At 36.8% G+C, this 144179-nt stretch overlaps 2 protein-coding genes across 2 annotated transcripts in view; one reads left to right on the plus strand and one right to left on the minus strand.

Moving 5' to 3' along the window:
* Positions 1–34668: 34668 nt before the first annotated feature.
* LOC130246073 (transmembrane protein 255B-like) lies at positions 34669–109128 on the plus strand. Its single transcript, XM_056478933.1, has 7 exons — positions 34669–34725; positions 69728–69817; positions 70635–70715; positions 72451–72536; positions 73143–73302; positions 102662–102799; positions 108016–109128. Exons 3-7 carry the CDS (start codon positions 70638–70640, stop codon positions 108160–108162), a joined length of 609 nt encoding a protein of 202 aa, XP_056334908.1. The 5' UTR covers positions 34669–34725; positions 69728–69817; positions 70635–70637; the 3' UTR covers positions 108163–109128.
* Positions 109129–140698: 31570 nt separating this feature from the next.
* The window catches only part of rasa2 (RAS p21 protein activator 2), a 105940-nt gene continuing 102459 nt past the window's right edge, over positions 140699–144179 (minus strand). The window contains exon 22 of the mRNA XM_056477988.1: positions 140699–142821. Coding sequence (XP_056333963.1) covers positions 142791–142821 — 31 coding nt within the window. The 3' untranslated portion in view covers positions 140699–142790. The remainder of the gene's footprint in view (positions 142822–144179) is intronic.

Below are 144179 nucleotides of genomic sequence, written 5' to 3' on the forward strand. Positions count from 1 at the left end.
TAATCAGCTGATTCTTAACTCATTATAAATTACCAGAGTTGTCTTCGCCTTGAAGAATCCACATTTGCTTTATGGGGCGGTATGGTGGTCCAGTGGTTAGCACTGTTGCCTCACAGCAAGAACATCACTGGTTCAAATCCTTAACATTCCAGTTGTCGTTTCTGTGCGGAATTTACATGTTCTTCCAACACAATCTCACGGCAATTCGTAACTTTTTGATTTAGTGGCTAATTCGTATGAATTCGTACGATCTAATTTGTACATTTTTGTATGATTTGCTCATCCCCCAATGACGGTTGGGTTTAGGGGTGGGGTTAGGTGCCACGGCCATGCCATTCCTACAGTGCAAAAACATGCGTCATAAGTGAATTGATCAAATCTAAATTAGCACTATAGTAGAGGTTCTAACCACCAGTATATCTCTATATAGCAATTTAAATCTGTCATCAGCTCTAAATAAATGGGGGTGTTCTCGAGACCTACCTGAGCTCAAACTCCCCTTGTGTATTGCAAACAGGAGGGAGCCCCGGGCTCGAGGAGCTTATGATCTCCCTGGGACAGCATGCCAAACGCTATATAATCAATCCTCAGCTAAGCATGAACTCTTAAAAAACATGTTTAACAATAAAAAAATAAAGCCCAGCATTTATTAAAACAAAGCAAAAAAAAATAAATAAATTTTTCTGACCGATACAACACTAAACATTTAAATAACGTGTTCTGAAATATAACAGAAATGTGTCACTGTGCCCGTGTAACCGGTTCTGCGTTGTGTTTTCTTTTTAATGTGAATAACCAGACAGAAATCAGCAGCTGTGACGGCTCTTTAATCACTTCTGATGTAAACTAAAGCACAGATTTTACAGTGTGTCTTCGCCATTATAACTCCTCTCTCCCATGTGCAGTCAGTGCAGAAAGGGAAGAGATGGGGAGAGAATATCACGATATCACGTGCTCCTCTTGAAATTAGTTTATGAAACTTCACTTAAAAGCATAATGGGGGAAATAAAACAATAAAAACACGAATCACTAAAATCACTCAATACAGAAAACTGCTAATTTACCGATATTTTTTACAGTGCACTTTTATTTTAAATGCAGTCATCTAAAAAATTTGGAAACGCTATTGAATTTCATGGTTCCATATCAAAACATAATGAATAATGTTGTGGTCCTTGGCAAATATTAAAATGTGGAAAGGAAACCTTAGATGAACAACAACACTTGACAAATTGCATTGTGTCATTATTTATTTAACAAAAATAAAGCCAATATGTAAAAGCGGTGAGTGCAAAACTATGAACAACCTTACAGTTAGCATAAAAATTATGGGTCAATATTAGCCAAACTCAACAAACTGATCATCAACAAGTGTAAGAACCCTGAAAAGCAGAAGTTTTGTCAGTTTGAGTTTCTAGAGCTTTCAGGTGCGTGTGGACACAATGCCAAAGAATGCATTAGCAATGATCTTGAAGGAGCAATTGTTGCTGCCATCAATCTGGGAGGGAAAATATTGCCATTTTCAAACAATCTGAAATCCTTTATTCCACAGTGAGGAAGTTTATTCACAGGTCAAAGACATTCAAGACACACACCAATATTCCAGGATTCCAGCAAATTCACCAAATGACCAAACTGTGTAACACTGAGAGAAATGGACTTAAGAACTTAAGACTCTACAGGCTTCAGTTCACATAATAAATTTCATGAACATACGATTAAAAAAGATAACAAGAAAAAACCATGAAGAACAATTTAGGTTAACAAAGTTGCATCTGAGGGCGGCGCGGTGGCACAGTTGTTAGTACTGTCACCTCACAGCAAGAAGATCGCTGGTTTGAGTTCTGGCTGTGCCAGTTGGCATTTCTGTGTGGAGTTTGCATGTTCTGCCCGTGTTCGTGTGTTTCCTCCGGGTGCTCTGGTTTCCCCCACAGTCCAAAGACATGCGGTTCAGTTGAATTGGATGAACTAAATTGTCCATAGTGTATGAGTGTGTGTGAGAATGAGTGTGTATGGGTGTTTTCCCAATACTGGGTTGCATATGGAAGAGCATCTGCTGCGTAAAACATATGCCAAAATAGTTGGTGGTTCATTCCGCTGTGGTGACCCCTGATAAATAAGATACCAAGCTGAAGGTAAATGAATGAATAAAAATTGCTTTTGAACTAACCATAACCATGCATTCACACCCCAGCCATCAAAAGTTGACCATCAAAGTTGGCAGAAGTTTTCAGTGGGATCTGGTGGCAAGCTCCAGTGAAAGTGGCACATCGCGTCTTGGGAGGTGTTGGTGTTCGAGGAGAGTTGAAATCAGGTCAACATTACAGTTATAAGCTCCAGTATGGCGCAGTTTGGCAGCAGCTAATAAGAATGCAGAAGTTCACCACTTGAGAGGATTCCAGAAAACAAAATTTGATTCTGACCACATTGGTTTACAAGCAAAATGAATTAGAGTTTATCATTGCTATGCCGCAGCCCTGCAGAGTTTTGTTCAAACCCCGCTTCAACGCATTGCCTGAAGGACTCCATTAGTTTGATTAAGTGTGTTTAATTAGAGTTAAGCTATACTGTGCAGAGCTGTGGACCTCCAGGAATGGAGCTGGACACCTGCTATTGACCTTATTCTTCATGTATGAGCGCACACAGCCATTGGAATCTTTTTGGCTTGAGAGTTCTGGTCTCATTCACTTTCATTAATGTCTACTGTAGATGTTAAACCCCCCTCGTTATGTTACAAACTGATATTTTCTTATTCATTCATTCATTTTCCTTCGACTTAGTCCCTTTATTTATCGGGGGTTGCCACAGAGGAATAAACCGCCAACTATTCTGGCATGTGTTTTACGCAGCGGGTGCCTTTCCAGCCGCAACCCAGTACTGAGAATCACCCATACACTCTCACATTCACAAACAATTTAGTTTATTCAATTCACCTACTGTATACCACATGTCTTTGGGCTGTGGGGGAAACCAGAGCACCTGGAGGAAACCCACGTGATCACAGGGAGAACATGCAAATTCCACACAGAAACACCAATTGACCCAGCTGGGACCTTTTTGTTGTGAGGCAACACCACTGAGCCACCGTGCTGCCATATTTTCCTATTGTGTTATTAAATTTTTGATGTAAACTCATGAAAACACTTGTTTGTAGAGCAAGACCGTTTTCTGATGTTTAATATTCCTAGTTATTTCTCCTATAAGCAACTGAATATTAAGTTCTAAAACAAATACAAAAACAAGTGCACTTCTGCATTGCAGAATAAGGTCAATATTGCTTGAATTGTTCAGTGTATTTTCTTTTGCAATGGATTAATTAATATGCATCAAACCAGCCTGATCTCGTAGCGAAACGTAACTATTTTTCGTTTGGACAGTTTAGTGGCTAATTCATATGAATTCGTATGAGTTCAGTTGTACAAAAATGTACGATTTTAAAAAGGAGCCAAATCCCACCCCTAAACCCAACCGTTATTGGGGGATGAGCAAATCATACTAAATTGTATAAATGAGATCGTACGAATTCATATGAATTAGCCACTAAATGAAAAAGTTACGAATTGCCATGAGATAGCGTCGATCAGACTCATTCGGAGACCAACACAAAAACAATGCATTCAAAAATTTCGGACAAAGTCTTGACCTACAACCAATTCGAAGATATTTGGCTACAATGAACATCATCAAAAGCCAAAATAGCAGATCAGCCCAAACACCTCATACCCAAACTACAGCGTGATGTTGAAGGGGTGATGATTTTGTTGGGCTTATATACCAAAGTCTCTTACAGCCAACTGTGAGGCCATCCAGCTGATAGCTACAGCTTGGCCAAAATTGTGTCATTCAGAAAATGATTCAATCTTAAGCAGTATGGCTAAAAAACAAAAGAATCAAAGTTCATTAGTCCAGTCAAAGTCTAGAGCTGACTGAAATACTGAGGTGGACAAACAAAGTGCAGCATTATATATGATATTTAGTTTTTCTGCAGTATATTACAATATTAATACAATTTCAGTCCCACTTTATATTAAGTGGCCTTAACTAATATTCAGTATATACTTAAACTAAAATTAATAAATTGTTACAATGTATTATTGTATCTAATTGTCTAAAGTTTTTACATTGTACTTATGATTGATTAAATTCATGCATGTAACTACATCTTTAATTAGTTTATGTAATTACATTTGTAATTACAGTGTTGATCAGGACTTACACCTTAACCCACCCTTAAACCTACCCATACCACCAAACCTTTCTCTAACCTTACTCGTATCCCACCTCAAGAGCCCGGAAGGGTTCTCAGATACATTATGAACACCTTAAGTACATTGTATTTACATTATATATTTACATTTAATATACATTGTATATATTTTGATGCAAGTGCATTGTAGTTAAGGACACTTAAAATAAAGTGGGACCACAATTTCATGTCGTGAATGTCTTGAATAGCTTGAATAGAAAATGTTCACTATTTTCAATTGATTAGAATGATTTTTTAGAAGAGTGAGTCAAGCATTACATATAATAAACTACTTAGAAACATAGATGAATACAACAGAGCACTGATAAAAGTGAAATTAAAAGTGCTTTATAGTTTTCTGGGAAGTCTAACAGTATTCAGGTACAGAAATAGAATGCTCAAATGTAAAATAACACTGTAAAGTCTTAATTGTTTAAATAATTTAATAAAAATGTATTCAATTTTATTAAAGTTACAAACAATGAAATTTCTTGTGCTGAATGCTTTAAACTCGTTTGTGACACTCACAAAGTAACATGCCTTAAAAGCACATGGAAATGATCAAATTTCACTCTATTATGGTTAATCTCTTCAGTGACTCCACAATTCTCTTGTGTTCTGAACTGTGGCTCCTGGTCAACTCTAATCCTGAATCAACATTGCTCATCCTGGATGCGTGCATTGAACACATCGATGCTGAAACAATATTTTGTGCAGCCCTAAAATAAAAGCGTAGAACCTTGATAAACATAAGCAACACTGTAATGAAGAGTGGGCCAAAAATCCTCCAGAATGATCTGGAACACTGATAAAGTCAAACAGAAAATGGGTAACCCTACAGTAACATTACATAAATAATGATGTACTGCACTAATATGTACACTAGGGTATCATGGTGGCGCAGTGGGTAGCATGATCGCCTCACAGCAAGAAGGTTGCTGGTTCGAGCCTCGGCTGTATAAATTGGTGGTTCATTCCACTGTGGCAAACTCAGATTAACAAAGGGACTAAGCCGAAAAGAAAATGAATGAATAATATGTACACTAAACATGAAACACATTATAATGAACTAATGATGAGTTGAGACATATGCTAGTCAAGAACCTAAACATGCGTTACATGTGTACCTTGGCTACCTTAATTTTTGTTAGTACACTAATAATTATTAAGTATTAATTAACATCTTGGGTTTTAGTAAGTTAAATGCAACTTTTTAATCCAGTGTCAGACTGTTGAACAGTAATCAGTAATGCGGATTTATGTGTTTTTAGTAGGGATGCTCAAAATGATCGATTAACCGTTAACTGAAGCCTTTTTAACCAATTATTGGTATCGGTTTAAACGATTAAATATATTATTTTATATATTTTTCAAGTTTGGCTGCATAAGTGGCTGATCACACCGAATTGGCTTTTTGCGTTGAGAGGGGCATCTTTTAAATGGTTTACTAACGGCCGTGAGTTTTTTGTGCACTGCTTTGGAAAAGTGTGTTACGTCAGTCGTGTCTTCTTCATTCTCCAATCAAATTAAAGCAGAGGCGGGGTTTCCATTGAGGTGACAGCAGTGTTTGTGTGTTGTCAAGACAACTACGGAGAACTTTTAAAGATGGAGAAGAGACTAGCAGTCGCTGTTTCAAGTTATCCAGAGCTGTATGACTTTACAAATCTTATATTTCACAATATTATTAAATATTACAATTATAACAACATCGACAGCAACACTTGTGCACAATACGGGTCAGCTGATTCAGTGGCTTCGCGTCAGTCGCATCAGTCGATTTTCTTCTTGTCAATAAAAAGGCATTGCAGTGCGCCTGTGTTTTTGAGACGGAAAAGCGCGTTCGCTGTGATCGGCTTCTTAATGTGCAACTGCAACACATATTTGTTAACTCACGGGATGGTAACGTGCAACCACATGTGCCTACAGACAGATTTTCCAAAGAAGCAAAGTGGAAGAAGAATATTGCAGTTTGACACAGATGAGTTCATGCCAAACCAGCGCTGATGCTGATTGCCTCCTGGATCTGCATCATAAACACAACAAATAGGCTATAGTTGTGACGATTTAGTGTACGACCAGCAAACCAACCTTTTTTTTTTATTTGGAAAATTACAGTTATTGATAGTTCTTATAAAATACCAATTTTTTAAATAATCTACATAATCTACGAATCAAACAAATCCAAAGATTTTCTTGATTTTTGCATAATGATAACTCCGCAGTCAGCATTGGTGGTTCAGAGGTAGAATTCTTGCCTGCCAGGTGGGAGACCAGCGTCTGATTCCCGGGCAATGCAATTGCTGGGGGCGACGCAGTGGCGCAGTAGGTAGTGCTGTCGCCTCACAGCAAGAAGGTCGCTGGTTCGAGCTTCGGCTGGGTCAGTTGCCGTTTCTATGTGGAGTTTGCATGTTCTCCCTGCGTTCGCGTGGGTTTCCTCTGGGTGCTCTGGTTTCCCCCACAGTCCAAAGCAACCCAGGCTCATTCTGAGAACGTAGTCCCGAGGACGTTTCTGGAGACCGCGAAATACGTCCTGGGAGGTACGTATTTTTGCAGTTTTTGTTTTTGCGAATCCGCGAGAGGCCGCTGTGCACGTTTTCTCCCGCGCCGTCCTCGCGTAAACCCGCTGGAGGCCGCTGTCGAACGACCTTCCGCCTGTCTGCCTGGATGACAGAATGATTGACCGGCCAATCGGCTGACCCACCCTCCTCCGTCCCTAAACCCAACCAACGATGATTCACAAAAGCCGTCCAGAAAAAGAAAAGCCCTCGTCTGATTTTTACCACGTTTTCGGATTTTGACCACATTCTCACCCTGTGATGAACTGGTTCGCTTTATTTTTTGGATTTTGTTTTCTTACCTGATTTCTGGAACCACTCTTCCCCGGACTTGAACCCGGTCATCGTCGTGGTCAGCCCGTTTCTGCACCTCGAGTCCGCCAAAGAACACGAAGAGCTAACCGGACAAACTGGTTGCAGCGGGAAAGCCCTCCACACGCAGGCCGGCAAGCGCCGAAAGGAACGGCGTCACACCGCCCCGCAGCGTTCGCTTAAAAAAATGAAATGCAGCCGGACGTACCCCCGGCTACGTATTTCGCGGTCTCCAGAAACGTCCACAAGACTACGTTTTCAGAATGAGCCTGGGTTGGTCCAAAGACATGTGGTACAGGTGAATTGGGTAGGCTAAATTGTCTGTAGTCCCAGAGATGGGTTGCAGCTGGAAGGGTATCCGCTGGATAAGTTGGTGGTTCATTCCGCTGTGGCGACCCCGGATTAATAAAGGTACTAAGGCGAAAAGAAAATGAATGATTGAATGAATGAATGATAACTCCTCACAAAACTGAGGCTTTTTCATTTGACATCTTACAAACATTTATGCAAATTAATGCAATATCATATTTAAACAACAAAACTGTTTACAAAAAGTCAAGATATGCAGGTCTTGCATTAATTAAATGCATATTTTGCGTGGAGCGATCGATTTGAGGTAGCTTGCTATTTTTATTTGATGGAAGAAAAAAATTATTGGAAAAAAATAGCCTATGCTGGTTCTTAAAAAGGATTCAGTCAGTGTTTTCGTTTTGCAATCTAAGTTTGTCATTTAAGTGAAAAATATCTAGGGCAGGCCTAATCTTTTTATTCTTTTTATTTAGTTTATTCTTTTTTTCTATGCCATTGGATGTTCTGTTATTAACATGTTTGCATGTTAAAATAAATCAGTATTTTAAAATGCAATATTTAATGTGTCTGACACAAAATAAACACTTACATTTTTTATTAATTAAATAATAATTTATTATTAATCTGACCAGTTAACGGTTAATATTCAATTAATGAGCGTCAGTTGTCCGTTGGCAAAATTAACTGAAATGAGCATCCCTAGTTTGTATTATGTGTTTTTTTAGTTCTTTAATGAGGCTATGCTGAAATACTTAAGAGCCCACAAAAATCCCCCTTGGGGGACAATAAAGTATAAAGACAAACTAACAAACAACAAACAAAACATGAACGCATAAGCTGTTATTTTTTATCATTATGTCATGACTTTACTTTAAGGGGCACATTACTATTAACTCATTCCTAACAACTTACGAACTGCTGTGTAATATTCAGTGCCAAGTCCTGATTGGCAGAGAGGTTGGTGATTACTTCCTGACCGGCTTCATTTGTTTCAGCAGGATGAATTTAATTACGCATACAAAGCCTTGCTTCGTAGACTGAAAAACATCAATAAAGTTTACAATGAAAAACTGGCAGCAGTGGAAATTTAAATAAAAAATATAGTAGAATCCATAAAAGAAGCTACCATATTTCATTAATTTATAGTGTGTAACCAATGATTCGAAATACTAACATTTACACATCGTACCTTTATTACACAGACGAAAACATAAGAATAAGCAGTTGGTGATGAGAAAGTTATAATGTTCACAAACAGAATCACAAAACAGATTATCTACAAGTAGATAAACATGAAATAAACACTTAGAAGGTGCTCTGTGTCATTCACATAATTACTAAACGTCATAAAAACACATAACATTAAGTAATGCTATAAATATTATTTATCAAAATTAGACGTATAAACCTCTAATGTACAATACATACACTTAATACACAAATACACCATTAAACATGTACACATAGTCATCACTACTATAAAAAAGCAGGTCAACTGTATGTACAGTTGAAGTCAGAATTATTAGCCCCCCTGAATTATTAGCCCCCCTGTTTATTTTTTCCCCCAATTTGTGTTTAACAGAGAAGATTTGTTTCAACACATTTCTAAACATAATAGGTTTAATAACTCATTTGTAATAACTGATTTATTTTATCTTTGTCATGATGACAGTAAATAATATTTGGCTAGATATTTTTCAAGACACTTCTATATAGCTTAAAGAGACATTTAAAGGCTGAACTAGGTTAATTAGGTTAACTAGGCAGGTTAGGGTAATTAGGCAAGTTATTATATAACGATGGTTTGTTCTGTAGACTATCGGGAAAAAGGGGCTAATAATTTTGACCTTAAAATGGTTCATAAAAATTTTAAAACTGCTTTTATTGTAGCCGGAATAAAACAAATAATACTTTTTCCAGAAGAACAAATATTATCAGACATACTGTGAAAATTTCCTTGCTCTGTTAAACAAAATCTGCAAAATATTTAAAAAAGAAAAAAAAATTAAAAAGGGGGGGGGGGGGTCTAATAATTCTAACTTCAACTGTATTTTATAACATGTATTTGATTGTAACTTAATTTGATTGCAATGCAATGATATGCACCTTTTGTAAAGCTGCATTGAAGCACAAATTATTGTAAAAGTGCTATACAAAAAACTACAATTGAATTGAATAACTGATGAGGGAAAAACAAAAAATGTCAACAAAACAGCATAAAAAGTTCTGTGTCATAAAAGGAATTCGATGAAAGTCAGTTTGTGGTTATTCACTGTATATATTAAGGAGAGTTTCTGGTTGAACAAATATTAGTGTTCATTTTTTAACTTTGTTTTTACAGTTTACCATCATTGTCATTCAGTGTACACTATAATTATACTATGAAATACTATATTACTACAATACTATATAGATACTATAAATCTATACATTATACATGTTTTTGCTTGTTTTTTTACGAAATGATGAACGATATTATCAGCAACATTATCAGTGTTTTCAATAGAGCATAGCAAACATAATGGGTTCCTTTATTGATGTACACAACTGGTCAAAAGTTTGGGGTCAGTTTTTTTCATGTTTCTTTTTTTCATTCTGTTCATCAAGGCGGCATTTATTAAGTGTAAAAAAAAAAAGTTAAATTGTTAAATATTTATTTATGAAATATTTGTTTATTACTTACTGTATGTAGTTTCAAATGAAATTATTACTCCAGTCATTATTGCTTTTATTACCAATACCGTTAAAAAAAATTAATAATAATAACAACAATATTTCATATTAGAGTGATTTCTGAAGGATCGTGTGACTCTGAAGCCTGAAGAAATAAAGCTGAAAATTCATCTTTAAAATCACTGGAATAAATTATTAAATTAAATTATAAACTACTTTTGAACAGTTATTTTATAGTGCAATAACATTTCACAATGTTACAAAATTTGTACTGTATTTTTGATTAAATAAATGCGGATTTGGTGAGCAGGAGAAGCTTATTTTAAAACATTTAAAAATCCTACTGACCCCAAACATTTGACCGGTAGTGTATATGTTGTGTGTACATTTATTAAAGTGTACTTTTTAAAAGTGACTTTAAGTATAATATAGTCATGAAAGTGTACTAGGGTTGGGTCGATAGACGATGCCATCACAATGCTGAGCCGGCATCATGATCCTCCACCCTGCCCTCGTCGCAGCAGCAACCTGCTCACAAAAAAACACACACTTAAGCCCCGTTTTCACTAATACGTCTTAGTTTGAAAATGGCATTTTAGAATGAAAACGATCCACGTCTACACTAGCATTTCATCTAGCATTGCTGAAAAGCCATCCGTCCACTCTATACTGCTGAAAACGCACATCACATGACCACACACACACACAGTCACGCGCTCTAGCATATGCGCACGTCTGAGCTCCAGGCAGTTAGCGGGTGCTTTGAGTACAAAACCTCAAAGAGCAGTACATGTCGGACAGTTTATCAAGGATGTACCACTGGATCGCATCTCACTATAGTTGTTAAACGTGATATTTAATTCATCTACTCTCTATCTAACGACTTTTCTGACTTTTCAGGTAACATGTCACAGTGGCAGTACACTGCTTCAAACTTTTGCTTTCACGCTTGTACTTAGCGAAAACCTCAGATACTGTTTGTTGGTTCCTGTTGGTTGTGCACCTTTTTACTAACCAAGTTTGTCTGTGTCATTATAACAACACAGATCACTCTGCCTATTCATGACAGAGTCCTGTGGTAATAGCGATTGACAGGTGGTAAATTGTGTGTAAGTTATCTTTATTTATTTATGATATAGTTATGGGTAAAACAAAGATCATGCGGGTCAGGTAGTTGAAACGGTAGGCTACAAATAATTAATTCACCACCGCCTATAACAACGATGCCATCGTCCATCGCAATGTTTCACATTAGACATCGTACGATGCCGAATTGGTCGACATCGCCCAACCCTTAATCACCCTTAACCCATAATACAGTTTTTTTTATAAATAAATACATTCAGTTGAAAGCAAAATTATTAGCCCTTCTGTAAAATGTCCTATAGTACTGTTTAATTGAGAGAATTATATTTTTTAATGCATTTTTCACCATAATAGTTTTAATAACTAATTTCTTTTGTATTTGCCTTGATGACAGTACATAAGTCTCTAGTTTTACTAGAAATTTTGCAATATACTGAAGTATTCAGCTTAAAGGGTAATTTAAAGACTTATCTAGGTTTATTAGTTTACTAGGCTAGTTAGGGTAATAAGAAACTAATAATGTTGACTTTAAAAATTGTAAAAAATATTTACAAAAAAATTAAAAACTGATTTTATTCCAGCCAATCTAAAAGAAATAAGACTTTTTTCAACAGAAACAAATATAGGGAACACAGAGAAAATGTCCTTACTCTGTTAAACATCACTTGTGAAATATCTGACAAACAGTTAAAATATCAGGACTTTCCTTTTTAAATGGAAAAGTTGCCAGTTTACAAAGTTAAGTGCACTTTGTATTCGCAAGGGCAGTGCAATGCACTTATAATGGAATTCATTTTTGCGGAAATATGCAGCTTGTGTTGTTGTTAAAGCACTATTTTTCATACAAATTGTCAGTTGCTTCAGCAGGATGAATATAGTTATGCATTACGCACACAAAGCCTTTCCCTATAGACTCCCATTGCAAGTCCATCCATTATGTGTGTTTTTGTTTGTTTTTACGAAATGATGGACACAATTATTGTGTGTGGACATCGGCAGCATCCAGAGGTGTTGTTGATAGATCCTAGCCAACATAATGGGTTCCTTTAACTATTCACAGATGTGCGATTTGTGTTGCTCCATGTAACACAATCCGTTTTATACTTGACCAAAATGCTTTTTCGCGTGTTTTAACTGAAAACAACAAGAAAAGTAAATAATGCTCAGAAAAATAAAAAGTACAACTTAAGCAGACCACCCACGTTTTAATGCACTGATACGTCCTGACACTTTGTGTTTGTTACAGTAGGTTAAAGATTTGGCTAATTTAACTTTAAAGGAACTTTTGTTTTCCAATTAGGGTGAGTAAAAAGGTTGTAATGCGACAGACGTATCTCCAAGCCACAGGATTTGCTCCAGACTGCTGTTCCAGATCAATTCGGCATAGTTTGTTTCTCCATGAGCCTCCAGAAGTTGAACTTTTGGAAATGGCAGGAGCGCTTATCGTGTTTTTAGGGGTCAGTAATCGCAGCCGATATCCTGTCCAGTTCTTTTGGGCTTGGTGTGAAAACACTGCAGATGTGTACTACAGAGTGAAGAATCTAACTAAGGATCTGAGAGTCCTTGTAGCAAATGTGTGTGTTGTTTTAAGAAAACAACTATTCATTTGTGTTGTGTTTTATTTTCATTTGTTTTTATTCATTCTTCATTTAATTATTTTATCTTATCATATGTTCATTAGTCATTTATATAATTATCATTATATCATTTTATTGATTATTACTTAATGATTTGATTACTATTATTGATTATTATTTGTCATTTTAATATGTTTTTATATTTTTATTACTATTTTATATGTTTATTCTTTCTTATTATTTCATTTTTTCATATTGTTATAATCTTATGACTGTGGATTCAAGCAATACTTGCTTTCATGAGTAAGAGATAAGAGAATGTCTTCATTTCAAGGCCTGTGTTGTCTCTGGACAATATTGTGAAGCAGTAATTTTCCATTGCTGTTGCTTGTGGTATAATAACACTTGTTGGATTTATCTTGGTGAGGCGAAGTCTGAGTATTGAATCATACACAACTAAGGCCCAATCCCAATTCTATTATTGTACCCCTACCCCTTCCCCTTGGCCCTTAGAACCAAGCCAAAATTTACCCCTAAGAATTGAGACAGCACTACAGCACCTGCACATGTCATCATATGTCATCGCAATCTCTTGCTTCATATGAGATCAGACAATCGTGACTGCTGTAGTTATTCTAATTTGTGGATCTCAATACTTCCGGGTGCAGCTGTGGCTGGTGTATTCTGGGAAATTTTCTTACCCCTTGGTTTCGAGTGTGGTCCTGAAAAATCTTCATTTGAAGGGGTGTATACCCATTGCCCTTAGCCCTACGCCTTCAAGCCAAAGAGAATTGGGACACCACTACCCCTTCACGTGAACGCGCAAAACAAGGGGTAGGGGTAAGGGAAAGGGCTAAGGGGTAGAACTGGGATTGGGCCTAAGTGTGGATGGGGGAAAATTCATTAGGGGCTCTATTTTAACAATCTAGGCACAAAGTCTGAATTGCAGGGTGCAAAAGCATAAAGGGCGCATCCTAATCCACTTTTGCTATTTTAAGGACGGAAGAATACGCTCTGCGCCACGGCACATGGTCTAACAGGGTTGAGCTTATTCTCTTAATGAGTTAATTAGCGAGAAAACAGTTAAACAGAGCATCTGCAGCGCAAGGATAAAGAATGAGCCTCCTCCAGCAGGCCTTTACTTTCACTTTCATACTTTCATGGATAAAGAAATGGTGTTGTACGCAGACACCAATTAGCCTACGTAATTAGTTTCGTTTGTTAACAAAACTATTCGTTTGTTTTTAAAACTATTTCTAAATTCAGTTCTAATTTCCAGCAAACAAAATAAATGAACAGTAATAAGGAAGTGTGGTCGAAAAACCAAATACACATGCTGTGCCCCATATGGTTCAAATCCTGACAAGTGGACAAATCTAAGCTTGTTTTTAATAAAACAAATATAAATGTGCATATAATAAATAATACTGCTAATAATAATAACATTATACCAAAGCAAATTGTCATGAATAAACTAAAAAAATAACAGAGATGAAAAAATCATGCAGGCACTGGTTTTTATATCTATGTAGAAAGTAATATTTTTAAAAATATTTTAATCCTTTAATTCTTTTTCATTTGTAAAGATATTTGCGTATTGCTGTACATCCTGCAGGATTTAAGCGATGTGTAAGCGAGACGCACAACGAACGCGCTCTGTGCTACACTTTAGACCTGCTTTCAGTTGGTCTATTGAACAGTCTATTTTAGTTCCTTAAAATAGCAAATGTGCCAACAATGTGTCTTAACACACCTCTTCTCTAGACCGAAACACCTATGAATCCACAAAGTGGCGCAAATGGATTTGCTATTTAAACAACGTGGCGGAAAACGGGAAAATTTGGGTTTCATTGGTCTGAAAATAGCAACACGTTGTGGAAACACGTCCTGTGCCCTGTGTATGATAGGGCCCTGGGGCTTTTACTCAATATTTAGTAGCCTACACACAGTTCAGTCTTGCATCCTTTCCTTGTAAGTTCAGACTTTGCAAGTCTGATATGGAAAACAAACTCTCGAGGACATGTCGGGTAATCTTCAAAGGAAACTGTGTACTTTATAACGTCATTCACATCACACTGAATACGTTGTTTTACTTTCTTAACATTAAAATGAAAACATGATACGAGGAACTGCCTATTTTCATTTTCACAACTTAACAGACAGTAGAAATGTTGAGGTGTCGTGTAGCTCCAAATTTATATGACCGTCATCTTCACTGTATGCATATTTATTACAAAACGGAGCCTAACATAACTGCCTCCTTTCATTTTCATTGAAAAATATGAAACATACCCTCTCTTTTGCTGAGTATCAGTTTTAATAATCAATAATGGCCATTATAAAAGTATAACGTAAGTTTTTACAGTATAGGAAATAAAGGCAAGCAATCAGTCAAACGTGCAGAAACAGTGTACGTGGTTACATAAATTAATATATTATCTTATCTTTGTGCTCAGCCAAAACACGTTACCTGAGAACAAGTAAGAGATTCTAAAGACCAAAGTCGGGAAATATGTCGTTAGCTAGAGACAAGATGAATTAAATTTAAAGTTTAACATATATAGTGAGATTAAATCCAGCGGTAGATCCTTGATATACAGTCCAACATGCACAACTCTCATCACTGCAGTGCATGCCAGAGTGTGTGTGGTCATGTGATGTGCGTTTTCAATGGTATAGTGTAGATGGAGAGCTGTTCAGAAATGCCAGTGGGGACGAGGATCGTTTTCATTCTAAAGCACCGTTTTAAAACTAAAACGTATTAGTGTAAATGGAGGCCTAAGATTATTCAGCTCTTTCTTATCATCATTACTTTATCTCTTGCTTCTGCTCGTCTCTAGCTTTCTCAGTCAGCTCCTATATTGATAGGAGACTGTTAATTCAGTTGAATACTGGTTAACAGGTTTGGTATTGGGTGGCTCCGCTGGCTTGTTGTCTGGATAACCAGACATTTTCTGATCTTTTTTAGATCTTATTTATTTGCTGTGGAGAGTGTAATCTAACAAGAGTAACTCGATTTTTAAATTGCTATGGTGCTTGATCATGTAAAAAGTCACTATGATTGAACATAAATTGTTCTTTGGTTGCTAGTTACTGCTAGATGGTAAAGTGTAGATAGAATACAGCTATAGCATCAATGTAGCATAATTTTTGTGACACTGTATAACAATAATAAATTTTTTTACAGTACTGTGGCAGTTGGGTTTAGGGTTGGGGTGGGGGTAGACATTAAAAAAAATAAATTTATTGGGTAATTTAATAAATAACATAAATAATACTTGGTACAACAACTGTTTTTACATTACTGTGATGCTTGGACTTAGGGTTGGGGTGGGGGTAGACATTAATAAAATACAATTAATGGGAAATTTAATAAATAATACAAATAATTCTGGTTAACTATGGTCTCAACCGTTTCTGAACTAGCAACAACCCTGCTAGATGGTTTGATTTCAATTCAATTCAATTCAATTCATGTTTGTTTCTATTGCGCTTTTACAATGTAGATTGTGTCAAAGCAGCTTAACATAGAAGTTCTAGTAGATTTGATGACAGGGTTCACTCAAAAAAGACATTTGCTGTGTGTTAGACCAGTGGTTCTCAAACTGGGGGTCGCAGAGTAATTTCAAGGGGTCGTGAGAGTGATTTAAATATTGTGTAATTTTCAGTGATTATAATATATATTTTTCAGTATTATAAGTGAAAGCTAATATTTTCAGATTTTCTAAAGATATCACTGATAAATTCATAAAGTATTTAGGACACATTAAGGCAGAATGCATCTTTGCACTTAAAACGCAGTGCTCAGGAACAGTTTAAAACTGTTGTCATGTCAATTTGCTGCAGTAAACAAAGCCGGCAACGCTTGTCCCGCCTTCGCTCTCTTCCTATTGGCCCACTGCGCTAGACAGAATCATTCAGTCAACGCCTTCTGCCTTCAGATGACAGGAGATACAACCGCAAAAATGTAACGCGCTGAAGATGAGAGAATGAAAACAACACTGACAGATTTAGTTTTAGAAGCCAGCTAAAGCTACAAATAATGGCACATCTGATTACTGATCACGTGGTGAATGTTAATCCACCATCTACACTTTTCCAAGAGTGGATAAAAGACTTCCATTGGCTTCAAGTCTGCTATGAAAATAACTAGCATTCACTGTAAAGTCTGTGTGACGAAACTTTCAGGTAACTGCCATATCTACACATTTTAAGCACGAGAGGTTCTGTTTAATTCTTTATTTAATGGCCAGACGCTGTCAGCTATATGTAAAATTTAACACCACATACACCATCGCAAAAGGGCTTGCACTCGCCAAGATTAAACTAATATTGCAGCTCATGAAAAGACCGGTATTGCTATTAAAATGACGTATAGCATCTGTGCAATATCAGACACCATCTGTGAGAACACAGCACAGTTACCGTTAACAGATTCATTAATGAATTCATGTCAAGCAGTGCGTGCAGAGCCGGTGAGCGGTTCGTCCGTGTATCTTTTGGTCACTCAGTTATGCTATAAAAATGTGTTTTCTTGTTAAAACAGTGCATATTTGTAATAAATGCAGGAAAATTGCTTCGTAATTCATCAACTCCGCCGCAAAGGAGACACTTTGATTCCGGTTTGTGGACTTTAATCAGGTTTATTTTGTACATTAACGGATGTTCATGTAGCAGTGTGCATTAATATGTATCCTGTCATGTTTAACTTGCAAAAACAATGCAAAGTTAAACGTGTGTGTGTGTGTGTGTGTGTGTGTGTGCATGCGCGCAAACTTTATAAGGACATTGTTTGTGACTTATCATTGCAGAAAGGCTTGAATTAACTCCACAACAAATATGTCAAAAAAGAGTTGGGAAAGTTCTTACTGTAGTAAGGGAGATCTGCTGCATGCTTGTCTGTCACTGTGCTGATTATCTACTTTGACATGCACATGGGAATGGTTGTCGGGGAGAACCAGCTCATTTGCATTAATCCCACAGACAATAAAAACAGCTACAATATCTTGACAGCTCAAATTTCCCAGATTTAAAAAGGTATAATAAATAATCTTTACAGACACATTCTGGAGACACAAAAGACTTGTCTTAAAGTTTGAAAAAGGAGGAAAACAGGTGCACTTTAATTCCTCCATGTTGTCCAAACACAAATAAATTTTGTGGAACCCACATTTTTATACAGTGTTGTATACTAATGGCTGCTTCTAGTAAAAATATCATCAAAATAGAAAAAAGCCCCCACAATTTCAAGACAAAGGATTGAGAGAAGCCCCTGCGGTAAAGTCTAGAAGGGATACAGCTGCAGATTCTTGAGATACTTTTGTTACAACCTACAACAATACTAAAACTATTCATAGTACAAAATATGTTACAACTCTCACATGGTCACAAGCTAAGCAGGGCTGCGCCCCGTCAGTACCTGCGAAAGCTAGGTTGCTGCTGCTGGACTAGTGTTAATGAGATCAGCAGATCAGCAGGGGGCGCTCAACCTGATGTCTGTGTTCATCGTTAACTGGGCTAGGGTAATTAGGAACTCTCTGTGGTCATTAAAAATCCCATTAAAATGTCCTTTGAAAAAGTGTAGGGGTTTAACTCCGGCATCCTGGCCAAATTTGCTCACTAGCTTCTTTCCGTCCTAACCATCCTCATATCATAATTGGCTTCATCACTCTGTCTCCTCTCCACCAATCAGCTGGTGTGTGGTGTGTCCAGAAAAGCACTATATAAAATGTAAGGAATTATTATTATTAAATTTGTTTCATCATATATTAATTATTATATACTATATACAACTTCAAACTACTAAGAATGTCGAGGGGCGACGCAGTGGCGTAGTGGGTAGCACAATCGCCTTACAGCAAGAAGGTCGCTGGTTCGAGCCTCGGCTGGGTCAGTTGGCATTTGCATGTTCTACCTGTGTTTGCGTGGGTTTCCTCCGGGCGCTCCAGTTTCGACCACAAATCCAAAGACATGTGCTATTGGTGAATTGGGTAAGCTAAATTGTCCGTAGTGTATGTGTGGGAATGAGTGTGTATGGAATGTAATGGAAGGGCATCCGCTGCGTAAAACATTTGCTGAATAAGTTGGCGGTTCATTCAGCTGTGGTGATCCCAGAGTAATAAAGGGACTAAGCTGAAAAGAAAATGAATGAATGATTAAAAATGTCCAAAAAAGTCACAGTTTAAATGCAGTTACATGTCAGAGATCAAGGTCCCATAATGCAATGTAAAACACCCAAACTTACGAGCAACAAGCGACTGTTAATTAACAGCAGTGTTAGGTCATGGACCATCTGTGTAGCTGGAATATGATTTGTCATTTTTTTGTTCAAACACAAAAAATCTGTGTATCAAGGTCAATAGTTATTAGTGGTGTAATGGATCACAAATCTCACAGTTTGGATCACTTTTCGAATCAGCCAAAAAGAGGAGACAAATGTAATTTGCTTTTCATTTATTATAAAAGAATGCAACAAGAAACTTTTGGTCTCAAAAATAAAATGAAGAAATAATCAGCTGAATAAAAATGAATGCTAAAATATTCAATACGGTGGAAAATTTGCTGCTACTACTACTATTGCTGATCTGGTACGTTGCTAAAGGTAGAAATCTAATACTAGAATTTGTACAACCCATATTTATTTTCATTAAACGATTCAGTTATTCACTCATAAAACCTCATTGTTTTATTGCTAGATGATCATTTTTGAAGAATTGTTCAGTGGCATATTTTTGAAGGCTGGTTGTTGAAACCCACCACATCCCGAATAACCCACCACAACTTCTTCCATCATCATTATATATTTTACAGGAAAGCCTAAATGCTTTCATACATGTGATTTGAATGACACCAAAGGGGATTTCTCTGCGATCGTTACAAATTTAGGATTAATCTACAAAAAAAAATTATTAATCTGCGGGTCACGTGTGTTCTGAACTGTGGGTTGTGATCCATATGTATCACGGATCAACTGTGATCCGTTACACCCCTAATATTATTATTATAATATTATCAAGTGCGTTTTTGTATTTTATTTTTTATTTTGTATTTTATTTTTTGTGTAAGTTCTTGTATTTTAACAGTATTTTTATATGCAACAACAAACATCAGTCCGAGGCACTTGAAAAATGTCGAAAATATAAAAAGCCTTTATTCACATGGCTAATCTTTAAAAAAATCTACGCGTTTGGGCAAGGAACTGCCTTCATTAGGGGAACAGTGATCATGTGCATCTAGAGTTTCTTTTGAGTACTACGGTCCCATGATTCATTTAAAAATCTGAACAACACTCAAATAATATAACAAACAAGATCAACTGTCATCATTAATTCAGCATTGATAGAGGGGGACATATATACGCATATATACATACACAGACATACTGTACACATGCATATATAAAGAAAGAAAAAATTGAACAAATAAGCAAATATGTAGAAAGAAATACGCTTAAACATGGCATGTACATACATATATACATCCATTCGAACATATACATGTGCACATACATATACATACACATATACATGCACACATAAGAATGCATATACAAACACATACATATTCAACAATATATAATGAAAATCTGTAAAACATCTATAGAAAAACTGTTTTACAAAAAAAGAAGAAAAATCTAATTCGTCATTTAAAACTAGAAATCTAGTTGCTTTTAATGTATAGGTCCAAAAAATCTCTGTTTTAATTTTTTTTATCCTGTCTCCTCCTCTTGTAAAATTGTAAATATGTCCAATACCAACCATCTTTAATGAACTGGGATTGCCGTGACCTTGATTTTTATAATGTAAGGCCATTGGATATTGGGGATTACAGGTATCGCGTTTTTATGCTCCGCTAATCTCAATTTAAATTTTCTCTTAGTCATTACTATATAAAAACATCCGCACGGACATTCCAGTCGGTATACAACAAATGTAGTATTGCAATTAATAAATTAATTGATCTTAAATTCACGGCCTGATGATGGATCTCTAATATGTTCATCTTAAAGGGCACCTAGGTTACCCCTTTTTCTCAGATTTAATATAAGTCTTTTGTGTCCCCAGAATGTGTCTGTAAAGTTTCAGCTCAAAACACCCATCAGAGTATTTGTTATAGCTGTCTGAAGTTTCTGTATTATAGGCGGGTAAAACTTGGTTGCTGACTTTTTGTACTGGGCCTTTAAGGCTAGGTAATACAGGTAATGATACAGGTTAATCCTCACTGCTGTATGAATATCTGTTATGTTAATGTACAAAATAAACCTGATTTAACATCCACAAACCGGGATTTAAGAGTCTTCCTTTATAATTGTTCTGATACGCGGCTGTGCTGATGAAGTGAATCGCTGTAATCATTACACACGTGCTCTGTTTTAAAACATTTTAAACTTGTGAAACTCACTCTTGATCACATTTAATGATGATTGATGATCCTAGCAAACTGAACAGACCTTTTATTCCCGTTTGCTTTGTGCACGTCTGATCTTGTGATATGATTATACACGTGACTACCGGGACATGTTAATACGCACAGCTGTCAATCAATTCGGTGGGCCGGTGGGACTGCACTCCTACATAAAGTTGCGGTCGATCTGAAAACCGCTGTAATGGTCCACCTTTTTATTGTTGTTAAATTTAAAAAAAAAAACTACTGGGTGTGTTTATATCACCCCAATATGACTGTCTGTATACTACATCTACACATGTCCTGTCCAAACAGCTTTAAAAGTAGATTTGTCACCATAGGTGCCCTTTAAGTATGTTATCACAATGATTGCAATATACCACCATCTGTAGTTTCCTGTTGTTTGAACTTAACCAAGTATAGTCTTCTTTTAAAACTACTTCCTGAGTGCTTTTTGTTTGTTTTTGGATTATTGTTTATATATGCAGTTTGACACAACGACAAACAGACACTAATAATTAACTACTTAAAAAAAGGGTACTGGAAATGAATTCCAGAAGCCCAGTAGGCTAATGCCTCGTAATGGAAAAGTTCATTTGCTATTCTGAGGTGGAGGAGACATGAGAATTAGCTTAGAAATGACCAGAAGAGCCAAAGGCCCCGTTAAAGCCTGTCTGTTTTCATCACGGTCCAGCTTCAGTGCCATGCTAAACCCTGAAAGATGCTACAAACCTAAAATTCTGAACCAGATACGACTTGTTACGTGTCGGTAAAAAGCAAATGCTGTGTGAGGTGGAGGGAAAAGGAACATTCTGTACAGCAGGAGGTGTCCAGAATGTTTCACAGCAGAAAATCATTTTATAGGCCTGTAATTCCAATGCATTAGTGAGAAAGAGATCAGAGCATGCAGAAAACAGTTATCCCGGAGAGAGTGTATTTAGATAGATTCTGGGTTTCTGTGGACAGACACAAGCTGTGTTTTTTGGACAGCCTGTTGAAAACTGCAGTTTACCAAGAAACATTAGAACAGGAGTGTCCAGTTGAGTTCCTAAAGGGCCAGTGTCATGCAGCGTTCAGCTCCAGACTTCATTAAATACACCTAAACAAGATGATCATGCCTACTAGATTACTAGAAAACTTCCAACCAGGTTTTTATTGCTGCTTGGAGCTCACTCTGCAGGACAGTGGCCCTCCCATGGAGTTTAATACATCCATCCTATATCTCATTGATTTTACATTCAGGGCTGTTTTAATTAGTGTATTAAAGTGTTTTGGTAGTTTTAATTGTTGAAAAAAGGTTGTGTTTTGAATGATAGTGAGTTCAAAAAGACTTACATCCGCAAAACGTACAAAAAACGTTGTATTATGTACTGTATGTATTCCAGACCAGTATTTGGTGCTTTCGCTTAGAGATCTGCGCAAGGGGATTTTTTTTTGAAAAAATAGATATTATTTTCTCCCGCTCCCGATCACAGTAATCTGTTTTGTCCCACCCGCAAGACCCACAGGTAAACATATAAGTACTTTTATTTTCACAGCTTCTTCCCACTACTCTCTTATTTGTTTCACTTGCTTCCCTTTTGAATATAAATAAAAAAGAAACGGAAAATAAACAAATATGTGTCGTTTTATTTGAGATGTTTGAATATGAAATCATCCTTATTACTCAATGATAAAAACAGGCCAATTTTCAATATTTCGCTAATCAAATAAAAGAAATGAAAACTGAATTAACAAAAATGTAGACCTATTGAATGTGTCTGTGATTGAGTAGCATGTCATTCACTGATGATTGTCTCTGCTCGAGCATGCAACCGCAAATACTAAAAGCTATATCAGCGCGTAGCTATTTGTTTTCAGTAAATTCATTTTTTTATAAATTGAAAAAATCTTTTTTAAATTGAAAATATGTACAAATTTAGTACAAGCCTACACATCTCACAACAATTATGAACAAATAAAACGAAATAAAAGGAAAATTATAGTAATAGTATACAATCAAAGTATGGTAACAGTTGCCAGGGTAAATATAATAAATTCATAAGATAATATAAAAAATAAAAAAACATTTAATTAACCAATAAAATTTACATAATGCTGCATATGTTTTTTTGTTTGTTTTTTTTTGCTTTTTTGTGATTTATAAGCATCAACTTATATATTTAGAGGCTAAATTATATATGCGTTTGTTTAACTGACAAAACATGTATTTTTGACTCAAGAAGGTCCATACTGACTCCAAAGGCAGATACTGATAAGATCAGGCCCGGTATGTGGACTTTGGGGGTTTTACGATTTCACATGTTGATTGGTCAGTTGAATGTCTCAACATTTGGGCTTTAGTCACATGGTCAAGAAATATACAAAATAGGTGGTAAACGCTGCTCTGCCTCTTTTCTTTCCTGACCTGTCTTTTCCTGTCTGCTTTCTCCTCCTCCTTCTCTGGAGTCTATCTTCTCTGACTCACTGCAATCAGGCTAACTTCTGGGCCTGCTCCCTTTGTCTCTCTCTCTTCCCTCCTCCTGTGTCTCCCTTCTACCTCTGGTAACTTTAATTTTACATTTAAGCTGGGTACAGTTTACACGCACGGAAAGTGCAGCACAGGAACATTTCAGGCATATTGTAAGTGTCATAATTACATATTCAAGAATAGTGAGTATACACTGTTAAAAGTTGATGCATTTACATCTAATTTGTGGATGTGTGTAAACGTAACATTCTGTAGTGCATTTAGTTATTGCCCAGCAGGCACACATGTCATAACACGTTAAAATTAGGTTAGATTTAGTTGTGATGTCAGGTGACCAAAATTCAATGTCTAGCCAGCATCTAAGGACAATCATATTTTGATGTCCAATAACGACGTCAAATGATGTTGATATTTGGTTGATTTTTAGGTTGTGTTAGAAAGTGACCAAAATCCAATGTCGAGCCAACATCTAAAACCAACATCATATTGACATTTATTCGTCAGGTATGGCAACCAAATCCAACGTCTGATAGACGTCATAGAGGTAACGTCCACACAACATCAAGCTGTAACATCATTAGATGTTGATATTAGATGTTGATTTTAGGTTGTACGTTAAACATTAACGTCAACCTGAGGTCGAGTTCTGACGTCAAACCGATTTTCATTTCCAAACAAAGCGCAATGTCCCCACGATGCTGGGATGCAATGTCAATCTGATGTCATATTGATGTCTTGGGCCTGCTGGGTGTTTAAGGTCATTTTGGTCATCAGACAGTAAACATCCACCATCTTCTTATCAGTGACATGCATTTAAACACTCTCTGGGTCAATGTGTGTAAAGATTTTGGACATCTTCTTGGACACTTTTAATGCTTCCAAACAGTTTGCTGCAATTATAAATTGCCCGTGTCTTGAGTCATAGGACTGATTTTTCTAATCCCCATAGACAAGAAAAAATAAAGTAGTGACTGCAAGTAGGGCTGTGCAATTAATTGTAAATTCGGTTTCGATTTAGATTTTGGCTTCTAACGATTATGAAAAATTAATCGAGATAAACGATTATTGCATCATATACCGCCCTCTTTTCAGTTATACACATTTGTTGCTCTGCAAAGCTGAGTTTCACATGAAAATGACTGAAAGCATGTACTGTAATGTAATGTTTGCAGTACGGGATGCGCATCATTCATTGATGTACATTTGCATCATTCATGTTTTTAAAAGCGTGAATAAGCATTTGGTCTCATTCGCCTCTGAGGTGTCTCATTCGCACACCTCAAAGACAAGCAGAGCACACACATCTAAAGTTATCTTAATGTGAGCGCTTTAATGGTTAAATTGTGTCAAAACGTGGTGTTTTGTTATTGTTCATATTAACCCTCATTTGTGTAATAAACAAACGAGTTGAGAATCAAAAGACATGTGAAAGTGAAACCATTAAACAGAACCGCACTGCTCTTAAAGTGACAGTGCACAATATTCCTGCTGCCGACTGTTTTTATCATTAATCAAACAACAAAAGGAGAAAATCCCTCACTGCTCTTGACTGAAGGACTGCTGTAGCTAAAGTTTTTTTTTTACCTTACAGTTATGCTTAAAGCACAGCTTGTTTCATGTTTTTATTCTATTATATATTCCCTTTCCTTATTTACAGGGAGGAAAATAACTGTATGTTGAAGTCAGAATTATTAGCCCTGCTGAATTATTTGCGACTCTTTTCCCCCCAATTTCTGTATATATATATATATATATATATATATATATATATTATATATATACTCGTCCGCCACTTTATTAGGCACACCTGTCCAACTGCGTGTTAACCAAGTTTTTAATTAGCCAGTAGACATCTTGGCTAGGTCAAGATGTTCAAACCGAGCCTCAGAATGAGAATAAAAGATGATTTAAGTGACTTTGAATGTGGCATGGTTGTTGGTGCCAGACGGGCTGGTCTGAGGATTTTAGAAACTGCTGATCTACTGGGATTATCACACACAACCATCTCTAGGGTTTACAGAGAATGATCTAAAAAAGAGAAAATATCCAGTGAGCGGCAGTTCTGAGGGCACAAATGCCTTGTTGATGCCATATGTCAGAGGAGAATGGTCAGACTGGTTCCAGCTGATAGAAATGCAACAGAAACTCGAATAACCACTCGTTACAACTGAGGTATGAAGAAGAGCATCTCTGAACACACAACACGTCCAACCTTGAGCTGGAAGGGCCACAGCAGCAGAAGTCCACATCGGGTGTCACTCCTGTCAGCTAAGAACAGGAAATCGAGGCTACAATTCGCACAGGCTCACCAAAATTGGTGAAAAACCACATCCTTTAGGTGCTCTATTGGCTTGAGATCTGGTGACTGTGGAGGCCATTTCAGTACAGTGAACTCATTGTCGTCTTCAAGAAACCAGTCTGAGCTGATTTGCTCAGACTGGCAATAGAAGATTGGAAAAACGTTGCCTGGTCTGATGAGTCTTGATTTCTGCTGTGACATTCGGATGGTATAGTCAGAATTTGGCGTCAACAACATGAAAGCCTGGATCCATCCTGCCTTGTATCAACGGTTTAGGCTGGTGGTGGTGGTGTATTATTATGGGAGATATATTATTGGTCCACTTTGGGCATTTTAGTACCAACTGAGCATCGTGTCAACTCCACAGCCTACCTGAGTATTGTAGCTGTCCATGTCCATCCCTTTTATCACCACAGTGTACCCATCTTCTGATGGCTTCTTCCAGCAGGAGAATGCGCCATGTTATAAAGCATGAATCATCTCAGACTGCTTTCTTGAACACGACAATGAGTTCACTGTACTCAAATGGCCTCTACAGTCACCATATCTCAATCCAATAGAGCCCCTAAGGGATGTGGTGGAATGGGAGATTCGCTTCATAGATGTGCAACAGAAATGACATTTACAGGCGTAACCAAAATAATTAGATTAACTAAGCAGATTAGGGTAATTAGGCAAGTTATTGTATAATAATTGTTTGTTCTGTAGACTATCGAAAACAAATATAGCTTAAAGGGGCTAATAATTTTGACCTTAAAATGGCTCTTAAAAATTTTTTAACTGCTTTTATTCTAGCTGAAATAAAACAAATAAGACTTTCTCCTGAAGAAAAAAACATTATCACACATACTGTGAATTTTTTTTTGCTCTGTTAAACATAATTTGGGAAATATTCAAAAAAATTCAAAGGAGGGCTAATAATTCTGACTTCAACTGTGTATGTTGGTATTCTGATCCAGTCCATTCCAGCCAGCCATTGAGCATGTACTTAAATCTCTCATTCAGTCGAATCATAATCTATGAATAAAGCAGCCATTAGAATTGTGTCTTCTGTCAAGAAGGGGAAAAAATCCAATTTTGGCTGGAGTAGTTATTCCCTCAAAAGCCAAGGCAAATCCACTTTAGTCTATGTAAGTCTATGTAACACCTAGAAGCTGCCAAAACAGACAGAGCCACACCAAGCGTTCCAAGGCAAATCTTCATGAGAAAACTGCACACTGTTAAATAGAGTATCACATTTCATCTGAAATACAATATATAAAGCAGTTTTGGAATAAATGCAGTTTTAGCCTATTAAAATCTTTACATACATGCACAAATCAATTTTATAATAAATATTTTTATTGTTTTCAGAAATTATGTAGTTTATGGCCATCATAGAGGAATTCATGTTTTGCAGTTAATGCTATAAATCAAACAAAAATATATATAACTAAAATACATTTGCATGTAATGTGAATTTATGTAATGTTCTCCAAAGTTCACGTACAGGACCACGCACTGACTTCTTTCATGTAAAGTTGAAGACAACATTATGAGCCCTATACTGTGAAATCTGTATTCTTTTTCCAATATTTCCCCAGTGCTATTTAATGGCGAGAAGATTTTTTTCAACACATTTTTAAACATAAATGTTTTAATAACTAATTTTTAGCCAACTTTACTATAGGTGGACTTAACTAATATGCACTTACACTGAAATGAATCATTTGTAAAAATGTACTTATTGTCTGAAAACATGTTTTTACATTGTACTTATGGTTGATTAAAACGTGCATGTAGTTACATCTGTAATTCATTTCTATATTTACACAATTGTTTTTATTCTAGCCAAACTAAAAGAAATAAGACTTTCTCCATTAGAAAAAATATAGTTTGAAATACTCCAAAAAAAATCCTTGTTCTGTTATATATCACTTGGGAAATGTTTTTGCAGTTTTTGTTTTCGCTAATCCACCAGAGGCCGCCGTGCATGCTTTTTCAGATCTCAAATTTCTCTCTCAAGTGCCATTCGTGCCTGCTGTTCTCGCGTAAACAATGCTGTACATTACCCCTAAAAATATACAAACACAGGCTCATTGGGAAAATGTTCCTTGGTGTACATTTTTGATAACTAAGAAATATGTACTTGCTGGTTTGTATGTGTAAATGAAGGTACAGGGCAGTACCGCTGACTGCTTATCTCCATGTCAATGGCTTTTCTGGCATGCGTGGTTTGCATGGTAGTTCACTGTAAATAGCTCAAGACTTGGGAGCAGAGTTTGAGATTTTGGATTCCATAAACCAGGTAAAACAAATCCAAAAAAATGTAGCGTCAGGTCGCTGTAGAATTGTGCAGTCGCGATGGTGTTTCTCTTTTAGTTTGCTTTTGACAACACTGGGCCTTATCATACACCCAGCGCAATAAGGCGCATTATGTGTTTGGTGGGATTTGTTGCTATTTTCAGACAAGCGCAACCCTAATTTTCACGTTTTGCACCACATTTTTAAATAGATTTAAATAAATGTTTAAATAAATTTATTTGCGCTACATTGTAGACTCATGGGTGTGCCAATCTAAAGGTGGTTTGAAAAGGCGCATTGTTGGCGCGTTGCTATTTTGAGGAACTGCTCTAAAGTCTAGCTAAGAGCGTGTTAGTTATGCAGGTCCAAAACGATTACACATTGTTTAAGACACACAGGATGTACAGCAATACACAAATATCTTTACATATGAAAAATAATTTTTCAAAAATTATTACATTTTAAATTATTAAAATTATTAAACAAAAATTATTATTTTCTACATAAATATAAAAACCACTGCCTCCATGCCTCATCTCGGGGGGCTTTTGTTAATATTGATGTTAATTTTGTTAATGTTAATATTATTAGCAGGATCAATTATTATATGCATATTTATATTTGTTTCAATAAAAACAAGATTAGATTTGTCCACATGTCAGGTTTTGGAGATGTATGCATCACCATATGGGGCATAAGAATAGGACGTGTGTTTGGACATAACTCAGTTTTTTGACCACACTTTGTTATTGTTGTTCATTTATTTATTTGTTGGAAATTAGAACTGAATTTAAAAAATAGTTTTGAAACAAATCTTTGTGCTTAACAAATGAAATTAAATATGTAGGCTAATAAATGTCTTCAGTGGAGTGTGTACACCCTTTCCTTACTCCACGAAAGTAAAGGAGTAAAGTAAAGAGAAAGTAAAGAGGCTGAATGGAGGAGGCTCATTCTTTACATTCGTGTTGCAGAATGTTTGCTTAACTGTTTTCTCGTCAGTGAATCGTTCCATTTTTCCACTTACAAAGTCCGGCATGTAAATAGCAAATGTGCCATGGTGTGACGCAACTGACTCTTAAAAAGAATGTGAGATGAAACTCTGATTGGTTTAATGCACGTTATGCTCAAAACACACCCATAACTCATTAAGAGAATAAGCACAACCCTATTGGACCATGCCTGCCGCGGCGCAAAGCATATTTTTCCATCCGTAAAATAGCAAACATGGATTCGGACACCCTTAATGTTTTTGCGCCATGCGCTTTAGACTTTGCACCTGGATCATTAAAATAGAGCCCATTATCAGTTGGATAGGAAAGGGGGGAGTGTGGGGTCAGTCCATATCAAACTAATATAATATGCACAACGACTGGCTGGCCGGCTTCTCTCACGGACACACACGAGAAGGGTGTAAATACAAGAAATGGGTTGCATGAGAACACATGCCCTAATAATGTATTTGAGATGGCCACAAATATACACGGCACCCTCTAGTAGATTTGTAAAAAAAAAACTGCAAGACAACGTAATATTTGTGGGTTCTCAAAAATGTTGTTCTCGGCACATATTTCCAATGTAATGGCTTAAAGAACAAAAATTAACAATATAATGTTGTAATATTTTGATTCTCTTCATGTTTCATCAGTCCAAACATTTCTATCTGCTTTGTATTAATCTACACAGATAGTTGTGTGTATTTGTGCATATGCGATAAAAGATTCATAAAGGTTAATATTATTATTCGTTCATATTTCCTTCTTTTACATTGGAATTATAGTCAAAACAGGTTCAGGTACTTTTAAATCAAGCTGCGTTCTGTTGGATAACATAGTGATTGGCACATCTACATGAATATTTTGAGTTGCAAAACCTGTATGGGGAAATCTTTCACCTTGATGTAATATTCCTGATAGTGCAAAAGGACTGAAGTAAAAATCCACCAAAGAATGGTAAATGTGACAATACTTTTATCAAACTTCTGCAACTCACCCAGCATGCTACAAAATGGCTGTTCGAGACTTTATTCTCCCACTCCAAATCACATCTTTCTATGACGATTTCTGCCGGAATCAGATTCATGGGACCTGTACAGTATGTGTCTGTTATCTGTTCGTTTCCTGAAGCTTGATGAACTTCATTAGGGCCTGTATTCACAATACATTTTATCTTAACCACTAATAGTTCTCCTAAAATTTTTAGCCAAAAGTTTTCTCTTAAAACATATTTACAAAGCAGCTGAGACCAATTTCACAAAGGAATAGAGACAAGTATTAAAGGGACAGCTCACAAAAAACTTATAATTCTGTCTACATTTACTCACCATTCACAGTCCTGTTTGAGTTCTTTCTTTTGTTGAACACAAAAGAAGATGTTTGGGAAAATGCTGGAAGGCTGTAATCATTGATTTTCATTTGTTTTTCCTACTATGTCACTGGGTACAGGTTTCTAACATATTTCAAAGCATCTTGTTTTGTGTTTAACATGCAAAGGTTTGGAGCCACGTGGGGGTGAGTAAATGGTGAATTTATTTTCAATTTTCAGAGAACTATTCCATTATGCTGAGAGAAAGGGCGGGGTTGACCTTGTTGCTTTGGATGATGTCAGCATGATTAATAATTATGTGATTGGCTGATGGGGAGGGAAGGAGTCTTCATCAGAGATTTATTCATGGAAACTCTGTAGTAGAGTTTGATATTATGTTGCAACATTCAAATAAAGATTTTAAAAATGCAAGCTAAGTGAAACATTGCATTCTACTGGTCTATGCTCCTTTTTAATGTTTGAGATATTAAATAAAGATTTTCTTCCAATGTTACAAATTAAATTATATTCTTAGAAAACAGTTTTTAAATGCTTTTAAATAAAAATATATATAATAAAATGGTTAAATTTGTATTCATAAAGAATATATTTGCATAAATATATTTTTGAAAAAATATTTTTGTCCTCTTTTGTTATTTGAAAATAAATGTAAAAATATATATCTCTAAACCAGCCTGATTTCACAAGAAACTTAAGTTTTTCACGTTTTGTCAGTTTAGTGGCTAATTCATACGAATTATTCATACGAAAATGTACGATTTTAAAAAGGAGGCGTGGCACCCAACCCCACCCCTAAACCCAACCGTCATTGGGTGATGAGCAAATCATACTAAATTGAATGAATTTGATTGTACGAATAGATAATTAGCCACTAAATCAAAAAAGTTACGAATTGCCGTGAGATTGTGTTGCTCAAAACATATTTTCATTCCGTCATTCATTTTCTTCTCGGCTTAGTCCCTTTATTAATCAGGGGTCTCCACAGCGGAATGAATTGCCCACTTATCCAGCATATGTACAGAGCTGTGGGTCCCCTGGAGCTGGATTATAGTCAATAGTCAAGCACAATCCGACATATAGTTCTATTATGACTTACAATATAGTAAGGATTGCCCATTGAATGCAATTAAGGAACAACTTAAATATACAGTAAACACAGTGTTTCTTCTTTGCTGAATCACTATGGGTCAGTTTGTATATCAATACAAATTTGTATGATTTTTGTATAGTATTTTGAGTTATGGGGTGTTTCCCAGTGATGGGTTGCAGCTGGAAGCGCATTAGCTGCATAAAATATATGGCGTTGGCGGTTCATTCCGCTGTGGCAACCCCAGATTAATAAAGGGATTAAGCCGAAAATGAATAAATGAATGAACGAATTTTGAGGTATGTGCTTCTCACTTCATTAACAATGCTTGCTTTAGACGTTCTGTTGACTCTCATTAAATATTAGTGGAATAACAGACTGCTGTTGGGGTTACAAGAAAAACAACATGCACTTGCAAAGTTATTTACAGATGTGAAAGCCCTGTTGGGAGAGTGTTAACAGAAATTAAGCTGGCTACAGAAATACTCAAATGACTGGGTGTAGTTGACATGTACAGTGGTGATCAAAATTAGGAAACAACCTACAATTTGCTAAATTTCAAGGTCACAGCTTAGTCCTTTTTGAAGTTACAGAAGTAAAGAGCTGTTTTTAAGCATATTTAATGAGCTACATATGCTTTGAAACACAGTAAAGCAAAAACCTAAATGAGATTTATGACAAAGAACACTGATGAAAATAAGATGAAATTAGATCCTCTTATTAGTGTTAATATGTACCTGATGGTAATAGTTTTTCAGGAATAGGCTAATTTTACAACTTCCCCAGAGTTGAACAGTTGAGTTTAACCACCTTTGAATCCACTCAGCAAATCTCTTGGTCTGGCGGAGAACTTTTAGCTTAGCTTAGCATAAATCATTGAATCAGATTAGACCATTAGCATCTTACTCAAAATTTAAAAAAGAGTTTTGATTATTTTCCTGTTTAAAGCTTGACTTTTCTGTATTTACATCGTGTACTAAGAACAACAAAAAATGAAAATGAAAAGTTGCGATTTTCTAGGCTGATATGGCTAGGAACCATACTTTCATTCTGGTAGAATAATCAAAGAACTTTGCTGTCATACCATGACTGCAGCAGGGGCAATGATATTATGTTTGTTTACCTAATTGCCTACAGTCATGATACAACAGCAATGTTCATTGATTATTGCACCATAATAAACATGTCATATCATGATTGTAGTGACAATCATGATATGAAATGACAATTATGATATAAAAATATAGTTATCAATGTGATCACAGTTTTGTTAAAACTATCTGAAAATGTTCTAAAATAATTGTTGCACACACATCCCACCAAGTTTCGTATCCGAAAATGAAAAAACAGCAACTAAAATTGGCAGCTTTATGCAATTTTATGACAAAAAACATAAACATGCATCCTGCATTTTGGATTTGTTTATGTTTGTTATTTCATGTACACAATTGTTTGTGTTTTTATAGGTAATTCAATGTATTATTTGCTAAACCTGCACTTTGGAAAAGAAACAGGATCCATGTTTACGTTGTTTATCGTTATACTGCATAAAGCTGCTTTATAAAAGCCAAAAAGGGTTGTGCGATTTGATGAAAATATCTAATTGTGATTTTAATGCCTAAATTAAGGACTAATTTCAAATATGACAGGCATTGTACAAATATATAGGTGAGGAGAAAAGGTTTGTATCAGCTTCCTTCAGGAATCCTACAAAGGGACTCCAAATTTTGAAAAAATTTTCAGGTTTTCTCTTGAATATTTTTCTTAAAGCCAAACAATAAGACAATTTCCGCAACCTTTGTCGAAAATGTGGGCTGTATTTTTCCAAAACGAGCTATTACAAGTTTTGCATGTAATATATTTATTTTTTTATATGAAAAATATTTATAAAACATGGACATTTAGGTACATTCTGTTTTAATACTATGGATAAAAACTTTAGAATTTTCTCCCAAAAATGTGCAACCAAAGGACATTTCCAAAAACATTCTATTACGGTTTTAATGGTAAACAAAAGGCGACGCGGTGGTGAAGTGGGTAACACGTTTGCCTCACAGCAAGAAGGTCGCTGGTTAGAGCCTCGGCTGGGTCAGTTGGCATTTCTGTGTGGAGTTTGCATGTTCTCCCCGTGTTCGTGTGGGTTTCTCCGGGTGCTCCGGTTTCCCCCACAGTCCAAAGAATTGGTGGTACAGTTGAATTGGGTATACTGAAATTGACTGTAGTGTATGTGTGTGATTGAGTGCAAAACATATGCTGGATAAGTTGGCGGTTCATTCCACTGTGGTGACCCCAGATTAATAAAGGGACAAAGCCAAAAATAATATGAATAAATGAATGCATGAATGAATGAATGAATGAATGAATGAATGAATGAATGAATGAATGAATGAAAAACAAAAATTTGACCATCAGAAAATTTACCTTGAAACTGGTAATCGTGACAAAACTAGTTCTGTCTTGATTAACCCTCAAACTGGCATATTCTCCAATAATGAATCACATTAGTGACTTCATCTCTGAGCTCAAATCGGTTCAGACATTATAAACACGGAGCTTCTTGTTGATAAAGTGTCAAACATTATCAATAGCTCACAGCAGGAAAAAGAAGATGATAAAACCAGTCGGACAGTGAGAAGTAAACCACATACTGCGTTACCAAAACATCTCTTTTGCCATCTGTGAACTTGGACGCTTTATAAAACTCCTTCAAATACCCTGCTGGAGACCTGGACTAGGAGAACAACTGCAGTATATCTCTAATAAACCGACAGCTTTGAAGATCCTTTACATGCAGAGGATTTGGATCTGTCACTTATCCCATGATTGCTGAAATATTTGCGAGTTTCCGACTTCCCCCTCATATTTTCTTGTCACTTAAGCTTGATAGAACCATTGAGGCCGTGTCATAAATCTTTTCGGATGAAATTAATCGAAACGATGATAATGATTTCCAGTGCTCATATGGCGCTGCTTATGTTCTTAAGAGAAGTCTGCTTCATTTGTTTCTCTTCTTGCATTTACGTCTGTCTACTGATTGCAGTTGGCGTTTGGATCGTTCTTGGGAGTTCTTGGACTGAGCTTGGAGGAAAACCGCAAACAGCTGGTAGATATCACCACATAACTTTTTCAGCCTTCCATCATCATCTTGGGCTTTGTCTTCCTGTTTTATGATCCTGCTCAGCATGATACCTAGTCTTTCTGCTATGGTCCTTTCTAGTTATGCTTCACAAAATATGTACCCTTTTTATGATCCCTTATCTTCACGGTGGTGGTTATGGAAACATGCGAATCTCATGCTTCAAATGTGCAAATATGTGAAATGCAGACTTAAAAAAAAACATTTTATGGAGCCTGTGTTTAAAGTACATCATATGAGTATTCTTAAAGGGATAGTTCACCCAAAATGAAATTCTGTCATTATTTACTCGCCTTTATAAGTTTCTTACTTCTGTTGAACACAAAAAGAAGAAAGCTGTCCATATTTTACCAAAAAATGTAGTGTAAGTAGACAAAAAAAACTGTTGTAACTCAAAGTATTCTAAAACCTGTTTCACACTGCAAGCATGAGCAGCATGTGAGCAGAGCATGAGCAGCGCGTCCATGTTAACAGATTAGAACTTTTATTCCGCACACAGAAGCAGCGCGTCAGGACGAGGCATGAGCGTCGCTGAAGCAGTGCATTGATAATGACCAAAAACACATTGAATTACAGTAAAAATGACCAATTTTACCCAATAAATGCATAGATAATATCCACTGATTTACAGTTGAAGTCAGAATTATTAGCCCCCTTAAATTGTCTTTTTTTAACAAATATTTTTAAAATAATGTTTAACAGAGCAAGAAAATTTTCACAGTATGTCTGATAATATTTTTTCTCCTGAGAAAGTCTTATTTGTTTTATTTCGGCTACAAAAAGCAGTTTTTAATTTCTAAAAAAACATTTTATGGTCAAAATTATTAGCCCCTTTAAGCTAAATTTTTTCGATTATCTACAGAACAAACCATCTTTATACAAAACTTGCCTAATTACCCTAACCTGCCCAGTTAACCTAATTAACCTAGTTAAGCCTTTAAATGTCACTTAAAGCTGTGAAGAAATGTCTTGAAACATATCTAGTTAAATATTATTTACTGTCATCATAGCAAATATAAAATAAATCAGTTATTAGAGATTAAAACTATTATGTTTAGAAATGTGTTGAAAAATCTTCTCTGTTAAACAGAAATAAGGAGAAAAAAATTAACAGGGGGGCTAATAATTCAGGGGGGCTAATAATTCAGGGGGGCTAATAATTCTGACTTCAACTTTATATAAATTCAATCAAATGATCTTGAACGATTAAAAATATTTATTTAGGCCTGAAATACAAAACCAAATGTAAAACAATTTTAGTATCAGTTTTGCTTAGTAAGTTGCTCACTAGTTTGATCATGTATAAATATCATAACTATATTGCATAAATATTATTATAACTATAGGCCTACATCATCCTGACAATCAAAAACAAAATGACATGATACCACAGGTAATTGTCTTCTGAGTGCACCAGACATGAATGACACTCCTCATAGAGCTTGAGAAGCATACAGTATTGTAGGATCTATATAACTTGTAAAATAAAGACTAGGAAGTTAAGGAAACAGCATATAGAAGGAAGTTGCCGCGGGCCTTGGTACAGATGAAAAGTAAAAAAGTGTATTTAATATTGAGAGAGATAGGTAACTAGAGAGAATAGACAGCGATTGATTGATCTGTGCAGCAGCTGCCAATGAGCTGCGCGCTGCAGACGCAGTCGGTGTGAAAGGCAAACACCTGTGTGCTGCTTCTGCTCTCCATACGCGCTGCGCACACACTGCTCATGCTATGCCCTCGACAATAAATAGCGACAATATACAACAAACTCAAAACCTTAATATAATAAATAAATGAAAGTAATCTGAATTATCATTCAGAATCAATTTGGTGAAACTCAGCACCAAAAAACTGCTATTATAGACAATTTATGCATTTTAAACAAAAAGCAAAAAGCATTTTAAACAAAACAGACTACTCAAAAATTTAATCTATGAGCAATTTTTAATCTAACAACAAATTAAACGTGGTATGTCAACAACTTATGGAAAGAGCTGTGTATATTTTTTTTTAAGATTTATTTTTGGCCTTTTTGCATTTATTAAGTTAATAGGACAGTATTTCAGACAGGAAGTGAAGTGGGAGAGAGAGGGGGATAGGGCAAGAAATGTCCTCAAGCCAGGATTCAAACTTGGGATGCCCTGAAGTGCAACTGCACATATATTAGCGCACTAACCACTAGTCTAATTGCGTGACGACTGTGTATATTCAAAGTGCAAAATCTGCTGTTGTATAGCAGCTATAAGTGATGTTTTTTAAAAAATAAACTATTTCGAGAGGAGCGCATGATATGTTTGATCATGGCTGGGTCCCGCATTAACTAATGCATGAATAACTAATCAGCTGATTCTTAACTCATTATAAATTACCAGAGTTGTCTTCGCCTTGAAGAATCCACATTTGCTTTATGGGGCGGTATGGTGGTCCAGTGGTTAGCACTGTTGCCTCACAGCAAGAACATCACTGGTTCAAATCCTTAACATTCCAGTTGTCGTTTCTGTGCGGAATTTACATGTTCTTCCAACACAATCTCACGGCAATTCGTAACTTTTTGATTTAGTGGCTAATTCGTATGAATTCGTACGATCTAATTTGTACATTTTTGTATGATTTGCTCATCCCCCAATGACGGTTGGGTTTAGGGGTGGGGTTAGGTGCCACGGCCATGCCATTCCTACAGTGCAAAAACATGCGTCATAAGTGAATTGATCAAATCTAAATTAGCACTATAGTAGAGGTTCTAACCACCAGTATATCTCTATATAGCAATTTAAATCTGTCATCAGCTCTAAATAAATGGGGGTGTTCTCGAGACCTACCTGAGCTCAAACTCCCCTTGTGTATTGCAAACAGGAGGGAGCCCCGGGCTCGAGGAGCTTATGATCTCCCTGGGACAGCATGCCAAACGCTATATAATCAATCCTCAGCTAAGCATGAACTCTTAAAAAACATGTTTAACAATAAAAAATAAAGCCCAGCATTTATTAAAACAAAGCAAAAAAAATAAATAAATTTTTCTGACCGATACAACACTAAACATTTAAATAACGTGTTCTGAAATATAACAGAAATGTGTCACTGTGCCCGTGTAACCGGTTCTGCGTTGTGTTTTCTTTTTAATGTGAATAACCAGACAGAAATCAGCAGCTGTGACGGCTCTTTAATCACTTCTGATGTAAACTAAAGCACAGATTTTACAGTGTGTCTTCGCCATTATAACTCCTCTCTCCCATGTGCAGTCAGTGCAGAAAGGGAAGAGATGGGGAGAGAATATCACGATATCACGTGCTCCTCTTGAAATTAGTTTATGAAACTTCACTTAAAAGCATAATGGGGAAATAAAACAATAAAAACAACGAATCACTAAAATCACTCAATACAGAAAAACTGCTAATTTACCGATATTTTTTACAGTGCACTTTTATTTTAAATGCAGTCATCTAAAAAATTTGGAAACGCTATTGAATTTCATGGTTCCATATCAAAACATAATGAATAATGTTTGGGTCCTTGGCAAATATTAAAATGTGGAAAGGAAACCTTAGATGAACAACAACACTTGACAAATTGCATTGTGTCATTATTTATTTAACAAAATAAGCCAATATGTAAAGCGGTGAGTGCAAAACTATGAACAACCTTACAGTTAGCATAAAAAATTATGGGTCAATATTAGCCAAACTCAACAAACTGATCATCAACAAGTGTAAGAACCCTGAAAAGCAGAAGTTTTGTCAGTTTGAGTTTCTAGAGCTTTCAGGTGCGTGTGGAACACAATGCCAAAGAATGCATTAGCAATGATCTTGAAGGAGCAATTGTTGCTGCCATCAATCTGGGAGGGAAAATATTGCCATTTTCAAACAATCTGAAATCCTTATCCACAGTGAGGAAGTTTATTCACAGGTCAAAGACATTCAAGACACACACCAATATTCCAGGATTCCAGCAAATTCACCAAATGACCAAACTGTGTAACACTGAGAGAAATGGACTTAAGAACTTAAGACTCTACAGGCTTCAGTTCACATAATAAATTTCATGAACATACGATTAAAAAAGATAACAAGAAAAAACCATGAAGAACAATTTAGGTTAACAAGTTGCATCTGAGGGCGGCGCGGTGGCACAGTTGTTAGTACTGTCACCTCACAGCAAGAAGATCGCTGGTTTGAGTTCTGGCTGTGCCAGTTGGCATTTCTGTGTGGAGTTTGCATGTTCTGCCCGTGTTCGTGTGTTTCCTCCGGGTGCTCTGGTTTCCCCCCACAGTCCAAAGACATGCGGTTCAGTTGAATTGGATGAACTAAATTGTCCATAGTGTATGAGTGTGTGTGAGAATGAGTGTGTATGGGTGTTTTCCCAATACTGGGTGGCATATGGAAGAGCATCTGCTGCGTAAAACATATGCCAAATAGTGGTGGTTCATTCCGCTGTGGTGACCCTGATAAATAAGATACCAAGCTGAAGGTAAATGAATGAATAAAAATTGCTTTTGAACTAACCATAACCATGCATTCACACCCCAGCCATCAAAAGTTGACCATCAAAGTTGGCAGAAGTTTTCAGTGGGATCTGGTGGCAAGCTCCAGTGAAAGTGGCACATCGCGTCTTGGGAGGTGTTGGTGTTCGAGGAGAGTTGAAATCAGGTCAACATTACAGTTATAAGCTCCAGTATGGCGCAGTTTGGCAGCAGCTAATAAGAATGCAGAAGTTCACCACTTGAGAGGATTCCAGAAAACAAAATTTTGATTCTGACCACATTGGTTTACAAGCAAAATGAATTAGAGTTTATCATTGCTATGCCGCAGCCCTGCAGAGTTTTGTTCAAACCCCGCTTCAACGCATTGCCTGAAGGACTCCATTAGTTTGATTAAGTGTGTTTAATTAGAGTTAAGCTATACTGTGCAGAGCTGTGGACCTCCAGGAATGGAGCTGGACACCTGCTATTGACCTTATTCTTCATGTATGAGCGCACACAGCCATTGGAATCTTTTTGGCTTGAGAGTTCTGGTCTCATTCACTTTCATTAATGTCTACTGTAGATGTTAAACCCCCTCGTTATGTTACAAACTGATATTTTCTTATTCATTCATTCATTTTCCTTCGACTTAGTCCCTTTATTTATCGGGGGTTGCCACAGAGGAATAAACCGCCAACTATTCTGGCATGTGTTTTACGCAGCGGGTGCCTTTCCAGCCGCAACCCAGTACTGAGAATCACCCATACACTCTCACATTCACAAACAATTTAGTTTATTCAATTCACCTACTGTATACCACAGGTCTTTGGGCTGTGGGGGAAACCAGAGCACCTGGAGGAAACCCACGTGATCACAGGGAGAACATGCAAATTCCACACAGAAACACCAATTGACCCAGCTGGGACCTTTTTGTTGTGAGGCAACACCACTGAGCCACCGTGCTGCCATATTTTCCTATTGTGTTATTAAATTTTTGATGTAAACTCATGAAAACACTTGTTTGTAGAGCAAGACCGTTTTCTGATGTTTATATTCCTAGTTATTTCTCCTATAAGCAACTGAATATTAAGTTCTAAAACAAATACAAAAACAAGTGCACTTCTGCATTGCAGAATAAGGTCAATATTGCTTGAATTGTTCAGTGTATTTTCTTTTGCAATGGATTAATTAATATGCATCAAACCAGCCTGATCTCGTAGCGAAACGTAACTATTTTTTCGTTTGGACAGTTTAGTGGCTAATTCATATGAATTCGTATGAGTTCAGTTGTACAAAAATGTACGATTTTAAAAAGGAGCCAAATCCCACCCCTAAACCCAACCGTTATTGGGGGATGAGGCAAATCATACTAAATTGTATAAATGAGATCGTACGAATTCATATGAATTAGCCACTAAATGAAAAAGTTACGAATTGCCATGAGATAGCGTCGATCAGACTCATTCGGAGACCAACACAAAAAACAATGCATTCAAAAATTTCGGACAAAGTCTTGACCTACAACCAATTCGAAGATATTTGGCTACAATGAACATCATCAAAAGCCAAAATAGCAGATCAGCCCAAACACCTCATACCCAAACTACAGCGTGATGTTGAAGGGGTGATGATTTTGTTGGGCTTATATACCAAAGTCTCTTACAGCCAACTGTGAGGCCATCCAGCTGATAGCTACAGCTTGGCCAAAATTGTGTCATTCAGAAAATGATTCAATCTTAAGCAGTATGGCTAAAAAACAAAAGAATCAAAGTTCATTAGTCCAGTCAAAGTCTAGAGCTGACTGAAATACTGAGGTGGACAAACAAAGTGCAGCATTATATATGATATTTAGTTTTTCTGCAGTATATTACAATATTAATACAATTTCAGTCCCACTTTATATTAAGTGGCCTTAACTAATATTCAGTATATACTTAAACTAAAATTAATAAATTGTTACAATGTATTATTGTATCTAATTGTCTAAAGTTTTTACATTGTACTTATGATTGATTAAATTCATGCATGTAACTACATCTTTAATTAGTTTATGTAATTACATTTGTAATTACAGTGTTGATCAGGACTTACACCTTAACCCACCCTTAAACCTACCCATACCACCAAACCTTTCTCTAACCTTACTCGTATCCCACCTCAAGAGCCCGGAAGGGTTCTCAGATACATTATGAACACCTTAAGTACATTGTATTTACATTATATATTTACATTTAATATACATTGTATATATTTTGATGCAAGTGCATTGTAGTTAAGGACACTTAAAATAAAGTGGGACCACAATTTCATGTCGTGAATGTCTTGAATAGCTTGAATAGAAAATGTTCACTATTTTCAATTGATTAGAATGATTTTTTAGAAGAGTGAGTCAAGCATTACATATAATAAACTACTTAGAAACATAGATGAATACAACAGAGCACTGATAAAAGTGAAATTAAAAGTGCTTTATAGTTTTCTGGGAAGTCTAACAGTATTCAGGTACAGAAATAGAATGCTCAAATGTAAAATAACACTGTAAAGTCTTAATTGTTTAAATAATTTAATAAAAATGTATTCAATTTTATTAAAGTTACAAACAATGAAATTTCTTGTGCTGAATGCTTTAAACTCGTTTGTGACACTCACAAAGTAACATGCCTTAAAAGCACATGGAAATGATCAAATTTCACTCTATTATGGTTAATCTCTTCAGTGACTCCACAATTCTCTTGTGTTCTGAACTGTGGCTCCTGGTCAACTCTAATCCTGAATCAACATTGCTCATCCTGGATGCGTGCATTGAACACATCGATGCTGAAACAATATTTTGTGCAGCCCTAAAATAAAAGCGTAGAACCTTGATAAACATAAGCAACACTGTAATGAAGAGTGGGCCAAAAATCCTCCAGAATGATCTGGAACACTGATAAAGTCAAACAGAAAATGGGTAACCCTACAGTAACATTACATAAATAATGATGTACTGCACTAATATGTACACTAGGGTATCATGGTGGCGCAGTGGGTAGCATGATCGCCTCACAGCAAGAAGGTTGCTGGTTCGAGCCTCGGCTGTATAAATTGGTGGTTCATTCCACTGTGGCAAACTCAGATTAACAAAGGGACTAAGCCGAAAAGAAAATGAATGAATAATATGTACACTAAACATGAAACACATTATAATGAACTAATGATGAGTTGAGACATATGCTAGTCAAGAACCTAAACATGCGTTACATGTGTACCTTGGCTACCTTAATTTTTGTTAGTACACTAATAATTATTAAGTATTAATTAACATCTTGGGTTTTAGTAAGTTAAATGCAACTTTTTAATCCAGTGTCAGACTGTTGAACAGTAATCAGTAATGCGGATTTATGTGTTTTTAGTAGGGATGCTCAAAATGATCGATTAACCGTTAACTGAAGCCTTTTTAACCAATTATTGGTATCGGTTTAAACGATTAAATATATTATTTTATATATTTTTCAAGTTTGGCTGCATAAGTGGCTGATCACACCGAATTGGCTTTTTGCGTTGAGAGGGGCATCTTTTAAATGGTTTACTAACGGCCGTGAGTTTTTTGTGCACTGCTTTGGAAAAGTGTGTTACGTCAGTCGTGTCTTCTTCATTCTCCAATCAAATTAAAGCAGAGGCGGGGTTTCCATTGAGGTGACAGCAGTGTTTGTGTGTTGTCAAGACAACTACGGAGAACTTTTAAAGATGGAGAAGAGACTAGCAGTCGCTGTTTCAAGTTATCCAGAGCTGTATGACTTTACAAATCTTATATTTCACAATATTATTAAATATTACAATTATAACAACATCGACAGCAACACTTGTGCACAATACGGGTCAGCTGATTCAGTGGCTTCGCGTCAGTCGCATCAGTCGATTTTCTTCTTGTCAATAAAAAGGCATTGCAGTGCGCCTGTGTTTTTGAGACGGAAAAGCGCGTTCGCTGTGATCGGCTTCTTAATGTGCAACTGCAACACATATTTGTTAACTCACGGGATGGTAACGTGCAACCACATGTGCCTACAGACAGATTTTCCAAAGAAGCAAAGTGGAAGAAGAATATTGCAGTTTGACACAGATGAGTTCATGCCAAACCAGCGCTGATGCTGATTGCCTCCTGGATCTGCATCATAAACACAACAAATAGGCTATAGTTGTGACGATTTAGTGTACGACCAGCAAACCAACCTTTTTTTTTTATTTGGAAAATTACAGTTATTGATAGTTCTTATAAATACCAATTTTTTAAATAATCTACATAATCTACGAATCAAACAAATCCAAAGATTTTCTTGATTTTTGCATAATGATAACTCCGCAGTCAGCATTGGTGGTTCAGAGGTAGAATTCTTGCCTGCCAGGTGGGAGACCAGCGTCTGATTCCCGGGCAATGCAATTGCTGGGGGCGACGCAGTGGCGCAGTAGGTAGTGCTGTCGCCTCACAGCAAGAAGGTCGCTGGTTCGAGCTTCGGCTGGGTCAGTTGCCGTTTCTATGTGGAGTTTGCATGTTTCTCCCTGCGTTCGCGTGGGTTTCCTCTGGGTGCTCTGGTTTCCCCCACAGTCCAAAGCAACCCAGGCTCATTCTGAGAACGTAGTCCGAGGACGTTTCTGGAGACCGCGAAATACGTCCTGGGAGGTACGTATTTTTGCAGTTTTTGTTTTTGCGAATCCGCGAGAGGCCGCTGTGCACGTTTTTCTCCCGCGCCGTCCTCGCGTAAACCCGCTGGAGGCCGCTGTCGAACGACCTTCCGCCTGTCTGCCTGGATGACAGAATGATTGACCGGCCAATCGGCTGACCCACCCTCCTCCGTCCCTAAACCCAACCAACGATGATTCACAAAAGCCGTCCAGAAAAAGAAAAGCCCTCGTCTGATTTTTACCACGTTTCGGATTTTGACCACATTCTCACCCTGTGATGAACTGGTTCGCTTTATTTTTTGGATTTTGTTTTCTTACCTGATTTCTGGAACCACTCTTCCCCGGACTTGAACCCGGTCATCGTCGTGGTCAGCCCGTTTCTGCACCTCGAGTCCGCCAAAGAACACGAAGAGCTAACCGGACAAACTGGTTGCAGCGGGAAAGCCCTCCACACGCAGGCCGGCAAGCGCCGAAAGGAACGGCGTCACACCGCCCCGCAGCGTTCGCTTAAAAAAATGAAATGCAGCCGGACGTACCCCCGGCTACGTATTTCGCGGTCTCCAGAAACGTCCACAAGACTACGTTTTCAGAATGAGCCTGGGTTGGTCCAAAGACATGTGGTACAGGTGAATTGGGTAGGCTAAATTGTCTGTAGTCCCAGAGATGGGTTGCAGCTGGAAGGGTATCCGCTGGATAAGTTGGTGGTTCATTCCGCTGTGGCGACCCCGGATTAATAAAGGTACTAAGGCGAAAAGAAAATGAATGATTGAATGAATGAATGATAACTCCTCACAAAACTGAGGCTTTTTCATTTGACATCTTACAAACATTTATGCAAATTAATGCAATATCATATTTAAACAACAAAACTGTTTACAAAAAGTCAAGATATGCAGGTCTTGCATTAATTAAATGCATATTTTGCGTGGAGCGATCGATTTGAGGTAGCTTGCTATTTTTATTTGATGGAAGAAAAAAATTATTGGAAAAAAATAGCCTATGCTGGTTCTTAAAAAGGATTCAGTCAGTGTTTTCGTTTTGCAATCTAAGTTTGTCATTTAAGTGAAAAATATCTAGGGCAGGCCTAATCTTTTATTCTTTTTATTTAGTTTATTCTTTTTTTCTATGCCATTGGATGTTCTGTTATTAACATGTTTGCATGTTAAAATAAATCAGTATTTTAAAATGCAATATTTAATGTGTCTGACACAAAATAAACACTTACATTTTTTATTAATTAAATAATAATTTATTATTAATCTGACCAGTTAACGGTTAATATTCAATTAATGAGCGTCAGTTGTCCGTTGGCAAAATTAACTGAAATGAGCATCCCTAGTTTGTATTATGTGTTTTTTTAGTTCTTTAATGAGGCTATGCTGAAATACTTAAGAGCCCACAAAAATCCCCCTTGGGGGACAATAAAGTATAAAGACAAACTAACAAACAACAAACAAAACATGAACGCATAAGCTGTTATTTTTTATCATTATGTCATGACTTTACTTTAAGGGGCACATTACTATTAACTCATTCCTAACAACTTACGAACTGCTGTGTAATATTCAGTGCCAAGTCCTGATTGGCAGAGAGGTTGGTGATTACTTCCTGACCGGCTTCATTTGTTTCAGCAGGATGAATTTAATTACGCATACAAAGCCTTGCTTCGTAGACTGAAAAACATCAATAAAGTTTACAATGAAAAACTGGCAGCAGTGGAAATTTAAATAAAAAATATAGTAGAATCCATAAAAGAAGCTACCATATTTCATTAATTTATAGTGTGTAACCAATGATTCGAAATACTAACATTTACACATCGTACCTTTATTACACAGACGAAAACATAAGAATAAGCAGTTGGTGATGAGAAAGTTATAATGTTCACAAACAGAATCACAAAACAGATTATCTACAAGTAGATAAACATGAAATAAACACTTAGAAGGTGCTCTGTGTCATTCACATAATTACTAAACGTCATAAAAACACATAACATTAAGTAATGCTATAAATATTATTTATCAAAATTAGACGTATAAACCTCTAATGTACAATACATACACTTAATACACAAATACACCATTAAACATGTACACATAGTCATCACTACTATAAAAAAGCAGGTCAACTGTATGTACAGTTGAAGTCAGAATTATTAGCCCCCCTGAATTATTAGCCCCCCTGTTTATTTTTTCCCCCAATTTGTGTTTAACAGAGAAGATTTGTTTCAACACATTTCTAAACATAATAGGTTTAATAACTCATTTGTAATAACTGATTTATTTTATCTTTGTCATGATGACAGTAAATAATATTTGGCTAGATATTTTTCAAGACACTTCTATATAGCTTAAAGAGACATTTAAAGGCTGAACTAGGTTAATTAGGTTAACTAGGCAGGTTAGGGTAATTAGGCAAGTTATTATATAACGATGGTTTGTTCTGTAGACTATCGGGAAAAAGGGGCTAATAATTTTGACCTTAAAATGGTTCATAAAAATTTTAAAACTGCTTTTATTGTAGCCGGAATAAAACAAATAATACTTTTTCCAGAAGAACAAATATTATCAGACATACTGTGAAAATTTCCTTGCTCTGTTAAACAAAATCTGCAAAATATTTAAAAAAGAAAAAAAAATTAAAAAGGGGGGGGGGGGGTCTAATAATTCTAACTTCAACTGTATTTTATAACATGTATTTGATTGTAACTTAATTTGATTGCAATGCAATGATATGCACCTTTTGTAAAGCTGCATTGAAGCACAAATTATTGTAAAAGTGCTATACAAAAAACTACAATTGAATTGAATAACTGATGAGGGAAAAACAAAAAATGTCAACAAAACAGCATAAAAAGTTCTGTGTCATAAAAGGAATTCGATGAAAGTCAGTTTGTGGTTATTCACTGTATATATTAAGGAGAGTTTCTGGTTGAACAAATATTAGTGTTCATTTTTTAACTTTGTTTTTACAGTTTACCATCATTGTCATTCAGTGTACACTATAATTATACTATGAAATACTATATTACTACAATACTATATAGATACTATAAATCTATACATTATACATGTTTTTGCTTGTTTTTTTACGAAATGATGAACGATATTATCAGCAACATTATCAGTGTTTTCAATAGAGCATAGCAAACATAATGGGTTCCTTTATTGATGTACACAACTGGTCAAAAGTTTGGGGTCAGTTTTTTTCATGTTTCTTTTTTTCATTCTGTTCATCAAGGCGGCATTTATTAAGTGTAAAAAAAAAAAAGTTAAATTGTTAAATATTTATTTATGAAATATTTGTTTATTACTTACTGTATGTAGTTTCAAATGAAATTATTACTCCAGTCATTATTGCTTTTATTACCAATACCGTTAAAAAAAATTAATAATAATAACAACAATATTTCATATTAGAGTGATTTCTGAAGGATCGTGTGACTCTGAAGCCTGAAGAAATAAAGCTGAAAATTCATCTTTAAAATCACTGGAATAAATTATTAAATTAAATTATAAACTACTTTTGAACAGTTATTTTATAGTGCAATAACATTTCACAATGTTACAAAATTTGTACTGTATTTTTGATTAAATAAATGCGGATTTGGTGAGCAGGAGAAGCTTATTTTAAAACATTTAAAAATCCTACTGACCCCAAACATTTGACCGGTAGTGTATATGTTGTGTGTACATTTATTAAAGTGTACTTTTTAAAAGTGACTTTAAGTATAATATAGTCATGAAAGTGTACTAGGGTTGGGTCGATAGACGATGCCATCACAATGCTGAGCCGGCATCATGATCCTCCACCCTGCCCTCGTCGCAGCAGCAACCTGCTCACAAAAAAACACACACTTAAGCCCCGTTTTCACTAATACGTCTTAGTTTGAAAATGGCATTTTAGAATGAAAACGATCCACGTCTACACTAGCATTTCATCTAGCATTGCTGAAAAGCCATCCGTCCACTCTATACTGCTGAAAACGCACATCACATGACCACACACACACACAGTCACGCGCTCTAGCATATGCGCACGTCTGAGCTCCAGGCAGTTAGCGGGTGCTTTGAGTACAAAAACCTCAAAGAGCAGTACATGTCGGACAGTTTATCAAGGATGTACCACTGGATCGCATCTCACTATAGTTGTTAAACGTGATATTTAATTCATCTACTCTCTATCTAACGACTTTTCTGACTTTTCAGGTAACATGTCACAGTGGCAGTACACTGCTTCAAACTTTTGCTTTCACGCTTGTACTTAGCGAAAACCTCAGATACTGTTTGTTGGTTCCTGTTGGTTGTGCACCTTTTTACTAACCAAGTTTGTCTGTGTCATTATAACAACACAGATCACTCTGCCTATTCATGACAGAGTCCTGTGGTAATAGCGATTGACAGGTGGTAAATTGTGTGTAAGTTATCTTTATTTATTTATGATATAGTTATGGGTAAAACAAAGATCATGCGGGTCAGGTAGTTGAAACGGTAGGCTACAAATAATTAATTCACCACCGCCTATAACAACGATGCCATCGTCCATCGCAATGTTTCACATTAGACATCGTACGATGCCGAATTGGTCGACATCGCCCAACCCTTAATCACCCTTAACCCATAATACAGTTTTTTTTATAAATAAATACATTCAGTTGAAAGCAAAATTATTAGCCCTTCTGTAAAATGTCCTATAGTACTGTTTAATTGAGAGAATTATATTTTTTAATGCATTTTTCACCATAATAGTTTTAATAACTAATTTCTTTTGTATTTGCCTTGATGACAGTACATAAGTCTCTAGTTTTACTAGAAATTTTGCAATATACTGAAGTATTCAGCTTAAAGGGTAATTTAAAGACTTATCTAGGTTTATTAGTTTACTAGGCTAGTTAGGGTAATAAGAAACTAATAATGTTGACTTTAAAAATTGTAAAAAATATTTACAAAAAAATTAAAAACTGATTTTATTCCAGCCAATCTAAAAGAAATAAGACTTTTTTCAACAGAAACAAATATAGGGAACACAGAGAAAATGTCCTTACTCTGTTAAACATCACTTGTGAAATATCTGACAAACAGTTAAAATATCAGGACTTTCCTTTTTAAATGGAAAAGTTGCCAGTTTACAAAGTTAAGTGCACTTTGTATTCGCAAGGGCAGTGCAATGCACTTATAATGGAATTCATTTTTGCGGAAATATGCAGCTTGTGTTGTTGTTAAAGCACTATTTTTCATACAAATTGTCAGTTGCTTCAGCAGGATGAATATAGTTATGCATTACGCACACAAAGCCTTTCCCTATAGACTCCCATTGCAAGTCCATCCATTATGTGTGTTTTTGTTTGTTTTTACGAAATGATGGACACAATTATTGTGTGTGGACATCGGCAGCATCCAGAGGTGTTGTTGATAGATCCTAGCCAACATAATGGGTTCCTTTAACTATTCACAGATGTGCGATTTGTGTTGCTCCATGTAACACAATCCGTTTTATACTTGACCAAAATGCTTTTTCGCGTGTTTTAACTGAAAACAACAAGAAAAGTAAATAATGCTCAGAAAAATAAAAGTACAACTTAAGCAGACCACCCACGTTTTAATGCACTGATACGTCCTGACACTTTGTGTTTGTTACAGTAGGTTAAAGATTTGGCTAATTTAACTTTAAAGGAACTTTTGTTTTCCAATTAGGGTGAGTAAAAAGGTTGTAATGCGACAGACGTATCTCCAAGCCACAGGATTTGCTCCAGACTGCTGTTCCAGATCAATTCGGCATAGTTTGTTTCTCCATGAGCCTCCAGAAGTTGAACTTTTGGAAATGGCAGGAGCGCTTATCGTGTTTTTAGGGGTCAGTAATCGCAGCCGATATCCTGTCCAGTTCTTTTGGGCTTGGTGTGAAAACACTGCAGATGTGTACTACAGAGTGAAGAATCTAACTAAGGATCTGAGAGTCCTTGTAGCAAATGTGTGTGTTGTTTTAAGAAAACAACTATTCATTTGTGTTGTGTTTTATTTTCATTTGTTTTTATTCATTCTTCATTTAATTATTTTATCTTATCATATGTTCATTAGTCATTTATATAATTATCATTATATCATTTTATTGATTATTACTTAATGATTTGATTACTATTATTGATTATTATTTGTCATTTTAATATGTTTTTATATTTTTATTACTATTTTATATGTTTATTCTTTCTTATTATTTCATTTTTTCATATTGTTATAATCTTATGACTGTGGATTCAAGCAATACTTGCTTTCATGAGTAAGAGATAAGAGAATGTCTTCATTTCAAGGCCTGTGTTGTCTCTGGACAATATTGTGAAGCAGTAATTTTCCATTGCTGTTGCTTGTGGTATAATAACACTTGTTGGATTTATCTTGGTGAGGCGAAGTCTGAGTATTGAATCATACACAACTAAGGCCCAATCCCAATTCTATTATTGTACCCCTACCCCTTCCCCTTGGCCCTTAGAACCAAGCCAAAATTTACCCCTAAGAATTGAGACAGCACTACAGCACCTGCACATGTCATCATATGTCATCGCAATCTCTTGCTTCATATGAGATCAGACAATCGTGACTGCTGTAGTTATTCTAATTTGTGGATCTCAATACTTCCGGGTGCAGCTGTGGCTGGTGTATTCTGGGAAATTTTCTTACCCCTTGGTTTCGAGTGTGGTCCTGAAAAATCTTCATTTGAAGGGGTGTATACCCATTGCCCTTAGCCCTACGCCTTCAAGCCAAAGAGAATTGGGACACCACTACCCCTTCACGTGAACGCGCAAAACAAGGGGTAGGGGTAAGGGAAAGGGCTAAGGGGTAGAACTGGGATTGGGCCTAAGTGTGGATGGGGGAAAATTCATTAGGGGCTCTATTTTAACAATCTAGGCACAAAGTCTGAATTGCAGGGTGCAAAAGCATAAAGGGCGCATCCTAATCCACTTTTGCTATTTTAAGGACGGAAGAATACGCTCTGCGCCACGGCACATGGTCTAACAGGGTTGAGCTTATTCTCTTAATGAGTTAATTAGCGAGAAAACAGTTAAACAGAGCATCTGCAGCGCAAGGATAAAGAATGAGCCTCCTCCAGCAGGCCTTTACTTTCACTTTCATACTTTCATGGATAAAGAAATGGTGTTGTACGCAGACACCAATTAGCCTACGTAATTAGTTTCGTTTGTTAACAAAACTATTCGTTTGTTTTTAAAACTATTTCTAAATTCAGTTCTAATTTCCAGCAAACAAAATAAATGAACAGTAATAAGGAAGTGTGGTCGAAAAACCAAATACACATGCTGTGCCCCATATGGTTCAAATCCTGACAAGTGGACAAATCTAAGCTTGTTTTTAATAAAACAAATATAAATGTGCATATAATAAATAATACTGCTAATAATAATAACATTATACCAAAGCAAATTGTCATGAATAAACTAAAAAAATAACAGAGATGAAAAAATCATGCAGGCACTGGTTTTTATATCTATGTAGAAAGTAATATTTTTAAAAATATTTTAATCCTTTAATTCTTTTTCATTTGTAAAGATATTTGCGTATTGCTGTACATCCTGCAGGATTTAAGCGATGTGTAAGCGAGACGCACAACGAACGCGCTCTGTGCTACACTTTAGACCTGCTTTCAGTTGGTCTATTGAACAGTCTATTTTAGTTCCTTAAAATAGCAAATGTGCCAACAATGTGTCTTAACACACCTCTTCTCTAGACCGAAACACCTATGAATCCACAAAGTGGCGCAAATGGATTTGCTATTTAAACAACGTGGCGGAAAACGGGAAAATTTGGGTTTCATTGGTCTGAAAATAGCAACACGTTGTGGAAACACGTCCTGTGCCCTGTGTATGATAGGGCCCTGGGGCTTTTACTCAATATTTAGTAGCCTACACACAGTTCAGTCTTGCATCCTTTCCTTGTAAGTTCAGACTTTGCAAGTCTGATATGGAAAACAAACTCTCGAGGACATGTCGGGTAATCTTCAAAGGAAACTGTGTACTTTATAACGTCATTCACATCACACTGAATACGTTGTTTTACTTTCTTAACATTAAAATGAAAACATGATACGAGGAACTGCCTATTTTCATTTTCACAACTTAACAGACAGTAGAAATGTTGAGGTGTCGTGTAGCTCCAAATTTATATGACCGTCATCTTCACTGTATGCATATTTATTACAAAACGGAGCCTAACATAACTGCCTCCTTTCATTTTCATTGAAAAATATGAAACATACCCTCTCTTTTGCTGAGTATCAGTTTTAATAATCAATAATGGCCATTATAAAAGTATAACGTAAGTTTTACAGTATAGGAAATAAAGGCAAGCAATCAGTCAAACGTGCAGAAACAGTGTACGTGGTTACATAAATTAATATATTATCTTATCTTTGTGCTCAGCCAAAACACGTTACCTGAGAACAAGTAAGAGATTCTAAAGACCAAAGTCGGGAAATATGTCGTTAGCTAGAGACAAGATGAATTAAATTTAAAGTTTAACATATATAGTGAGATTAAATCCAGCGGTAGATCCTTGATATACAGTCCAACATGCACAACTCTCATCACTGCAGTGCATGCCAGAGTGTGTGTGGTCATGTGATGTGCGTTTTCAATGGTATAGTGTAGATGGAGAGCTGTTCAGAAATGCCAGTGGGGACGAGGATCGTTTTCATTCTAAAGCACCGTTTTAAAACTAAAACGTATTAGTGTAAATGGAGGCCTAAGATTATTCAGCTCTTTCTTTATCATCATTACTTTATCTCTTGCTTCTGCTCGTCTCTAGCTTTCTCAGTCAGCTCCTATATTGATAGGAGACTGTTAATTCAGTTGAATACTGGTTAACAGGTTTGGTATTGGGTGGCTCCGCTGGCTTGTTGTCTGGATAACCAGACATTTTCTGATCTTTTTTAGATCTTATTTATTTGCTGTGGAGAGTGTAATCTAACAAGAGTAACTCGATTTTTAAATTGCTATGGTGCTTGATCATGTAAAAAGTCACTATGATTGAACATAAATTGTTCTTTGGTTGCTAGTTACTGCTAGATGGTAAAGTGTAGATAGAATACAGCTATAGCATCAATGTAGCATAATTTTTGTGACACTGTATAACAATAATAAATTTTTTTACAGTACTGTGGCAGTTGGGTTTAGGGTTGGGGTGGGGGTAGACATTAAAAAAATAAATTTATTGGGTAATTTAATAAATAACATAAATAATACTTGGTACAACAACTGTTTTTACATTACTGTGATGCTTGGACTTAGGGTTGGGGTGGGGGTAGACATTAATAAAATACAATTAATGGGAAATTTAATAAATAATACAAATAATTCTGGTTAACTATGGTCTCAACCGTTTCTGAACTAGCAACAACCCTGCTAGATGGTTTGATTTCAATTCAATTCAATTCAATTCATGTTTGTTTCTATTGCGCTTTTACAATGTAGATTGTGTCAAAGCAGCTTAACATAGAAGTTCTAGTAGATTTGATGACAGGGTTCACTCAAAAAAGACATTTGCTGTGTGTTAGACCAGTGGTTCTCAAACTGGGGGTCGCAGAGTAATTTCAAGGGGTCGTGAGAGTGATTTAAATATTGTGTAATTTTCAGTGATTATAATATATATTTTTCAGTATTATAAGTGAAAGCTAATATTTTCAGATTTTCTAAAGATATCACTGATAAATTCATAAAGTATTTAGGACACATTAAGGCAGAATGCATCTTTGCACTTAAAACGCAGTGCTCAGGAACAGTTTAAAACTGTTGTCATGTCAATTTGCTGCAGTAAACAAAGCCGGCAACGCTTGTCCCGCCTTCGCTCTCTTCCTATTGGCCCACTGCGCTAGACAGAATCATTCAGTCAACGCCTTCTGCCTTCAGATGACAGGAGATACAACCGCAAAAATGTAACGCGCTGAAGATGAGAGAATGAAAACAACACTGACAGATTTAGTTTTAGAAGCCAGCTAAAGCTACAAATAATGGCACATCTGATTACTGATCACGTGGTGAATGTTAATCCACCATCTACACTTTTCCAAGAGTGGATAAAAGACTTCCATTGGCTTCAAGTCTGCTATGAAAATAACTAGCATTCACTGTAAAGTCTGTGTGACGAAACTTTCAGGTAACTGCCATATCTACACATTTTAAGCACGAGAGGTTCTGTTTAATTCTTTATTTAATGGCCAGACGCTGTCAGCTATATGTAAAATTTAACACCACATACACCATCGCAAAAGGGCTTGCACTCGCCAAGATTAAACTAATATTGCAGCTCATGAAAAGACCGGTATTGCTATTAAAATGACGTATAGCATCTGTGCAATATCAGACACCATCTGTGAGAACACAGCACAGTTACCGTTAACAGATTCATTAATGAATTCATGTCAAGCAGTGCGTGCAGAGCCGGTGAGCGGTTCGTCCGTGTATCTTTTGGTCACTCAGTTATGCTATAAAAATGTGTTTTCTTGTTAAAACAGTGCATATTTGTAATAAATGCAGGAAAATTGCTTCGTAATTCATCAACTCCGCCGCAAAGGAGACACTTTGATTCCGGTTTGTGGACTTTAATCAGGTTTATTTTGTACATTAACGGATGTTCATGTAGCAGTGTGCATTAATATGTATCCTGTCATGTTTAACTTGCAAAAACAATGCAAAGTTAAACGTGTGTGTGTGTGTGTGTGTGTGTGTGTGCATGCGCGCAAACTTTATAAGGACATTGTTTGTGACTTATCATTGCAGAAAGGCTTGAATTAACTCCACAACAAATATGTCAAAAAAGAGTTGGGAAAGTTCTTACTGTAGTAAGGGAGATCTGCTGCATGCTTGTCTGTCACTGTGCTGATTATCTACTTTGACATGCACATGGGAATGGTTGTCGGGGAGAACCAGCTCATTTGCATTAATCCCACAGACAATAAAAACAGCTACAATATCTTGACAGCTCAAATTTCCCAGATTTAAAAAGGTATAATAAATAATCTTTACAGACACATTCTGGAGACACAAAAGACTTGTCTTAAAGTTTGAAAAAGGAGGAAAACAGGTGCACTTTAATTCCTCCATGTTGTCCAAACACAAATAAATTTTGTGGAACCCACATTTTTATACAGTGTTGTATACTAATGGCTGCTTCTAGTAAAAATATCATCAAAATAGAAAAAAGCCCCCACAATTTCAAGACAAAGGATTGAGAGAAGCCCCTGCGGTAAAGTCTAGAAGGGATACAGCTGCAGATTCTTGAGATACTTTTGTTACAACCTACAACAATACTAAAACTATTCATAGTACAAAATATGTTACAACTCTCACATGGTCACAAGCTAAGCAGGGCTGCGCCCCGTCAGTACCTGCGAAAGCTAGGTTGCTGCTGCTGGACTAGTGTTAATGAGATCAGCAGATCAGCAGGGGGCGCTCAACCTGATGTCTGTGTTCATCGTTAACTGGGCTAGGGTAATTAGGAACTCTCTGTGGTCATTAAAAATCCCATTAAAAATGTCCTTTGAAAAAGTGTAGGGGTTTAACTCCGGCATCCTGGCCAAATTTGCTCACTAGCTTCTTTCCGTCCTAACCATCCTCATATCATAATTGGCTTCATCACTCTGTCTCCTCTCCACCAATCAGCTGGTGTGTGGTGTGTCCAGAAAAGCACTATATAAAATGTAAGGAATTATTATTATTAAATTTGTTTCATCATATATTAATTATTATATACTATATACAACTTCAAACTACTAAGAATGTCGAGGGGCGACGCAGTGGCGTAGTGGGTAGCACAATCGCCTTACAGCAAGAAGGTCGCTGGTTCGAGCCTCGGCTGGGTCAGTTGGCATTTGCATGTTCTACCTGTGTTTGCGTGGGTTTCCTCCGGGCGCTCCAGTTTCGACCACAAATCCAAAGACATGTGCTATTGGTGAATTGGGTAAGCTAAATTGTCCGTAGTGTATGTGTGGGAATGAGTGTGTATGGAATGTAATGGAAGGGCATCCGCTGCGTAAAACATTTGCTGAATAAGTTGGCGGTTCATTCAGCTGTGGTGATCCCAGAGTAATAAAGGGACTAAGCTGAAAAGAAAATGAATGAATGATTAAAAATGTCCAAAAAAGTCACAGTTTAAATGCAGTTACATGTCAGAGATCAAGGTCCCATAATGCAATGTAAAACACCCAAAACTTACGAGCAACAAGCGACTGTTAATTAACAGCAGTGTTAGGTCATGGACCATCTGTGTAGCTGGAATATGATTTGTCATTTTTTTGTTCAAACACAAAAAATCTGTGTATCAAGGTCAATAGTTATTAGTGGTGTAATGGATCACAAATCTCACAGTTTGGATCACTTTTCGAATCAGCCAAAAAGAGGAGACAAATGTAATTTGCTTTTCATTTATTATAAAAAGAATGCAACAAGAAACTTTTGGTCTCAAAAATAAAATGAAGAAATAATCAGCTGAATAAAAATGAATGCTAAAATATTCAATACGGTGGAAAATTTGCTGCTACTACTACTATTGCTGATCTGGTACGTTGCTAAAGGTAGAAATCTAATACTAGAATTTGTACAACCCATATTTATTTTCATTAAACGATTCAGTTATTCACTCATAAAACCTCATTGTTTTATTGCTAGATGATCATTTTTGAAGAATTGTTCAGTGGCATATTTTTGAAGGCTGGTTGTTGAAACCCACCACATCCCGAATAACCCACCACAACTTCTTCCATCATCATTATATATTTTACAGGAAAGCCTAAATGCTTTCATACATGTGATTTGAATGACACCAAAGGGGATTTCTCTGCGATCGTTACAAATTTAGGATTAATCTACAAAAAAAAATTATTAATCTGCGGGTCACGTGTGTTCTGAACTGTGGGTTGTGATCCATATGTATCACGGATCAACTGTGATCCGTTACACCCCTAATATTATTATTATAATATTATCAAGTGCGTTTTTGTATTTTATTTTTTTATTTTGTATTTTATTTTTTGTGTAAGTTCTTGTATTTTAACAGTATTTTTATATGCAACAACAAACATCAGTCCGAGGCACTTGAAAAATGTCGAAAATATAAAAAGCCTTTATTCACATGGCTAATCTTTAAAAAAATCTACGCGTTTGGGCAAGGAACTGCCTTCATTAGGGGAACAGTGATCATGTGCATCTAGAGTTTCTTTTGAGTACTACGGTCCCATGATTCATTTAAAAATCTGAACAACACTCAAATAATATAACAAACAAGATCAACTGTCATCATTAATTCAGCATTGATAGAGGGGGACATATATACGCATATATACATACACAGACATACTGTACACATGCATATATAAAGAAAGAAAAAATTGAACAAATAAGCAAATATGTAGAAAGAAATACGCTTAAACATGGCATGTACATACATATATACATCCATTCGAACATATACATGTGCACATACATATACATACACATATACATGCACACATAAGAATGCATATACAAACACATACATATTCAACAATATATAATGAAAATCTGTAAAACATCTATAGAAAAACTGTTTTACAAAAAAAGAAGAAAAATCTAATTCGTCATTTAAAACTAGAAATCTAGTTGCTTTTAATGTATAGGTCCAAAAAATCTCTGTTTTAATTTTTTTTATCCTGTCTCCTCCTCTTGTAAAATTGTAAATATGTCCAATACCAACCATCTTTAATGAACTGGGATTGCCGTGACCTTGATTTTTATAATGTAAGGCCATTGGATATTGGGGATTACAGGTATCGCGTTTTTATGCTCCGCTAATCTCAATTTAAATTTTCTCTTAGTCATTACTATATAAAAACATCCGCACGGACATTCCAGTCGGTATACAACAAATGTAGTATTGCAATTAATAAATTAATTGATCTTAAATTCACGGCCTGATGATGGATCTCTAAATATGTTCATCTTAAAGGGCACCTAGGTTACCCCTTTTCTCAGATTTAATATAAGTCTTTTGTGTCCCCAGAATGTGTCTGTAAAGTTTCAGCTCAAAACACCCATCAGAGTATTTGTTATAGCTGTCTGAAGTTTCTGTATTATAGGCGGTAAAACTTGGTTGCTGACTTTTTGTACTGGGCCTTTAAGGCTAGGTAATACAGGTAATGATACAGGTTAATCCTCACTGCTGTATGAATATCTGTTATGTTAATGTACAAAATAAACCTGATTTAACATCCACAAACCGGGATTTAAGAGTCTTCCTTTATAATTGTTCTGATACGCGGCTGTGCTGATGAAGTGAATCGCTGTAATTCATTACACACGTGCTCTGTTTTAAAACATTTTAAACTTGTGAAACTCACTCTTGATCACATTTAATGATGATTGATGATCCTAGCAAACTGAACAGACCTTTTATTCCCGTTTGCTTTGTGCACGTCTGATCTTGTTGATATGATTATACACGTGACTACCGGGACATGTTAATACGCACAGCTGTCAATCAATTCGGTGGGCGGTGGGACTGCACTCCTACATAAAGTTGCGGTCGATCTGAAAACCGCTGTAATTGGTCCACCTTTTTTATGTTGTTAAATTTAAAAAAAAAAACTACTGGGTGTGTTTATATCACCCCAATATGACTGTCTGTATACTACATCTACACATGTCTGTCCAAACAGCTTTAAAAGTAGATTTTTCACCATAGGTGCCCTTTAAGTATGTTATCACAATGATTGCAATTACCACCTCTGTAGTTTCCTGTTGTTTGACTTAACCAAGTATTAGTCTTCTTTTAAACTACTCCTGAGTGCTTTTTGTTTGTTTTTGGATTATTGTTTATATATGCAGTTTGACACAACAGACAATACAGACACTAATAATTAACTACTTAAAAAAAGGGTACTGGAAATGAATTCCAGAAGCCCAGTAGGCTAATGCCTCGTAATGGAAAAGTTCATTTGTATTCTGAGTGGAGGAGACATGAGAATTAGCTAGGAAATGACCAGAAGAGCCAAAGGCCCGTTAAAGCTGTCTGTTTTCATCACGGTCCAGCTTCAGTGCCATGCTAAACCCTGAAAGATGCTACAAACCTAAAAGTCTGAAACCAGATACGACTTGTTACGTGTCGGTAAAAAGCAAATGCTGTGTGAGGTGGAGGGAAAAGGAACATTCTGTACAGCAGGAGGTGTCCAGAATGTTTCACAGCAGAAAATCATTTTATAGGCCTGTAATTCCAATGCATTAGTGAGAAAGAGATCACAGAGCATGCAGAAAACAGTTCTTATCCCGGAGAGAGTGTATTTAGATAGATTCTGGGTTTCTGTGGACAGACACAAGCTGTGTTTTTTGGACAGCCTGTTGAAAAACTGCAGTTTACCAAGAAACATTAGAACAGGAGTGTCCAGTTGAGTTCCTAAAGGGCCAGTGTCATGCAGCGTTCAGCTCCAGACTTCATTAAATACACCTAAACAAGATGATCATGTCCTACTAGATTACTAGAAACTTCCAACCAGGTTTTTATTGCTGCTTGGAGCTCAACTCTGCAGGACAGTGGCCCTCCCAATGGAGTTTAATACATCCATCCTATATCTCATTGATTTTACATTCAGGGCTGTTTTAATTAGTGTATTAAAGTGTTTTGGTAGTTTTAATTGTTGAAAAAAGGTTGTGTTTTGAATGATAGTGAGTTCAAAAAGACTTACATCCGCAAAACGTACAAAAAACGTTGTATTATTGTACTGTATGTATTCCAGACCAGTATTTGGTGCTTTCGCTTAGAGATCTGCGCAAGGGGGATTTTTTTTTGAAAAAATAGATATTATTTTCTCCCGCTCCCGATCACAGTAATCATGTTTTGTCCCACCCGCAAAGACCCACAGGTAAACATATAAGTACTTTTATTTTCACAGCTTCTTCCCACTACTCTCTTATTTGTTTCACTTGCTTCCCTTTTGAATATAAATAAAAAAGAAACGGAAAATAAACAAATATGTGTCGTTTTATTTGAGATGTTTGAATATGAAATCATCCTTATTACTCAATGAATAAAAACAGGCCAATTTTCAATATTTCGCTAATCAAATAAAAGAAATGAAAACTGAATTAACTAAAAAATGTAGACCTATTGAATGTGTCTGTGATTGAGTAGCATGTCATTCACTGATGATTGTCTCTGCTCGAGCATGCAACCGCAAATACTAAAAGCTATATCAGCGCAGTAGCTATTTGTTTTCAGTAAATTCATTTTTTTATAAATTGAAAAAATCTTTTTTAAATTGAAAATATGTACAAATTTAGTACAAGCCTACACATCTCACAACAATTATGAACAAATAAAACGAAATAAAATGAGAAAAATTATAGTAATAGTATACAATCAAAGTATGGTAACAGTTGCCAGGGGTAAATATAATAAATTCATAAGATAATAATAAAAAATAAAAAAACATTTAATTAACCAAATAAAATTTACATAATGCTGCATATGTTTTTTTGTTTGTTTTTTTTTGCTTTTTTTGTGATTTATAAGCATCAATATATATATATTTAAGAGGCTAAATTATTATATGCGTTTGTTTAACTGACAAAACATGTATTTTTGACTCAAGAAGGTCCATACTGACTCCAAAGGCAGATACTGATAAGATCAGGGCCTGGTATGTGGACTTTGGGGGTTTTACGATGTGGTCACATGTTGATTGGTCAGTTTGAATGTCTCAACATTTGGGCTTTAGTCACATGGTCAAGAAATATACAAAATAGGTGGTAAAACGCTGCTCTGCCTCTTTTCTTTTCCTGACCTGTCTTTTCCTGGTCTGCTTTTCTCCTCTCCTTCTCTGGAGTCTATCTTCTCTGACTCTACTGCAATCAGGCTAACTTCTGGGCCTGCTCCCTTTGTCTCTCTCTCCCTCCTCCTGTGTCTCCCCTTCTACCTCTGGTAACTTTAATTTTACATTTAAGCTGGGTACAGTTTATATCATATGCTTTTATCATTTCATATTTGATCATTTTATACAGTTATTTTGTAACTAATTCAGTTGTAACCATAGAGAATTATTGTCATTAAATCATCTCATTTTCAAGTATTTGTGAATTACTTTTGATTTAACATCAACACTTAACTGTTCCATATTGCAATACAATACAATCACATAATATCAACGCTCTCCCACATTTATAGCTATTAATACTGCCCATTCGGCAGAACTACAGTTCGAACCGCTGTGGTTTAATATATATATATATATATATATATATATATATATATATATATATATATATATATATATATATATATATATATATATATATATATATATATATATATATATATATGTATATATGTTGTATACATTATTATAAGAAACTCAATTAATATCTGTGTTCATATTTACCCATAAATAACAATACACATATACACATTTATTAAAATGTTGATTTGGAGTGATCAAATAAGTTTTATTTCACAATGTATTCCAACCACATCTTCAAAAAAATTAGATAAAATAAATCAATAAATAAATAAAATAATTAATATGAAGGGGGCATGTCTTTTTTTAGAATATGAAAAGCTAGATTTGCAGGTTCGAAGGATTATAGTAGCTAAATGATTTGATTAAAAAAAATTGTGTCACAGCTACAACACTTATTGTGCTTTACACTGTAAAAATTATTCATCTTGTCTCAACACAAATCATTTACAGTTTTTCCCAATTGTTTACACACATTTTCTAAAAGCATGTCTCATATTGTCAGAACTCTACACACAAATCACAAAACACACACAGACATTGGGCAAAACTCTTCAATACTTCTGCAAAATGAAACTCTACGTTCAAAACAATGTGATATCTTCTCAAAATGGTATTTTGTTTTCAATTGACAGACACAAGCCATCATATGAATAGACATTTATAAGAACTGTTGAACACTGATGCGCTTAATGTAAAACACTATGACCACTTCTTCTCCGTTCATCATGATGACTTACTGTAAGTCTTTTTTTGTTTAGTGTTACACTTACTACAGACAGTACATAGGTTTAGAAAATATTTTAAAATATTGTTTTTATGCAAAACACACAAATACCAAATATATTTTACTGTATTTCCCCCACAAAAACAGTGTACAGTGTTCATCCCAACCAACACAGTTGCACATAACGTGGTCTACATACACCATCAACAGAAGTATTTACAGAATACAGTTACAGTAATAAAAAATAAACGCTATACTGCATCCTCTTTTCTGTTTTGCTCTGGCCAAGCAGCGAGGAAAATGTCACCTTGCATGGCAAATCCAGCCATGAAAAGCATTAACTGTAGCTTGGAGAAGGGGTATACTGTACGTGTGTGGATTTTGGTCATACACTTTCTATGCTTTCTACACTTTCAGGCAGAAAAAAAATTCCTTATAGGTTTGAGGAATGGAGAAGGAGGTAAACAACTAAAAAAACGTGGGTGGGCAGTGAACCAGTTATGAACCAGATGAGCTCTGATTTCAAAATTGCAATTCTTTGTTTACTCATGTGATGAGTTAGTATGCAAAGTAGGACAGCTGACTTTACAATTTATAATGGCAGTGTGTTCCTCATGAAAACAAGAGATTTTCTGCATGAAAATTGTGCAAAATGCAGAGAATTGTGTGTAGTGTTTTGAAAAAAAAGTTTTTTAAACCTGCAATTTGAGTGTAAAGCAGGAATTGTGCTTATAGTTTAGCATAATTGGTTCAGGGGGTTGGTGCATCAGTTACATGTTGTAGTCGTTGTGTCTGAAGTACAAGTAATTGTGTGTAAACAATTGGGAAAAACAGTAAGTTAACTTAATTGTATTTACAAATTTAAGTGACTTGAACATGATACAAATGCAATGTCCCGCCCAAAAAAACCTTAAGAATTGTGTTGTTTCAACTCAGTAAGTAGTTTAAACATTAATTCATTCATTTTCCTTCGGCTTAGTCCCTTTATTTAATGGGATCGCCATGGCCTTCCAGCTGCGACCCACTACTGGGAAACACCCATACACTCTCACATTCACACACACACTCATGCACTATGGCCAATTTAGCTTTTTCACCCATACCGCATGTCTTTGGACTGTGGGGGAAACCGGAGCACCAGGAGGAAATCCTCATCAACAAGGGGAGGACATGCAAACTCCACACAGAAATGCCAACTGACCCAGCTGGGACTCGAACCAGTGACCTTCTTGCTGTGAGGCAACAGTGCTAACCACTGAGCCACTGTGCCACCCGTAGTTTAAACAAGCAGGTAAAAGTCATTTATTCAGTGTAGAGTTTTGTTTACATGTTCTGCTTGGTGAAATAACTGGAACGCTTGAATGTTTGGCGCTATACGTTTCCTGGCACTACTAAACAATTATTTCATCTTAACAGAACACAACTCCCTAAAATAAATTCTTTAATGGTTGCTGATAAAACATGATACATTACCTAATCGCCAATAAAACTTTGCTTGACATATGCCGAACTTTGTTTTGGAGCCTTATAATCACATAATTAAAAGCAAATGACGCATTAATAGCTGTACATGAAAGGTACTCATAAAGAGGCTTAAAGTTTAAACGACTGTTAAATAAAACAAATTCTGTGACCATTATTAAAGTTTGCGTGAATTTTTCAGCAGTCACAGCGGAAAAAACAAGTGAATTTCCACAATAATTCTGTGTTTTCATCAGTATTTGGTGGCTGTTGTATAAGAGTGAGGTTTTCAGTGACCATCTAAAGAAGTTCTTTAAGACAACTCGTTTTTCTGGGTCATTATCTTAAACCTAGTTGTTATTATGGCAGCAATTAAATGACCACTTTCTCTGGTCAGAGAAGTGGCTGTTCGTAGCTTGTCTGCTAGTGCATGATAATGGCACATTTAAAGGGCTTTTAATTATATTTGGTTTGATTTGATTGGTAAATTGAGCTGTAAGACGTAATAATAGTCAATTGTGGCCTTTCCAACTGCATAATGTTTAGCTAGCTGTCTATACTGATTTTGATTGACTTATTTTTGGTCTGTTAAGTAGAGTAAATCAAATTCACGAAAACCTTTACAATGTAATAAAGAAAAATAGTTTTAGCCTATATAAACTCAGAGATTGTTGTGGCTTATGTTTTCAACCATTCCCATGCAATTCGCACAGAAACACTCATGCCAGTTTTGAAGTCAACTGGACCAATGGTTGAGTATTTAAAGTTTTGTGGTATTAGAGCACTGCCATGTGGAGAGTTGTATCACTAATCTTATCTCATAAAGTCTAAAGACAGAGAGCTGATCCAAGACTTCTAGGGGCCCTAAGCAACTCAGAGTGGGGCCCCTGTCTTTGTGTTAATAAAAACCCCAAAAGGACCTCTTATTCTGTTTATGTAGAGCCATTTCACTGTCAACCAACAACAGTGAGATGAAACAGTACACTTTTAGTTCTTAACTGTAACAAATTAATAGGATTATAGGCTTGTAGCAATAGCAGAACCATTTTTGGTGAAATCAGAACCCTTTCGTGAAACGTTCTATAAAGAAACATGCTTTGAATGTGGTATAGGACCTTAAAATATTTGTTTATATGATCATAAATAGTATTAATATTAGTATTATAAAATTGGTATTTATTTTTTTATACTGAATTATTATTAATATTAATTAGAGCTGCAAGATTAATCGAAAAACGATTGTGATCTTAATTCGACCCTCCACACGATCTTAATCCAGCATCTCTACGATTCAGCCAATTGTCAATTTTAGGAGAGAAGCATATAGGCTTTTTCACAAGTCTTCACATTGTTTTATATACATTGCTGAGCAACGTGGACACCTTTAAATGTCGCTGAAAGAGTCTACTGTATTTATAAGGTATAATTCACCCAAAAATGTAATTTCTGTCTTCACGTAATAACGTTGCGGCCACGAAATCACGTGAGTTGACGCACTATTTGTTTACTATGGAGAGAACACCAGCGGGCCTGCGAAAAATGCTACTTTAGTCAATAGAACCAGCAAATTTGATGTTATCACTCGATTGAATGGGTGTTATCAGAAGGCTGTTATCATGCATCCACTCGGTTAATCAGCTATAAATCACATGCGGCTGCAACAGATCTGGATTTGGAGGCTTTTCTATTAGTATAGCTGATCAACCATGTGGATGGATGATAACAGCTAATATCTATAAGCTGATGATAACCACTGATAATGCCCAGTCAATCGAGTGATAACATTTGAAGCAGGTGAAATAGAACACTTTTGTGAAAGGTTCTATAAAGAACCATGCTTTAAAAGAGCTGTAAAAGTTAAAGAGTATTTTTTATATGATCATATATAGGGTTAATATTAGTATTAATAAAATTTGTATTTATTTTTAGTACTGTAAATATTTATATTAATTTTATATTATTATTATTATTATTACAATAATAATAACAACATAATTATTATTATCATTTGGTCCCACATCTGCAGACTCTTAAAGTGTAAAAATACAAATAGTAAAACTATTACACATACTCAACAGCAAATACCAGTTAGTTATTTTTTTTTCTTTTTTTGAACTTGTAAAAAACTACAGACAACAGTTATTAGCTGAAGGAGTTCATAAATGAAAATTGATAATGAACATGAATAAATACATTAAAGTAAAAAAATACTATATATATATATATATATATATATATATATATATATATATATATATATATATATATATATATATATATATATATATATATATATATATATATATATATGTATATATATATATATATATATATAAAACAGGATATACAGTCAAGCCCGAAATCATTCATACCCCTGTCAAATTCTGACTTAAAACCTATGATTTTTTTATTTTTTATTTTGCAATAATGCCTCATCTTATTATCTTTTGGGAGAATCCTGTGTCATTTTAGGAAAAAATATGTGAAAAAAGTAACTTTAAGTCAGAATTTGCCAATTAAGACAGAATTAGTCATTTCGGACTTGAATCTACATGCAAAGAAGACCAAGTTCTTCAATGTCTTTACAATCCTTTATGATGCCTTTATTTATGTTGTTATTTCAGTCTAATTTAATGGCATTTTTTTTACACTCTGGAGTTGATCAAAGATTTCACAGCATCTTAACTACACAAAAGTCACAGTGTGAGGAATCGTGAAATTGTTTTTAAGGCGTCTTTCCCTGATTAGAGAATCGAATGGGGAATTTGCTGTAAAATGTCTAACAGCCGTTGTGAATTGTATCTCTTTGCATTTACATTTACATTTAGCAGACGCTTTTATCCAAAGCGACTTACAAATGAGGACAAGGAAGCAATTTACACAACTATTAGAGCAACAGTGAATAAGTGCTATAGGCAAGTTTTAGGTGAGTAAAGTCTAAGAAGCAAAGCATTAATAATGTAAGTTTTTTTTTTTTTTTTTTTGAAAGAGAGTACAGTTTGTGGTATAGCCAGAGAGGCAGTTACAGATTAGGAAGGAAAGTGGAGACTAAATAGTTGAGGTTTTAGTCGTTTCTTAAAGACAGCAAGTGACTGCCGTTCTGATCCACCAACTGGGCAGATTGAATGCGAGAGTTCGGGAAAGTGATTTCTTCCCTCTTAGGGATGGAACCACGAGGTGACGTTCATTCACAGAACGCAAGTTTCTGGAGGGCACATAAATCTGCAGAAGTGAGAGCAGATAAGAAGGAGCAAAGCCAGAGGTCGCTTTGTAAGCAAACATCAGAGCTTTGAATTTGATGCGAGCAGCAACTGGCAGCCAGTGCAAACGGGTGAGTAGCGGAGTGACATGTGCTCTTTTGGGTTCATCAAAGACCACTCGTGCTGCTGCATTCTGAAGCAGCTGAAGAGGTTTGATAGAGTTAGCTGGAAGCCCGGCTAGTAGAGAGTTGCAATAGTCCAGTTTAGAGAGAACAAGAGCTTGAACAATGAGTTGAGCTGTATGTTCAGATATGAAGGGTCGGACCTTTCTGATGTTATAGAGTGCGAATCTGCAAGATCGAGCAGTTCTAGAAATGTGGTCAGAGAAGTTTAGTTGGTCATCAATCGTTACTCCAAGGCTTTTTACCATTTCGGATGCGATAATGGTTGCCCCATCCATCTGGATTGCAATAAAAACTTAAATATAAAAATTAAGGTTTTATTGAGATGTATTTTTGGTGATTGGATGTCGGCCTGACTGAGTAGCTTTACTTGAACAAAGCAAAATTAAGACCTGTTTAAAATGATTTAAGACCTACACACATATTTATCTGTAATATGGACGGTATTTTACTGTCGGACAGTTATGCGGTATCTTACTGTATTGTAAAGTTGCATTGTGAAAATTACTGTACTTTTTACCCTAAAGATGTACCTGTACAAACAATTCTGCAAATCCGTGTAAAGCAAGATAAATAGTGCTGTAAATACAGTATTTTTGCTGTAATTGATTTACAGTAAGTAACTGGCGAACTTCTGTATGTTACTATACAGGAAATTGTTAACATCGTGGACCCTGTCCTTTTATCTTCCTTGCTGTTGCTCTTATCTCTACTGCTCTATTGACCTTTTACAGACTCGTTTACTGTCTCTGCTGATTTACTCTCTCTTCTTTTGACGCGCATCTGTCTCTGTCTGTGGGTTAAGCTTCTGTTGGCAGCAGTCTGTCTCTGATCAGCTGACTAGAGATTTGTCTATCTGGATATCATCTTGCATGTTCAAATAAATAAACAATGACATTTGATTGAGCCATTGCAGTCAGTTAAATGTAATTCATTACTGGTTTCAAAGCCGCAGTAGTTTTCCTAGGAATCACATTAAAATATTATAGGGTTTGAATAAGGCAACGTCTCTGTGTATGTGGATATTTTTTAAATATGTGCACTTTTAGCAGAGATATTTAGTTGCGAATGTAAATTTTGCAGTGCTATTGTTTATAAAATGGTTAGCTAACCCAAAAAAGTTACATTTTGTTAATAATTACTCAACCTTATGTCGTTCTACAACCTCAGATAAGCAAAAGTTCGGACTATATGGAAAACGCAAATTAGAAAGGAAAGAAGTGATTTCTAAATTTACTTTGACTTGTATTTAATTGCATACAATACAACAGCACACTATTTAATGTGTTCCTCATTATTTTTATTGTTTTAATAAAAATCAAACACCAAAATAAACACGCATTCCAGTTTTGGTTCTTGCAACACATTTTCAAAAAGTTGGAACAATAAAGCTTTTATCACTTTGTAATGTTGCAAGTAGTGAAGACAGCATGTAGTGAAGTGTTTCAGGTGTAATTTTGTCTCATTCTTCCTGCAAACAAGTCTTAAGGTGGGCAACAGTACTTCGTTGTTGCATTTTGTGCTTCAAAATGCACCACACATTCTTAATTGCAGACAGGTCGGTACTGCAGACAGGCCAGTCAAGTACTGTAACTGTATCCTTTTTCTCTACAGCCTCTACTTTGTAATGTATGAAAATCTTTATGTACTTTTCAGCATTAAAGGTGCCATCACTGAAGTGCTAGTTACCTTAGCCAAGGGCACTGACACAAAGCACTGACACTGACACAACATACTAGAGATCTGCACGGAACTGAAATTTGAATCCCGCTCCCGCCCCATTTTCCTCTGCCCATCTTTGCTTCTAAAGGACTAGACCTTTCTTGGATGCCGCTTATGTACCAGGTCATAATTACAATCACCTGTTGACATCACCTGTTTCAAATCACATCAATATTTAACCAATTTACTGGATTATTAGCCCTAAACTGCTTCTGTCCCTACTTTTTTTGATGATGTGTATTTACAAGCGAAATGAAGTTGATATGGAAATCACTACTTTCTTTTTTTATTTGCATTTTTCATACTGTGCAAGCTTTTTCTGATTCAAGGTTGTAATCGCCCGAGACTTTTGTTCATATTTGATATTTTTGATGGAATATATGGCAGCAGCCTAAACGGCATGACCATGACAACATTACAAACTCAGACTCAGACTCAGACTCAACTTTATTATCCCGTTTAGGGAAACTAAAATTGCAGCAAGGTGTCGTAATAGGCGAAGTTCCATGTACATATTAATAAATATTACCCCACAGCATCCAATACATCATATTGAAGGTGCATCTCCCTCCCACCTGGACTCATTTAATGACCTAATGGCCACCATTATAAAACAATTTCTGACTCTATTTGTCCTGCAAATAAGAACTCTAAAATGACGTCCTGATGGCAACAGCTGAAACACAGAGTACAACGGGTGATCCGGGGTGCATAGGATACCCTGAGCTCTCTTTAAAACACTAGTATGGTAAATTACGTCTGGACCAGTTTGATTAAAACCAATGATCTTGCCTGCCACCTTCACCAGACTACTCAACCTGTTCTTGTTTGACACACTCAGATTACAGTACCAAGCTACAATGCAGATGCAGATAATACAATGCAGATAAAACAGATTCAATAAACTGTTTATAAAACAATGTCATCATAGAGGTACAAACCTGAAATGATCTCAGTTTCCTCAGAAAAAACAATCTTTGTTGGACTTTTTTTATAGACAGCTTGAGTGTTAGGTTGAAATGTCAACATATTGTCAAAAACAACCCCTAAATATTTATGTGTGTCCACAATTTCAATATCCAAGCCTTTAATATTTGTTAAGGGGAATAAATATAAATATTTGTACAGGGGAATAAAGCAGTGTTTAAGAAGATTTTAAGAAGAAATCCACCAAAATAGATGATCCTGACTGCATCTATTTTGGATGTATATTTGGATCGGATGGATGGATATTTTGAAGTTCAAATTCACATTTAAATCAGTAATAATTTCATTTCAATTTCTTTTTTCTGTCCAGTTAGTTGCATCCATCGTGTTCCTGAGTTTTGGTATCATATCCAGCTTCCTGTGTCTTCTGATCGATGGTGTTTTCATCCTGCTCAACATTGTGAGTACAAGAAACCTTTCAAAGCAGCTAAACTACCAAAATTATTAGTATTTTTTATTATAATTCCTTTATTTAGCCAGGAAGACACGTCGAGATATCACTATGCCTGTTTAAGTGAGACCTGGTCAAGACGGCAGTGCACAAAAGTTAATTCACAAACTAAATATTACAATTTACACATCTATATCTATAAATGATAATCAAATGATGAAATACAATAACATCTGCTCTTTAAAATATTATACAAAAGATATTTAGGAACGCCAATACACTCGCAGAAATAAAGGTATGTGATCTGTCATTGGAGTGCAAGTGAGGTACAAATTTGTACCTAAAAGGTACGTATTAGTACCTCAGGAGTACATATTAGTTCCTAAAAAGTACAAAAGTGTTCCTCTTAAAATGTTTAGGTACTAAAATGTACTTTTAGGGTACCAAAATGGTCCCTTCAATTACAAATGTGTACCTTTTGAAAAGGTACCACCCCAGTGACAGCTCACATACCTTTATTTCTGAGAGTGTATAATACCATGCTGTTTGCTTATTCATTTAAGTTATCACTGTGTCAAAATACATCCAACGGCTTCATTTGGAGGAACGAGAAGGTCCTGTTGATGCTGGCGATCTTTTGTATTTTTGTAAAAAGATCTGTCTAGCTCCACAGATGCAGCCGATAAGGAGAAGAACGATAAGGGAATGCTAAAGATGTGGTGATGGGAAATGTCCACTATGAACATCTCCAGACAAACAGCCTTCTACTGTATCTTATCATTCAAAAAGAGACAATCTGAAGATATTTCTTACAATCTGCCAACAGGATATGCGTCCCATGAAGGCAGGAAGATGTCAGTTCTACACCAGTGGAAACAGTTACATCTATGAAAACTACTATGCTACAGTGAGTCAAAGATAGTAGATAATATGCTAAATATCCTGTGTGAAAAACAGATGTGGTCCATTGTAATGAATGTGCACTTGTATTGTACTTCTCAAATCTCAAAATAAAATAAAATAATATAAACTACATGCAGATAAAATAATAATTATAAAAACTAAGGTCACTTATAAGTGTATTTGAAGACTGGTAACTATTTAATGAAGATATTTAATGAAGATATTTGTGTATACTATTAAAACATACATTTTGTAGTGACTCCAGATCCAAAGTTTATCTTTTTAGTAAATTTTACAGTAAATATTTGTTTTAGTTATCTTTTACACTGACTTACCATTGTATTAGTGTTATGGACAAGAAGCAGGAGGACAGTGGTAGGCATCCAAAATGCAGCATTTATTAAAAGTTAATCAAACATTGACTACGTTTACATGGACATCAGTAATTTAATTATTTGCTCTAATCTGAATGAGACAATAACATGATTAAGGTGTTTACATGAGTTGCTTTTTAAATGTTACTTTCATGATCCGGGTTTACATGTTATAGCACACTGTAATTCGATTAACGTCACTGCGTCAACGCAATATCCACAGTTCCTCGGGAGTTTTGTGTAATTTCAGGTGTTTCATTTTTAATTTGTCGACTTTAACTGCAGTTTGGCACTTTCACTTTCATTTAGGAACATTTCATGCATGCCCCCCGTGACAAACGAGATATTGGATGCGAGTATGAACTGCTGGAAGAGTGTAGTTTTAATGAAATTTTATACCGCACGCCATATGGGAAAAACCTCAACATTTCATGAAGCAGGTGTCTGTGGTCCTTCACTGACTCGATAGATGCAGAGAATATACAAACAGCCATGTATGTATAGACTATGCGGCGAAAATCCTACACTACGGTAATAGTTTGATTAAGATGTTTACATGTCTGTACTGCATTTGCGACTAATAATGCAACTAAAATCATCATACTCCACATGTCTTGATCCGATTTCTGTTTAGTTCGATTATGACCTTAATCAGATTAAATGAATCAAAAATCAGTGTTTACATTGTAGACTCTTAATCAGAGTATTGTCTTAATCGTATTAAAATCGGATTATTGGTGTCTATGTAAACATACCCAATATCAAACAAACCATAATTGTGAAAAGGTGCCATAGTAATCAAGTACATAGTCAGGTAAAGAGCATCAGCTGTGGAGGTGCAAATGGTTATGGGAAATGGAGTTCGGGTGACCGGTGGAGGTGATTGGAGTGATCTCATGGACTACTCAAGTTTTTTTTTTATTTTCATTTTACTCATTATACATTATCTCTGGGTTTGACAGGTTAAAAACATACTCTGATGTTTATTTAATTACATTTAACATAAATTTACACTATACTACATTTTCACAGAAATTACATTCAATTATAAATTACATGAAAATTCAAAAGTGTCCAAAATATACTGTTTGTACTCTTCTTAATAATACAAGTTGTATTATTCTCTTATTAAATGGTCTTTTGTAGTAAAGTGGTAAAGTGCACTTTTTTGACAATGAATGTTTGTATTCCTAACTATATTTATGAATACAGGTTTAGCCGTTTTTTTTAAACGATTTTGATAAGAGCAAAGAGTCCTTATTTTATCTTTGTTTAAGAGGTATTTGAGATCATAAATTGTTATTAAAATAGTTGTTAATGTCAAATGCTTGTCCTAATTCTAAAAGATGACCAATTGTTTTGTAGGTTCCCTGTCAAGGACTGACAGAGTCCTGTAATATGAAAGTTCGCAGTGGAACGTGTTACTGTTGCGATTTGTATGATTGTGCCAAGTAAGTAATTAACATATTTGTGACGACACATTGACATACAGTATTTTAAAGAAACATTCAACAAAAAGACAATAAGATATACTAACCTAACAAAGAAGTTCTCTTAATTTCTCCTCTGTTTTTTGTTGAAGTATATATCATTAATACTATGTTTAAAGAGTTGAAGTTCTGATTGCAAAACTGTAAAAATGCTGGGTTCCACATCATCAATTTGTGTTGAAGACATAAAGGAATTAAGTTAAGTTATTAATTCTTACAAATTTAAGTAGATTGAGCATAAACAAATTAATGTCCCCAAAAAAACCCAACAATTGTGTTGTTTTAGTTCATTTTAAATTTTACATAGTTTGAACAAACAGTGAATGTATTTTTTTTTCGAGTGAAGGACAGCATAAAGTAAAGTCTCACACAGATCCCTAACTGTAAAAGACAATGTTTAAGCAGATAGCAGAATAAAATAAGCATATTGCCCATTTCACGCCATATTTTGCACATCGCATGCCCACGTACACTTTCTTTATAACATCTGTTTTAATAAATATGAAATAGCACATGTAATAGTCAGGTATATCTGTAACGGATTTGTCTACCTGCTTTCTTTTCCAGTGGAGGGTATCTGAATAATTACTATGAGTTTGTGGGTGTGCAGAGCTGTCAGGAGGTGCTCTCTTTGTATGTTCTTCTCTGGGTTTTAACTGCTCTCAACCTGCTAGCCTTCGTGCTTGGGATCATGACGACTGCTGTACTGGGCAGCATCAAAGACATGGTGAGTCTGCTGAGAAAATGAATGAGTAAACACACACTTCAGTTTAGCGGCATCATTTTAAATTGATTTAAAGGAATAGTCAAAAAATGACATCCTTTACTCATTCTCATGTTGTTCCAAAGCACTATGGATTTCTTTATTCAGCTGAAGAAATTTTTTTTTGAGGAAATTGGCTAACTAAATAATTCATAGTCCGAACCATATTTATTTAGTGTTCAAACACAATTGGAACAAATTGAGAGTGAGTGAATGACGACAGTATTTAGATTTTTGGTTTAACTACAGAGAAATATTTGCAGAAATTATAATATTTTATCTGAATATTGCAAAAACAACTTGATGTTTGGTCACATTTGACCGACCCAGAGTCATTGGAATTATGTGCCCAGGGCTAGCTTTTTGCGAACTGTGGAATACATTATTCCGACAACATTATCTTGCAACTTGTGTTGACAAATCTACTGTCGCTGTCTGCTGTCTACATATTTTCAAATCTCAAATATGTTTCTGGGCTATGTTTTATCATATGTGTCATTTACACCTTGTGATCGACTAACCCACAATCATCCCTAAAGTCAACCAATAGTGTTTCAAAAGCAACGGAAGAGAAAAGCGAATCATGATCACATCCTTTTACGATGATTTCACATGTTTTTACCTGGTTTCTAGAACTGTCCTTCACTTGTCTCCAGTTTGCTTCACGTCCCAAGTATGACAGCTTACGTGATGAGCTACCGAGCAAACTGACCGCTCCAGAAAAGTCATTCATATGACTGAGAATGAGGCGAACGTGTTCAATTATGGGTCACTGACACATTTAAGTTGTTTTTGTGCTACTTATTTATTTTGGGCAATTTAACCATGCAAAAGCAATCCTTTATCCACTGATAATATGTCTCTGTGAATGTCAGTAGTGGTAAAAGGAACAAAAGTTGTCACTACACTGCACCTAGCATTCGTTTTACCAAGAAACTGCAGGCAAAGGCATGCCTAGGCATGTACTGTATCTGTGGTTTCGCAAAAATGGAGATGTATTCCCAATGAACCTGTGTTGCTTTATGGAATTTTCCATGATGGTGCATAAGGATGATAGTTGGTCTTGTAAAGTAGTCACAGGTTTGTAAATGAGCTACGCTGCTTACATTAAAGAGACTGACATAGTCGAACCTTACTCATCATAACTTAACTTAAAGTAACTTACTTTAAGTTAAGCTACTTTTGTGACCAATTGGTAACTTACTTGTACTTGGTACTTACTTGTGACTAATTGAAAATTTGATGAAGGTTTGTAAGAAGTGGCTTCAGGTGATGCTGTTTTTGGAGTAGTTTAATCGTTCTCTGCTGAGACCTTGTAATATTCATTCATTCATTTCTTTTCGGCTGGGAAAACCTTGTGATATTTACTGCATTTAAATTCAGCTTATTCCACAGTATGTCGAAATTCTTGATTGGCTGGAAGTTGTGCAATAAAATCACTTAAAGTATGAATATTCATATGTCATAGGTCGGTATTGATCAGATTTAAATAAAAGTGCTACCCTCAAACATCAGTAGTAACCATAATAACTGAGTGACAGTTGCTGGAGTCTTCACCTGTGTAATCTTGAGGACACTAGCTGATGGGGTTTAACCAACTTTCTAAAATGCTCAAAAATATTTGCGAAGAAGTAGCTAACATGTTTCTATGAGCTATTAGATATGCCCATGTCAATTACATGCACACACATACAGATGTTACTACTTCAATGTGTTCCTTATGGCGCCATTCATACCGCGGCGACAGCGGTACTTGGTGCGCCAGCAGCTTTTGACCGCTGGGTGGCAGTTTAACCACAGATATTCAGCTTTGCCTTTCCACAACACTAAACAGACTTTTCTGTGCGTACCTTATGTGATCAGATGTGTTCAATTAAAATATAATTTTGATTTAGTTTTCTTAGTAATAAACATGATCTTACCAGGGCTTAAAGTATTCCGGCACCATGCCGGATCTCCGGCGTGCGGCCGTGAGAGAAAAAAAAAATAGAGCTTGCACATGCGGTTTAGTTGGGGATGCTCAAAATAACCGATTAAGCAATAACCGAAAGGGCACGTTTGTAACCGATGAATGGTATCAGTTAAACGATTAAAATATGCTTTATACATTTTTAAAGTTTGGCTGCAGACGGGGCATCTGTTAAATTGTTTACTGACTGCAGCCAGTGTTTTACGCTCTGCTTATGCTCGCTCAGCGCCAATCTGAAAACATTTTGGATTCGTGGCGAACGAGAAAGGCGAATCAATAATTAGGATGAAGCTATTTGTTGGGCTTGTTTAGAAAAATAAGTGTTAAATGGACAAACACGTCGAACCTCCAGAGCTGCGGTCATGTCACCCAGCCCATGGAATGCGGAGCCAGCTCCGGTGTCATCTACTGAACGCAAATGCCCAGCTAGTCCAGCCAGGTATGGCAGAGAGGCCTTTTCAAAAATGGCCAAATACAAAAGAGAAACTGATAAATAGTAGACGTTGATGAGAAATGGAGCAGCATATTTGGTAGTTGAGAACGCGCCGCTCCGCGATGTAGAGCTGGTTTCCGAGAAATGCAGGCGGCGGAGCAAGATACCCTCTTTGCCACCGTATCTGCATGCGCTACAGGCACACGTCTCAGTGCTGCTGGAAACATTGTAATCTCAAATAAGTCTCCGCTTAAACCGAACAAAGTCAACATGTTAGTTTTTCTGGCAAAGAATTTAAAATATGAATAGAAAACAAAAGGCGGAGAGACGCAGTTTTTTTTTCAACATCTGACTTATGTTGTTACAAGCCTAGGCTAATATTTTTGTTCTACGTTACTATTTATATTATTATTGATTAGTATTTGTGAAGTTTCTAAAATGTAACGTTTACTGTTTCAAGCAGTTAAAGTTATTTCTATTTAACTAGCCTTCATTATTATAGGCTGTATTGTGTTGTTTTATCAACGAAAGTTAAACAACAAACATGTTCGTTTGTACGGATATTTAGCATAATACTTTGGTCTTTTTTGATTTCTTATTTTTTACATGAAATGTAAATTAACTTAGGTAGGCTACTTGGGTACAGGGGCGTAATTTGTTGGTAGTATACCGAGGAATGCTTAGACAGTGAATATTGTCATCATTATTTAAAAAATTATAAATAAATAAGTAAATAAATAAATAAATAAAACACCTTACGGAAAGGATGAAATAAAGGAAAAGCATGCTCTTAATCATTCTTCATAATCTGATTCGTAGCTATACATGCAATAAACTTATATTGCGCCGACAAGAACAAGCTCTAAAAGGTAAAGTCTAAAGCCAGAGGAGTTATTGATATTAATGTTAGTTGTTAATATGATCGTAAACACTGCGTTGTATAATTAACGCCGTCATTGTGTCGTGTCTGCGATTTTATTTTCTCGTTGAAGAACAGAAAATTCATGTTATCGCCGTCTTCCCAGCCAGGTTTTTCAACATCTGACTTATGTTGTTACAAGCCTAGGCTAATATTTTTGTTCTTCGTTACTATTTATATTATTATTGATTAGTATTTGTGAAGTTTCTAAAATGTAACGTTTACTGTTTCAAGCAGTTAAAGTTATTTCTATTTAACTAGCCTTCATTATTATAGGCTGTATTGTGTTGTTTTATCAACGAAAGTTAAACAACAAACATGTTCGTTTGTACGGATATTTAGCATAATACTTTGGTCTTTTTTGATTTCTTATTTTTTACATGAAATGTAAATTAACTTAGGTAGGCTACTTGGGTACAGGGGCGTAATTTGTTGGTAGTATACCGAGGAATGCTTAGATAGTGAATATTGTCATCATTATTTAAAAAAAATATAAATAAATAAATAAAACACCTTACGGAAAGGATGAAATAAAGGATAAGCATGCTCTTAATCATTCTTCATAATCTGATTCGTAGCTATACATGCAATAAACTTATATTGCGCCGACAAGAACAAGCTCTAAAAGGTAAGTCTAAAGCGAGAGGAGTTATTGATATTAATGTTAGTTGTTAATATGATCGTAAACACTGCGTTGTATAATTAACGCCGTCATTGTGTCGTGTCTGCGATTTTTTTTTTCTCGTTGAAGAACAGAAAATTCATGTTATCGCCGTCTTCCCAGCCAGGTTTTCATGCACAGTTTCCGTTTTTGTTTCTTCTCAAACAATAAAGTTTCGCTATAGCAGGCCCGGCGGCTGGATATCATAAATGAGGGCGCAAGGGCGATATTTTTATATGACGGGCTAAAATTGAAAAATGAAATTTACATGAAGAGCTTTATTAGTGAAAAGCTGCCGAGCGCAACGAAATGGGCTATAAGCTATATTTGCTCTTATGTGCTGAAATACTTAACACTTTTCTTAAGACCACAGAATAATATGCAACATCTAAATGTCATATAGCCAATAAGGAAAAATTTACATGTTTCAGGTCTCTCCAGTGCATTTGGACTGAATATTTGACTGTGTCTTACTGGATGTCTCCAGTAACTCTATAAACATAGAGGCACAAGCAGACTGTAGAATTCATTCATTAATTCTTTCTTTTATTTATTTATTGTCAACCAAATATATATATAAATTAATGTGTGTGTGTGTGTGTGTGTGTGTGTGTGTGTGTGTGTGTGTGTGTGTGTGTGTGTGTGTGTGTGTGTGTGCGTGTGTGTGTGTGTGTGTGTGTGTGTGTGTGATTGCAGCAGACTGAAGAAGTTGTGCATTGGGTGGGTGGCATCTGCTGTTATGCAGAGGGCTCTACGGGTAAGACGTGTGCTGTAAATGTCCTGAAGGGAGGGGAGAGAGACACCAACGATCTTCTCAGCTGTTCTCACTATGCATTGAAGTGTTTTCCTGCAGAAAATCCAAGGTTCCATACCACACAGTGATGCAGCTGGTCAGGATGCTCTCAATAGTGCCTCTGTAGAAGGTGTACATGATTGGGGCTGGTGCTCTTGCTCTTTTGAGTGGCAGCCTGTTTGAACATATCCCAGTCTGTGGTATTGAAGCAGTCTTGTAAAGCCTCTGAAGAACCTTCTGGCCACACTTGTATCTCCTTGCAAACCGGTTTGGTGACTTTAACTATCGGTCTGTAAGCAGGCATTAGCATGACAGTTAAGTGGTCCACCAAGGTGGGGGAGGGGGAAGGCTTTGTAAGCTCCTCTCTGTGTGGTGTAAACAAAGTCCATTGTGTTATTGCCCCGTGTTGGAAAGTCTATGTGTTGTTGTATTTTTGGAAACACACTCTTTAGGTCTGCATGGTTAAAGTCCCCTGCCAGGATGAGAAAAGCATCGGGGTGGGCTGTCTGCTGCTCACTAATGTGCAGTTTTCGTAAACACAAAAGCACAACAGTCCTTTACAGTCCTATGTGATGAACGAAGTAGACGGATGTAGTCCAGTTTGTTGTCTAGCGAGCGTACGTTCGCTAGAATGATGGAGGGGATTGCGGGTTTGTGGGGGTTAGCCGCTAGCCTTGTTCGGATACCCCCCGCGCTTACCCCTCTTCTGCTTCCTCTCGCGCTGCTTGAAGCGCCTCCATTGTGGGCGAGGTGGTGAGGTGGGGGTCGGAGGATGGGTACGCATCCGGAGCAAGCCGAAATCTTGCAGCTCATCAGTGTCCGCGGAGTTTAACTTGTGAAGTTTGTTTCTACCGATGTCGAGCAGAAATGTTCGACTATATGCGCGCTTAAGGACAGATAAACGTGACGTTGACGCACAATAACACGGCGACGTACAAGACAAGGAACACAAAAACACATTAATAACATATTAATAAATAATACCAAGTTTTAACACATCTGCTACATTCCAGTGGAGCCTCCGTTGCGCTCTACCACAGCTGGCAAAACTTTCTGAAGGTGGTTTAAGCACCAAATAAGTGTTTTAAATTATGTTAGTCTCCTTATTTCTTTCCGTTTTATTTTAAATATTATAAATGTTTAAAGTTTTAGGTAAAGACGTCAAAATATGCCCACACATGCAAGCTAAACTAGATCATATCTGAGTCATCATGCTTATTACCCAACCAAAATCAGCGAGGAAAAAATAAATGTTTTAAATTAAATTATATTTAAATGTTAAATTAAATAAAAAAATGAATTTAAAAATTTAAATGCCATTTAAAAATAGTTGCTAAAATTAATGTGTTACTTACTTACATTTTTAGGCATTAGCCAAACAGAAAGCCTGTCTACGGTAAATCCACACGCACTAAATAGCCTACCTTTTTCTTTTATAACACTGTAAACATAACTTCGCAGGTCGATCATCTTCAAACGCAAAAGGCATTTTTAAGTGTCCTAACTTGACTGCTGCTGTAGAATGGGATGTTTTTTTACATAACTTTAAACGTGTGCTTTAGCTATGTCAAAATGAAAGCAAATTTTTTAAAGGGTTCTGCGTTTTGTCAATTGTATAGCTTTAATAATAATAATAATAATAATAATAATAATAATAATAATAATGGATATAACAAATTATAATATTATAGTATAGACATTTTTACTAGGCTACTTTAATATTAATCCCTAACTGAAAAACGAATGTGAAAATGACTGGCAGCTGTGCTAAAATTAATATAATGGCAAATTTCTTCTGCGTTTTTTTCCCTTTATAGCTCAATAGTTTTATTCAAAGAATATAGTTCTCTCTTCAACTTTCAGGTTTGAGGTGGGGGAAGAAATGGCAGAGGCAATTCAAATGTACCATCTCTAAATTAAAAAAGGCCACTTACGCGGCATCTGTGTGTAAAGATTATTACCTTATTTTTATTTTATTATTATTATTTATTTATTCATTCATTCATTCGTCATTCATTTTCTTTTTGGCTTAGTCCCTTTATTAGTCTGTAATTGCCACAGCGGAATGAACCGTCAACTTATCCAGCATATGTTTTACGCAGAGGATGCCAGGAGGGCCAGCTGGGGCTTCGGGTTGGAGTGAAAGGAGAGGCAGGACTTTGCCCCGAGTCTGGGAAAGATGGCTTGCCGTCATTACACTAGTTTTCCGATGGCACACGAGTTACATGCGCCAAACACATGAACAAATAAATTAATAAATAAGGGAAAGAAAACATCTAGCCTTATAGGCTGAGTTCTTTTTGATTATAATCGCCGTTAAGTTTCCGTTTTAAATGTAAGGCTGTTGCAAAAAATAATAAAATTGCTTAAAATAATACAATTTTAATTTATAAGTGACTTTGCTGCGTCCCCCTTGATGTTTCAATAACGCATAATAATCTATACACCATATTAAAGACACTTAAATAGACATGATTTCGGCCTCACTGATGCCCATTAACTCCTGACAGACAAGCTTTTGGTTATGAGAAGGGGGAAGGGGTCTCCACTATTAAGTGTTTTTCACAAACATGAATACACAAAATCCAAAACTCCTATAGGACGGATGGCGTAACAAAACCTATGCGTTTAAAAAACGAAACCGCATTAAATATGGGGCCTTATGAAAATGAATGTTTCTATCTTTTGAACGGTGACGGCATAATATCATGGAATTACTTTCAATAGCAAAATAAAAAACATCTCAAGGAAGAACGGACAAAAGAAAGTTTCACTTCTATCACTCTTTAAAAGTTTTGGTTTGGTTCATTGTAAATGCTCAGTCTCGTTATGAGCTGATCTTCATTTCTCTGTGTTGGTGGAATAAAGCAGGCGAGTCAGCCGCACCAATTTATGAGCAGACAGAGCAGGATTCTCATGATGACCACCGGCGCAATTCCGCTCTTTGTTATGAGCCGTAGTTTCAGTGTAAACTTAGTAAAGGTGAGTTTCTTTGGCGATGATGTGTACAGTGTTAGATTTTATATTTAGCGGACATTTGCGCTGAACACGCGGTGAATGCAACGCATCAAGATTCGGGCACCTTCTCCGAAAACACTCGATTGATCTCAGCTGGCGGATCAACATTTACCTCATGTTATGATCGCTGTCATCTGCGCCATTATTATTATTATAACTTTAGGGGAGGTTTGCAAACCTGTGCACTTTTCACTCTTCAGCCGTTTGTATTTCCTGCAGTAACAAAAGCTCCCTGTTCATTATATTCAGACACACAAATGCTCCCAAATATATTATGAGGGCGCATAGATTAAATTTCGGGCGCTCATGCGACCAAAATGGTTTGCAATTTCGAGCCCTGTAGTATAAGGACATGTATTCAGACCACAACTGAACGTTTGAAGAAAATTGAATGCCTTATTATTTAGAATTAGCTATTATTGATGTAAATGCAGCCGTTCAAGGCGCATAATTGATTTATTACGGTACTGACGGTATTAGAAAATCCATGTCGTGGCGCAATGTCACACCGGTGATGACTATGACACCGGTGTACCGCCCACCCCTACTACCTGTTATTTAAAATATCTATATTACGCTCCAAGCATTCGCCAAAAAGAAAATATTTCTAAGTAAAAAACACAAAACATAGCTGAATAGAGTGTTGCCTGCTTTAGAGGATGGGTTAGTAATTATATTATAACTGGTTATGTTCAGGTCAATGAAATAATACCTTTAATAAATAAATATGTTCGTAAGAACGTGGTGGGCCAGTGATTCCGTCGCTGTCATCAGTGGTTTAATGAGCTCAGGAGAATTCTGCTTTGCATTTTTCTATGCATTACTAACATCACTAAACCAGACATTTGTTTTATAAGTTAACCAAATATTCGCAGAGATTCAGCAGTTTTTTTTTCTGACGCGTTTGCCAGTCATGCCAGTCAGTGAAAAAAAAGTAACCGTGGCCCTGTTTGCAGGTATTAATATTCGTTTTTTCGTCAATCTGATGCAATTTTTATTATTTATACAGGACGTTAAAATGCAATTAAAAGTTTCAAATCAATTAAACTCAATTTATAAAAAGGCTAGCCTATTTTATGCATTAAATATAACTAATTTCCTTTATTTCTGATTAGACCATGCATTTAGACTATTTTACAATTGTAATATGTGCATATGCTTTTTTTTTAAATAACATTCGTTTAACAAATATTTTTGCACATCGAAAGTAATTAAGTGACCTGTTTTTTTTTTTTATTTTATTAAAACCTTTATGCAAAAGGATCAGAGGATAAATTATCGTAGGATAAACGTATCTTATGGAAAAACACCAATTGACGGGCTCTGCTTTCGGTTTTAAAAGAATCAAGCAGCTTAAAAAATATAATTTGCTGAAGAGAAATGACAGGAAAAAAAGAAAGAAAAAGATAAAATATATAGGGACTGTTAAAAGAACATTTTTCTTTAATATATTCTTTCGACTCCGAAACATCAGCTAAGAAAGATTATGATGAATGACGGAGTTTCTCTATTGCCTGCTTCAGCAGTTGTCCCGGTCCCGCTGGTTATGAACGAGGAGGCGGAGAGAATGCGCTGTTTAGTTTCGGCTTGATATATTTAAATAAAAACTAACACCGAACTGCTTTTAACGCTCAAAAAGTTAAACTAAAATGCACAATTCTTGTTGGTTGCACCCGCGGGATGCACAATGAACCAAACGCGGCATTATTTTAATTCTATATTCGTGAAGAATGAGCCATGAGATTGAGATTTTGAAGGTGCTCTTTAGCGGCGAAGTTCCTGGCAGAGTACCGAGTGAAAAAATGTGCATAAAGAAATTGGACAAGAGGAATAACATTTTAAATTATATAACAAGCATCGTATTCTTTCTAATCCTCGCCCAGTTTTAATACAAGTATTTAATATTTGTGGCTGGGAAGTTTATTAAGAATATATTTATAATTATATATAATTAAATAAATACATAATTATATATATATATATATATATATATATATATAGAGAGAGAGAGAGAGAGAGAGAGAGAGAGAGAGAGCAAAAAATTATTTTTATTATACTTTTAGTGATCTGCTTAAGGTAGGTCAATTTATTTTTTTGCTTTTGATGAAGCAGCATTCAACTTAAGCTCTTTAGACCATGCCCCTGACCGTTTCTCGGTGTTTCGCCGCAATATCTTTAAATAAATATTTATTTAGGCATATTTTCATTATTAATTTATTTTCATTATTCGTTTATTATTATGTACAATAATTCAGACATAAAATAAGATAGTAAAATATAATCAACAACGAAAATGTAAATAAAAACATAAATAAAAACATAAATGAAAAAGTCTTGTCTTAGTCCTATCAAAACGGCAAACACTAAAAGCAGGCTAAAAGACTGCTTTATTTATTTATTTAAGACTACTTATTGTACTGAATGTTTGTGCTTTCATGTTAGTTGTCTTTTATTTCTTCAATTCCAAAACGAGTCCTCTTGCACTTAAAAAGTTTACAATAAAGTGTGTTAACAAATTTTAAATGATTAATGAAGGACTTATAATGCTTTGACCTATTGTTTAATATCATTTACAAGCACAGTAGCATATTTAAAGCTGCTGTAAAGGCTATTTCTTTCCGTTCGCATCCCGTCCCTTTGCGCCCCCTGGCGGCTTTTTCACAAACTGCGGTCTTACACTAAAAACAGAGCAGCATTTATTTCAAACGGCGGCGGTATAAGCCACGGCGGTAATAGCCACTTTGAACTCTCACCTACTGTATTCTCTTTTGCACACATTCTCCTTCTCTCTCTAGCCGTGGTCTCACTAGAGTTTGAGTAAGCAAAATTCCATTGGACAGTTCAGCAAAAAGGACAGGGATAAAACATGATGATGTGACACTGATAAAATGAGCGATTGCTCCATATTTTACATTTCTGTATAGAGAGGTCACAATTTGCTCTTCTATTGGACACCAATTCGCAGGTCAGAGTGAACTTTGGAAAGCTGCGGCATGCAAAATTTGTCACACAAGCTTGCATTTCTTGTCTGGCAAATGGAAGTCATTGGGCCAAAATTGCAGTCCAACCACAAGTTCTGTCTCTCTGTGTCTGCCTGTGGCTGACTCAAAATCGGTAGATCTATCCTGTCATAACTGATGAAAATTTGGTCAAATATTGTGCTGCAGTTCTCATGGGGTGGTCTTTGCCTTTGCTTGCTGCATTTAAAATCCATTAATGCTCATGTAAGACTGACTGTTCATCAGCTGTTTTGCTTCTGATTGCTTTTTTCTTTGTTCTGTCTTTCAGTGGCTTTGTTTTTATTGTTTACATGCAACCAAATAATCTGTTAGTAATCTGACTAATAGGACAAACTGACTGAAAAGCCCTGATGTAAACATAATTAATCTATTTCAGGTCCTAATTAGGATTCTGATTCTTTACAGCAGTTGTTTATTAGTCACTGAATTCACTCAATTTGTATATATATATATATATTACTGAGTGGATTATTTGGCTACACTTTATTTTAGGGTTACATTGTAAGACACTTTATGTACTTTCCATATATTAATTAGGTAACGCTTTATTTTGATGGTCCATTTGAGTATTAGATGACTGTCTGCTTAATATCTGTTGATACTGCTTCTTCAACAGACATTTAACTGACTATAACAGGGGTGTCCAAACTTAGTCCTGGAGGGCCGGTGTCCTGCAGATTTTAGCTCCAACTTGCTTCAACACACCTGCAAGAATGTTTCTAGAAAGCCTAGTAAGAGCTTGATTAACTAGCCCAGGTGTGTCTTATTGGGGTTGGAACTAAACTTTGCAGGACACCGGCCCTCCAGGACCGAGTTTGGACACCCCTGGACTATAAGAAACTTTGCAAGTACATGTCAATTTACACTAACCCTAACCACAACCTAACAGTCTACTTATAATCTAATGAGAATTAGTCAGCATGTAGATGCATGTAACTAAATTCAACAAACGGACCATCAAAATAAAGTGACCATTAATTACAATTAATTATGCATAATTACTCCTCCCAACCCTAACCATAGTACAGTATGTACTGTACATGTAAGGTGTGAATTATACATTGACAATTGTGTAACACTTGCTTTATGGCTCGTTTCCACTGAGTGGTGTGGTACAGTATGCAACCCAGGCTCATTCCGAAAACGTAGTCCCGAGGACGTTTCTGGAGACCGCGGAATACGTCCCGGGAGGTACGTATTTTTGCAGTTTTTGGTTTTCGCGAATCCGCGAGAGGCCGCTGTTTGTGCCTTTTTGGCTTCTCGGACGTTTCCCGCGAGTGCCATTCGCGCCCGCGCTGTTCTCGTGTGAACCCACCAGAGGCCGCTGTCGAACGTCTGTCTGTCTGTCTGTCTGACTGGCTGAATGATTGACTGGGCGACCGGCCAATCGGCGGCCGACCCACCCTCCTCCTTCCCCGAACCAACCGATTTTACCGATTGACCCGCCCCGCCCTAATCCCAACCAACGGTTTTACAAAAGCCGTCCGAAAAAGAAAAGCCCTCGTCCGATTTTTACATTTTTTTACCACGTTTTCTAGTTTTACCACATTCTCACCCTGTTATGAACCTCTTCGCTTTATTTCTTGGATTCTGTTTTGGTCTTACCTGATTTCTGGAACCGCTCTTCCCCGGACTCGAACCCGCTCGTCGTCGTCGTGGTCAGCTCCTCTCTTGCGTCTCGAGTCCGCAGACGCACAGCCCTCCACACGAAGGTCAGCGGTCAGCCGGCGAGCGCTAAAAAAACAAAATGCAGCCATACGTACCTCTGGCTACATAATTCGCGGTCTCCAGAAACGTCCTCGGACTACGTTTTTCGGAATGAGCCTGGGTTGACAGTATGGGTCGGTACGGGTCACCTTTTTCAGGCTCACGTTTCCACTGCCAAAATGGTACTAAATGTACAAATGTGTACGACAGAAAGTTTCAGTCAACGTCATTCTCGCTTGAGGAAATGTCAAAGTAAAGCTGTACAGGTCGTTCACATATCATATGAAAAGCACTTCTCACAAAACAGATCCTTTATACATATAAATACTTGTGTATAAATGCATTACTAACCTCTCTTTGAACATGATTTTGATTATAATATAGTGCGAAATAGCCTACTTGCAATGTTTTGCAATTATATAAAATAAATAAATAAATAAATGCAACATATATGAACACATACAGACCCTCACAGTCTCCGATATGTTACCAACTACAGAAAAACTACACACAGCATACATTTAGTCCTTATTTGGCTTCAAAAACACGCAACATATAGCCTACAGTCAGTGCAAACTCTCCTCTGCATCTTTAATCTTCAGCAGCACATGTATCCTCTGTTAGAGAGTAATTCCATCATTACGAGTTCATAATAGTCCAAAAGGTGATGATAATAGTTAAACATGGCAATTTGTTCATGTTTTAGGTTGCTGAAAGAATCATTTGCTCCTTTGTTTTTCGGGCATCTCCTTTGTTTTTTTTCGCGTGACTCTCACACTTGTCCATTTCTGAAAGGATCGGATGTCAGAAGCACTTCAGTAATCACACGCACGTAATTATCATCATTATCATTGTTATTTCAAATATAGACATGTAACAAGTAAAAAAAAAAAAAAAAAACTGTAACAAGGACAGTTTTGACTCTAAATGCTGTTAATTTACAGTGTACTGCAGTTGATTCATTCATTTTCCTTTGACTTAGTTCCTTTATTTATCAGCGTTTCCACGGTTTCCACTGCAAACCCAGTACTGGGAATTATCTATACACTCTCATTTACTACGACAAATTTAGTTTATTCAGTTCACGTATACGCGCATGTCTTTGGACTATGGGGGAAATCGGAGCACCTGGAGTAAACCCATGCAAACATGGGGAGAACATGCACAGAAATGCCAACTGACCCACCCGGGACTCGAGCCAGCGACCTTTTTGCTGTGAGGCTAGCCATTGAGGCACCGTGTCACTTTTGGCAATGTTTTCTAAAATTATTTTCAAAAATAGATATTTCCCAAAATGCATTGCTTTCTGTAATACATTGCGATTTTAATGAAAAGCAGTGTGTTGCTGACAGAATTTAGAAAGTTTTTTTTTAACAGCACAGTTTTGCAATGCATTATTTTCAGTCAGAAACCAACAAATTTTTATTTGTTCCATCATTTTCTCAGAATCACACTCTTTAAATTACGAAAACGCTTTCATATCACATGCCAACATCTTCTGTATCTGGCATTTGTTTAATTGAACGTGACATTTTCAAATAAGAAAGCAAGAGAAAGTGTGTGTGTGTGTGTGTGTGCTCACTTGGGGTTGGATTCTTTTATTTCTGCTTTTGTTTATTGATTAAAGCAGAAAAACAGCTGCCAATATTTGCATTTAGTTTCCAGTAATCCTCCAGTGTTGAAAAATCATCTTATTTATGATTTGCTCCTTCCTGCACGAAAGTAAATCTTGGTTTCAATGCAGATGTTTGGCTGACCGAAGCAGATTGTGCTCAAGGATGTTTGTGTATTTGTCTTTGTCCTTATTGTCCTCGATGCAAACAAGCTCTCTAGATCCTCCGGCAAATAGAAAGCAGAACATCATTTTTGCTGTCACAGTGTCTGACTGATGGTGCTTAGGTTAGAGGAGGTTTTATTTATGTTTTCACCAATAGTGTTTCGCTGTTAAAACTAAAAAGGAAATATGATATTTGAATGCACGAATGTAGTGATTTTGTAATCCAAGGTATACCTTTTAAATATATAATATGTTTTTCTCGCATCCTAATAAATACAGTGCCTATATAAACAAAATTCATAGTGTCCCTGATCATTTACATTTTGGTCATAGTCTGTAAATATGTCTGTTCTGATTTTATCTTTATCACCTTCATTGTAAAAATGACACGTTCCTAATAAAATTGATTAATAATGTCATTATTATTATTTGTATCGTGTAAAACGCTGTGTACTAACTTACACTTGGATATGTTTTGCTAAAAAAATTTCCATCTTAAATTGGATTCTAATGTATGAAAAGGGTTTGTTATCTGAACATAATGATACTGTGAATATGATTTAATAAGAATAAGAAAACACACACACACATATATATATATATATATATATATATATATATATATATATATATATATATATATATATATATATATATATATATATATATATCTCTTTTCACATTTCTTTTCATTCTTTTAGCAGAAAAAAAACAAAAATTCTTAAATCAGGAAGTATTTTCTCGACGAGAAAAACATTTATTAGTTTTCAGAAATGAGTCAAAATTAAGTGATTTTTTTTTCCTAAAACAAGCAAAATTTACAGTAACACTTTATAATAACTACACAGTATGAATCATTTATTAAGCATTATCAAATAGTGTATTCATTATTTGTTAAGCATTAACTCGTTAGTTAGCATTAACGTTAATAAACGTTAGTAAGCAGTTTATAACTGCAGTTACAAATGCTGTATTATTGACTTTTACGCCCATTTATAATGTTCTTATTGATTGTACTTTCATAATTTGTTAATGATTAATTTTTCATTACTAAATTAAGTATTGCTTATGGGAGTAAAGGATTGAACACAGAGACTGATCAGCCTAATTTAAACCAATGCGTGAAGTTGTGGACGTGGAGCTGCTGCAAATACAATCATCAGTTAGATTATATTACAATGCATTGGGTTAAATTAGGCTGTCCAGTTTCCATGTTCAGTCCGTTACTACCATGGTTGAAACTCATACAGGCAGTCAGGCAGCGTATTACATAAAGTGATGCAAAGTGCATCAAATGATCGGTAATTAAAAGGGAAAAAAAGAACACTAGAATAAATATATATTTTTATATTAGACACACATCTGATGCTTGTATTTGCACCAGCTCCACGTCCACAACTTCACGGGTTAAAGAGGTTTTTGCATCTGAACTCTTCAAATTCTGAAAAGACGTTTTCAGATTTGTTCTTAAGAACATCTTTTTTCTCTTTTACATAAAAGAGATTAAATGTGTTTCAGTTCCATTAAATGCGTATGTATGAAACAAAATTATCAGTTTACATTTAAGCAGCGTAGATTTGTTTTTGTTCATTATCAAATTAGACACATCCCGGTATTAGCATGATGCAATTCAATGACAAACCTATTCTGAAACTTCTGAACTTTCTTTTCATTCTGTTGCTGTGGAACAAACCACAATCTGGAAAGACTTGGCAAGAAGATCCAACAGTTACTTTCATTTTTACTCTTTGTGGTGTGTACAGGCTGCTGACCCTCTTAGTAGAATGAAACAGTATTTTTCCAAAAAGTGAAAAGACAGGCTTCCCTTTAGATACTAGTGCTTTATAAAAATATACTAGTGCTGACTCATTAGACACTAGTTCTTTTTATTAGATACTAGTACTTGTTCATTAGATACTAGTACCTAGTAAATAGATTCTAGTACTTATGCTTTAGATACTAATACTTATTCATTAGGTACTAGTACTTATTAAATAGATACATGAATAAGTACTAGTACTTAATGGAAAAGACACTAATATAACATGAAAATAAATACTAGTACGGGCCACTGATTAAATGTCAAAACAACTTGCCATAGTGTGTGTGTGTGCGTGTGCGTGTGTGTGTGTGTGTGTGTGTGTGTGAATGTGAGAGTGTACAAGTGTTTGCCAGTGCAATGAATACATAATTATAGTATACAGTTGTCAGTAAGTCAGAATTATTAGCCCCCCCCATTTGAATTTTTATTTATTATTTAAATATTTCCCAAATGATGTTTAACAGAGCAAGGATTTTTTTTCACAGTATGTCTGATAATATTTTTTCTTCTGGAGAAAGTCTTTATTTGTTTATTTGGCTAGAATAAAAGCAGTTTTTAATTTTTATATGAACCATTTTAAGGTCAATATTATTAGCCCCTTTAAGCAAATTCTTTCCGATAATCTACAGAATCATTGTTATACAATAACTTGTCTAATTACCCTAAACTGCCTAGTTAACCTAATTAACCTAGTTAAGCCTTTAAATGTCACTTTAAGCTGTATAAAAGTGTCTTGAAAAATATCTTGTAAATTATTATTTACTGTCATCATGGCAAAGATAAAATAAATCAGTTATTAGAAATGAGTTATTAAAACTGTTATGTTTAGAAATGTGTTGAAAAAGTCTTCTCTCCTTTAAACAGAAATTGTGGAATAAAATAAACAGGGGGGCTAATAATTCAGGGGGGGGCTAATAATTCTGACTTCAACTGTATTTAAATTTTGTTGTGAATTCTTACTTTTAAATAATAAATTTTCATCAAGGTGTACACAATCACAACAAAACCCATTACACGAATTCAAAGGGATCGTTCCCTCAAAAATAAAAACTTTGGTTGTCATTTAATCACCCTTCAGCAATTCCAAAGCAGTTTGATTTTTTTATTCCGTTTAACAAAAAAGAAGATATTTTGAAGCATGTTGAAAACCTGTAACCATTGGTTTTGTAATTACTTTTCTACACATTACCCACATTTTGACAATAGATTTTTTTTTACCTATTATCCACATTGCATCAGTTGGTTTTGTTTACACATTACCCACAAAATGTCAATAGATTATGTCAGTAGATTTCCACACTTGTAAAAACCACAGACATCCCAATTCTTCCCATATCTGTACACAGAATGTCAGATGACAGACGTTGTTTAGAAAGCTAATCTTATCCAAATAGTGTCGAAGACACAGATGTTCTTCTGCAAAGAGTTACCTTAGTCCAATTTTTTACAAGGGTCAAAATATAGTGCTGCTTTGAAGATCATGAGTGAGACAAAATTGGACCATGTATCCCATTAATCACTTTATATCTGTCAGGCTGCTGGAAGGGCTTTTGAAATCTGTCAGCAGAGCATAATGAAGGGAAACATCAGGTTTTTTTTACATGACTTATCCCGGAGGTAAATCTGTGAAGTGTTAAATACATTATAAATGGATTGTTTCTGCTGATTCAACTGAATATCCCTGGCACTGTGTCAGTTTTATTTGTCTGTACTGTACATGTTTTGACCATTTAATCCAACTGTGTGGTCATCATAAATGTTGTTTCTAGATTAAGACATTCTAGATCGTGTTTTCCCAATAGCCAACACAAGACATACAGTTGAAGTCAGAATTATTCGCCCTCCTGTGATTTATTTTTTTTCTCTTTCAAATATTTCCTAAATGATGTTTAACAGGGCGACGCAGTGGCGCAATAGACTGATTTCACGCGACCGCCATTTTTAAAAGCGAAATCGAGGCTGCGGTGGGAAGAAACCTGGAAGTATCATTGGAAGTTACATTGGAACGTTGTGTACTTGGCTGTATATCTTATCAGCGAAGAGAAAGTGACACAAATTTATCATTTCACCACCTTCCAAGTGACCCGAAGGTCCGTTCTGTATAAATGGTGAAAATAAAAAGGCATATCAGAGCTCATTTTCAGCTAAGTTAAGGGAAATGGCACTAGTTAGCTAGCGTTTTCTTTCCCAAACACACATTTTAGACACCTTTTATCAAACTCGAGTTAATGAACTGATTCTTTCACTATATTAGACTTGTCGCGATACTGAATTAAAACAAAAACTGTCAATTTCCCGCTAACATTTAAGCCACTGTTGATGGCTTTCTTAAAACAGCGCTGATTTGCCATTGTGTCACGTGCTCAACAGAAATGCTTGTGATTGGCCGAGAAGGTCATCAGTTCACCCTCCGCTGTTTACCGAGCACAAACACAGACGAGCGATCTGCTTGATGACTCGACTGGTCTTCACGGCTGCTTCGCACCCCAGTCTCCATGTATCTGTTTGCACTGGGTGAAGAGCGGTAAACGGAGTGCAAACACAGATACACTGAAGAGTGAAGTGAAGATCATTCGAGTCATCCGCGCTCAGCGGCGTTTCAATGTTAGTGGGAAATAGACGGTTTTAAAACTTCAGTACCAGGACAACACTATTACAGACAACACGAGGGTGTGCTACAGAGGACTGCAGTGTTTTATCACTCACCGGGTTACATAGGCTGAAGCAGGAAAGCATCCCCACGGTGTTTAACTGGTGCTATGAACTGAAGCCTAGGAGGACACTTGAGCATATTACTCTTACAGAGATTGTTATGTTGTTTGATGCCAAATTGCTTTTTAATTGTTTAAATTAAACTTACTGAATGATATTAAGTGATGTTTACAACCATTTCTGCATTTTGAAAATCTCGGTAAGAGCTGGAGGTTTGTAGTCCACAGCATGTTACTGCAATGTTTACAGTGCTGGCCCTATACTTCCGGGTTTCTTCCCACCGCAGCCTCGCTTTAGATCTTTAAAATGGCGGCCGCGTGAAATAAGCGTATAGGTAGTGCTGTTGCCTCACTGTAAGAAGGTCGCTGGTTCGAGCCTTGGCCAGGTCAGTTGGCGTTTCTGTGTAGAGTTTGCATGCTCTCCCTGTGTTCGCCTGGGTTTCATCCGGGTGCTCCGGTTTCCCCCACAGTCTAAAGACATGCGGTACAGGTGAATTGGTTAGGCAAAATTTTCCTGAGTGGGAATGAGTGTGTATGGATGTTTCCCAGAGATGGGTTACAGCTGGAAGGGCATCCGTTTCGTAAAACATATGCTGGATACGTTGGCGGTTCATTCCGCTGTGGCGACCCCAAATTAATAAAGGGATTAAGCCAAAAAGAAAATGTATGAATGAATGAATGTTTAACAGAACAAGGAATTTTTCACAGTATTTGCTATAATAGTTTTTCATCTGGAAAAGTCTTGATGGTTTCCAAGGTAACTTTAAGACATTTTAAGCCCATTATAAGTGAAATTTTACATTTATAGAGGGCTAAATGCTAAGAATTGTTTTAATATCCCAGTTGGAAAAGATTTTCACTTAAATTTTCACTCATTTTAAGCAAATGTTACTGCAAGGAAAGTAATTAAATGCTATTTTTAAATAAAAATGTAAAAGTTTTATTGAGATGGATTGTTGGTGATTGTATGGGTGTAATGGCTAAATTGGGAAGCTATACATGAACAAAGGAAAATAAAGACCAGTTAAAAAGATTTAAGACCTACAACACAATATTTCAGTAGATTTAAAGGGCACCTATGGTGAAAAATCTACTTTACAAGCTGTTTGGACAGAAATGTGTGTAAGTATAGTGTATAAACTGTCATATTGGGGTGAAATAAACACCCCCAGTCCTTTTTTTTTTCAAATTTAACAACATAAAAACGGTGGACCAATTGGAGCGGTTTTCAGATCGACCGCAACTTTACGTAGGAGTGCGGTCCCCCCGCCCACCAATATTGATTGACAGCTGTGCGCATTAACATGTCCCGGTAGTCACGTGTATAATCATATCAACAAGACCAGACGTGCACAAAGCAACCGGGATTAAAAGGTGTGTTCAGTTCGCTAGAATCATCAATCATCATCAAATGTGATCAAGAGTGAGTTTTACAAGTTTATAATGTTTTAAAACAGAGCATGTGTGTAATGAATTACAGCGATTCACTTCATCAGCACAGCCGCGTGTCAGAACAATTATAAAAGAAGACGCTTCAATCGCGGTTTGTGGACGTTAAATCAGGTTTATTTTGTGCATTAACATAACAGATATTCATACAGCAGTGGAGATTACCAGTATCATGTCACATATGCGTGCAAAGCTTAACGCGCTGTCTCTCTCTGTGTGTGTGTGTGTGTGTGTCTGCGCTATGTGTGTGTCTGCGCTAGGTGTGTGTGTGTGTGTGTGTGTGTGTGTGTGTGTGTGTATGTGTCTGCGATATGTGTGTGTCCTCTCTGTGTGTGTGCGTGAACTTTGTAATGACGTTGTATGTGACTCATTGTTGCAACTCCACAAAAAATGCATCAAATACTGATCGTTAAAGTTCTTACTGCAGTATTTCTCACACACGTTGCGTGAGATCTGCTTCCTGGGGCAGCCGAGGGCGGCGATTGCTGACAGGCAAGACTTTTTAAGGACTAAAATTTTGCTTTTGTTATTTAAGACATTTTAAGACTTTAAGACCCCATGGATACCCCATCTTATTTATTTTATTTAGGCTAGAATAAAACGCTACGGTTACTAAAGTAACCCTTCGTTCCCCGAGGGGGGGAACGGAAATGCTATGTGGAAACTTCCACTATGGGGATTTCGTCAGAATCCAATCATCTGAAAGAGTATAAAAACGGGCCAATGAAATGCCAATGAGTTGGCAGCGTCAGCGTGCACAGCTGGCGTCAATGACAATCAGTCATGCTATAAAGACGCAGCCAGTGCCATGCTCGACATCCTTTTCTAGCTGAAGAGACTTTCACGCTCAACAGCTAAGGGACAATCGTTGTGGCGAAGGAACATAGCATTTCCGTTCCCCCCCTCGGGAACGAAGGGTTACTTTAGTAACCGTAGCGTTCCCCTTCGGATGGGGAACTCCAATGCTATGTGGAAACTTCCACTATGGGGAAATCTATGGAAAACGCCACAACGAAAGAACCTTACTGCGTCCCTGGCGAAGGGTGTGCCACGCAGTAGAGCGAGCGCACCTACAACGCCCCGAGACACAGTCTTCCAACGTGTCCCCTGGCCCTCACTTACCTGTTCAGAACAGTTATGTTTTTCGGGGAGTCGCAATAACCCAGTAAAATAGGTTTTGATACGACAGTACGTTGGGAAAGCGTTCAGTCCCGATAGGGAGGACGCTGCGGAGCTCACCTGTTACCCAGAGGGGAGACCTGGTGTCAACCTATGGACTAGCCTAGAGATGGGGAGTCCTTGCATAAGGATGGTTAGCGGGGAGGGAAGACACGAGCCTGCCCTAGAAGGGGGGACTATACCGTGGCTGAGTGAACGTATGGGATCGCCAGCGGGGATCACACATAGCAGGCACCTATACCCAGAACGCGGGCTGACCAGCGTGCATGCCGACAACGTAACGGGCCAACACCTGACTCCTCCGCTGAGTCAGGTGCTGGGGGCCTCGGAGGAACTCTGCAGGGTTCGCCAAAGAAATGGGGAACTAAACTGACAAAGCTGAAAAAGCGCACGTATCTCCGGGTTAGGGAGAGTGGCGCAGCAAGCGTGTTTCGACACCTCAACCGAATCGTTTCCTCAATCACCAAGGGTTGCCTAATACCCTTGAGGAAACCGGCTCCACTCGCAGATTGTAAAGTTGCAAATGTATTGGGTGTCACCAAACCCGTAGCTCTACAAATGTCTGTCAGAGAGGTGCCGCGTGCTAACGCACAGGAGGATGCGATGCTCCGTAGTGGAGTGCGCTCTCACCCCCGGGGGACACGGCTCACCCTGGCCCAAAGGCGAGGGAGATGGCATCCACTATCCAGTGGGCCAACCTCTGTTTAGATACGGCACTTCCCATCTGCCGACCACTGTAATGGACAAAGAGCTGGTCAGAGGATCTAAGGCTCTGAGTGTGGTCCCCATATATTCGCAAAGCGCGAATCAGGACACAACAATGAAAGGGCTGGGTCTGCCTCCTCCGCGGGCAGCGCTTGCAGGCTCACTACCTGATTGTTAAACGGCGTGGTAGGAACCTTGGGCACATAGCCAGGCCGGGGTCTCAGGACAACGTGAGAGTAGGCCGGCCCGAATTCTAGGCACGAGTCACTGACCGAAAATGCCTCCAGGTACCTAACCCTCTTAACCGATGCCAACACGACCAGCAGAGCTGTCTTCAAGGACAGAAATCTCAAGGATACTGAGTCGAGTGGTTCGAAGGGATCCCCACGTAGGCTCGTAGCACTACCGCGAGATCTCAAGAGGGTATGAGAGGGGGGCGGGGTGGAAACATCCGCCTAGCACCTCTGAGGAACTGGATGATGAGGTTATGCCTCCCCACGGTGCCGCCATCCACGCATCATGATGAGCGGAGATGGCGGCCACGTAAACCCTCAGTGTGGAGCGCGACAGCCTTCGCTCCACCTGTCCTGAAGGAAAGAAAGCACAACACTGATCTGGCAAGATCGGGGGTCTTCTCGGCGAGAAGCGCACCACTCAGTGAATAGACTCCACTCCAGGGCGTAGGCATGCCTCGTAGAGGGTGCACTAGCCTGTGTGATGGTATTAACCACCGCCACCGGTAGGTTACCTAAGTCTTCCTCGTCGCGTCTTATGGACCCCACGTGGAGGTTCCACTGAACTAAGCGAGGGTGCCAGATGGTGCCCTGTCCCTGAGAGAGTAGGTCCTCTCTCAAAGGGACTCGCCAGGGGGGGCGTCGCGAGGAGGGAGAGTTCTGATATCCAGGTCCGGTTGGGCCAGGGGCGCAACTAGCAAGACCTGCCCCTCGTCCTCCCTGACCTTGCACAGAAACTGCGCGAGTAGGCTCACTGGGGGGAGTGCATACTTACGCATGACTCGGGGTGGAGTCGCCATTCTCCCGGGGAAGGAGCTGCCGTGAGAGCCTGTTGGCCGCACGGTTGAGCCCATCCGGGGTGTGAATAGCAAGCAGCGACTTCAGCCGCGTATGACTCCAGAGGAGCAGACGGCGAGCGAGCTGAGACATGCAGCGGGAGCGTATACCCCCATCCGGATGGAATACGCTACCGCGGCCGTGCTGTCCGTCCTGACCAGCACGTGTTGCTCCCTCAGCACCGGTAAAAAGCGGCGCAGAGCGAGAAACACTGCCAACAGCTCTAGGCAGTTGATATGCCAATGCAGCTGGGTTCCCCTCCACAGGTCCGCAGCAGCATGCCCGCTACACACGGCCCCCCATACCATACTGGAGGCATCTGCCGAAACGACAGCCTGCCTGGACGCCTGACCTAGGGGCACACTGGCCCGTAGGTAGAAGGGGTCCTTTCCAGGGGGTGCGGGTGCGGTGACACAGCGCAGTGACAGTCACTCGGTGTGTGCCCGCGTGCCATGCGCGTCTGGGGACCCGATCGTGAAGCCAATGCTGTAGTGGTCTCATATGGAGCAATCCGAGCGGCGTGGCCGCGGCTACGGATGCCATATGCCCCAGGAGCCTCTGAAATAATTTCAGGGGGACCACTTTTTTTTTTTTTTTTTTTTTGTCAAACTCTCTCAGACAGTTCAGCATTACCTCGGCGCGCTCTCGTGAGAGGCGCGCCTCCATAGTGATCGAGTCCAGCTCCAACCAGAGAAAGGAGATGCTCTGCACGGAGGCGAGCTTGCTCTTTTCTCGGTTGACCTGAAACCCCAACGGGCAGAGGTGCCGGAGCACCTTGTCTCTGTGCATAATCAATTGCTCCCGAGAGTGGGCTAAAAATCAACCAGTCATCGAAATAATTGAGCGTGCGGATGCCGGCGAGCTGAAGGGGCGCGAGGGCACCCTCCGCGAGCTTGGTGAAAACTCGCGGAGACAGAGAGAGCCCGAAGGGGAGGACCTTGTATTGCCACGCTCGACCTTCAAACGCAAACCGCAGAAACTGCCGGTGGCGTGGAAGTGTGGAGATATGAAAATACGCGTCCTTCAGATCTATTGCTGCAAACCAATCCTGAGGACGAACGCATCGCGTGATGCGCATCTGCGTAAGCATTTCGGAGCGCAGCCAGTGAAGGCAGCGGTTCAAAATGTGCAGATATAGGATTGGCCATAGCCCACCGCTTTTTTTTTTTTTTTTTTTTTTTTTTTTTTTGGGGGGCACGATGAAGTGCGGGCTGTAAAACCCGCGCTCCATCTCGGCTGGAGGGCCGGCTCGATTGCATCCTTCGCCAGGAGGACAGCAATCTCCTCTCGCAAGACAGGGGCGGACGCAGGACTGACCCTGGTCGCCCGTGAACCTGGGAGGCCGTTTAGCGAACTGAATCGCATAGCCGAGTCTGGTCGTATGGATGAGCCATTGCGATGGGCTGGCCCGCGCTAACCAGGCAGGCAGAGCCCCCGCAAATGGTCCCACCCGCACGATCGCTGACGTGCCAACGGCGGGGCAGCGTGGAGTGAGTGGGCTCATCCGGGGAGCGCTGGGGTCCCACAGGAGAGCAGGAGAGGAGATGTTCTCGTCTCGCACTCAAACTCCAGGAGAGGGGCTGGGAGTGGAGAGAAAGGAGACCGTTCTCTCGTGCTCCATGAGCCATTGGCGAAATGCACCGATCCTGCGAGCTGGAAGGCATAGCGTCCCAGACTGGCAGTGTTCGGGCTGTCACATCCGGAGGAGGGGAAAAGTGCTCTTTCACTGAGGATTTTGATGGCGTTTTTTTTTTTTTTTTTTTTTTACGCCTTTAAATAACGTGCCCCGCCCTCCAGCGGGGAAAGAGCAAATTCCCCCCTCCCCAGATGGCCCGCCTCAGGGACGCTTCGCGGTCCGTTTTACCGAACTTAGCGGCGCCCTGGGCGGGGGACGCTGGTTGCCTGCGCGATGCTCGGCGCAGCCGCGTGGCCGGAGGCGCAGGCGGGGCGGCGAAGCAAAGCTGCGGGCGGGCGTCCTCGGCGAAAAAGCAGCGGATGTGGATGGCTCGGCGGGGGGGAGCGGTCATACAGTCCCGCCGATAGAGACCTCGCCCATCGCCTCCGACTGCTCTTTCACCGGCGTGAATTCCTGGGCGAATTCACTGCCAGTGTCGCCGAACAGGCCAGCCTGGGAAATGGGTGAGTTAAGAAAGTGAACTTTGTCAACGTCACGCACATCACCAGGTTTAGCCTGAGGTGGCATTCCTGGATCACGGATGTGATCATCGTCCTTCCCAGGGCACACACAGCCGACTTTTTTTTTTTTTTTTTTTTTTTTTTGTAAGAGCATAGTCGGTTGCGGTGCGGAGCGCATGCTCAGTCCTGGGTAAGAACCATCCTCGCGCAGCCGGGCCAGCGCCCGTGCATGGTGAGGGGGAAGGCGCACGCAGCACACTGCGTGAGCCTACTGTGCCCATCCAGAAAGAAGGGGATGGGGAGGCTTAGAAGGTCTCGCCTTCATCCTCCACATCACACCCCTCTAATCGGTCCGGCCGCGGAGCTGGGGGATAAACCATCTCCAGAGCCACGGCCGAAGCAGCCTGGGGAAGCACAGCCGCAAAGTCTGCTTCTGGATTCGACGCCGCGCTCAAAGTCCCGGAGGGAGCGAGCGGGTTCGAATCCTCGTCAGACCTTGACAGCCCATCCTCCGATGCAGCGATGGACATCTGACCCCCGGTGTCATCAGGTGAGAGAGCGACCATCCAAGGACGGAGCGCTTCTCTTCACCTGAAGCTTGGATGGAGCGCGTGGAGGAGCGAGAGGTCCACGGCCCGGGGGCGGCGGATTTACTCTCACTGAAACCCTCAGATCTGCCCGAGTGCCAACCGCAGTGCGGGGGACAACTGGGGTGGGTGGCTCTTTTGCAAGAGCGAGCCGCGATCTAACTGCGCAACAGACATGACATCAGTGATGGCATGCACTGCCCGCGAGCACCGCATTAACATGCTGGACCCCCAGACATGAAACGCTGTGCTCGTGCCCATCATCCGGGGATAGGAAACCACCGCATCCAGAAACGCACGGTCGGAGTGACGTCTTGAAAAAGACGCGCTGCACGACCGTGTTGCTCTTTTAGGAAAGCTTTTTCCTATATACAAACCGCTCTTGGAGGACCGGACCCAAAGGACGCCAGGCAAGGGAGAAATACCCAGCTCGACCATCTGCCACTGCGTATACGCGCTCTGGACCGGGAGAAGCTGCTTCTCGATCTCTCTCTGTAGACACAGGTTGGAGATTACCCTCAAAGACTCTCTCAGAAGCTTCGTGAAAGGCTCTGAAAGCGAAAGGATGTCGAGCATGGCACTGGCTGCGTCTTTATAGCATGACTGATTGTCATTGACGCCAGCTGTGCACGCTGACGCTGCCAACTCATTGGCATTTCATTGGCCCGTTTTTATACTCTTTCAGATGATTGGATTCTGACGAAATCCCCATAGTGGAAGTTTCCACATAGCATTGGAGTTCCCCATCCGAAGGGGAACCAATATTTTTTTTTTAAATCTTTAAGGTCAATATTATTGGCCGTCTTTAGCAATATTTCTTTTCAATTGTCTACAGAACAAACCATCATTATACAATGTCCTGCCTAATTACCCTAACTTGCATAATTAACCTAGTTAGGCCTTTAAATGTAAGCTGAATACTAGTATCTTGAAAAATATCTAGTAAAATATTATTTAATGTCATCCTGACAAAGATAAAATAAATCAGTTATTAGAGATGAGTTATTAAAACTATTATGTTTAGAAATGTGTTGAAAAAAATTATCTCAGATGAAAACGGAAATTGGGGAAAAATATAGAGGGCTATGTACTGTATGTACTTACACTTTGATTTATATCTGAAAGCTTATATCATCATAACTACATAACTTAAAGCAGATCTTAAAAGATCAAGCTTAATTGTGTTTGGTGTATTTGACGTTTTTGTTGAACTGAATTGAACAGTTCTGAACACAGGGTCTAATTTGGTTTTAAAGCTCTGAGGTTTGCTATATTGATTGGGTGGTTTTGGCTTCGTATTTATGGTTTTGATTAATGTGGTATGACTTTCAGGAAATATGCCTCTGCAGTCTGTGCCAGTTTAGCCACTGCTCAGTGATCGTATCCCAGGACATACATTCTGGTTACATGACAGCAGAATGGCTTTTTTTGTTTACAACTGTAGAAAAATAGGCAATGTTCTCAATAATATGTGTGAAATAAATATTTGTTTCAATTGAGCAAAGTGGGAAAATGTTTATTACGAATATAACAAATTGACATCTAACATTGGCAAAATAGCTAGTTAAAAATCGTTTGCGGGACAGTTCAGTTTTTGACGCCAATATTGGATGTCAATTTGATGTTGTTTTGATATCAGGGTAGTTTACATGCATTTTAGGGATACAAAATCCAGTGTAAATTTGTCATTTGGAATTAAATCTTTGCTGTAACACTTTAGTTTAACTGTTTATTAGCACTTATAAAGCATGATCTTATTTTACATCCCTAATTCCTCCCAATAAACCCAACTTCTATCTATTAATAAGCACTTAATTAATAGTTAATTGAGCTAAAAGTCACAGGGCCCTATCATACACCCGGCGCAATAAGGCGCAAGATGTGTATGATGTGATTTGCTGCTATTTTCAGACCAGTGCAACAATAATTGTCATGTTTTGCACCACGTTGTTTAAAGAGTATATCCATTTGTGCCACTTTGTGGACTCATGGGTGTGCTGGTTTATAAAGGAGGTATGTTAGGGCGCATTGTTGGAACTGAAATAAACCGTTCCATTGACCAACTAAAACTGGGTCTAAAGTCCAGCACATGTCGTTAGTTATGCACCTATGCAGGTCCAAATGCTTTTTTTCCAGTTTATTCATCACAATTTGCATTAGCATAATATAATATTAGTAGTAGTATTTTTCATATGCATATTTATATTTGTTTTAATAAAAACAAGTTTGGACTTGTTTTGGATATAACTCAGTTTTTTGACCACACTTCATTATTATTGTTGATTTATGAATTGGTAATTAAAACTGAATTTAGAAATAGTTTTGAAACTAATCTTTGCGCTTAACAAATGAAATGAAAAATGTAGGCTAATGGATGTCTTCATTGGAGTGTGTACAACATTGTTTCCTTATCGACGAAAGTAAAAGAGTAAAAAAGTAAAAGTAAAGAGAAAGTCAAGAAGCCGATCGGAGAAGGCTCATTCTTTATCCTCGCACAGATTGTTTGTTTAAATGTTTTCTCGCTAGTGAAGCGTTCAATTTTTCCAATTACAAAGTCGCCATGTAAAAAGTGAATGCGCCATGGTGCAAAGCAACTGATTCTTAAAGGGAATGGGAGATGAGACTCTGATTGGTTTAATGAGCGTTATGCTCAAAACACATCCATAACTCATTAAGTACTCATTAACACCTTATTTTTCCATCCTTAAAATAGCAAAAGTGGATTCGGACATGCCTTTAATGGTTTTGTGCTTTAGACTTTGTGCCTAGATCGTTAAAATAGAGCCCTTAGTTAATGAACTGTAAAAAAATATTGCTGCCTTAATTTTTTTGTTGAATCAAATGACCTTTTCTAGTCATCTCAACTTACATCAATCAAATTGACTAAAAATATTAAGTTAAACTTAAAAATGTAGTTGAGACCTAATTAACCTATTAAAATAAGTTAAAGCAACATAAACATATTTGTTGTCTTGACTTTTTACGTTTTTAACAGTGGGGTTTGCTAATATTGTGACTTGTATATTAAAATGAAGTGTGACCAACTTTTCTTATATTATTGTACCTTTTGTATAATAAAATGTGCCTATTTTGGTGTAACCTTAAAATGGTTTTAAAACTGCTTTTATTCTAGCTGAAATAAAACAAATAAGACTTTCTCCAGACGAAAAAATATTATAGGAAATACTGTGAAAAATTACTTGCTCTGTTAAACATTGTTTAAGAAATATTTAAAAAGACAAAAAAAAAAATCACAGGAGGGTAAATAATTGTGACCTCAGCTGTAGATGTCAAAGTGAAATCTGCATTTTTTATGTGTTTTTGTGTCTGCAAGCCATATGATCATTCTTTTTTTTTCTCTCACCAGAGGACAGGAGTGATTGGTCTCAATGTGTCCCAATGGGGAGGTTCATCTCTGTTCTCCTTTGATGGAGCTCACTGTTCATCCCCCACTGCACCCCTGCTAACAGACCCAAACTCACAAGCAGGACACCAGCTCTATCCGGTCAGTACATCACACACATACATATCCCACTCATGTTCTGCTTCCCAATTCGCATGCTATCCATTCTAAATAGTATTCGAAAATAGATTTAGTATGTCCCAAATCGTAGTATGTTGAAGAGAGTATGCCAAACGTAACTATGTATATGTAACTACACATCGCAATGACACGTAGTGCAAGCTCTGTGATTGGTCAGCTTGATAGTGGTGACGATTGTGGGCAGTGCTGAGAGCCGTGAGCCCAATGGAGAGATTGTTTACAAGTGTCGAGTCCCATGAAGCAGCTCTAGATGGAAACTTTTGTTTTGTGTTTACCTTATAATTAATATTGTTGCACGACCGCTGGTTCCCGCCTCTGAATGAGCGAGTTTTAGCTACTTGTATATCAAGGTAGTGTTAAGGAAAAACAAAACACCTGCGAAGAAACTTGATATAGAGGAATATAACATAACCAACTCCCAGCTAGCGTTTCGGAAGTGTTATTGCAGAGCAACACAAACAGCATGCAGAAGTATAAATGCACGACTAAGCGCAAGGCATGCGCCATGGATCACGGTGATCGCTCGACACAGAAGTATAAACCAGCCTTAATAATGCCAACAATAGATTGCGCATAGGACGTGAATTTGATTAGAACTACTAACTTGGGTAAAAAGTGTAAACAGACTACAAACATGGCAGATGCTTCCCCCAACACACTAAAGGCTCATTAGGCACCATGGGGTATGGATATTCATACCCATCCAACTGTGAAATGGATATATAATGCTCCAAGAAAAGGAACTGTCTCCTATCTCTATTGCTGTCTTTATTGATATTAATATACATCTAATATTAATATACATACTGTGTCAAAAGGAAGACTATGGCTCACTGATCTGTCTCTGTCCAATACAACTATTGATTAGGAAACAGTGTGTGTGAAACCCTAATCACCAGTTTATTCACTTCAAAACTATTCACATGGCATATTTAACTACACTTATACGAAATATCATAGATTTATCTCCACATCCTTGTTGTAAGTTCTGTGAACCAGAGCATCCAGATACCTTTTTACATATAATGTGGGAATGTCCGAAGGTGCAAAAACCTTGGGATTCTGTGCTGAACATTTTATTTAAAGTTACAAAAATTTGTTTCCCCAAAGATCCTGTGTTGTTTTTATTGAATGATAACTCTAAATTTCCCTTGCAAATGCAAAGTTTCGTAAATTTTGGTTGGCAGCTTCAACTGCTACAAAGAAAACGTTGAAACCCCCTCATGATCTCTGTTAAGCACTGGTTGCATTTAGTATTGGAAATACTGTACCTAGAACTGTTATGAGCACAGCTCAACCATGCTAAACTGGAGATTTTGACTGTGTGGAAAATTTATATATGTGACAAAGAAATTTTAAACACTTAACCCTCATGGGATAATATGAAAGTTAAATTTCAAGACCAGCAATGGTCTTTTATGGTAGAATGCAATGGCAATGAGTTCTTTTTGTGTACCATGAAATCACTGTGAAACTGCCTATCAAATCTCCTGAGGATGCGGTGAATTCTTACAGACTGACCCCGGTCCAAAATCCCACAGCATTCCATTATAAAACGTTTGCTTAAGTACACTGATCTTTGGGCTTGTCCTGATCACACCCCTGCCCTGCAGAGAACACTAGCCAAAAGACCAACCAATCCCAGATCATCTCCCAGCACCTTCACCCCTGTTGAGTGATCTGGAGTTGCTTTTGGACGCACCACCGCTAACGCTCCTCTGGCCAAATTAAACACACATCGCAAAGCATCAGATATTTGCCCATGTTCATCACAAACACAACAAATAAGCTCAGATAAATAGTATAATATGGCTTAAAAGGGTCATATAAAAATCTCACTGTGGAAACCCATGTCTTTGGTGGTTTGTGAATAATCTTTATAGGGGTTATGAACTGAGAAATCCAATTCAAAGTAATCTAAAAACCTCCTGTGTGCTTCAGAACTCAAAACTTTCTCAGTCTAAAAACAGATTATATTGAAGACAGCTGCCAAAACGACAAGTTCTGGAATGCCCTACTTTATTATGTAATGCTAAACTCCGCCTCCACAGGAGTTGATCAGTACCCACTTCTACACCGTTCACTACTTAGCCCCACCCACATTTCTGTATATGCAGGTAAATAAAAAGAGCAAAGTGCAGGAAGCAAGCTATTGAGCTATTGAATTATGATGGACCCGACAATAATTTTGCACCACACACACATTAGGGAAATTAGGAATTAGAGTTTTTATTGTGTAGTCACTTTTGCTTTGTCTGTTCATCCAGACCATTTGATGCAGTATGTTGAATTAACATATTTTTACATCTGTCTGAAGGGTGTAGGCCAGGGGTTCTCAATGTCTACATTAAAAGGTCCAAATCTGAATTTTACTTAAAGTCAAAGGTCCAGAACAATTGATTTTACATAACTTGTTTTTAATAAACACCCATAACATGCATCACAAGTCAACACTAATTATTTTTCTTTAAATAAAGTGGCATTTGCATTCAAAACACAACAAATACAATAAAAATGTGGCAAAAACCACTTACATAAGTGCATTTTTGTACAAAACACAACAAATGTAGGTCAAAAGTATCTGGATGCATCCGTGATGATGCAAGCTGAGATTGCATACAGTATCTCTGAGACGCAATGTCAGACACTGAATGGAGCTAGTGACGTCACTGTGAGGGGTAGGGTTAGGTGTGCTCTTTAAAAAGCATTGCATGCAGCTCACATTGCAACTGCATTAAAAATAAAGGTATACTTTATCTGCCCATTCAACGTTAAACTGTCTATTCTCTTCATCAGGTTTTCTTTTCTGAGACGGCATCTTCATCCATTCAATTGATTGCTTTGCTGCGGTGCAGTAAAGCAGGCGCGCGGACGTAATTAGCCCGCTCGATCACTTGAAGCATTGTATGATCACTGGATGTCATGACAAAAGACATGCAGGAAAACATTTAATAGTTTGCCTTGAATCCTTTACGCATTGTCCTGCAATACGAAATGGTGTCAGATCTGGATTGAATACCCTCGCGGTCTGGATCCAGACTTTGAGAAGCCCTGGTGTAGGCTTTCAAATATGTATGCATGTAAATGCTGAGGTAGTCTAACATTTTAAATATTTTTATATCCAAAACTGTCATCTTAATCATAGCTGTGGACGTTTACTTCTAATGAAGTCTACAACTTACCACGCTTATTCAAACTGTGTTCAGATGAGAGAAAACAGCTTATTACTTTTTTTGATGAAAAAAGCAACCCAGGCTCATTACGGATACGTACCCAAGTCTACATTTCTGGGGACAGCGAAATAGCTGGAGGTGCGTCTGCTTACAGTATTTCATATCCACCTTAGGCCACTGTGTATTTTTTTTGATGATCTCAAATTTCTCTCACACATCCTTTTCTTGCATAAATCCACCAGAGGGTGTAATATACACTTCAGCCGACCAGGCCAGCTTGCTGTCGACTGACTGGATCACTGACCCACCCCCTTCCCTAAACTGAACTGATAATGTTTTCAAAAGCAACCCAGCAAAAGTAAAACTGTCGCATGAAAATGTGATTTCACCATATTTTGAGCCTGTTGTTTATTTATTTATTATTATGCTTCTGTTTTACCTAGTTTCTGGAACCATTCTTTGCCACTAAAAGGAACAGAAGCCGTTGGGGCGTCATACTACCCCATAGCAATTTAAAGACAAAATGCAGCCATACGTTTCTCTGGCTACATATTTTGCGCTCTCCAGAAATGTAGACAGGGGTATGCATCCACAATGAGCCTGTGTTGCAAAAAAGTTTGACCTTTTTAAAGGGATAGTTCACCAAACATTGTCATCTATAACAACTGCAAACTTGCATGAGTTTCTTTTATATTTTGAAAAATTTGTGTTTGAAGAATGTAGTCCTCAATTGGTCCCACTTTTTATTGTGTCCCTTATAACTGTGAACGTACATGGTAACTACTGTAGATGATTAAGTATTATTAACCAGACTGTATGGACACATTGGTACATACAATGTATACATGTTTAATACTTACTCACTAGTAACAACCTACTGAACAGTTGGGTGATATCAGGCAAATTCGGCCATCAGGTAAAATGGGTCAGTTAAGGTTGGAGTGTCTTATCTCTTCAAAAGTTAACAGCCAACGACTGCAAAAAAATTCAGACTGTTGCCATAACAGTACTTGTATGGCCTTATTTACAGTAAACCTACCAATATCCATTGTCAGGATTTTTGGAATGACTTATTGTGAGAGGAAAAATGTTGTAATTGTCATTTTGCAATAGTTTATTTAAATTATTATTTAGAAAGTCTGCAAATCTGTTACAGAAATCATGCTACTGTGAATTCATATTAATCAAACTATAAGAAAACAAGTCTCAAAGAAAGGTGGCACGGTTGCTCAGGGTTTACAGCAAGAAGGTTTCTTGTCTGAGTCCTGGCTGGGTCAGTTGGCATTTCTGTGTGGAGTTTGCATGTTCTCCCCGTGTTGGTGTGGGTTTCCTCCGGATGCTCCAGTTCCCCCCACAGACCAAAGACATGTGCAATAGGTGAATTGAATAAGCGAAATAGTCCCTGGTGTATGAGTGTGTGAATAAGCGTGTATGGGTGTTTCCCAATACTGGGTTGCGGCTGGAAGGGCATCTGCTGCATAAAACATTAGCTGATATAGTGATCTCTGAAATAGAGACTAAAGCCGCGGTCACATTGGAATTTTGCCCCATAGACTTCCATTCATATGCATGCGAATGCGAATGCGGCAGCAGAATGCAGATATGCATGCAAGGTCAAAAACACTTTCATCAAGCTTGAACTTTGCAATGCAGTGAACTGTGAAACTTGCATTTCCAGTCTGATGCATTCGCGTGTGTATGAATGGAAGCCTATGGGAAGAAAAGTGTGACCGCAGCTTTACTAGATATACTAGAAACTCGCAGGCATGTGTGTTGAAGCGAGTGGGAGCTAAGCTTAGTAGGACACCGGCCCTCCAGGACCAAGCTTGGATGACTCTGATTTAACACAATTATGTGTTCAGTTCACTGCAGACAAGCTGATTCAACCGCTTCTGGAACACAGCTGAAGAAACACACAATAACATCCAAGAAATGAGTAGATCTCTCCAAAAAACCTCAATAAATCAAATTGTACATGCTCTGTTTTCTGTCCGTTTCTTCCAGAGAGCGTCTCTTTACACATCTCCACCAGCAGGATCCAGTGTTTCTCCAGGAGGGTCTTCAGATTCAGCCCCTGTGCAGCTCAACCCCCCGCCCTTCGCCCCTCTCTATAACCTTCTTCCCTACAAGAGCTCCGGCTTCTCAGCTTAAGAGCGTCTGGATTCACACCAAAGACATTTATGCTGCACTCCCCTTAAACACGACATCAGATAATACAGACAGTTTGCTCTCTGAATAAATCTCCCCGGTCTTATTATTAGCAAGATTCAGCAGCGCACAACACTCTCAAGAAAAAGCAGCTTGTTTCGGTAATCTTTTTGCACCTCTTTTCTACTGCAAGCCTGTGTGGACGGGACAAATAATGTTGAATAAGTATATTTTCCTAAGTTTTATCATTTTGTTAAACTCTGGTGGATAAATGAAGGCCCACTCTGCTTTATTTTGTATAGATATCAGTTGAAGAGCTTAGATACGAAACCCCATATGTGCCGTCTAAATTTTCCATCAAAAAATAAGCTCCTACATTTAGGTTGAGTTATTTCATTTTAAAGACAAAAAAAAAGAACGTACCCGTGGTTTTCCTCCAGATGCTCCAGTTTCCCCCACAGTCCAAAGACATGCCCTATAGGTGAATTGAATAAGCTAAATTGGTATAAATTGGCCGTACTGTATGTGTATGAATGAGTGTTTCCCAGTAATGAGTTGCAGCTGGAAGGGCATACGCTGCTTAAAATCAATAAGTTGGTGGTTCATTCTGCTGTGGCGACTCCTGAAGAATAAAGGGACTAAGCTGAAAGAAAATTAATAAATGAAAAGAAAGTATTCTTTGCCATAAAATTGAAATGACTGAACCTACAGACAGGAGCCTGATAAAAATGCTCATGTTTGAAGAACATTTTAGACGGCATTTAGAGATTGCATCTGAACTTTTCATTTAGAAATGTGTCAAATTCAATGTCATTGTCTTTAGATTGACATTAAAGGGATAGTTCGACTTCGGGCTGCACAATATATCATTTCAGCATCGATAGACACAGCGCAGGATATGCAATGTTGAGTTTGTATTATGAATGATCATTTGCATGTGTTTTTGATCATATAATGATTTTAAAAACATTGACCTTAATTATGATTCATTTTATTTAAATATTATTTTTATCATTTTGTTATTGTACTTCAATACCATTAGATTCAGCAAACGATAAAACACTATATTTTAATTGTATCTTAGGGTGCTTTCACACCTGCCTTATTTAGTTTGGTTGAATCGCACTAGAGTTTGTTTTCCCTCTTGGTGTGGTTCGTTTGGGCAGGTGTAAATGTAGCAATCGCAATCGAGTGCGCACCAAAAAAGCCTACCGAGACCACCTCTTCAAGGAGAACCTTTTCAAACGAACCCTGGAGCGTTTTGTTGTGATGAGAATATGATCCAAACTAAAACAGACCCAACCGCAAAAAGTACTGCGCCTTTTTGGACTAATCCAGCTGCCGTAGGCCGATGCGCTGTGCATTATGGAATGTGGAGGAAACATATTTTTTGACAGCGCTTTACCGACAGAGAGAGAGAGAGAGGGAAAAACATTATCTGATGGATAGCTGGTAATATTTCACAAAGATGACCATGTCGCAGTTTAGCTAAATTAATTCACACCTCCTCCTGAAGTGACGCGCGATGCTCCGTCACCATTTGCAATGCATTAAAACATTGTTTTCCAACCACAGCCGCACTTCATTCTTGAAATGTATAGTTTGTCTAAAGTGATGTATACTAACTATATAATGTACTATGATCAGACAGCGCAGTCGTAGCTCCATAGTCAAAAGCGACATTTTGTGTCAGCCGGTTTGTTTACCTGCAGGAGTTCCATTGGCATTTTTCTGCAAGTTAATTATGACCAATCGAAAAGCAGTTTAGGAAATACGTTCAATAACATCTGGCCAATGCGTAATGTGGATTTTGTCACATGACTGCATTTTAGTTCGGACTAAAAAACAATCAGTGTGGTGTGAAAAGGACCCAAAGACGGCAGAAAATGCTAAAGTGTATCATTTGTTTACCTTGATCCGGACCAAATAAACCGAACTACAGATGTGAAAGCCCCCATATTCTTGATTGTATTTATAGGTTATGCATGAAAATACTCACAACACATGCAAATACAGAAACACACTGCAAATAGCGCAGACCACAACAAAAATGTGTCGAGGGACCCCAAAAACTTTGTAAATTGTTTGTTAGATTTTATGGAGATACACTCCCTCTGCAGAATCATCCCAACTGATCTAACATTAAAATTCTTTCCAAATAGAGATATTGGGCTCTAATTTAATGATCTAGGCGCAAAGTCTGAAGCACAGGGCGCAAAAGCATTAAGTGCATGTCCAAATCCACTTTTGCTATTTTAAGGACAGCAATATATACGCTCTGCACTGCAGCGCATGGTCTAACAGGGTTGAGCTTATTCGCTTAATGAGTTAAGGGTGCGTTATAAGAATAAACCAATCAGAGTCTCATCTCCCATTCCTTTTAAGAGTCAGTTGTGGTGAACCAAGGTGCATTTGCTATTTACATGGTGGACTTTGTAAGTCGAAAAACTGAACGCTTCACTAGTGATTAAACGGTTAAACAGACCATCTGCAGCACGAGGATAAAGAATGAGCCTCCTCCAATCGGCCTCTTTACCTTCACTTTCTCTCTTTCGTGGATAAGGAAACGGTGTCGTACGCACTCCACAGAAGACATCCATTAGTCTACATAATTAATTTTGTTTGTTTAGTGTAAAGATTCGTTTCAAAACTATTTCTAAATTCAGTTCTTATTTTCAACAAATGAACAATAATATGAAGTGTGGTCAAACAACTGAGTTATATCCAAACACACAGGTCCAAAACCTGACAGATGGACAAATCTAAGCTTGTTGTTAATAAAACAAATATAAATATGCATATAATAAATAATACTAATTATAATAATAACATTATACAAACGCAAGTTGTTGTGATGGATTTGCTATTTAAACAACGTGGCGGAAAACGGGAAATTAAGGTTGCGCTAGTCTGAAAATGGCGACAAGTGGGGGCAAACACGTCTTGTGCCTTATTGCGCTGGGTGTATGATAGGGCCCATAAAGTCATCTGGTAAAATTGTATTCTTAATCGCAATATACAGTTGAAGTCAGAATTATGAGCCCCACTGTTTATTTTTTTCTACAATTTCTGTTTAACAGAGAGAAGATTTTCTCAACACATTTCTAAACATAAGAGTTTTAATAACTCATTTCTAATAACTGATTTATTTTATCTTTGCCATGATGACAGTAGATAATATTTGACTAGATGTTTTCCAGACACTTTTATACAGCTTAAAGTGACATTTAAAGGCTTAACTGGGTTAATTAGGTTAACTGGGCAGGTTAGGGTAATCAGGCAAGTTATTGTATAATGATGGTTTGTTCTGTAGACAGACGAAAAAAAAATAGATTAAAGGGGCTAATAATATTGACCTTAAAATGGTTTTTAAAAATCTAAAAACTGCTTTTATTCTAGCCAAAATAAAACAAATAAGACTTTCTCCAGAAGAAAAAATATTTTCAGACATACTGTGAAAATTTCCTTGCTCTGTTAACCATCATTTGGGAAATATTCAAAAAAGGTTAAAAAAAAAATCAGAAGGGGAGCTTATAATTCTGACTTCAACTGTATATCGAAAAATACAAAAACACACAATGTTAGATTATTTTTCCAATGCTGTGCAGCCCTACTTCGACCCAAAACAAATACAATTCTGCAGTCATTTCTCATTCTTTATTTGTTCCAAACCTGTGTAAGTTTCTTTCTTCTGTTGAACACAAAAGAAGATATACTGAAGAATGTTAGGGGAAAACAGCCATTGACCTCAATAATTTTTTGGTTTGTTTCTACTATGGATGACAACAAAATGTTTAGAAATGTTTGGAAGTGTGAGTAAATGAGTATTTTATTTTTATTTTCGGGTGAACTATCCCTTTAAGCAGTAGCTGTATAGAATATACAGTGAGTATTCTATAATTTTGATGTACATTTTAAAACAACACTAAGGATTAATTACAATCATACGGATATATGATGGTGGCTTGATTTAACCTATCTGATTCTTCTAATCGTTCTGCCAGACTTTAAAATCAAGGACATTTATTTCATCAGCTTGCGGACTTGAGGATTTCCTGAAGCACTTTTTTTATAAGGAATGGATGTGAAAACGTAATGTTTGTATATGACGTGTGAATGTTTCTTGTAAAAAAAACAAAACAAAAGTATTGTTTCTGTGTATTGTGTCTTTTATACTAAATCTTAACTATATTTTTGTTCAAGACAGGGCATTTTGCCTGTTTTTAAGTTCATATTTTATGCCAAAGATGATATACTTATAAAACATGATGTAAAATTAAAACTATTGCTATATTTTAAGACTGAAAATAAAAAATATATATAGGTCTACATGGTTTGGAATGATATGAGGGTGAAATTATTAATGCATTTCTATTTTGGGTGAATTCACCCTTCAAGCCAATTTTATGAGTTATGTGTAGTTTAAAGCACAGTATAAAAAGACTTAAATGAGAAGTTTGAAGACAATACTGAATATTGCCAGAGCAAAAAAGGAGTTTTATATTAATTGTCTTAACCTTAGGAAGACTAAAACGTCACGCACATGGGAGTAGTTCAGATTCTGGATGGAGCACACCAGAAGGGTTGAGAATAATTTTCCTTGCTTGTTTAAGAATAATTTTGTCCAAGTAGACTGAATGTCTTGGTAGGCCCTTAGATCAGCCACTTTAATTGTTATAAACAACTGTCAGACTGTCGAAAATTGTCTGGAATTTTCACTGTTGTAATAAATGCCAAAGTATTGCATCTTAATAATGTCCCTCTATAATAAATGTTTTAAGTTTATAATAAAGGACATGATAATGTGGAAAATCTCAATATGTCCATTGTTATGTGACCAAACCTCTCATAAGCAGGAAAAATAAAACAATTTATTGATTAAAGTGCAATTTTTTAAGAAAAAAAACTAAACTAAATATTGAATTCATTTCAACTAAGAATCTATAGAACTGGGAAAATACAGGAAAAAAAATTTTTAAATTAAAAATAAAATAAATAAATAAATAAATTATATATACATATATATATAATGCTTAATAACACTCTGTATTGATAATTATTGAATATATTTTAACAGTACATATTAGGATTTTTTATATAACCATTTTATTTTAATTTACCAACATTACTAAGGCAAATAGTTTTAATAGTCAAAAATTAAAAAAATAAACTAAAATCTCATATCTTTATAATAAAATAAACAGAAGTATTAAAGAGACTCTTAAACTTGATAAATAAAATGTTCCAAAGTGTGTAAAGCGTAATGGTAAAGTGTAAATACTGAACAATCAAAGCAAACTTTAAGGTGTGAATAATAATGATACAGTAAACCTCAAACTCTGTCAACAACACAAATTATAATAATCAAATCTGAGCTTTCAAGTAAAGGAACCAACCATCGTTATTCAAATACATACTGCAACATAACAAATAGTGAAGTTTAATAAATACATTACCCCTATGCCAAAAACACTTTCAGATGGGGTGCTAGTGGCTGGGATGCACAAGAAAAGAAACCAAAAAGCCACTCTGGCAACATCCTTACATCCTTTTTTATTTACAATCTCCTCACTGCTGCTAGATGTGGGGTGAAAGTGAAAAGTGCCAAACTGCACTTAAAGTCGACGAGTTAAAAATGAAACACCCGAAATTACATGAAGCTCCGGAGGAAATGCGGATAGCTTGGTGACGCAATGACGTTAAACGAATTATGTGTTATAACATGTAAACCGGGATCATGAAAGGAACATTCAAAAAGCAACTCATGTAAACACCTTAATCTCATTATTGTCTTAATTAGATTATGGCAAATAATTTGATTACTGATGTCCATGTAAACGTAGTCACTGTTGCACTTTGTGCGATTCGCTTTCACACAGTAAGGATTCTAACAGACCAAACAAGCTAAAACAAGTCACGTGTGAGTAAACTCACCTCACATTGGTCAGAGTTCCACCCTTTATTTTCCAGAGTCCCACTCAGATGTCATGTGTCCATCGTCACCAAATATAAAACAAAGGTAAGACGTTTTCATACATAGCTGTTGGCTTATGCGTTATAGGCTTTACATTATAAAGAGAAATAACATAAACCAAGACTGCAGTTCGGTCAATTTTCCTAACGGATAAACAACTCTCGTTATTAGTTCAGCATGCTTTTACTTTTGTATTTAACATGAAACGCACATTTACCAGTAGGAATAACATCCCGCCCTATTCATAATTCTCTCTTCATATAGCTGTATATATGAGTATTACATATCCATAATACACTGTGATATAGCCGGGATCGGATCATATTGCTTTCTCACTACAATCGATCTGCTCCAGAGTTCGTTTCAATCGAGCCGAGGTCACCTCATCCAGGCGATCTCAGACTGATTTGTTTGGTGTGGATCCGAGCAAGATTGCTGGATTCACATATGCCAAACGAACCGCGCTAACTGGGGAAACGCGCCAGGTTCTGGAACAAAAGTCTAGGTGTGAAAGCACCCTTAGTCTGTCTATTAAGTCGTCTAGTTGTATTAATAATGAAACAAAGTGTTTTGTTTTTGCCATGTATACAAACTTTAACAATGAAATAATTTATTTAGAAACGTACACTGATAGAACTCTGCTGCAGATGCCATCTTGTGGTTAGATGCGGAAATTCATTTGGCATACAAACTCTCACAATGCATTATGGGTATTCTCCAGCCATTAAGTATACATCAAAAAGTGCCCTTTTTAACAATACAGGTGCTGATTTCAGACACAGCCTATTAAAAAAGTAATGTAATGAACTGAACATGTTATCTTTCATGTCACAAGATTATTGTAAATGCAGCTTACTATGAACACTCATGTAATTGACTTAAAGATGCCATAAGCTGCATTGATTCAATAAGTTAAAATGTTCTTTGATACCTAAGGCATGTATTAAATATGCAGATAAGCTCAAATATTTTTTGGAAATGGTTTTATATGCTTATTTATTACCCCATAAAATACCCCTATAATCAGAAGGTCCTTATTGACCATATTTGGAATTTTATTCCTCTCTTTCTCACATACACGTACACAGCCAATGTAATCTCATGAGGAAATGTAACTATTTTACGTTTTGTTAGTTTAGTGGCTAATTCGTACTAATTCATAAGTCGTATGAGACTCATCAGGTCTGGATATGTAGATCATAACCTAAAGTACAGTATATGCAAATCTTGAGGGTGTGAGCAACGCAACAGTCTGTATTGTGTTCTGATTTGCCTTCTATTTACCAAGACTTTACACTCAAGTAATTTACATGATAATAAGGAAACAATGGTGTTTGAGGCTCACAGTATAGCCATTTCCATGTGATTTTGCTGTCACTTTATTAGTAACCATCTTTAGCTTTTTATTCTTTGCTGTTAGTTGTGATGTAAAGTAAATCCATAAAATCCATACAAATCCATTTAAAGTAAAGCATTAGCAAACACTTTAGCAACAACACTACCAAGTACTCCGCAATTGTTGTTTGTTTGCGCTTGCCTTTAATCTGCGTCATCATTTTCAAAGATGTCAATTTAGTTTACATGGACATAACAACTGCAGATTTCGTGCAGATTTCAGCTTTGTAACTCATTTCAGAGTCCCAAAAACACCACTATAGTATAAACAAACAAGCAAAACACAAAAAATATGCCGTTTTTGGCTGAAAACGTTGTGTAAACAGCCCCCGAGTTGAGTCCCACTCATACAGGGGATAAAATACTGTATTTGTTCACTGCACATTCATACCCAATGATAAGTTCACCGTTAGACCCCCAAACTATAACACACGATTAAAACCCACTGCGCTGTATTTACACTGAAACTCCACTGTCTATCAGAAGCAAATTATCTGACTTCAGTTGCCTAGTAAAAGTTTAATCAAATGGGACGGAAGATAAATAACGAGTGGCTTAAAGTAACTAAATTAGGAATATCTGACATTACGCGAGAGTTCAGAGACAGAAAGCAGAGCAGTTGTTCAGTCAGAGGTTTTTACAGACTGTCAGCGGGTCAGTGTTCTGTTCACTGTACTCCACAATGGAGCCTCATTAGCTGATGTCATGTGTTTCTAAAGCATTATCTGCTTTAATCAAAATGTAATTTCCAGTAATGCCAGGTTTTCCATGAGCCTAGCTTCTCTGTATCGTTTCAATTCAACTGGATGTACAGTAGACTGTAACAAAGCCAAATTGTTAAAAGATATATGAACTGAGAAATCAGCCCTTACTGAGGCTTTACTTGTTCCAAACCTGTTTGAGTTTGAACAAGTAAAGAAGATGGATGTTGGAAACTGGTAGCCATTGACCCGCCAACCTGATATCAACAAGAAGGACATGTTCTTGGATTAACGTCTATGCTGATCCTGGAACAACATCCCAATCAGCCAATCAGAATTAAGAAATATGTTTATAGTTTACGTTAAGTTATAGAGTTTATGCACTTCTACATGAGTGTTATCCAACTATTATTCCCGGTCTGATTTTAAGAATTATTTACAGTTAGGGTTGAGTTTAGGGCAGGGCTGCCCAGACTCTGTCCTGGAGGGCCGGTGTCCTGCAAAATTAGTTCCAACCCCAATCAGACACACCTGGGCTAACTAATCAAGCTCTTACTGGGCTTTCTAGAAACAACCTTGCAGGTGTGTTGAGGCAAGTTGGAGCTAAAATCTGCAGGACATTGGACCTCCAGGATCAACAGAATTGTTAATACAGAATCACATCGCACCTGGCAAAATCATGCAACATAGGTTCATTTTAAAAACATTGGTCAATCTGTGCTATTTAAAACACTATCGGTTGGCTTTAGGTAAGAGGTGGGTGGGGTTATTGGTCGGTTGGTCAGTCAGTTAGTCGACAGCGGCCTCTGGTGGAATTACATGAGAACAGCAGGTGCGAATGGCACTTGCGAGAGAAATTTGAGATCTCAAAAAGCAAACACAGTGGCCTCTGGTGGATTCACTAAAACAAAAAAAGCAAAAAACGTAGCTCCTGGGACATATTTGGTGCTCTCCAGAGGGCTAGGTACGTAATCAGAATAAGCCTGGCTTGCATGACGTGCCCATTGACTTCCATTTTTCCCCCTACAGTACTAGTCCACATGCATGGATGTCAGTGGCTACTGGCTTTAAAATATCTTCATTTGTCTTCAGCGGAAGAATGAAACTCATGGAAACCCATGCGAACACGGGGAGAACATGCAAATTTCACACAGAGATGCCAACTGGTTCAGCCGGGAGTTGAACCAGCGACCTTCTTGCTGTGAGGCGACAGTGCTAACCACTGAGCCACCGTGTCCCCTCATTTAATTTTATAGTGGAGATAAGACACCTACATCCTAGATGGGTTAAGGTTGAACAAATAGAGTAAAATTGCAACATTGTCTACACCTCTGGTGTTTTTACTATGTTTAAAGACAAACCATCTGCTAATTCATCAGTCAACACCATCGCAGAGCTACAGTATGTCTACTTAAAACTGCTGTGTGGCTGAAGCAGTTTACCAGAAAAACTAACTGTTTTCTACTGTTACTGAGAGATAGTTTTACTAAACTACAAGAAAACCATCTGGCCGAGAATATTCTTGAGTAAAAGTAAAATAGCTTAAGAATTTAAACTTTTTGTTTCATCATGTTAAATTATTTGTAAAATAAATAACAAAGTAAATGGTCAGCCAGACATGGAAATGTTGGGTTAAAGAGAGAACTAATAAACTTAATGGCAAAGGTCAAAACATCCAACCCAGGCTTATTGTTGATACTGTACGTACACTTGTTTACATTTCTGGAGTACGTGAAATATGTCCCAGGAGATACGTTTTTTTTGCAATTCATGTTTTCGCGAATCCACCAAAGGGCCGCTGGATACACTTTATCAGATCTTAAAGTTCTCTCGCGAGTGCCATTCGCACCTGCTGTTCACACGCAAATCCCCTAGAAGCCACTGTCGACTGATTGACCGACCAATATCCCCACCCACCTTCTTCCCTAAACGCAACTGAGTTTTTTCAAAAGCAATACAGAAAAAGATAAGCCCTGATTTTTACCACGTTTTCAGATCCTACCATGTTCTCACCCTGTTATTTACTTGTTTATTTTATTTTTTGCCTTTTGTTTTTGTTTTACCTGCTTTCTGGAACCGTTCTTCACCGGACACGAACCCCATCATCGTGGTCAACTCCTCTCTGCATCTAAAACTGTTACCAGTTTGCCACTGCCCTGAAGCTTTCGTTTTAAAGATGAAATGCTGCCATACGTAGCTCTACATAATCTGCGCTCTCCAGAAACGTATACGGGGCTATGTATTCACAATAATTCACAAATGTTGAAGACATCTATCAAGAGCAAACCACAACAATTCAATGCAGAGTGGAAAACAAAAATACAGCCTTTCAAGTGATACTTCATCTTTTCAAGTGTCAGTATGAAATAGTCAATATACAAGTATAATAACATGTAGCCACTTCTATTAAGTGTAATAATCAAGGAACTTTGCTGCCGTAAACGTAATATTATTGCGCCTGCTGCAGCCATGGTATAGAAGCATAGTTCCTTGATTATTACATTAGATTGAGAGTAAAGTTCCTATCAACAATAGAGTAGAAAATATCAACTTTTCATTTTTCGTTGGCTTTAGAACACAATGTAATGACAGAAGAGTGCAGTTTTAATTAGGAAAATTCTAGAAACATTCTAGAAACAAATTCTGGACATTTTTGAGTGAGAAGCTAATGGTCTAATCCGATTCAATGATCTATGCTAAGCTAATCTACCTAAATAGTTTAGTTGAATGGATTCAGAAATTTTAAAACTCAACTGTTTTCTCTTGCGGTGTTAAAGGAGCCTATTTTTTTTAAGTGGAGCATGAAGGTCCATTAACACATCGATCACTTTCCAGGTCACAGCAACTTCTGAAAAATCTCAGTCTTACTCTAACCATTCCATCTGTCTTTTTAAAAGTGCATGAACATTAATAGTCATTTGATTGGGACCTCATTTAAAGGGTTACTTCACCCAGAAATGAAAATGAACTCACAATTTACTGACCCCCAAGTGGTTGCAAACCTTTAGGAGTTTCTTTGCTTCATTTAACACAAAAGAAGATATTTTGAAGAATGCTAAAAATTTACTTCTATAGTAAAAAAAACAAACATTATGGAAGTCAACAGAGAATTATTCTTCAAAATAACGTCTTTTGTGTTCAACAGAGGAAAGAAACTCAAACAAGGTGAGTGAATAATTACAGAATTTTCAGTTTTTGGGTGTACTACTCACTGATCTATAAAGATTGACTAATTATAGGATGAATTTAATGAGAATGTTTATATTTATTAAGAATAATGACAATAATTTTATATTATAGATCAGTGGTACTATCTCTTTAAGCATTTGCAATATTGACACTTGTAAGCTACATGTACAGTGCATCCGGAAAGTATTCATAGTGCTTCACTTTTTGGAATGCCCTTGAGTGGCCCAGCTAGAGCCCAGACCTAAATCCTATTGAACATCTCTGGAGAGATCTGAAAATGGCTGTACATTTCTTCTCTTCCCATCCAACCTGATAAGAGCTTGAGAGGTACTGCAAAGAGGAGTGGGCAAAAAATCCCAAAGAGAGGTGTGCCAAGCTTGTGGCATCATATTCAAAAAGACAAGGCTGTAATTGCTGCCAAAGGTGCATCAGCAAAGTATTGAGCAACGGCTGTGAATACTTATGTACATGTGATTTTTCAGGTTTTTTAATAAATTTGCAACAATTTCAAAATATCTTTTTTCACATTGTCATCATGGGGTATTGTGTGTAGAATGTTATGGAAATAAATGAATTTAATTCATTTTGGAAAAAGACTGTAACATAAAAAATGTGGAAAAAGTGAAGCGCTATGAATACTTTCCGGATGCACTATGTGTTTTTTCGAGCTCATTGAGTCACTTTATTTTAAATGCAAAAGTGCAGCTTCAACATTAAACAAAACATCTCCTCTTATCTTCAACGCATGCAAGAATGTCATAACTGTCAAGCAGAATGTAATTTAGTGCATAAAAATAGAGAAAATATTGTAACATTAAATCCCAAGCAACCACCACAAACCACAGTACCTTGTTAACTCTGAAACTTCATACGGCAGAACTCAGTCTCCTGCTGTGGTGGTTGCCGCCGTGTATGGAAGATTTATTGATCTCGAGTCAGGAAACGAGTAACAGAGACACTCCTGAATGGAAACACGAAACAGGACTTTAATGAACTACAGTAACCCATCTTGGCAGTGCGTATTTGTTCGAAATGTGTGATGACACACCAGCCAACTCCAATAAATATACCGAATCTTAAATCAGCGGCTCGCTTGGTCTGCAGCATATGTTTCAGCACTGGCTTTAGCTTGATAGGAAGTGCATGTGTGTGTTCTTTGTTGTTTGGATGATGTTTATGTGTGGATATATAGGAAGTTTCTACCTCTAATTGTGCCGGCATCTCTCCAAATACTGTAAATCTGAGCTGCACGCCATCATTTTCATTGTCAGCACTTCAGAGAGATATAATGCAGCAGCTCACTGGGGGATAAAGAGAAAAGGCCTTGAGAAATCTGGAAACAGACATAACATCGATGTCTAGAGCAAAGATCATTGAGGAATTGTGGGTGGAAAAATTAAGGAGTGAATGAGAGAAAATGGACTAGGAGGGAAAACATGAAACATGAGTCGGATATTAGGGCATTTGGCTTGGGAATACAAAGGCATTTATATCGTTCTGGCTGATGAATGAAAAAGACCCGGTGCAATATGAATTTTAAAATTACATATATAGTAATTATGGCATTCGTGCCAAGAGAAACAACACTTATAGTCTGAGATTTGGCTTGCATGAGAAGGCAGTTTCATCACTAGCTGATGGGTGAATAGATAGGAGGAAATATGATTTTTACAGAGAGTGAAACTTAAGGTACACCACAAATAGCCAATTCAAAACTAGGCCTGATGGAATTAAAGATCTAGCATGTAAGTTTGACACCCAGTGGTTGAGCTAAGTACTGCAGGTCTGGTTCAAAACAAACACAAGCGCAGGTTGCCAGATTGACACATTAACAGTGTGTCGAGTCTAAAAGCTGATTCAAACCATGTTCTAAATAAAAGTAATGGCATGCGGTAGAAGGAATATTCTATTCTAGGAATATAGTTTTTGTCCTAACCAACACCTGAAATTTATATTTTAGAAATGGCAATTCTACAAATATAGAATTAGAAATTCCTTTATAATGGTGGCCATTAGGTCATTAAATGAGTCCAGCAGAGAGGGAGATGCACCTAAAAAATGATGTATTATATGATGTGTGGTAATACTTTGTTAATGTGTACATGGAACTTCGCCTGTGTTACGACACCTTGCTGCAATTTTAGTTTCCCTAAATGGGATAATAAAGTTGAGTCTGAGATACACCTCATGTGCTTTATTCAGTGTTAAATGCTAATAATGTGAGTTTGAATGCCAGTTTACATGACATATTGCCATGCTACTGAAAGCAGCAGCAGATAGTTTACCTCAAATCTTGAAAGGCTTGAAAAATAAACCCTTTGAAATTGAACTAGAACTGCGTCTCAGTGCAAACCAACACATATCAGTGACTCAGCATGTACATTTATGAATGTTAAAAAGGTTTATTATGTAATAATTAGATTATAAACCTTACCATTTCGTTGGAGTGCAGTGAGTGCACTATTCTGTGTTTCTGAATGGCTGTATTTAAATTTTTGCCGTGTCTGGTCTGGTGCAAACAGCCAAATTGCTTATTACTGCAAATTTCATCACATAGCGTGTCGAACTCTGAATCGGTCACTCATGTGAGAGTCTGTTACTGTCGACCAGAGGTCACATTTTGGTCAAGGATACACACTTTAAGAGCATTTCTGACTGAATTAATCAAATACGCAGTTTTCCACAAAGGCAACACTGGGTGCTGAAATATAACTTGCTTAACGGGCATTTGGTGGGTAAAACACATTTTAAAAACAAAATATCTGACTTTAGCATTGTTTTTCAGATAAACAAGTTTGTTCACTTAGCATGTTTCTTTAATATCTTCAAAGTTATTATGGTATTTTTATGCTTTAGAAGAGATAAAAACCTACATACTGTCACGGGTCGGAGAGGGGAAAAAGGGGCGAGGACCCAAGTGCAGGGTAAAGTAATATTTATTATAATAATACAAAAATAAAAAGGCAAAAACAGCAAAACAAACTACCCCGAGGGGGAAAACATGAATAATAAGGCAAAAACAAACTTGAATGGGTTGGCTGGACAAGGTAGGGCTGGACACAACAGGACAGGGAAATATCGACGACGAACTGGCACAGCCCAACAGACATGAGGAGAATATAAGCAGGAGTAAAACACACAAACAGATGAACATAATTAACTGATAATGGGTTAACAAGGAGGGTGAGACTAGACGATAGACGGGAGAGCACCTGACACAAGGAGACAACACAAGCCAGGTGCTCACATAAAACAAGACTAGAACACGCAGCCAATGAGAGAACTCATAAACCGCGTGTTCGTATGACAAGACAAACAACATTGAAGCACACAACAAAAGCACGCGACCAATGTAAACATAGAGCCACGTGCTTTGACAACAGACGCAAGACACGAGCACACGATAAGTGAAAACACTTTACCGTGCGTTCACATAAATGCAACGCGCTTGTTTCATCTCAGCGCCAACCAAAACCGAAACCAACTAGACTGAGACGCTGAGAATGAAACAGCGAGATGCTGACGAAACAACACAAACACGAGTACAAGAGCATCAAGCGGGAGCGCGCACGGTCCGCGTGCACCTATGACGACGCGCACCCAGACAATGACAAAACAAGTGCTCAACCCAAGAAAACTTGAGCCGAGCACTAACAGGACAGGACAAAACAGAGCTAGTGTCCGGACTCTGCCACAAAACAAGAATTAACAAGACCAGAGTGGCAGAACCCTGACACATACAGCACCTTTAATATGTGCCTATATGATGATTTTTTGACAGATGTCTGACTGTACAATAAACTTAAATAAATTAAAGCAAAAACATCCAACCACAAATGTAGTCAGTAACACACTAGTTTAAGGGTACCATGATGTGGTTTTAGAAATAAGATGGATCAGTTTTTTTAGGTGGTTATCACAGATTTAATCCTAAATGCTTACCGTTTAATGAGTAGAGCACTGTTGTATAGGACTGAAGGGCTTTGTTCTGTAAATACAACAAACTGGATGTACTTTATCCTGCTTATTACATGGCTACTAGCCACAAAACCTAAAAATTATAAACAAACATTGTTCTGAGCCCTTGCCCTGTTTATTAATTTTTTTTTAATGCAATGCTGATCAAAACGAAAAATGGCTGAATGGAGCATACACTAACCTATGCATTATTCAGTCACAAAATGGTGCCAAACGGTCAAAAACAGCAGCATGACAGACAAGTATATAAATATAGATGTGAACGGATTCGAAATATCTATATGAGCTTGGGTTATTCAGCAGATGTTATCTGCGCATAACATACCTTGGAATGTCATGACTGACCAATCAGAGTCAAATATTCCAAATGGATGTGTACTAAGGGTGATTAACAACCAATGTTATGAAAACTGGTTGAGTGTCTCCTACATCGTAGATGGTGCTGTCAGTGTGCATACTTTTAGAAAACAGAGTGTGGAAAATTAATCAGTCCTAAAAGGTGCTGCAGTCATGAATTAAGTGTTTTTGTTATTGAAACTAAAATATCAGTTAACACAAGATCAAGATATTTTCAGGTTTTATTATAATAAAGGGTTCGTTCACCCCAAAATTTTAAATTATGTAATTAATTAGTTACCCTCATGTCCTTTTAAACCCCTGAGACAATGTTTACCATCTTTGAAACACAAATTAAGATTTTTAGATGAAATCTGAGAGCTCCCTCATCCTCCATGGACAGCAAAATTCTTGAGACTTTATGATATTGCACAACATCTGAAAATAGTCCCTAGGTAGATAACTAGTTAAGAGTGCTGCATAATATCATTGCACCTGCTGCAGCCATGGTACAGCAGAAAAAAGTTCCTAGATTATTATATTGGAATGAGGATAGTTCCTAGCCATATTAGTCTAAAAAATAGAAACTTTCATTTTCCTTCAGTCTCATTACACAATGTAATAACAGAAGAGTCAAGCTTTAAATTACCAAAAATAAATAAATTTGCTGGAGCAAGATGCTAATGGTCTAATCAGATTCAATGATTTATGCTAAGCTAAGCTAAAAATGCTCTGTCAGAGCTTGAGATTGGCTGAATGGATTTAAAAATGGTAAGTCTCAACTGTTAACTATTGAGTAGTTGTAAAATGAGCCTACACTGTTGACAATTTCTTGTAGAATCTACAGTAACTTACAGGCAGCAGTTTGCCAGTAACTTACTGTAAATCAATAACAGCAAAAATACTTTTACATTTTACATTACGTTTTTACATTTTACAGCACCATTTATCTAGCTGTATATGTCTTTTATAGTATATATTTACTGTAAAATATACAGTAACTATCAGAATGCAACTTTAGAAATAATAACTTGCATAACTGTCCCACAGTAATACAGTTCATATTAGTTTAATCTTGTGTCATTAAAAAAATGTTAACAGTGTAGTTGCAGTACAACTGTTTGTCAGTAACTTACTGTAAATCAATTACAGCAAGAATACTGTATTTACATTTTACAGCATCATTATATGCTGTATATCATATTGCTGTATATGTATTTTATTTTGTATATATGTACTGTAAAATATACAGCAATTTTTACAATGCAACTTTAAAATACAATAACATACTGCATAACTGTCCTACAGTAAAATACAGTTTATATTACAGTTTAATACTGTGTAATAAAAAATGTTGACAGTGTAGTTATAGTGCAGCAATCTGCCTATAACTTACCGTAAATCACTTACAGTTGTATTCACAACACATTGTTTTCTTGATGTAAATTTATTCACAGTATTGTATATATTTATATAAAATATACAGTAATCTTCACAATGCAAATTTAAAAAGCAGTAACATACTCCATAACTGTTCTACAGTAAAATAGTTCATATTACAGTAAAGAATACTGTGTAATTTACAAAAATTGTTAACAGTGTATTTTTTTAGTGTTCCTTTAAGTTGAAAAAAAACTATTGTTTTGGATTTAGCAAGTTAAATTGTTAAATATTTTTTAAGTTTTCTTTTTTCAGTGAACCAATATTCAGGACCCTGTTGGCCCTCTTGCTTCCCAGCAACCCAGACTTCACATGTTTCTCTGAGGATCATTAGAGCTGTTCGCACCCAGTCCAAGTATGCGCACAAATGCTGACAGGTCTGCATCTCAAATGCTTGACATCTAAACGCAAAGCATGTGAGTGAAAGACCAGCTTTATTTATTTCTTATTTTTCATGTTTTCAGCCACTCATCAGCCAACAGCCAGTTATTACTCAGTCATTTAGTGCTTTTAGAAACATGTTTGTCATCAGCCGTTTGATTGTCATTTGATTGGCTGACATGCTAAGAACCACTTCTTACACTGCATCCAAAATGGCCGACATACAAAAAAGCACATTTTATGGGAAGGAGAGAGGTATGTAAAATTTTAAATGTTTTTTTACTATTATTAATACATATATATTTGTTTATTGAAGTGTCAGGAACAATACATTTAACTTTCAATGCTGTTAACGTGTTTGTGTTTCAAAATTTCAACCTTTTTTAAATGTCCACCAGGACCATCTTAATGTAATTAATGACTGCATGTTGTAGGGGGCAGAACTGAACTGATTTTACTTTATAAAATAGTAAAGGGAGACTGACAATCAGACAATTAGAGAATTAGAGAATGACAATCAGTTTTAAATCGCTTTTGTTAAATTTGTTTAACAAATTTAAACTTTTTTTTCTGTTTTTTTTTTTTTTTTTTGAGTTCGCCTCTCTTTCAGACTGTTTCGGGAATTTCAATACAAAAGGAAAACATAGCTTTTGTTTAGTTTTTGTTACATTAATATTGGTTTAATATCCTTTTACAACCATATCCTGAACAGTTTTGTTGTCTGAGTAGCTGTCGTTTCAAACTAAAATGGTCCTGTGGTCCACTACAGTGGACATGCTGTACAATTAAAAATATAACCAAAATGTAAAAGCTCTAAATGATAGAATTTTTTTAACCCAAAGGATGTAGGAAATCACACATATATATATATACATACATATACTTTACATTACCTCACTTTATAATAATTAGTTATACATAAACAATCATTGTTTCCCTATTGCTTACATTTTCTCCTGTCTTGTTTATCATCCAAAACTCACTACAGGAATTTGTTGAACAGTATGTGCAGTTTCTTAAACCACATTTCGTGTTTCTCTGTACTAAAATGGCAGCAACTCTGACAGAGCTGCAGTATTGTTGTTGGCATTCTCTGGTTTCCATTAAAAGGTGTGATTGGCATTGAAAGGTCAGAGGATGTAAAAACATGAAGTAATTGTAATGAGTTGTTTGGATAAACATGCTGCGGTTTGAAGATGAAAAGCCATCCTTTATGACTTTACTCAACCATAAAACTGTACTGTTATGGAAAATGCATCAAAAGTTGTGTTGGTATAACTTTGGCAGACAGTTGTGAATATCAATATAGAAACTCCAATAAAGGCCCCAAAAATGCTAAATAAATATGCGAGTCATTTGATATGTCATTTATGTTTAGAACCTTTGATCTGTGTTAAAAATAAAAACCTAATAAGAGAAGTTAATTCCGATTATTGCATCTAAAATAAGTTTGTTTTGACATAATATATGTGCATTATATAGATAGATAGATAGATAGATAGATAGATGGATAGATAGATAGATAGATAGATAGATAGATAGATAGATAGATAGATAGATAGATAGATAGATAGATAGATAGATAGATAGATAGATAGATAGATAGATAGATAGATAGATAGATAAGATCTAGATAGATAGCCCTCATGCTAACTCAGTTTTAATAATTGAATTTTTTATAATTAGTTAGTAAAAATAATCAAATGAACTAATGAATTATAAATATTTATTATAATTTTTATTGTAATTCTGCAATACATATTTTAATATATATATTTAAATTAGATAGTTCACATGACATTGTAAAATTATTACAGTGATTTATCTATTTATTATAAGAGTTTATGCCAAAATAAGGCCATTGTCCAAATGTATTTGAGAGATACGATCGAGAAAGGTCATGACACATTTGATGTGCTTGCAACAAGTTACTTTTTTTATGCTGGTGTTTTTACCAAGAGATAAAAGTATATGGAGATTATAAATTTGTTCTTTTAAAACCATGTGATTTACAGCAGCGATTCTCTCACTAATAAAGTGAAACCATGTGGGTTTACAATCAATGGGACTTTCAATTTGTCCTCGGCGGTGTTTGAACACGACCGATATCACTTATATTACTGTTGACAGCGCGTGTTTGAGATGAAATGCTTTGTATGTGCACGTACAAACAATCCTCCACTGTATGTTTTCATTTGCACTGGAGTGATTCCCAGTCTTTGATAATATTCAGTTAATCACAGTTCATGCGAGGAGAAGCAGGCAAACTAAACACAGAGTTTCCTTATAGACTGAAGGCCACAGGAGAGAGTTGGACATGATATTTGTATTTTATTTTTTTGTACAAAATCTGGAAATAAGTAGAAAGCTCATCTACGTGTTCCAGTTAAATCCACACGCAACCACCATGTGCATTGTAAAGACAATTGCCACAGTTCATATTTTACAAGTTTCTGGGCGAAACTGATGACAGTTTTATTGATATCGGTTGTCGCAATTTCTTCAAACGTGCCAAATTCACACATGTGCTGTCTTTAAATGCAAATCAAAGTCATTCTTTGTCTGATTAGACATCTAGTTGTGCTATTATTCCCAATGATGAGATTTGATAGTTTTCTTCTTAATTTGAAATGCAGATATTTTGTTTAATTTCTTGTCACTAAATCACCAAAAGTTGATTTACATTTATAAGGCTAAACAAAAAAGCATTATTTGAGAAACAAGGATTCCTTTAATATTTTCACCATCTATTAAGTTTGAATTTTATTAACTTGGCACTAGGCATGGGATGATAACCGGTTTCAAAGTTTTACCATGGTTTGGAAAAGAAAAGGTTTTAAAACTGCCAAAGTTTCCGTTCCTAAGGTATGTGTAAGCGTTTTTCATAACTATTTATTTAGTTTTTTTAGGGCAATGGTATATTCAGCAGAAAAGGAACCTTTACATCAAATGCTACTGGTCAAACATTTTAAGGGCCCTATCATACACCTAGCGCAATTAGGCGCAAGATGTGTTTGCCCCAACGTGTTGCTATTTTCAAACCAATCTTCATTTTCCTGTTTTCCGCCACATTGTTTAAATAGCAAATCCATTTGCGCCACTTTGTGGACTCATGGGTTTTTTGGTCTAGAAAAAAAGGTGTGTTAAGACGCATTGTTTGCGCGTTGCTATTTTGAGGAACTAAAATAGACTGCGCAATAGAGCCGCTGAGAGCAGGTCTAAAGTCAAGCGTAGAGCATGTTAGTTGTGCGCCTCGCTTACACATTGCTTAAATCAAGCAGGATGTACAGAAATACAAATGAAAAAGAATTAAAGGATTAAAATATTACAAAAATGATTATTTTCTACATAAATATAAAAACCACTCTACCTCCATGCCTTTTTCATCTCGGGGGGCTTTTTTGAGTTTATTCATGACAATTTGCAGTTGCATAATGTTATTATAATTAGCAGTATTATTATTTATTATATGCATATTTACGTTTGTTTTAATAAAAACAAGTTTAGATTTGTCCACCTGTCAGGTTTTGGACCATATGGGGCACAGCATGTGTGTTTGCATATAACTTTGTTTTTTAACCACACTTCCTTATTACTGTTCATTTATTTGTTTGCTGGAACTTAGAACTGAATTTAGAAATAGTTTTGAAACAAATCTTTGTGCTTAAACTACACTGTTTCCTTATCCACTAAAGAAAGAAAGAGAAAGTAAAGGCGCTGCAGATGGCTGTTTAACTGTTTTCTCGCTGGTGAAGCGTTCAGTTTTTCCACTTACAAAGTCCGCCATGTAAATAGCAAATGCGCCATGGTGCAACGGAACTGACTTTTAAAGGCAATGTGAGATGAGACTCTGATTGGTTTATTCTCAAAACACACACATAACTCATTAAGAGAATAAGCTCAACCCTGTTAGACCATGCGCCGCGGCGCAGAGCGTATATATTCATCCTTAAAATAGCAAAAGTGGATTCGGACACAACCTTGATGCTTTTGTGCCCTGCACTTTAGACTTTGCGACTAGATCGTTAAAATAGAGCACTAAATGTTTCTTAAAATAAAATATATTGTGTTCAATGGGGGGAAAAGTAGTTGATTTTTACACAGACATTTAAAAAGAAATTATTTTGGAGGAGTATCTACAAAACTGTGATACCGTGATATTTTTATTCAAGGTTATCATATTGTCAAAATCTTAAATCAGCCCATACCTACTTGGCACATGTATACAGTTGAAGTCATAATTATTTGCCCCCTGAATATTTTATTCCCCAATTTTTGTTTAACGGAAAGCAGATTTTTTTCAATACATTTCTAAACATAATAGTTTTAATAACTCTTTTCTAATAACTGATTTATTTTTTCTTTGCCATGATTACAGTAATTGATATTTGACTAAATATTTTTCAAGATACTAGTATTCAGTGCAATTTAAAGGCTTAACTAGGGTAATTAGGTTAATAAGGCAAGTTAGGGTAATTAGACAGTTGGGAGGAGGGAGGGGAATGGGTATGCCATCATAAATTGTGAAAATAACCAATAGAAGAAGGCTTTAAGAAGAATAACCAATAAAATAACCAATAAAAGAAGGTTTTTGTTATTTAAATAGACAAATTGTGACTGAGAAAATGAGCTAGCCAGTTTGTTATTTGCCTATAGACTATGGTTTTTCATTATTTTCATTATTATTACAGGTATTTTCATGTATTTCTCCCATATTTTCAATCTTTCTATGAAGGGTGGCAATAAAAATTAAAGAGCCCATCCTCCCTATACGCAACCACCTGGGAACGCTCCCTACTTTTGAATGTGAATCTGTTCTGTGCTTTTACTTTATTTAGGCATGAAAACATTTTGAAATAAATATAAAAATGGAAGAATTTCCTTCCTTTTCATTACAGGCGCCGTTGCCCCTCTTATGCAATCCTCGAAACAGTCAAGTAGTGGTGCCTGACTGTCAGCTGACGCGCTCCATAGAGATAAATAGACGCTGTTTGCAAAACAGATTCTGTAGACAAGTAAATATAATTAATAATAATAATAACAACATCTAAAGATGTCGATCTTGGTGAAAAATTCTTTTTAAACACAACAAATTTTGTCCTGAGCATAAAAAAATTTGAAAAGCTTTAGAATGCTTTCAATATAACATTAGATGCGTGCATATTTAAAGTGACACCTGTTATTTAATGTAATCAAACGAAACATCTAAATGAGAGATTAATTCATTGCTCTTTGATCAGAATGTTCACGTTATACAGTGAAAAAAAGGTTAGTGTGATTTGATAGCTTGATTCAATTTCTTTATAACAGCTATAAATTTGAATAGGCTAAACATTTTGCTAATTTATTTTTCTATACTATTTATTCTTAGTAAATAATAATAATAATAATAATAATAATAATAATAATATGGACATATTCCTTATATTCACATCCCAATGTTGACAGGTATGGTTTAAATGCAGATTTGTAAATTGACAATTTTTTGTATACAAAAAAATAACATGCTAAGCACTTTCACAAAAAAATGTAGGAAGTCATTGCAAGCTAATCCAGTAAATAAACGGTATTTGAAGCTCATAATTTGAGGCTAACGACTGCCAAAAGTCCACTTTTTGAAAAAAATGAACCACCCTTTTTAATAGGCCTGTAGACTCACAGTTAATTGAAATACACTTGGATGGTGAAAATGTTGAGATATTTTTCATCTAGCACAGATAATAATACCCAATACAGTGGAGATGAAAATCAGGGAGCAACCACATTTTTTTTCTCAGGTATCTTAATAATGTTATATAGAAAGCCATTCCGTTTGTCGAGATATTAAATTTTTCACGAGGGACATTCTGAAGAAAATAAAGCCTACATTGAGGACACATTACAGCATAATTTCACGACTGAAACACTGATTCAAAGAGTATTTGAAACACAAAGTATTTTAGGAAGTTGTTCTGTTTCTGTTAACATACCTTCTGATGTAAAGTCATGTTTTTCCCCTCACAATAACTGTAGTGACTTTTACGTCTGAAGTTTTCCTCTCCACGACTTCGCTTGTCCCGCCTTCACATACATGGATCAATATGGAAATGTGATTGGATGGTAATTTGTTTTCCTTCAAAATAAACTGACATGGTTGGCTATCATTGATAGACGTCGTTAATATCGTTCAGTAATTAAAAGCACAATATAAAATATCCAAATAAAACAAAGAAATACTTGAACAGTGTTGGCTTGTGTACTTACATTACCCTAAAAGTTTTGAAGAATATTTAAGTCCAGAGTGAATACTTTACCTCATCAGTGAATATGATTTCTGCAGGACTCCCGCAGGATGTAATGAAGACCACAACTCCCATGAGTCCACACTCGCGCCCTCTACAGGCGGAAATTACACATGGCGTATTTGAGGTATTCTACGTCGTTTTTATTCACTTGTCATTTCCTTCTGATTTTATGAATAATTCATGAGTAGGGATTAGGTTTGTACATTTTCACACAAGAATGATGTTCCAGAATCAACAAAATATGTGGACCACAACTAATTCTGCAAAACCAGGACATCTGGCGATGCTATTTATAACCATTAATTTTTTATTATTATATAATCTATTATTATAATGTTTATGTCATTTTCTAGTTTGCCTATTTGTTTTCTTGATCACAACAACATTGTCGTCACCATTTTACTGCCTTGTTGCCAATCATTCGCTACACTGCTGATCATGGTTTTGAGCGTATTAGTACATCTGCCCTTTCTAGTGTAAGAACACACAGTATTCTCAGACAACCTAATCCAGACATTTTAATCAAATCCACACACTTGTTTGAACAGTTCTCAGGAAAACATCTGGCATCTGTCAAACCATCTCGGATGAATTAAGCGGGTAAAAGAAAAGGCCACTGACTCTGCAGATTTTCTCCTTATAAATATATACTGTACAGTATGTACGGGTAGTTGACGAATAGACTTTTTTCCTCTAAAATAGTTTTTGAAGAATAAATAGATACATTTATGTAGTTTGAAGTCTGATGTTTGAGAAGTTTTCATAGCAAGGTCCATATAAGTACTAATTAAGGTCCAAATAAGTACCAATTATATAAATTTTTGTTATGCGTGACACTGAAAATGCTTTAAATCAAATTAAATCAAAATGCTCTCTCATTTTAATTGAACTTCCAGCCGATCATTTGATCATGTCAGCATGTCTAAAAGCATTTGTTGATGCCATGTTGATTCAGGGCATGGCTTGAGAGCTTCATTATCATATTGAGATGCTGATTGGTTGTCTGAATCAAATAAGCCCACCCTCATGTCTATGTATATGACACTGCTATGCAAAGATATGCATGCAGACCTATAAATGGCAGTCAATGGAATCAGATTTTAAGGGTATGTAAATGGTAAAGGGGTGGAACGGTGGCACAGTGGGTAGCACTATCGCCTCACAGCAAGAAGGTCGCTGGTTCGAGCCCCGGCTGGGCCAGTTGGCATTTCTGTGTGGAGTTTGCATGTTCTCCACGTGTTCGCGTGGGTTTCCTCTGAGTGCTTTGGTTTCCCCCACAGTCTAAAGACATGCGCTAGGTGAATTAGATAAGCTAAATTGTCCGTAGTGTATGTGTGTATGTCCTGGCCTTCCAGGTTGGGGGTTGAGCGTTGGGCTAATGATCCACCTCGTAAAAATTAGATGTTACAAAACACCAACATGCTGCGGCTAAATATCAATTCCAATATAAACAGCTCTGGGAATAAGTAAGTAAATAGTATTGGGGCATTACTTGAAAGCTTTATTATCATATTGAGAACCTGATTGGTTGTCTTTGTCAAATAAGGCCACCCCCAAAGTTGTATAACACTGCTATGTAATATTATTGATGTGTGACATTTAGAATGGAAGTCAATGGAATTAATGTATTTCAATGGGCCGTTCAGTCCTCATGTTAAGTCAATGGGACCTCTTTGGGACTTCCTAGTCTCAGGGGTACAACTTATAGTAGGCATGGGCCGATAACCGGTTTCAAGGTATACCGTGGTTTGAAAAGGTCAAGGTTTTAAAACCGCCAAAATTTTCTGCTATACTGTTCCTAAGGTATCTGTACGTTTTTTTAAATGTATTTTTTAGGACAGTATCTCTAGCAGAAAAGATATCCAAGATGCCATTTTAAATTGTAATGAAATCTGTGTTATGTCAAGTCAATGATTCATTTGAATGATTTAGCCTGACATGTTTACCGCTCCAAAATATTTCAAAAGTTTATCAAAATAAAAAATAATGTGTTCAAAAGAGAAAAAAAGTTTAAGTTTCTTACCCAGATATTTAAAAATAATATATTTTAGAGCAGTAATCAATACCGTTAAACCGTGATATTTTTATCCAAGGTTATCATACCATCAGAATCTTTTACTGGATCGTGCCTAGCTTATATCCCTTTGCAGGGTATGTTCTCACTCTGGGTGCATCCCCCTACGGATGTCATAAATCTAATTTTTCTACTAAATTCACAAGTTGGCTGTAATGTTGAGTCTATGGGTTTTGGAGGGGTTATGCTGATTGCATAAGCTATTTGCATATTAACCATATTGAAAGTTTGTACCAACAAAAGTGGCTAGTGTGTGTAAAAAAAGCTAAACCTTTATGTTTCTGGAGCCATATTCTAATTAATAACTGTAACAACAATATTTAAATAGCATTTACATTATGTTTGATCATTATATTAACAGTGTGTTCGTTGTTGAATATGACATTGATCCAAACTGTGAAAATAAGTACATTTACATGGACACCAATAATCTGATTTTAATATGATTAAGACAATACTCTCATTAAGAGTCTGCCGTGTTAACAATTTTTGATTAATCTGATGAAGGTCATAATCGAACTAAACTGAAATCAGATTAAGACATGTGAGTGTATGCCGATTTTAGTCACATGATTGAAGTGCTGTACAGACATGTAAACATCTTAAACTATTACCGTCATGTAGGATTTTAACCCCATTTTGCGACAGGATATTCCATACACACACGGCTGTTTGACACTATAGGGGAATTACCAGCCTACATCACACATGACATCACACGAGTTCAATCGTGCATTCCAGTTGCAAAAAAAGACCCGTTGCAATAGCAAACATGTAGTGTTGTGCGGTAGGATGCTAAGAAAACGTAAATTTTACCATACCCCACATCGGTTTTAATGCTAACCGCAGACGGCTTTGGCTAACGGCCATCAGCTGAATGGAGTGAGGACCTAATTAGAAATGCTGGACTCTGCAGTTCTCATTTTATATCAGGTAAGTTCACGCTATGCTGAACCATACACATTACTTGTTTTTGATTGCAGCAATGATTTCAGCAAAAACAGTTAAATATGGTTAATTAAACTGCAGACACTGAACACTTAGAATGAAATGTAAAAATGTCACATACCCTGCCATACAGGTGCAGTTCGCTGTCAGAATGCAGTTGTTTTGCTTGTTGATGATTACCCAGGCCTTTTATAGCTCCGTCTTCTTTCCTTGTCTTTGGCTAGGCAGAACCTCAGTTTTTAGCACTACAAAGTTTTGAATCTGGTAATCATGGAACATTATTTCCTGCACATGACCACACAGAACATTGTAGGCATCCAAAGACTTGTAGGCCTTTAACTTGTCTCTTGTAAAAACACTTGGAGTTTCAATGAGATCGGGCTGGATGCTTGGCTATTTCGTCTTATCCAATATCCATTGGGAGGGTGCTATCGCAAATGGATCTGTCAGACGAACGCCGCTCACTTTAACATTAATTTTGCAGAATAACTGTGCTTATCACTGGGTGACAAGCTGTTATAATATGCTGAAAGCATTATGTAAATAATATATATAATATGTTATCAAAATATTTATCTCTAATACAACAACAAACTCTGTACAGCATCGGATGCCATTCCCTCGCTTTAAATGCTAGCGCTCCCGGGTTTTTTTTTCTGCAACCTCACTGTGCGCGCATCCTGAATGTTTACAAACCGGTAATTCATCTATTCTCTACACTTACCAAATCAGTAAAGGACTCAGACACCTGCATCGCAAAATCCGGAGTTTTTTCCCCCATACGGCATCAAATTCCATTAAAACTACACTCTTCCAACAGTTCATACGTGCATCCATCTTGTTTGTCACAGAAGGATATGCAGGAAATGCTCCTAAATGAAAGTGAAAAGGCCAAACTGCAGTTTAAGTCGACAAACTAAAAATAAAACACCCAAAATTACATGAAACTATGGAGGAAACGTGGATAGCGCGGTGATGCAATAACATCAATCGAATTATGTATAAACCAGGATCATTAAAGGAACATTCAAAAAGCAACTCATGTAAACACCTTAATCATATTATCTTTATTCTCCATTTCCACCTGGGGATACTCTTCCCGAGGCCCTCAGACTATGCAGAGTCACTGATTTGATCCAAGATCAACGACGAGATGATCCCAAGGTTTCCATATCCTGGACCAGGCCGTATCCTGAGCAGCTACTGTGGTGGTCATGGAGGAGTGGAGAACATGAGACTGACTCCTGTGACGCTCCAGAGACAGACGAGTCCAGCCTCCGACACTGAGACTGCAGCTCTGCACAAGACGTTTGGCCAGCGGAGAAATTAAAATGGTCGTGTCCAACTGAGCCTGGTTTCTCTCAAGGTTTTTTTTTCTTCACTTTCGCCATTTAGTGAAGTTTTTTTTCCCTCTCCGCTGTTGCCACTAGCTTGCATGGTTCGGGATCTGTAGAGCTGCGCATCGATGGATTTGCTCTTCAGTGTTTGGACTCTCAGTAGTGATTATTAAACCACACTGAACTGAGCTAAACTGAACTGAACTTAAACACTACAAACTGAACTACACTGTTCCTATTTACTATGACCTTTTATGTAATCTACATTGTATAAGCGCTATACAAATAAAGGTGAATTGAATTGAATTATTGTCTTTTTCAGATTAAGGCGAATAATTCGATTACTGATGTCCATGTAAACGTAGTCAATCATTGTACTCGAAGCTGTAATGCAGAATCACTGATATCATACGCACACACAGAAAACACACAATCACACAAACAATATATTTATTGCAAATTAATTCCACAGAACTAATAACAGAGGAATTACGTGAGCTTGTATTGTGAAAATAACAGTATAAAAACATTTAAATAACAAAACGAAGCAAACATGTCCAGTACAATTAGTAATACACGGAAAGAAAGAACGAGAATCGAGTGGACAAAACGAGTGGTCAAGTTTGTGCAAATATTTATAGCTGTTTCGACAGACCTACGTTATTGATCTAAAAAATATAATAATTTAAAAAGAAACGCATTATTTCAACTACAAGGTTTTCAAAATGGTCGACTTGTAGACCAAATTACGGCAACAGAGTGGAACTGGAAAACAAATATCATTAGAAGAGGAGCACGTTACCACTTTTACGATATGGTGATTGTAGATTCGTACCGATATACATTCGAGACTTCAATAAAAAAGGAGAGAAAAAACAAGGCATTGCAGAAATGCAGACACTGTTCCATCGACTCAAAGATAAGTGCTAATTCGGAATGTTAAAAAATGATCGTCTAGAAATTGGGGGGTCTTTAAAGGCCACTGAATGCTGGTTGTAATAGTTTCTGTATGTTGACACAAGATGAAAATATGGCCAGCTCAGAGATGGGTTTGGGGAGGATTCAATGGATAAGCAGAAACCACTGAATTTAATCCGACAAGTATAATGAATGGAGGAGGTCTGCGGTACCACCACAATGCTAAGTGAGCCCAAACGCCTCTCTGATTTACCACAGCTATGAAGTGAAGATGATCAGTACCACATTTCCTCTGAAGCTCGCTGGAGCCTCAGAGGACCAGATCAACACGTACCATTCAATCAATGCCATCCACGTTCAGTTCACAACGTGCTACGAACATCTACATCACACGAGACAAATGAGAAACATACACACACATACTGATGGATTGTAATTGGTAGGTGAATGTTGCATAATTGTTTGTGCTAAAACGGCAGGCCTCTTTATCGATGCTCGATACAATCTGTTAGCTTTCAAATTTCATGATTACAAAAATAGACTGTTTACAAAAACTCTGTTTGAGAGGCACATCACTTACTAACACATGTAGACTGGTGTCCTGTAAGATTTACTTGTGTTTTGACTGGAGAATCAAAAAGTTCTTGTATGTTTGCTCATAAATTACACATTTTTCTCATTTGTGAAAAGCGACTTCGGACATTATCTTGTCTGATAAATGACTAACTGTAAAGGTAAATGTGCTGAGGTTCATGCATTATTGATTTGCTTCATCTGCACTATAAAAATCATAGGTTGTTTCCCTGTTTTGCTTCTACTAACTGTCCTTCATTGTCGTAGAACTCTTTCAGAATGCTTTTGAATATTTCAATCTATGTTTATTATTAATCATGTAATTATTTATTTTGAGCTGAGTTATAATTACTCTTACTTAACCTCCAATACATGTATAGTTTATTGCACTTTTTGGTGGAGAATTTGTTTATATATGATTTCCTGAGACATTTGTTCACCTTCGGAACATATATTAAGACATTTTAGACAAAATTCAAGAGCTCTTAATAGACAACAAGGGTTCTGAGCTATCCAAAGTTCAGAAAATAAACCAAAACCATGTCAAAACTTCACAACTTTAGTTTATTAATAGAGAAAACTAAACCTTTATAAAAAAGTTAATCCGCTAATTCGGTTACTCACATTAGTTTTCAAATAAGCATAAGAACAACCCAGCATTTTTAAGTATAAGATATCTTCTTTTTTTTTAAGGAAGTAAAATGATCATGCGAAACACATTAATTTGATACCACAAGCTAACAGGATCGATTTCAGTAGATCTAGATCAGTGGTTCTCAAGTAGTTTTCCTTCATGACCCAGAGTTTACACTGGATATCAGCTGGTGACCCAACACATGGTTTCATGCTCTCAGCGGCCAATAACTTTGCACAAAACTTGTGTGGTTTACACAAACCATGACCATATGGCAAGCCTTATTTAATGTCTTCAAGAAGGTTTGCTCAAACTTCACCTGATTTGTCAATCTTCATGACAGACATGATAGAGAATAGATATGGGACGCATGTCTCTCCTTTTTAAAATTATTATTGTGGATTCATAGAACACACATAAACCAGAATCATTCTAGCATTAAACACTAGTTTCTTGTAATACTCTAAGATTACTTGTATGCTATTGAAAAATTTAATGAAACTGCACAAACGGTTTGAAAGGATTTTAAATGGTCTCTGAATTAAGTAAGTGTTAAATACACAAACAAGATATTTCAAGTTTAAGCCTACAACTTCTAATACATCAGTAATACACACTTGTCATTTAACACCACCTTAAAAGGCCCGTTCACATCAAGCAAGATAAAAATAAATAGATTTATAAATATGTTATTTATTTGCGTCTACAGTGACGAATGATAAAAATTTGTTTATTTTTAGTTTATGCTTTTCAAGTCCACATTACTTGCACATCTTATCCTGATCTGACCAGTGAGTCCAGCTCATGTAATCAATCTAACCAAACTGAATTTAACAATCACAGTAAGTGGAATAGTAGTGGAATAAAACAACTAATTACTTTTTCACATCATGAAGATAGCACAAAGATGCCAAAAACAAGCACTGGATACCTGAGCAACTTTTGTTTTATACTTAAATTTACTTTTAATCTTTATTTATCATGGTATAACAATTAATTGCAAGAAAGACATCTTTATCTTTAAAAGGAGGGCTAAACAGGCGGTAAGCTTCTTCTCAATGTTGTCTGTAGCTTTAAATTGTGTGAGCCCTTTACAGTGAGTAACAGTTCCAAATGACCACTACCGCCACGTGTAATGCTTCCACGGTACAAAGGGATTACGAAAATAGGTTTAGGTGTGACAGAAGTTTGTGACAATGCCACCAGGGGGCACAAAGGGTGCAACATTTCAGTGGATTATGACTGGCTGTAAACATTTCATAGTTTACTTTCTGGGAAAAATCTGTAAGTGAACCCAACGGTTTAGCCTCTCTTCATCTATCTGTTAGTTTTGGTTTGCTGTTCTAATCTTGATCATTTTTCATCTATATAGTTATCATGCTTGGTATGAAAAGTCCTTTTTTTTATTTTGAAAAAGGGCATTTTCATCATCAAATGTATTAATGCAAACAGAAAAAATCATCTATTCACTGGTGTGACTTTAAATCCTCATTGGTGGTGAATTTAAGGGTGGCCTTGAATCCAGAAGACCATGGTGAAGGTCATTTCTAGCCTACGTTTACCATTTTGCTTTTGAGAATTGTATTTAGGCTTCAAAATATAATGTTTGTGTTCACTTTTTGGGGAAATTTGATTATTTGTGAAGATTAGCATGATGAACAAAATGTGTAAGAATCTAAATCTTTAGTAGGTCACTGAGCTTGTTTTCTGCAAGAAGAGACAACAAAAAAATCCAATTGGGTCATGGGAATTTAGGATAATAAATATCCATCATGGCTGCATTATGGTTCTCAGAAGGATATATTGTGGGCAAAACTGTACAGTGTGCACAGAGCTTTGTTAAAATGCAGTACATTTATGCCAATTATGGCTAAAAATGTATCAGATGCCATTAAAATATGTATTTTGCATTGTTTATGTGTGATCAGAATGATGAATACTCATCTTAATAACAGGTGTAAACTGGTAAATGGTTTATAATCATATTGTATAACTACAAACTAATAAAACTGAACAGATAAAAAGTTAATTACATTTAATTAGTTTTAGAATTTTATGTTTTGTTTAAATGTTAAGCCTATTTACTTATTAATAATATTACTATTATTGTGTCATTGTACAGCATAATAGGCCTGCATTACATTTGTTACTAGTTGCGAACCAACTTTCCAACCTACATTTTATATATCTGCAAAACACAAGTGTACCAAACAGAACAAATCAGTCTACAACGTTAAAGCAAAGACACAAAAAACCTTCAGTGCAGTTTAATATATATATATATATATATATATATATATATATATATATATATATATATATATATATATATATATATATATATATATATATATATATATATATATATATAGGACCGTGTAGACCAGTAAATCATTAGGGGGAAGTTATCAGGAATTTAGACATCAAGCCCACAATAAAATTAGAACATAACTGCGAAACCACAGACGCGATGCAGGCGATTGTTACTTGTCAAGCGGAATTATTACCAAACAATCTACATTTAAGGCTCTCTTAAAACCCTAGTGAGCTGCCTTGTTGACAAGGAATTCTAATTCCAAACAATGGACTATAAGCACACAGACTTTTAATTTTCAGCCAGGCAGCCCAAGGGCTTCCAGTGAACTGTCTTTCCATTACACGTACAATTGTCACATTTAAGACCTGATTTCTTTAAAAATCAGCGATCTTTACTGCTTAGATATACGATATAAAGTGGGTCTTAGATCGGACAAGAAGCACTGCATTACATTCAATCTCCCCCGCCATGTCTTTAAAACATGACCGTTTATTTTACCTTAGTATTTTTTCAATGCAATTTCTGCGCTAGCCAGTGCTACTGACGGCGCTAGTGGTTACAACGGTCTTTCATCTCATTCGACTAAATGAATGCTTAAGTCTATATATTGTAATTACATTACAACATCGATACTGTAAAAACAACCTTGTGAAATTGAAAATACCCACACAACCGGAAGTTCATCGTTGGCTATAAAACTCTAGCTGTGCATAGAGCCCATTGTCAACAGAATCTGCTGTTAGCATGTTGCTAAGCTAACACTTGAGCAAAATATACATAAAACATGCTGATATTGAGAAATATTTTATCAATACTTTTAGTATTTGATTGAACTAAAGTAGATTTACAATCATTATTTCGCTTTTTGGATCATTTTCAAATGTTTTGTTTCTCGCAGTGCATTATGGGAAGGCATTCCCTGCTAAGATATCCCTTCCCTGACTTATTTTATGTTAATGTTACAATTTCAATAAAAAAAATTATAATTGTAGGCAGCTCACTAGGTTTTGGAATAGAGCTTTTGACATTATATTACAAAATATCCAAATATCCTTTAGTCATTAAACAGTAAAAATCGTTGTCAACGTTTCATCCAAAAAAAAAAAAAACGATTGAATAGAATTTTCCTCCATGTTTATCAAAATGTATTACGCTCCCAAAACGTACGACCATGAAAGATAGACATTTTCCTTTTTGTTTTTAAAGATCTGTCATTGAAAAAACTACAGGTATACCATTTTCAAGTCATGAAAACCTACAAAACAACATCTTTGGCGTAAGAAAAATAGCTAGTAAAAATCTACAGGATATGAATGTTATCTACAGAACATTACACAAGGGTTGATCATGTAACTGATCGATATTGGGAAAAAATAAAACAAAAACAAAAAGGTTGATACCACGTATCTAAAACAATCTCATCTGGAATATTTCCAAATATCTAAAGTGCTTCTGCATTAGTCCCTAATTCATACACAAGTGTGGGATTGTAAGTACCTCCACTGAATTTATAAGGCAGATTAATTCTATCCTCTACAGATAGAAAACCGTGCACACACTCAAATGACGGGCCAAAAGGGATGATACTACAAAGAACGATGAGAATTCCCTTTGACATCGTTATTTTACTTGTCGAAACATCAGACCAGCAGTAGTCTGAAGAAACCGATGGTTTACGAAGAAAAGAAAATATGTGAAGGTTTGAGTACTTTCATAGACTATTTTAGCAGCTATAATTCCTCAGACTTACTCTTGGTGTCTGGACTTTCACAGCCTGTTTAGAAATGGATAAGAGGTGATTGAATCTTTTCTTACTGTGCGGACTGGCAATTGAGGTTACTTATAAAACTTAAAAACCGATACAAGACTGAGATCGGACAGGCACACAGAGAAAAGAGCTTGATTTTCTTTTTTTTTCCAATGATTAGCAACTCACAGACACGCCACTGGACTCTTGACTGGCCGAATTCTTCCATGTACACTGTAACTCCAGATCAGGCCACTGCTGGAGAGGTTAGACTCAGTCTTGTGTGGAATGGCAGCGATTTTTCGTAGCATTATCAGAGCGCTGTCACGATCCTGTATATCAGCAAACATGGCGCCCTCTGCTGGTGTGGATGTATCAGCTCCACCTGGTCCCACGATTGCAACGTTACGCCGTCTTTCCAACTATAGGATTCTCTCTACAAACAAGGTGAAAGATGCAACTTTACTGTAAGTACGAGACATAAGACATGATTTTATGAAGCACAAATAAGGCATTTTTGAGTGGAATAAAAATGATTGCTCACACAAGAATGAATATTTAATGTTAATCTACTCACCCTCAGATCATCTGAGAGATGAAAATCTTGGTGGCTCTCAACAACATTAAAGGGGTAGTTCACCCAAAAATGAAAATGTTTTCATCATTTACTCACACTCAAGTGGAACACACAACAGAATATTTTGAATAATGTTAGGGGGAAAAAGCCATTGACATCCATATTAGTAACAAAAAATACTATGGAAATCAATTGCTATTTTCCCCGCAACATTCTTCAGTGTAACTTCAGGGTATCTGCAGGTTTCTAAGAGTTATATTTTAGAATTTTTAAGACCTTTTTTTATACCACACAGAATGAAATTTAAGACTTACAAATGTATAGTATATTTTATAGTACTACATTTGCAAAAAAAAGCACACAACTTATTAATTATCATCTTTAACACTCTTTATTACATATAGAGAGAATTAAAAACAAAAAGACAGTCTTTGACCTGTGTAACTAATAACAATAATAATAATAATAATAATAATAATAATAATAATAATAGGGATGCAGCAGAAGCACCGTTCACCAGTCAAGCTGGTCATGCAAAAAAATAGTCGGATTTCGGTCCCTGGCCAGATGATTGGTGCATCTCGAATTCTTTATTTGCTAATGTACGGGTTGATGAAGCTATTACAAAAGCTCTTACAGAGCTATTAAAAGAGCAAAATCCCCACAAAAATCTGTTTGTGTAAGCAAAATCCAGACGAGTGTTAATTTTATAGGGTTCATATATATATTTTGTTCAGGGTGACAAATAGACAGATTTCAAAACAGAAACAAAATCTTCTTTATGGCGTCGGTTCAATTGCATTTTAAGACCTTTGATACACAGATTTAAGACAAATTAATGTTTTATCTTTATACTATGGAATTTAAGATGTTTTAAGGATCTGCGGACACCCTGACCTTCTAATGTGTTCAACAAAAGAAACTCAAACAGGTTTGGAACAAGTGGAGGATGAGTAAATGATGACATATTTAATTTTTGGGTGATCCCCTTAAGTTCTTATGAAGCAAAACTGTCAGTTTGTGTTTGGAGTTAAGAATAATAATGTTCAATATCTTGCACAGACTTATGACTGTTTCACTTTATAAGAGCAAACATATGATTAGGAGCCAAAGGTATTCATTTAATTTTGCCAATGTATGTTTTGTTTGACTCTCAAAGTGCTGATAGTGGTTGACCTGCATTTTTAGGAAAAACCAAGGACCAGTATTAGTTAAAA

Source organism: Danio aesculapii, chromosome 18 (assembly GCF_903798145.1).
Source record: "Danio aesculapii chromosome 18, fDanAes4.1, whole genome shotgun sequence".
Lineage (NCBI taxonomy): Eukaryota > Metazoa > Chordata > Actinopteri > Cypriniformes > Danionidae > Danio > Danio aesculapii.

What these genes read in the sequence shown, in the direction of transcription:
- LOC130246073 (XM_056478933.1), top strand. Translation starts at nt 70,638, where the DNA reads ATGCGTCCCATGAAGGCAGGAAGATGTCAGTTCTACACCAGTGGAAAC. An exon ending in ATGAAAACTACTATGCTACA is followed by an intron (nt 70,716 to 72,450) that starts GTGAGTCAAAGA and finishes ATTGTTTTGTAG; the next exon opens with GTTCCCTGTCAAGGACTGAC. An exon ending in TGGGCAGCATCAAAGACATG is followed by an intron (nt 73,303 to 102,661) that starts GTGAGTCTGCTG and finishes TTCTCTCACCAG; the next exon opens with AGGACAGGAGTGATTGGTCT.